The sequence below is a fragment of the Mustelus asterias genome, chromosome 22, assembly GCF_964213995.1.
Source record: "Mustelus asterias chromosome 22, sMusAst1.hap1.1, whole genome shotgun sequence".
Classification (NCBI taxonomy): domain Eukaryota; kingdom Metazoa; phylum Chordata; class Chondrichthyes; order Carcharhiniformes; family Triakidae; genus Mustelus; species Mustelus asterias.
This window is the reverse complement of record NC_135822.1, coordinates 23,443,410-23,576,175: the sequence shown is the minus strand read 5'-3', so window position 1 is coordinate 23,576,175 and position 132,766 is coordinate 23,443,410. Positions and strand designations below refer to the sequence as shown.

Sequence of the window (132,766 nt, the reverse complement as noted above, 5' to 3'; positions counted from 1 at the left end):
AGGCTGGCTCTTCACACACTTACAACCCTCTTACACCCACTTACACCCTCTTACACCCTCTTTCACCCTCCTTCACCCACTTACACCCTCCTCTTACCTCCTTCACCCACTTACACCCTCTTTCACCCTCTTGCACCCTCTTGCACCCTCTTTCACTCTCTTTCACCCTGCTTTAATTGACATCCTCCTTCACCCACTTACACCCTCTTACACCCTCTTGCACCCTCCTTCACCCACTTACACCCTCTTTCACCCTCTTACACCCTCTTTCACCCACTTAACCCTCTTTCACCCTCTTTCACCCTCTTGCACCCACTTACACTCTCTTACACCCTCTTTCACCCTCCTTCACCCACTTACACCCTCTTTCACCCTCTTGCACCCTCTTGCACCCTCTTCACTCTCTTTCACCCTCTTTCACTCTCTTTCCACCCTCTTACACCCTCTTTCACCCTCGTTCACCCTCTTACACCCACTTACACCCTCTTACACCCTCTTTCACCCTCCTTCACCCACCTTCACCCACTTACACCCTCTTTCACCCTCTTTCACCCTCTTGCACCCTCTTGCACCCTCTTTCACTCTCTTTCACCCTCTTACACCCTCTTTCACTCTCCTTCACTCTCTTTCACTCTCTTCACCCTCTTTCACCCACTTACACCCTCTTTCACCCTCTTGCACCCTCTTGCACCCTCTTTCACTCTCTTTCACTCTCCTTCACTCTCTTTCACCCTCTTACACCCTCTTTCACTCTCTTTCACCCTCTTTCACCCTCTTACACCCTCTTACACTCTCTTTCACCCTCTTACACCCTCTTTCACCCTCTTTCACCCTCTTTCACTCTCTTTCACCCTCTTACACCCTCTTTCACTCTCTTTCACCCTCTTACACCCTCTTACACCCTCTTTCACCCTCTTCCACTCTCTTTCACCCTCTTTCACTCTCTTACACCCTCTTTCACCCTCCTTCACCCACTTTCACCCTCCTTCACCCACTTACACCCTCTTTCACCCTCTTTCACCCTTTTACACCCTCTTTCACTCTGTTTCACTCTCTTACACCCTCCTTCACCCTCCTTCACCCTCTTTCACCCACTTTCACCCTCCTTCACCCTCCTTCACCCTCTTTCACCCTCTTTCACCCTCCTTCACTCTCTTACACCCTCCTTCACCCTCCTTCACCCACTTTCACCCTCCTTCACCCACTTTCACCCTCTTTCACCCTCTTTCACCCTCTTACACCCTCTTTCACTCTGTTTCACTCTCTTACACCCTCCTTCACCCTCCTTCACCCTCTTTCACCCACTTTCACCCTCCTTCACCCTCCTTCACCCTCTTTCACCCTCTTTCACCCTCCTTCACTCTCTTACACCCTCCTTCACCCTCCTTCACCCTCCTTCACCCACTTTCACCCTCCTTCACCCTCCTTCACCCTCCTTCACCCTCTTTCACCCTCCTTCACTCTCTTACACCCTCTTTCACCCTCCGTCACCCTCCTTCACCCACTTACACCCTCTTTAACCCTCTTTCACCCTCCTTCACTCTCTTCCACCCTCTTTCACCCTCCTTCACCCACTTACACCCTCAAAGCATTTTTTACACATCCTCTAAATAGTGTGGTGTTCATTGGTTCTAGAAAGTGGTTAATGGGCCAGAACTTGATATAGGAGGCATGAGGGGACATAAAGGCTGGGTTGAGGGGCAGAGCTTGGCACAGGCGTCAGGAGGGAACGTTAGGTGATAGTTGGAAGATAGAGCTTGGCATTGGGGCTTGAGGAGATATAGGAGTGGGAATAAGAGCAGTTTGGTGTAGGGGGGCATTTGGGGACATAGGGCGTGGATGGGAAGGGGTGTAACTTGGCATGGGGGTGTGAGAGAGACCTTTTGAGTTTATCTTTCAAAGGGTTTCCCTCATACACATTGGGGTTCATGACTCCTCGGAGGGTTCGTGTGCCACAACTCTTTAAAGATCTGGGTTCAATTTGGTGAAACACAGGTCGGGAGAGCCAGCTTCTGACAGGAACCAGCCCGCACCCTTTATAGCTCCTCCCAAAACTTAGCCTGGGAATGGGGCCGGGAGTCCCAGACCTGCCCACCATTTCTAAAGTGGCCCTGAGTCCACCAAACTCAGTGAAAATCCAGATCATAAATTTCCACGTATTCACATTGCGACCTATCCCAAAACCTCATAAAACATTCCTCATTCTGTTTGAGTGACAGTTTTACAAATTTCTGCATCGACATGACTATCCCAAAAGTGTGAATATTAAAGAACATGATATTAACATGATATTAAAGAACATGATTCGACTCGGTCGCTCCATCATGACGATTATTGATTGCGTAAATTCTGCATTAAATCATCTAGTAACTGTTACAGGAACACATAGTGTCGCATCACGTGAGCTATGTGACGCATTACACCCCGGACATACTCTCTTCCCCCTCCTTCCGCCGGGAAAAAGATACAAAAGTCTGAGGTCACATACCAACCGACTCAAGGACAGCTTCTTCCCTGCTGCCGTCAGACTTTTGAATGGACCTACCTCGCACTGATCTTTCTCTACACCCTAGCCAAGACTGTAACACTGGAACGGTATGTTTTGTCTGTATAGTGCGCAAGAAACAATACTTTTCACTGTATGTTAATATATGTGACAATAATAAATCAAAATATAATGTGCATTTCTCAAAGTACATATCCTGCAAAAAGTGTAAAAGAATGAGAATGTACAAGTAGGATTAGAGTATTCACCCTTTTTGTGTAAAATAAATGTCATTATGAAGGCAGAATTTTTAATCATTTTGGAAGTTAATTCAGGGGTTGGTTGGGGTGGAGGGGGGAGTGGTGGTGGGTGGGGAGGGGGGGCGTGGGTTGGTGAGCAAAGCTGAAGGTTCAGCCTGGGCACCTAATACTCTGACACCAGCCCTGAGAACTCTTGCCTCCGAGTCAGAGAGTTGTGCGTTTAAACCCCACTCCAGAGATTTAAGTGCGTAACTGAGGTTTACACTTCAGCACAGTGCTGAGGAAAAGCAGTGCTGTTGGAGGTGCAGGGTGAGATTCTCTGGCTTCCCAGCCGCGTGTTTCCCGCTGGTGGGAGGTGCTGCGTTGTTTTACTAGCGACAGGATTCTCTGGTCCCGCCGCTCTCAATGGGAATTCCCATTGACGTCACCCCACGCCGGTGGGAAGCCCACAGGCGGGGGTAGGCTGCAGGTGGGACTGGAGAATCCCGCTGGCGTGAATGGCTGGAGAAGAGAATGGATGTTGAAGGTAGTGAACGGGATGCCAATCAATTGAGCTGCTTTCTTCTGGATGGTGTGGAGCTTCTTGAGTGTTGTTGGAGCTGCACCCATCCAGGCAAGTGGAGAGTATTCCATCACACTCCTGACTTGTACCTTGTAGATGGTGGACAAGCTTTGGGGAGCCAGGAGGTGAGTTACTCACTGCAGAATTCCCAGTCTCTGACCTGCTCTGGCAGCCACATTGTCCCAAGGGGAGATGATTGAATTATTTTTTGTTGGAGATGGCCATTGCCTGGCAGTTGGCCAACTGGAGAATATCCCTCAGCCTCATGCCTAAAAAAAAAATTATTTCCAGATGCATCAGTGCAACCTTTACCACTGCTTTGTGAAATTTAATTAATTCATAGAATCATGGAATCCCTACAGTGCAGAAGCAGGCCATTCAGCCCATCGGATCTGCACCAACTCTCCAACGGAGCATCTCACTGTAGCGGGATCCCTCTTTTTAACTCCACTGGGCTTATTTTAGGTTGGGTTCTCCGTCACCCAAACCCCACCAATGCCCGAGTGATTCTCTCTCTTGCCGATGAAACAGTGGCCACCTTGCGTCTACTTCACTAGAGTAGCGCTCCCAAGAGAGAGAAAAGGAAACTGCTGCCTATCCACTACCTGGCAGCCTTTCCTGAGTGGGCGGTTTCGAAGCGCCCAGGGTACCCTCAGTTCTAGACTCCGGAATTATGGTAAGGAATATTTATATTGTGACTTAGTCAGAGATCATTGGTGAGAAATTGAAAAGGTCAAAACGGACTCCAACGGAAGTCAAAGATATATATATATATATTTATTAAAACATCAAGGTCAAAGGTCACCAAACACCAGGAAAACAACACACACTGCCTTATGCTCTATAAGACTATAAGCTATGGAAGGAATACTAAAACGGACACCTCGGAATTCTTACTTTATACAAGTTTACCAGTGTCTTAAACTATGAAAGGTGCATGCAAAGGCCCCCCCACTTTCCCCAAAGCCTCATCCACTATGATGATCTCGGGAACTTCGCGAATTACCAGGGGATACTCACAATCCTAGTTTAAATTGCTCAGTGGCTTCAGGCTGCGTACTGGAGACGACCGAGTGGAGAGTGCTGTCATGCTGGTCCGAAGAGAAAAGAGAGCGATGGCCGACGTGACCATCCTTTTATATTGTAAACTTGAATTCTTTTTCCAGCCAACTCCGCCCCCCTTCCAACCGGCAGTTTCCACAGACAAAGGCTTGCTAGGGTTATCTGCAGCTGCGATCTTACAATCCATAGAGACCAGATGGTCCCATCCCAGGTGATAGGTCCCTTGCTGTCCTGTATTGTTCCATCGGAGATCGTTTAATTGTTTTCCCATTAGGGAAATGGGCTTCTCCTCACTCTGGGACAAGGCCATTATCACCTGTATTGTGTCCAGACCAGGTGCATTGTCTTGCTGCCGGCCTAGTCTGGTGATGTCGTGAGGTTCTTTTTGTGCTGCTGATAACCTAATCAGCAGTCTGTCTGGTTTCTGGCTGCTTGCAATTTTTGGACTGGGCCCCTTCACACACACACACACACAGACTGGCTGGGCTCACTGACCAGGTCAAGTCCTGCAGTCAAGTGTAGCCACTTTCACAGTTCTTTAGGGTTCAAGTCCTTTTCCCAGCTCATAAAAAAAAAGGCCTGAGTTGCCTGAAAAACTTACACCACCTAGATCCGATCTCCATTACCCCACATATTTTACCTTGCTAATCCCCCTAACCTACATGTCTCGGGACACTAAGGGGCAATTTAGCACGGCCAATCCACCCTAACCTGCACAACTTTTGTAGTGCAGTAGGAACCCAGAGCACCCGGAGGAAACCCACGCAGACACAGAGAATGCAAACCCCACACAGACAGTGACCCATGGCTGGAATTGAACCCGGGTCCCTGGCGCTGTGAGGCAGCAGTGCTAACCACTGTGTCACCGTGCTGCAAAGATTAATAACTGGTTGCACGTGCATGACTGTGTAAATAGACACAAAATTCACCAAACCTATTTAAAGCACTTGAACAGTTGAAAAGATATTTTAAATTTATATATCGTAATTAAATGAATATTAACATTTTCTTTTCGTGTAATATAACACATCTCTGGTTCCCAGGCTATTGGAAAATCGACATCTAGTAGATCCTGTTGTACAGGATCACACTTAGAGTGTGGGGCTACTCCCAACAACTCTCACAGATTGAATATCCCAGAGCTGTGAGAATGGGGCTGCTGGTTCCTGACAGATTTGCTAGAGAGACAATCCGTTCTATGTGGCCCATTGGCTATATGCAACCTGTCTGTGTACTGCCATGCAATATTAAACCATTAATGTGAATTCTCATTCAATCACATCACAGATCAACTAATGCAACTTAATGGCCTGATGGATCTGTCCACGGAGTTTCTCCAGTGTTCTCTCTGGAGAATATTTATCATCACTGGGGACAAAGGGACTTGTTTTTATTAGAAATGTAGAAAACAGGAGCAGAAGGAGGCCATTCAGCCCCTCAAGCCCACTCTGCCATTCAGCTCCTCAAGCCCACTCTGCCATTCATTATGATCATGATTTGACTTGATTTATTATTGTCATGTATTGGGATACAGTGAGTACAGTGATACAGTACAGGGAAGGCACGGTGGTACAGTGGTTAGCACTGCTGTCTCACAGCGCCAGGGGTCCGGGTTTGATTCCCGGGTTGGGTCACTGTCTGTGTGGAGTCTGCACGTTCTTCCCGTGTCTGCGTGTTTGCTCCGGGCGCTCCGGTTTCCTCCCACAGTCCAAAGATGTGCTGGTTAGGTGCATTGACCGTGCTAAATTCTCCCACAGTGTACCCCAGTGGTTCCCAAAAGGTGCGGCGCGCCACACTGGTGCGGCGAGAGAGGATGACAAGTGTGGCGGGAAGGTTCAAGGACAATCAAAGAAACATTTAAACATGGTTTAAACAAGCATTGTTTTATACTTTCTGGATGTCCCATGATCATATTATAAAGTAGTTGTGTTCTATGTTATGAATCAAGCACTGCTAGGAGTTGTTTTTTTTTTGATTTTGAATGTATTTCTTATCAATAAAAAATTCGGTGTGTCGCGAGCAAATTTTTATTCCAAAAGTGCGGCCCAGCAAAAAAAGTTTGGGAACCACTGGTGTACCCGAACAGGCACTGGAGTGTTGCGACTGGGGGATTTTCACAGTAACTACATCGCAGTGTGAATGTAAGTATACTTGTGACTAATAAATAAACTTTACTTTAGAAAAGTATTGTTTCTTGTATGCTATACAGACAAAACACACCATTCATAGAGTACATAGGAGAGAAGGAGAGGAGAGAGTGCAGAATATAGTGTTACAGTCACAGAAAGGGTGCAGAGAAAGATCAGCTGATGATAGCAGGAGAGAAGTTCGTGAGTCGGTTGGTACGTGATCTCAGCCTTTTGTATCTTTTTACCAACGAAAGAAGGTGGAAGAGAGTATGTCCTGGGTGTGTGAGGTCCTTGATTATGCTGGCTGCTTTTCTATCTGAACTTCCCAAGTGGGAAGTGCAGACACAGCCAGTGGATGGAGGTTGGTTTGTGTGATGGACTGGGCTTCATTCATGACCCTTTGTAGTTTCTTGCGGACTTGGACAGAGCAGGAGCCAAACCAAGCTGTGATACATCCGGAAAGGATGCTTTCTAAAGTGTGCATCAAAGATGTGCAAACATCATAGAATCATGGAATCCCTACAGTGCAGCAGGAGGCCATTCAGCCCATCGAGCCTGCACCGACAACAATCCCACCCAGGCCCTATCCCTGTAACCCCAAGTACTTACCCTGTTAAATCCCCCTGACACTATGGGGCAATTTTTCATGGCCAATCCACCTAATCCGCACACATCTTTGGACTGTGGGAGGAAACCCACGCAGGCACAGGGAGAATGTTCAAACTCCACAGACAGTTATCTGAGGCCAGAATTAAACCCGGGTCCCTGGTGCTGTGAGGCAGCAGTGCTAACCACTGTGCCACCGTGCTGTGCGGGCTAGGTTGAATGGCCATGGAAAATTGCCCTTTAGTGTCAGGCAGACTAGCAGGATAGATTAGTGGGGTTTTGGAGAGAGGGCCTGGGTGGGATTGTGGTCGGTGCAGGCTCAATGGGCCAAATGGTCTCCTTCTGCACTGTAGGGATTCTATGATTCTATGTTGCATCTGTAAAAATTGATGATCGTCAAAAAAATGGCTGATCATAGAAATCATAGAAACCCTACAGTGCAGAAGGAGGCCATTCGGCCCATCGAGTCTGCACCGACCACAATCCCACCCAGGCCCTATCCCCACATATTTACCCACTAATCCCTCTAACCTACGCATCCCAGGATTCTAAGGGGCAATTTTTAACCTGGCCAATCAACCTAACCCGCACATCTTTGGACTGTGGGAGGAAACCGGAGCACCCGGAGGAAACCCACGCAGACACGAGGAGAATGTGCAAACTCCACACAGACAGTGACCCGAGCCGGGAATCGAACCCGGGACCCTGGAGCTGTGAAGCAGCAGTGCTAACCACTGTGCTACCGTGCCGCCCTGAATAGCCCTGAATAGCCTGATTCTGCCTCCTCCACCCCCTCCGCCCCCCCCCCACTTATTGACTCAGTGATGTCTATGGTTATCTGGGGGATGGCCAGTGAGAGGATTCTCTCTCAGCCACAAAATCCTCCTCTACTTCAGCTGCCTGCTGCAAACATTGGACTTCAAGATCAAAGGAAGAAAATGCAGAAGAATATTGGTGGAGACAGGAGGATATTTGCCCATTAGACTGCAGGTTCTGTAACAAATTTCACCCAGAAAGCAGCAAATCCTTTATTAACCTCACCTTCAACCAAGGATTCGAGACCATGGATACAGAAATGAAATAAAATGAATTGGAAATGCAAAGTTCATTTATTAAACGCCAATTAACACTGCACAGCATTGCACCAAAAAGGAATATTATCTTCAGATGACTTGGGGATTAGGGGGTCGGGTAATAATTTGATCAAGACTTTAAGACGTAATTCAGTCATCATTTTGAAGGGCTATCTTAAATTCTGATAATGCTTCAATTTTAAATCATCTGTAATTCAGCAGGAAAATTTAAGGCAATTTAAGAAGCAGAGATGCAGAGCTGGTTTCAGCTTAGATATTTCCATGACTTACAAAGTGATGAGCTGGGAGATGTCAAATTGAGGAGCTCCAATCCTGACACATTTGCACAGACAGATTCCATTATAATTGCTGGCATCTGAACTTGTAAGAAATCTGTGTGGATTTTTAATGCATTATAGATTTTTTGGCAAATGTATTATAAAGGATTTTTAATGAACTTAACTTTGAAATGCTTACTTGTTTCTGAATGAATAACAAATAAATGAATGATGACTCTATAATATTTACCCAACTGAACGTCTCTAACATATTCAGAAAAACTCGCTGGGAGATTAAACCATTTGTCAATCATTTCTCCCCTACACAACAGAATGGATTTTCTTGGTGCCAATGGCATTGAGCCATGTTTTAAATTGTAAACACATTTTGTGCCGTTTTAACTGCATTTCTGACACTCCTGATAGCTCCTCACTGCTTCAAAAAATAAACTTGCTTCATTCCCAAATCATCACATGAGGCGGAGGAATATTCTCCTGTTGACCAGTGCATATCTAAGTGAGTGGGCGAGGGTCTGGCAGATGGAGTACAATGTTGGTAAATGTGAGGTCATCCATTTTGGTAGGAATAACAGCAAAATGGACTATTACTTAAATGGTAAAAAATTGCAGCATGTTGCTGTGCAGAGGGACCTGGGTGTCCTTGTGCAGGAATCTCAAGGAGTTAGTTTGCAGGTGCAGCAGGTAATTAAGAAGGCAAATGGAATTTTGTTCTTCGTTGCTAGAGGGATGGAGTTTAAAAACAGCGAGGTTATGTTGCAGCTGTATAAGGTGCTGGTGAGGCCAACCCTGGAGTACTGTGTACAGTTTTGGTCTCCTTACTTGAGAAAGGATATACTGGCACTGGAGGGGGTGCAGAGGAGATTCACTAGGTTGATTCCGGAGTTGAGAGGGTTGGCTTATGAGGAAAGACTGAGTAGACTGGGGCTATACTCATTGGAATTCAGAAGAATGAGGGGCGATCTTATAGAAACATATAAGATTATGAAGGGAATAGATAAGATAGAAACAGGGAAGTTGTTTCCACTGGCGGGTGAAACTAGAACTAGGGGGCATGGCATCAAAATAAGGGGGAGCAGATTTAGGACTGAGTTGAGGAAGAACTTCTTCACACAAAGGGTTATGAATCTGTGGAATTCCCTGCCCAGTGAAGCAGCTGAGGCTACCTCATTGAATGTTTTTAAGGCAAGGACAGATACATTTTTGAACAGTAAAGGAATTAAGGGTTATGGTGAGCGGGCAGGTAAGTGGAGCTGAGTACATAAAAAGATCAGCCATGATCTTATTGAATGGCGGAGGAGGCTCGAGGGGCCAGATGGCCTACTCCTGCTCTGAGTTCTTATGTTCTTTTTCTCATGTATCAATTGGATAGAAAATTTTTTTAAAGTTTATTTATTAGTGTCACAAGTCGGCTTACATTAACAATGCAATGAAGTTACTGTGAAAATCCCCTAGTCACCACACTCTGGCGCCTGTTCGGGTACACTGAGGGAGAATTTAACATGGCCAATGCACCTAACCAGCACGTCTTTGGACTGCGGGAGGATATCGGAGCACCTGGAGAAAACCCACCCAGACATGGATAGAACGTGCAAACTCCACACAGACAGTGACCTAAGGCGGGAATCAAACCCGGATCCCTGGCGATGTGAGGCAGCAGTGCTAACCACTGTGTTACCATGCCGCACCAGGAAATCCCACGTGAACGGCCAGAAGATTCCGCCCAAAGGCTACGGACCAAGTGCTGGAAAATGGAATGAGAATAGATAAGTGCTTGATGGCCGGCGCGGACACGATGGGCCAAACGGCCTCTTTTTGTGCTGTAAAACTCTATGAAGCGATAAGAGGAGCAGCAAAGAGCTTTGGTGTCTTCAGATCTACAGACTGCCCCCACCGGTTCATTATTGGTCACTTTGGACATGTTATGTTGCTCAGTGCTTGTCATTGGCTTTGATCTAGAAATTACCCACCAAAAGCTGAAAGAAAATTGTGTTGTTTTGCAAAGCACAAAATTGCTCAACGGAAGGTGGCAATGACTGAAACCTTTTCTATTTTGCTTTCTAGACTCCCAATTTCTTTATTGTTTGCGAGCTCAGTAATTTTATCATGGATCATTTATTCCTAATGGAAATGTCAAGAAATAAATGACAACCTGAACTTATATACACAGGATGAACACCAGATCATTGGACTAGTCCAAGAGGAGAAATGGATCTCATTCAATTTCAGGCACATAATATCAGCAAAAGGCTCTCCCAGGTACAGCTGATTCAGTTACAGACATGAGTTTGCTACACTGTACTCCCAACTATCATAGAATAGAATAGAATCATAGAATCCCTGCAGTGCAGAAGGAGGCCGGTCGGCCCATCAAGTCTGCACTGTCAACAATCCCACCCAGGCCCTCTAATTCCTCTGACTCTAAGGGTCAATTTAGCATGAAAAATCCACCTAACCCGCACATTTTTGGATTGTGGGAGGAAACCCATGCAGACATGGGGGAGAACGTGCAAACTCCATACAGACAGTCACCCAAGGCGGGAATTGAACCCGGGTCCCTGGCACTGTAGGGCAGCAGTGCTAACCACTGTGCCACCGTGCCGTCCTGAACACTGTGCCTTAGCAACTCCCCAATGCACCACAATGACATGCCTCTTTCCTTATCAGCTATGCCAATGCCTTTCTGATTGGCAATTTAGGGACTGTCACATCTGAAGTACTACCTATCTTTTTTGCAAGATCAATATTGATGAGAGAGGCCATTCAGCCCATCTCAGCTGGCCCCTCCAGAAATATTCGACACTTTCCCTACCCAATCCCAAGCCAATGGATTTCATTGATTCTTGTGTTTTGACTCTGCTACTGTACCCAGAAACCCATTCCACAGGTAGGTCACCATTTGTGTAAAGACTTCCTGCTATTAATTTGCTTTGCATCAGTTCACCTGCCCATGGCTTGTTCTAGTGTGAAAGAGAAATCAAATCGGATACTAAATATGGTTCACAACTTAATCCTTTTATTGTGTTCGACCAGGTCATTGTTAACTGCAATATCTCTAAGCAGTGGACATTTGGGCCAAATTTTCCACTTTCTTTTCTAAGGGTGGCACAGTGGTTAGCACTGCTGCCTCACAGCACCAGGGACCCGGGTTCAATTCCCGGCTTGTGTCACTGTCTGTGCGGAGTTTGCACGTTCTCCCCGTGTCTGTGTGGGTTTCCTCCGGGTGCTCTGGTTTCCTCCCACAGTCTGAAAGACGTGGTGGTTAGGGTGCATTGACCATGCTAAATCCTCCCTCAGTGTACCCGGACAGGCGCCGGAGTGCGGCGACTAGGGGATTTTCGCAGTAACTTCATTGCAGCGTTAATGTAAGCCTACTTGTGAAACTAATAAAAAGACTGAGCATTTCGCTTCAACCTCCAGCTGGGACTTGCTGTCTGACTTTCCAAGTCATAGAATCCCCACAGTACAGGAGGCCATTCAGCCCATCGAGTCTGCACCGGCCACAATCCCAGCCAGGCCCTATTTCTATAACCCCACACATTTACCCTACTAATCCCCCTGACACTAGGGTCAATTTGTCATGGCCAATCCACCTAACCGGCACATCTTTGGACTGTGGGAGGAAACTGGAGCACCCAGAGGAAACCCACGCTGACACGGGGAGAATGTGCAAACTCCACACAGACAGTGCTCCAAGGCCGGAACTTCATTGGGCAGGTACTGAGTGGCTGAAGGCTTTTCTACCTATTGGTTACCTGCTCGCTGTTACTAAGTATCGGGGATGTACACACAGACCGAAATCCTACTTGTGAGACTAACAAATAAGCATTTTAAACTTTTAAGTGCTGGACCAGGTGAGGAAACTGGTGTGCAGCTTGCCGGCTGGCCTTCCTCTCCATATTATCCAGAACAGTTTAAAAATATATGGAGGAGGGTTTCACGCCAGCACGCTGGTGGAATGGGACCTGATGGAGCTGACAATGCAGCTCTCCAGAGATCGGGGCACCATTTATAGAGGACACCTCAATGTTTAATAAAATATCCCTCCCAAAAAAAAAGATAATCCCCCACAACTGGGACTCCTGGGACACAGGGACCCCCCCCTCCACAACAAGGGGAACCCCCTCCCCCTGCGTGGACCTTCCCAACTGAAGCCCCCACTCGCTGGCCCAGTGCCAGTTCCACGGCACTGCCCGGCCATGTCTCTCCGCCCCCCCCCCCCCCCCCCAGGAGGTTATACTTACCTGTGTGCCCCCGGTGGACCCTCTTCACCTGGTTCAAAGAACAAAGAACAATACAGCACAGGAACAGGCCCTTCGGCCCTCCAAGCCCGTGCCGCTCCCTGGTCCAAACTAGACCATTCTTTTGTATCCCTCCATTCCCACTTCCCATTTTTAAAACCAGTTGTAAACCTTGCTGAAGTGACGTCACATCAACGACGGGGGAATTCTTAATGGGGAGGGGGGGGGGGGAAACGATAGAGCAGGGAAGCCCTCTGATATGTTAATCCACTGAAATGATCGGGATCTCATTACGCCATTGGTGGGCTGCAGGGAAAATCTGAAAGTGAGATCTCGCCAACAAGGTTCTAATTTTTTGACTTTTGTGGGATTTTGCGCCAAAGGTGTGTGGGTTAGGTGGATTGGCCATGCTAAATTGAGCCTAGTGTCAGGGGGATTAGCAGAGTAAATGTGTGGGGTTACGGGAATAGGGCCTGGGTGGGATTGTGGTCAGTGCAGAGTCGATGGGGCCGAATGGCCTCCTTCTGCACTGTAGGGATTCTATGAAACATTGGTATTTGCACCTGTCTTTCCAGAGAAATAAACAATATTATCACATTTTCCCTCTGGGTAGAGATGTGACCCGATTCAACTCTTTCCATCCTGATTCCCTCTACAATTTGTGAGGTTCTTATAGGTCTCTAGTCACACGGTGTGCGAGATGATTCATTATGTCCCGATAACAGTTATTTTGAGCAAGACCACCCCCTCAGAACTTAGGTAGTTCCTACAAAACCTCCAGCCGGCCAATCTGTAACTAATCATTGTCACTCCCTCATCTCATTCTTCATTCACAATGCGGCTGCGAAAAACCAACAGACATGAGAATCACACATCCTGCAACTCTGCAGAAAATAAAGTGATTGTTCCAGCAACAGTACAAATCCATAAGCTGCCTATAAGTCAAAAAACTTGAATCACAGGAGATCAAACCAAATCCTAATTCTACTTGTATAGTATAGCAGGTGTCTCTCAACGGTTACTTTTCTTTTGCATACTTGTTTTTTTCTACTCTGTATATCCCACCGTCTATCCCCACACCAACCCTCGCCCCACCTCACTCTCCCCCCATCTCATCCCCCCCCCAACCCTCCCCCCCACCTCATTCCCCCCAACCCTCCCCCCACCTCATTCCCCCCAACCCTCCCCCCACCTCATTCCCCCCAACCTTCCCCCACCTCATTCCCCCTGCCAACCCTCCCCCCACCTCATCCCCACCACCAACCCTTCTCCCATGAACCCTCTCCCCACCTGACCCTCCGCTCCCCCATAAGTAAAAGCTGTCTCTTGTCCCTGAGTCTCAAGTGTAGAGATTCAAGCCCTTCTTCTGGGCTTGAGCACAATAATCAAGATTAATACCCCAGTACAGTTCTCTGGGGCCAATGTTCTGTTGGGAGTGCTACCTAAAGGGTTAACCTGATGAACTATGTTCCTAACTGAGACCCGCTAGCTGCTTGGATGGGTATAAAAGATGATTTGGAGTTGTCGACCAAGTGTAGTGTGTCAAAATCCGCAGATGATACTAAGATGGGTGGCAGAGCAAAGTGTGCAGAGGACGCTGAAAGTCTGCAGAGGGATATAGATAGTCCAAGTGAGTGGGCGAGGGTCTGGCAGATGGAGTACAATGTTGGTAAATGTGAGGTCATCCATTTTGGTAGGAATAATAGCAAAATGGACTATTAATTAAATGGTAAAAAAATTGTAGCATGTTGCTGTGCAGAGGGACCTGGGTGTCCTTGTGCAGGAATCTCAAGGAGTTGGTTTGCAGGTGCAGCAGGTAATTAAGAAGGCAAATGGAATTTTGTCCTTTATTGCTAGAGGGATGGAGTTTAAAAACAGCGAGGTTATGTTGCAACTGTATAAGGTGCTGGTGAGGCCACACCTGGAGTACTGTGTACAGTTTTGGTCTCCTTACTTGAGAAAGGATATACTGGCACTGGAGGGGGTGCAGATGAGATTCACTAGGTTGATTCCAGAGTTGAGGGTTGGCTTATGAGGAGACACTGAGTAGACTGGGGCTCTACACATTGGAATTCAGAAGAATGAGGGGAGATCTAATAGAAACATATAAGATTATGAAGGGAATAGATAAGATAGAAGCAGGGAAGTTGTTTCCACTGGCAGGTGAAACTAGAACGAGGGGGCATAGCCTCAAAATAAGGGGAAGCAGATTTAGGATTGAGTTGAGGAGGAACTTCTTCACCCAGAGGGTTGTGAATCTGTGGAATTCCCTGCCCAGTGAAGCAGTTGAGGCTACCTCATTGAATGTTTTTAAGGCAAGGATAGATAAATTTTTGAACAGTAAAGGAATTAAGGGTTATGGTGAGCGGGCGGGTAAGTGGAGCTGAGTTCATGAAAAGATCAGCCATGATCTTATTGAATGGCGGAGCAGGCTCGAGGGACCAGATGGCCTACTCCTGCTCCTAGTTCTTATGTTAAAAGATCCTATGGCACTATCTGAAGATGGGCAGCTGAGTTATTCCAATTGTCCTGGCAAATATTCGTCAGCAATCAACAACACACAAACAGATTATCTGGCCGTGATCATGTTGCTTTTTTATTTCGTTCCTTGCTGTGTGCAAATTGGCTGTCACTTTTCATACATTACAACAGTGGCTATACTTCAAAAAGTACTTCATTGGGCGTAAAGCGCTTTGAGGCATTCGGTGGTCATGAAAGGCGCCGTGTAAATTCATGTTTTTCTTCTTGGGGATTCCTCTCAGACTTGTGTTTTGAAGAATGTAAAACCAACAATTCCATTATCCATCACAGGAACTTGGCCCATCGTGTCTGCGTTGGCCATCAAGCGCTTATTTATTCTAATTCCATTTTCCATCACAGGAGCTTGACGTATGAGGACTCTGGGCCTGTACTCGATGGAGTTTCGAAGGATGAGGGGGGATCTTATTGAAACTTACAGAATATTGAAAGGCCTGGATAGAGTGGACATAGGGAAGATATTTCCATTAGTAGCAGAGACTAGGATCCAAGGGCACAGCCTCAGAGTAAAGGGCCTTTAGAACCGAGATGAGGAGGAATTTCTTCAGCCAGAGGGTGGTGAATCTGTGGAATTCCTTGCCACAGAAGGTTGTGGAGGCCAGGTCACTGAGTGTATTTAAGACAGAGATAGATAGATTCTTGATTGGTAAAGGGGTCAAAGATTATGGGGAAAAGGCACGACAATAGGGAGACGATGGTCTAATGGTATTATCGCTAGACTATCAATCCAGAAACTTAGCTAATGTTCTGGGGCCCTGGGTTCGAATCCCGGCACAGCAGATGATGAAATTTGAATTCAGAAAATCTGGAATTAAAAAGTCTAATGATGATCATGAAACTATTGTCGCTTGTTGGAAAAACCCATCTGGTTCACCAATGTGCTTTAGGGAAGGAAATCTGCCACCCTTACCTGGTCTGGTCTACATGTGACTCGAGAGCCAAAGCAATGTGGTTGATTCTTAAATGCTGGCCCACCCAGCGACACCCACACCCATGAACGAATAAAAAAAATGGGGTTGAGAAACATATTAGCCATGATCGAATGGCACAGCAATTTCGATGGGCCAAATGGCCTAATTCTGCTCCTGTATAACTCAGCCCTCTGACCCACTCACCGATATTTCCTGTGTCTGTAATCGCAATGATGTGGAGATGCCGGCGTTGGACTTGGGTAAACACAGTAAGAAGTCTTACAACACCAGGTTAAAGTCCAACAGGTTTATTTGGTAGCAAATGCCACTAGCTGTAAGCGCAATCCATCGATGCATTCCCACACAAATGATGTTATGCCATGGAATGGCTTGGGAAGCAGGTATAAACGGGAGGAGGGGGCGGAGGGATCTTTACAAAGGTCAAGACCGTTCAGGAATGCATGTGCGGTCTTCCAGTGTCGGAGGGCGCTGACTAGAGTGGAATCCAAAGTTTCAATGTGAACTGGATAGGCTGGGGGAATGGACATTGTGTGTTGATATTAAACACAGTGTAAAATCCTGCTTTACCTGCACTGAACACCCAGGGAATGAGAGGAGGGGAGGGAATAGGCCTGGTGTAATCTACCTCCAGACCCCAGAGCTGATTGACTGAGGGCTGCGCACGACATGAAAAGCGGCATGCCCCATTGGTCGGTTTCCGTGTCAATTTCGCTACTTCCGAAATGTAGCGAGTGAATGTATCCCCGGGGCCGCTTTTTGCTACATTCACTGTGTGGACCACGCTTGTTCATCCTCAATCCAGCTGGAGGGAAGTGTGGGGAGGGAAGTGTGGGGACTCCCAATTACTGATGCCCACCACAACAATGGTGGCTGCATAGAGCGATAGGGGAGGGTGGGAGGGGGACGCTGAGTTTCTTCCACCATGGGAAATGGGATGTGTTCCAGGAGGCAGAAGGGACTTCTCCAGACGGCATTCTGTGTCCTAGTTGTACTTTGTTTCGGGTTCGGGTTTTACACCTACACCCACCTGAAGGAGAGCCTGAGGAACGCCGAGGTGCTGGCCCAGAAATACAAGCAGCAGCAGGAATCCGTCTCGGCGCAGTTACAAGGTGGGTCTGCCCCATGAAACTGTTTTCCAAGAGGAGTTTGTTGCAGCCACAGCTAGAATAAACCGGAGGGCGGGGTTAAGAGTCATCCGGTGATTGTAACATTTTGGAGTATGCTAAATGTTTAAAATCCCACAGAGCCAAAAGATTTGATTCGGCCTTTTAAGTTAAAAATGTCTCTTTTTTTGCACAGTCATAACTTCCTTTACTTTTTTTGGGAGGGTGGGTATTGTATACACTGCTAATTTTGTATGTTTACATTCCTGGGATAATTGTCCTCTCTTGCCAGAAGTTATGAAAAAAAGCTTTCCACTATCAACTCGCACCCTGCTTCCGCCCCACCCCCCCCCCCAAAAAAAAACAAGTGTTAAGCAAATCTAAATCTAAACATGTGTGATCAAACAGCTAGCTGTAACAGTTCAATCTAAGCCCCCTTTCCCTTGCCCCGTCCCCTGCTGGTGTCACCATGAGGAGCTAGCTGGCTGTCTGCTTAGTTGTATTCGAACCCTTAGGCGGAAGGGCCTGAATCATGGCAGCAGTTGAAAGACACTTTTCCCTGGGGAATTGTTGAACGCGTTGTGGAGTTATTCAGAACTTATGGAAGCTGCCACTCTAGCCAGTTCAACGATCCTTGTTAGCTGAAACTCCGACGAGAGGACAGATTCGTTTTTTTGGATAAGGGAACTTGTTTGGCATTGTAGTTGGTTCAGATTATTTTGATGGTGACAGTGCCGGTCCTTTGTTAGACTGATTTGGGGGGGGGGGGGCGGGGGTTCTCTCGGTTTGTGTAAAGATCTGAACTTTGAAGAGATCTCGTTGGTTCTGTTGTCACTGCAATTTCTGTGGTACTGGAAGTGTAAAATGTACGTGTGGGGCCAATGTGAGGGAGAGGGGCTGCATGAGAGTCCCAGAGGGAACAAGCTTATCCTTCTGCAGTTGAATCCAGCATGGAATAAAGTGCACTGGACTTAGAGGGAGTTCAGGTTTAAAATATTTAAATGCAAGGTGTTGCATTTTGGTAAGACAAACCAGGGCAGGGCTTGCACGGTTAATGGTAGAGTCCCGGGGAGTGTTGTCGAAGAGAGACTGAGGGGTGCAGGTACATAGTTCCTTGAAAGTGGCGTCACAGGTAGACAGGGTGGCAAAGAAGGCACACTTGCCTTCATTGGTCACAGCATTGAGTGCAGGAGTTGGGACATTGTTACAACCGTACAATGGTCACATTTGGAGCACTGTGTACAATTCTGGTCGCCCTGCTATAGGAAGGATGTAATTAAACTGGAAAGGGTGCAAAAAAGATTTACACGGATGTTACTGGAACTGGAAGGTTTGAATTATAACGAGAGGCTGGATAGGCTGGGACTTTTTTTCCCCTGGAGCGTAGGAGGATGAGAGGTGACCTTATACAGGTTTATAAAATCATGAGGGGCAGAGATAAGGTGAATAGCCAAGGTATTTTCCCCAGGGTAGGGGAGTCCAAAACTAGAGGGCATAGGTTTAAGGTGGGAGGGGAAAGATTTAAAAAGGAACTGAGGGGAACTCTTTTTCACAGAGGGTGGATTAAGCTGCCTGAAGAGGTGGTAGAGGCAGGTACAATTACAGCATGTAAAAGATATTTGGACAGGTACATGTATGGGAAAGGTTAAGAGGGATATGGCTCAAAGGCAGCAAATGTTTATGTTTATGAAACCTAGTTGGCATGGACGGGTTGGGCCAAAGGGCCTGTTTCTGTGCTGAATATCTCTCTGTCTAAGCACTATAAAAGTAACTGGTGGAGATGCTGGGCAGCTGAGCTGAGGTGTGTGCATCCCTCCCCCACCCCCTCTCTCTCCAGAGAAAGTAACTCAAAAAATTCAAACCCATGTAAACAGGTGCTGCGATACTGAGGAGATGTCAGCATTGCCACGTTGTTGGTAAATCATATTCTTGGTTCTAACCAGATTAAAGAGATTGAGTCTTGAGGGAAAAGTTTAGCTTTGATTAAATTTCCATTGACTTGTTTCTTTGCTACCACCTGCCTGGAACTGGCTGCAAACATTTATCGTTTGTCTCACGACATCCAAATGTTAGCACCTTCAGTTAATGAGCCAACCTTTCCTTCACACACAAACGCATGTCACCATGTGTGGAATAAACCCAGTGAGACAGGTAAACAAAAAGGGACTTCTGTTTTTTTTTCCAATTCAACGTACATGGATAAAGCACAAATTCCTCCACCCTCCCGTTATAAATCCAGAGTTCCGGTGTGATTCGATTTCATAGCATTGCTGTCAGAGAATATATTTTAAAAACACAAAATACTGCAGATGCTGGAAATCTGAAATCAAGGCAGGAAATGCTGGAAACACTTGGCAGGCCTGACAATATCTGTGGAGAAAGAAAGGGAGTTAATCTTTTCAGGTTGATGACTTTTTGTCAGGACTGCAAAAAGTTGGAGATGAAATGGATTTTAAACCAACAAGGAAGGCAAAAAAGGCAGGTCGGTCACGGGGTAGAAGGTTAGTTGCAATTGGCACCAATGTGGGGGATGCGTCCTGAGGGACACCTGTCAATCATAAGGAGGTTGCAGTCGGATATAGATAGGTTGAGTGAGTGGGCAAAAATCTGGCATGTGATGTGGGAAAGTGTGAAGTTGTCCACTTTGGCAAGAAGAATAAAAGAAGTATTAAATGGAGAATGGCTGCAGAGGGCGGCACAGTGGCTAACACTGCTGCCTCACAGCGCCAGCGACTCGGGTTCAGTTCCTGGCTTGGGTCACTGTCTGTGCAGAGTTTTGCACGTTCTCTCTGTGTCTGCGTGGGTTTCCTCCGAGTGCTCTGGTTTCCTCCCACGGTCCAAAGACGTGCTGGTTAGGTGAATTGGCCGTGCTAAATTCTCCCTCAGTGCACCCGACCAGGCACCGGAATGTGGCCACTAGGGACTTTCACAGTAACTTCATTGCAGTGTGAATGTAAGCCTGCTTGTGATTAATAAATAAAGTTTATCTAGGTGTTATAGTGCATGAGTCACAAAAAGTTAGTATGCAGGTACAGCAAGTAATTCAGAAAGCTAGTGAACTGCTATCCATTATTGCGAGAGGAATTGAACGTAAATGTTAGGGTGTTATGCTTCAGTTACACAAGACAGTGGTGAGACCACATCTTGAATATTGGGTGCAGTTTTGGTCTCTTTATTTAAGGAAGGATGTAAAGGCATTGGAGGCGGTTCAGAGGAGGTTTACTGGATTGATACCTGGAATGAGTGGGTTGTCTTATGAGGAAAGGTTAGACAGGCTTGGCTTGTTTAGAAGTGAGAGATGACTTGATTGGAGTATGTTGGAAGTCGAAAGGATGTTCCCTCTTGTGGGTGAGTCCGGAACTAGCGGGGGGGAGGCACAGTTTTAAAAATTAGATGTCGCCCTTATAGGGCAGAGATGATGAGAAGTTTCAGGGGATGGAAGGTTTGATGTATGAGGAGAGATTAAACAGTTTGGGCTTATACTCGCTGGAGTTTAGAAGGATGAGAGGGGATCTGATCGAGGTAAATAAAATACTAAAAGGGATTGACAAAGTAAACATAGACCAAATGTTTCCCCTTGTGGAGCAATCTAGAACAAGAGGTCACGGGAATAGGTTGAGAGGCGGTAGATTTAAAACTGAGATGAGGAGGAACTACTTCTCGCAGAGGGTGGTGAATTTGTGGAACTCGCTGCCCCACAGCGCGGTGGAGTCTGAATCATTGAAAGGTTTCAAGAAGGAGATAGATATATTTCTGATTTTTTAAAAATGGGTTTAAAAACAGGTTAAAGGGATATGGTGAACAGGTGGGGAGGTGGATTTGAGACCAGGGAGAGATCAGCCATGATCTGATTGAATGGCGGAGCAGGCTCGAAGGGGTGAATTTGCCTACTTGTGCTCCTAATTCCTGTGTTCATATGTTTTTTTCCTCTGAGGAGGTGTGACTTTGGAACTCTCTGCCTCAGTAAGTGGTGGAGGTGGGGTCATTTAAGGCAGAGGTCGATAGGGAATTAAAGGTTCTCGGAGGGGGGTGGGGGGGGGGGATGTAGAACCTGAAACACAAACAGATCAGCCATGATCTTATCAAATGGCAGAGAAGGCTCAAGGGGCCGAATGGCCTACTACTAATTTCTTATGTTCGTATCTAAGGTGTCCATGATTCCATTGGCGCAGCAGGAGAGGGTGACATAGCCACCCAGACATTTAGGAGTCTGCTAAATTCATGTAAAGTGTGTGACTCTGACAACTTTTCTTGGGTTTCTTGGCTGGAGTCCACTGTCATTTGTGGGAAGATGCATCATCTCACAGAGTTAAAGTGGGGGGAGTGAATTTCTCTGTGTCACACAGTCATGTGGATTTTACAACCAGCAGTGAAGACCCGCTGCTATTGTAAAGCCGGAGCAGTTTAGCTTCAAAAAGGTTAAGCGAATGTCTTCTATCTTAAATTGATGTTAAACTACATGAGGTCAAATAGTCGTTTGCTAGTAAATCAGTAAAGTCGCCATTGTCCCAGATGACCATAGGGTGCTCTGAGGGGGAGAGCTGACTGGTGGTGATTTAACCTGAGGATCACTGCACTTCAGGCAAAGGGCAAGGTTGAGAAGGTAGGACCTTCATGAATAACTTCAGCCAGTACGGGAATTGAACCCGTGCTCTTGGCATCACAAACCAACCATCCAGCCAACTGAGCTAACCGACTCCCCAGGTACCAATGTCAGGGGAAACAGCAACTTTAGACTGTATGCTTTATAATTCTCGTGCAGCAACATGGAAACATAGAAACTAGAAGCAGAAGTAGGCCATTTGCCCCTTCAAGTCTCCTCCAACATTCATTTTGATCCTGGCTGATCATCAAATTTAATATCCTGATCTCCCCCCCCCCCCCCGCCTTTTTCCCATATTCTTTGATCGATTTAGCCTAAAGAGCTATCTCTAAGTTGTTGTTTCCCTGACATTGGTATATTTGAAAAGCGTCCTGATGAGTGCCAAATGAAAAGCTTTGACAAAATGCCTTTTTCAGATATACGAAGGTTATTTCACACATTTTTCATGCATAGGGCGGCATGATGACACAGTGGTTAGCACTGCTGCCTCGCAGCTCCAGGGACCCGGTTTCAATTCCAGCCTCGGGTCAGTGTCTGTGTGGAGTTTGCACATTCTCCCCGTGTCTGCTTGGATTTCTTCCAGGTGCTCCAGTTTCCTCCCACAGTCCAAAGATGTGTGCCTCAGGGATCAGTGCTGGGTCCACTGTTATTTGTCATTTATATTAATGATTTGGATGAGAATATAGGAGGCATGGTTAGTAAATTTGCAGATGACACCAAGATTGGTGGCAGAGTGGACAGTGAAGAAGGTTATCTTGGATTGCAACGCGGTGATCAATTGGGCCAGTGGGCTGACAAATGGCAGATGGAGTTTAACTTAGATAAATGCGAGGTGATGCATTTTGGTAGATTGAACCAGGGCAGGACTTACTCAGTTAATGGTAGGACGTTGGGGAGAGTTACAGAACAAAGAGATCTAGGGATACATGTTCATAGCTCCTTGAAAGTGGAGTCACAGGTGGACAGAGTGGTGAAGAAGGCATTCAGCATGCTTGGTTTCATTGGTCAGAACATTGAATACAGGAGTTGGGACGTCTTGTTGAAGTTGTACAAGAAATTGGTATGGCCATACTTGGAATACTGTGTACAGTTCTGGTCACCCTATTATAGAAAGGATTTTATTAAACTAGAAAGAGTGCAGAAAAGATTTACTAGGATGCTACCCGGACTTGATGGTTTGAGTTATAAGGAGAGGCTGGATAGAACTGGGACTCTCTTCTCTGGAGAAGGCTGAGGAGTGATCTTATAGAGGTCTATAAAATAATGAGGGGCACAGATCAGCTAGATAGTCAATATCTTTTCCCAAAGGTAGGGAAGTCTAAAACTAGAGGGCATAGGTTTAAGGGGAGAGATACAAAAGTGTCCAGAGGGGCAATTTGTTCACACACACGGTGTCTGGAACAAGCTGCCAGAGGTAGTAGTAGAGGCAGGTACAATTTTGTCTTTTAAAAAGCATTTAGACAGTTATATGGGTAAGATGGTCAGAGAGGGATATGGGCCAAATGCGGGCAATTGGGACTAGCTTAGCAGTTTAAGAAAAAAAAAGGGCAGCATGGACAAGTTGGGCCGAAGGGCCTGTTTCCATGCTGTAAACCTAAGAAAAAGAATATGCAGGTTAGGTGGATTGGCCATGTTAAATTTCCCCTTAGTGTCCTAAAATGTATAGGTTAGATGGGATTAGCCCTTGGAAATGTGTGGGATCGCAGGGATAGAGTAGGGGAGAGGGTCTGTAAATCATATGCTGTCAGAGAGTTAGTGCAGACTTAATGGGCCGAATGACCTCTCCTGTGCTGTAGGGATTCTGTGATTTTTGTAGGAGTGAATCAGTTACTGGTTTGTGACCTATGTTTAGTATCTTCCAATGCTTATTCAAGCCCTTCTCTACTAAAAGAAAGGAGCATGCGATCTATTCCAGTAGCTGCTGTGTGGATTGTGGATGCTTGGATTATTTAACTTGATATTGGCCAGGAAAGGTGCCCGCTGAATTAAAAGGGGCTTGAGGTGATCGAGAGAGATCGGTGATGCCAAACCCCAGGCAAACAGCGAGAATAAAAATTTTTAAAAGTGGTCGGTCTGTCAGTACCTGCAAGGGAAAAAGGCAAGTTTGACAGGCCTATGATGGAAGGCCTAGGGAGGCAGCAAGTGTGAGTGAGTGAGGCAAAACAAAATGGTCGTAAAGGAGTCGGGTGGGCAAGGGCTTTTACCTTCTCCCCGGTAGAAAAGTTTATTTATTAGTGTCACAAGTAGGCTTACATTAATACTGCAATGAAGTTACTGTGAAAATCCCCTAGTCACAGAGGTTTACACCATGGAAACAGGCCCTTTGACCCAACTTGTCCATGCCACCCTTTTTCTTAACCACTAAGCTAGTCCCAATTGCCCGCATTTGGCCCGTATCCCTCTATACCCATCCTACCCATGTAACTGTCTAAATGCTTTCTAAAAGACAAAATTGTACCCACCTCTACTACTGCCTCTGGCAGCTCGTTCCAAACACTCACCACCCTCTGTGTGGGAAAAAAAAAATTGTCCTTCTAGACCCTTTTGCATTTCTCTCTCCCCCCCACCCCCCCCCCCCACCCTTTGTATTTCTCTCCCCCCCCCCCCCCCCCCCCCCCCCCCCCCCCCCAAAAGGATCACCCCAAAGTCTCCTACGCTCCAGAGAAGAGAGTCCCAGTCTATCCAGCCTCCCCTTATAACTCAAACCATCAAGTCCCGGTAGCATCCTAGTAAATCTTTTCTGCATTCTTTTAGTTTAATAACATCCTTTCTATAATAGGGTGACCAGAACTGTACACAGTCGCCACACTCCGAGGCTGGAATGCTGTACATATTTTTACTTTGGCACAAAAATAATCGGTTTTCTACCGACAAAAGCAAGTGAGGAGCAGATTGCATGCCTGACTCTCATCGTAGATTTGGTCTTTTGCCGTGGGGTCCAGTTGGGGGTGTGGGAATTCTGGCCACTGTTCAGTTTGTGTGAGATTGAGGAGTGGCCTTTTTCTCTTCAGAGGCAAAGTGATAAACGCCCCAACATGGTGATTACACATTGGGCTGTGGTTTGCAGGACATTTGGCCGCTTGGTAGATGTCCTTGTGGTGAGAATATTGAGGTGGCGGTGCCTCAGAGTGAGTGGGTAACATTGGGTGCATCCTGGATTGAGGGATGGCATGTGGAGGAGTTCTGTGATTGAATGTTATGAGTTCTGTCTTCTGTTCCTCCCCGTCTGCATCATTTGTTGGGAGAGAGGGAGAATCTTGTTGAAAGCCCTGTTTTGGTGGAGTCTTACTTTAGAGTGAGTTGCCCCAACTGAAGGGGAGGAAATGCCCTGGGATCTGGCCTCTTTGTACCGGGGAGGGCATGCTACAAGAAATAGAGGATTTTTATGTAGCATTTTTCACAGTCTCCAAATACCTTTAATGTTTTTTGCGGCTGTACTTATAATTACTATTATAAGTCAGAGAAACACACAACAGCCTGTGCTGCTTTTGGGTAACCAAGTAAACAAAATCAACAAACTGAGATGCATTCAAAAGCAGCCCCTTTAAAGGGACACTGCATCAAAGTAAACAGAATCCCTGAGGAAACTTAAAACTTCAGAAACTAAATGTGATGAAAGGGGTTGATGAAACACCCCAGTGCCCGCGGTGCCCAGAGGGCACCAAGGGCCTCGATTGTGTTGGTGGACACCATGTGCTCCCTTTCCCAGATACATGGCAGTGACCATACAGTAGAGCGGGAATAGTCGGGACGGACGACCCCCTTGTCCACCCACTGTCTAGACAGATTAATGGCCAGCTTGGCCGAGCCGAGGAGGTCCTCCTCCCCCTCGCACGGGTGCTCGAAGATCAGGAGCCTCGCAACAGCGGCCAGTGTGTGCACAGCGACATCTCGTGAATAGCACTGAGGTAACGATCAGTACTAATGATGCTGGCTGAGGAATACCTATGACCAGGTGTTGGGTCCAATCATTCCTTTGAACAGACGAGGGGACAGCACTTGTATACGGGGTTATAAAATGAATTTCTTTTCTTGAACAGAAGTTAAGAAAATTAACATGACAGAAGCAGAGATAAAGAAAAGCTTACTTGGAGACTGGCTTCTAAGCAAGCCAGTCCCTGTACTGATGACACTGAATTGATCTCGAAAACAAACTGCAAACAGATACCAAAATCCAAACTATATCTCAACCCTTACCTTGTTATTGTAAGTGTCCTTCACATGCTGTCTCTGTCTATAAAAAAACAAATCTTGCAGCTGCAGGACTTGTTTTGTCTGATGTGTACCCTTCAGGAATGCAGTCAATTTTTAGCTAACCCAGCATGCCTTCTGAGTTTTAAAATGTAGTCAAGTTAGCAGTGTTGGTTAACCCCGACAGTCTAACATTTAAATGTTATTGCATAGGCAGAAATATCTTAAAATGAAGTCTTTGCATAGACTGAAGCAAACAGAGCTAACAGATCTCTCACCAGGGCACCAGAACAATTCCCCTGTTCTTTTGAAATAGCGATCTTTTTACTGCACTCGAGCAGGAAGATGGAGCCTCGTCTCATTTGAAAGACAGTATCTCCCACAATGGTGGCACTGCCTTTGTACTGGACTGGAGTATCAGCGTAAACTTAGTAAGTAGTCTCACAACACCAGGTTAAAGTCCAACAGGTTTATTTGGTAGCACGAGCTTTCGGAGCGCTGCTCCTTCATCAGGTGAAGGAACCTGATGAAGGACAGCGCTCCGAAAGCTCGTGCTACCAAATAAATCTGTTGGACTTTAACCTGGTGTTGTGAGATTACTTACTGTGCCTACCCCAGTCCAACGCCGGCAACTCCACATCATAGTATAAACTTAGTGCACCAGTCTCTCAAATTATCTTGAACTCAAGACCTTCTAAGTAAAGAGATGCTACCCACCGAGCCACAGCTGAGACCCAATGATTCAACCTGAGCTGTACGGATGGATAATTCAGAATGATTTTTAACCTCTCAATTGATTTCTCTCCATCGATTGCTCAAGCCTGGCTTTAGGCCCAGCTCGCCCTTGGCACGCACTCCTCCACAGAAAGCAGGGCCTTCATTTTGGATTTTTCTCTGGAAACTACGAGTTGGTTAGTTTGCTCAATGTTTTAAAAAAGTGCCATGTGAACGGTGGCTAGGAATCATTCTGATGCGATGGGAGCTCCAGGAGAAAGAATTCTAAAGAGAAATTATCCCGAAGGATTGTTCCAAGCCCCTTGAGCATGCGGTGTTCCACATTTACGTACCTGAATGAAGCACCTCTTAGAATCACAGAATTCCGACAGGCCGAATGGCCTCCTTCTGCACTGTCCAGCCTGCACCGACTCTCCCACAGAGCATCTTATCCAGGCTCGATTCCCACATATTTACCAGGTGATCAAGAAGGCAAATGGGATGTTGGCCTATATCGCAAGGAGGATAGAATATAAAAACAGAGATGTCTTGCTGCATCTGTACAGGGCATTGGTGAGGCCGCAGCTGGAATACTATGTGCAGTATTGGTCCCTTTATTTGCGGAAGGATATATTGGCCTTGGAGGGAGTGCAGAGAAGGTTCACCAGGTTGATACCAGAGATGAGGGGTGTTGATTATGAGGAGAGACTGAGCAGATTGGGTTTGTACTCGTTGGAATTTAGAAGGCTGAGGGGGGATCTTATAGAGACCCTTAAGATAATGAAGGGGCTGGATAGGGTAGAGGTGGAGAGATTCTTTCCACTTAGAAAGGAAGCTAGAACTAGAAGGCACAGCCTCAAAATAAAGGGGGGTCAGTTTAGGACAGAGTTGAGGAGGAACTTCTTCTTTCAGAGGGTGGTGAATCTCTGGAATTCTCTGCCCACTGAAGTGTGGAGGCTACCTCATTGAATATGTTTAAATCACGGATAGATGGATTCCTGATCGGTAAGGGAATTAGGGGTTATGGGGATCAGGCGGGTAAGTGGAACTGATCCACTTCAGATCAGCCATGATCTTATTGAATGGCGGGGCAGGCTCGAGGGGCTAGATGGCCTACTCCTGCTCCTATTTCTTATGTTCTTATATGTTCTTACCCCACTAACCTACACATGTAGGGACACTAAGGGGCAATTTAGCATGACCAATCCACCTAACACGCACATCTTTGGACTGTGGGAGGAAGCCGGAGCACCCGGAGGAAACCCACACAGACATATGGAGAATGTGCAAATTCCACACAGATAGTGACCCGAGGCCGGAATTGAACCCAGGTCCCTGGCACTGTGAGGTAGCAGTGCTAACCACTGTGCCACCAAGGAGGCATCTTTTCTCCAGGCTTCACGGAAAGCGCAAGGAAGTGAATGAGACGGGGGTCAAGGTCTCGGAGGGGGTAAGACTGGTAATTACTGTAATGAGCAGGTGTGTTTTACAGTATCAGTCGTTCATCTATAAACTGTAACTTTGCAATTACCTGTGGTGATAACTCCACAAATGTTTCACGCATTCACACGATAATCCTTTTGTCTAATATTGAAAGCGAGGTGTTAAAGTGAATGATTCCTAAATAGCAAACATTGGACTGAAGTTGTGAACTTTTATTGGTACGCTCAGAAAGGTGTTGCATGTTAACTTTACGGCACGGTGGCACAGTGGTTAGCACTGCTGCCTCACAGCGCCAAGGACCCGGGTTCAATTCCGGCCTCGGGTCACTGTCTGTATGGAGTTTGCACATTCTACCCGTGTCTGCGTGGGTTTCCTCCGGTTGCTCCGGTTTCCTCCCACACTCCAAAGATGTGCGAATTAGGTGGATTGACCATGCTAATTTGACCCTAGTGTCAGGGGGATTAGCAGTGTAAATATGTGGAATAGGGCCTGGGTGGGATTGTGGTCGGTGAAGATTTGATTTGATTTATTATTGTCACATGTATTAGCATACAGTAAAAAGTATGATTTCTTGCGCGCTATACAGACAAAGCGTACCATTCATAGAGAAGGAAACGAGAGAGTGCAGAATGTAGTGTTACTGTCATAGCTAGGGTGTAGAGAAAGATCAACTTAATGCAAGGTAGGTCCATTCAAAAATCTGACAGCAGCAGGGAAGAAACTGTTCTTGAGTTGGTTGGTACGTGACCTCAGACTTTTGTATCTTTTTCCAGAAGGAAGAAGGTGGAAGAGAGAATATCCGGTGTGCGTGAGGTCCTTAATTATGCTGGCTGCTTTGCCGAGGCACCGGGAAGTGTATACAGAGTCAATGAATGGGAGGCTGGTTTGCGTGATGGATTAGGCTACCTTCACAACCTTTTATAGTTTCTTGCGGTCTTGGGCAGAGCAGGAGCCATACCAAGCTGTGATACAACCAGAAAAAATGCTTTCTCTGGTGCATCTGTAAAAGTTGGTGAGAGTCGTAGCTGACATGCCAAATTTCCTTAGCCTTCCGAGAAAGTAGAGGCGTTGGTGGGCTTTCTTAACTATAGTGTCGACATGGGGGGACCAGGACAGATTGTTGGTGATCTGGACACCCTTTCTACTTCGTCCCCATTGATGTAGACAGGGGCATGTTCTCCTTTACGCTTCCTGAAGTCAAATCTCCTTTGTTTTGTTGACATTGAGGAAGTGATTATTGTTGCCACACCAGTTCACCAGATTTTCTATCTCATTCCTGTACTCTGTCTCGACATTGTTTGAGATCCGACCCACTACGATGGTGTCGTCAGAAAACTTGAAAATCGAATTGGAGGGGAATTTGGCCGCACAGTCATAGGTGTATAAGGAGTATAGTCGAGGGCTGAGAACACAGTCTTGTGGGGCACTGGTGTTGAGGATGATCGTGGAGGAGGTGTTGTTGCCTATCCTTACTGATTGTGGTCTGTGAGTTAGGAAGTTCAGGATCCAGTCGCAGAGGGAGGTTCCGAGGCCCAGACCATGGAGTTGGGAGATGGGTTTCATGGAAATAATAGTGTTGAAGGCTGAGCTGTAATCAATAAATAGGAGTCTGACATAGGTGTCCTTGTTATCCAGGTGTCCCAGGGTTGAGTGCAGGGCCAGGGAAATGGCGTCTGCTGTGGACCTGTTGCGGCGGTAGGCAAACTGTAGTGGATCCAGGTAATCTGGGAGGCTGGAATTGATTCGTGCCAGGACTGACCTTTCGAAGCACTTCATGATGATGGATGTCAGAGCCACCGACTGATAGTCATTAAGGCACGCTGCTTGGTTTTTCTTAGGTACCGGGATGATGGTCGTCTTCTTGAAGCAGATAGGGACCTCAGATTGTTGTAAAGAGAGGTTGAAGATGTCTGTGAATACCTCCGCCAGCTGATCTGCGCAGGATCTGAGTGCACGTCCGGGTACCCCATCCGGGCCAGTTGCTTTCCTTGGGTTGACCTTCAAGAAAGCTGCTCTGACATCTGCAATGGTGACCCCAGATACAGGTTCATCCAGGGTTTCCAAGATGGAGGGCATGGTCTCGCTGACCTCTGGGATGTAGAATGCATTGAGCTCATCAGGGAGGGGTGCGTTGGGGCCGGTGATTTTACATGCCTTCATCTTGTACCCTGTTATGTCTTGCAGACCTTGCCATAGTCGGCGGGGTTGGTGTGGCTAGCCTGGGACTCTAGCTTGGTCTGGTAGTCTTTTGGCATCTTTGATGGATCTCCTTAGATCACATCTGGCTTTTTTGTACAGGTCAGTGTCGCCTGACTTGAACGCCTCAGACCTGGACTTCAGCAAGCAGTGGATATCCCTGTTCATCCATGGTTTCCGGTTGGGGAACACACGGATTTACTTCTTTGGCACACAGTCTTCTACACACTTACTAATGAAGTCAGTTACTGTAGTGGCTCACTCGTTCAGGCTGGCCGCAGAGTTATTAAATACTGACCAGTCCACTGACTCCAAGCAGCCCCACAGGAGATCATCCGATTTCTCAGACCAACATTGCACGACTCTCTTTGATGGATTCTCCCGCTTCAGTTTTTGCTTGTAAGCTTGCATCCTAGTGGTCTAGGATGTTTGGGCCTCCGGTGGAGCAGGAGACGTGTTGGTGGTAACTTGGTAATACGCTCTTGGCCTGATTGAAGTCCCCGGCCACGATGAACAAGGCCTCGGGATGTTTCGTCTCCAGGCTATTTGTAGTGGTTGGGCCGAATGGCCTCCTTCCGCACTGTAGGGATTCTATGTAACGTGCTTGAGTCACTATTCTAGCTCAACCCGACTCAGTGGGGTCTTTTCTCTCGATGGGATGGTTATATTGTATGAAGCAGCTGTTTGCATTGACCACGCTGGAGACTAACTTGCCCCACTTAACAAAACAAGTCAAACAGAATAAATATTGCATGTCTGATTCACAAAGCTGATGGCACAGTCTTAAAGACAATCCTTACTGATTGCTTTGGTCAATTATGGCTTGGTTTTAAAAGCAACCTCTCTCCACCACCCCCCCCCCCCCCCCCCCCCCCCCACCCTGCCCCCATACCATAATTGTTATTTCTATCCAGAGTTTTTATTTCCTTAGTTTTCCAATTGGATGGTTAGCTTGTTTGCAAAGTCTGGAAAAACCTCCTCCGCCGCTGGTTGCCTTCCCAGGAGTTGGAGGGAATGAACTGGGCTTGAAGTGGGTTCCAGGCTGGCGGAAGAATTGGAAAGAGTGCTGTGTTTTGTGCAATGATCCAGACGCTCTGTAGCAATTTCCAAACGGACTGGTGCTGCGGCCTGAGAAGGATGGGGCAACACAATAGAATTCCTCTGGGACTGGCTGGGGAACCAGTGTTTCACTCCGGAGAGCCAACCGGGGCAGGGTTGAGCTACAGCCAAACTTGTACTCAAGTTCAACGTTTCTTTACAGAGTGAAACATTGTAAGCGTGTACCTCCAACGCGACTACTCCTATGTTTGAGTGAGTGTCCCTTATATCTGCGCAAGTGCAACCCCAATTAATGTCCACCATCTGCATCTAATTAAATACAATTTATATATAACTGAACAGATTTTTAAATATAATTCAAGCAGCGTGGATTAAATGTTCCCCTCAGTAACTTTATACAAAATCTCAGGGTGTTTTGCAGCTGACTTAAGGTGGTTTTGGATTGGGATAAAGGGCATGAAAGCAATGGTCATGTGTTCTTGTTAATATGGTCCAAGGCTTTAAACGCTGCGGGGTGGGTGCAGAATGCAGCAAAAGGTGGCTCAGTGGTTAGCACTGCTGCCTCACAGCACTAGGGACCCGGGTTCGATTCTCGGCTTGGGTCACTGTCTGTGTGGAGTCTGCACGTTCTCCCCGTGTCTGCGTGGGTTTCCTCCAGGTGCTCCGGTGCTCCACTGTGCCACCATGCCACCAAACTATTGTCTGACAATCGACAATAGTTTCATGGTCATCGGCAGATTCCTAATTCCAGATTTTTTTTTTTATTGAACTCAAATTCCACCATCTGCAGTGGTGGGATTCGACCCTGGGTCCCGAGAACATTAGCTGAGTTTCTGGATTAATAGTCTAGCGATAATACCACTGGGCCATCGCCAGCTATCAAATGTGTGCTGGTTATGAACCTGGGTATTCCTGAAACCTTCAATGCAGAAAGTGAGTTCTTGTGTGTCGCACTCATTTTAGATGGAGGCTCTGCTTGTCTCTGCCTTTCTTTCTGTCTTGGCTTTGCGGGTTGTAGTTAGTCTTTCCTCCATGCACACACTTTCCCGCTCCCTCACTTCCTATCTTTCTTCTCTCCGAGCTCTGAGTCTGCGATGTTTTGCTGTGACATGAATGTCAAGTAGAAGATACTTTTCTTTCACGAGGAAGTTGCTCGTCCCATTCTATTTTTGTCCCTCTTTCTTCTCTTTGTCACAATCCCGTTATTCATGTCTTTGGACACCCAGAAACCCCAAACACCCGCCCAAACTCTGCTAATAACTGTCAATAGATTGCCATTCTCTTCAGATTAAAGAATTGCTGATTTGTGAAGTTTTAACTACAGGCCCAGTAAAATTATTGACATCCTGTATTATTGCTGTTGCGTTAGATATGGGGAGGTGGTGACACAGTGGTAATGTCACTGGGCTAGTAACCCAGAAGCCTAGGCTGATGTTGTGGGGACACGGGTTCAAATCCCACCGTGACAGCTGGCGAAATTTGAATTCAGTAGATAAAAGCTGGAATTGAAAAGCTAGTCTCAGTAATAGTGAGCATGAAACTGTTGTCAATTGTCGTAAAAATCCATCTGATTCACTGATGTCCTTTGGGGAAGGAAATTGGCCATCCTCACCTGGGGTGGCACAGTGGTTGGCACTGATGCTTCACAGCACCAGGGACCTGGGTTCAATTCCAGCCCTGGGTGTCAGTGTGGAGTTTGCACATTCTCCCTGTGTCTGCTTGGGTTTCCTCCGGGTGCTCTGGTTTCCTCCCATAGTTCAAAGATGTGCGGGTTAGGTTGATTGGCCATGCTAAATTGCCCCTTTAGTGTTAGGGGGATTAGCAGGGTAAATGCGTGGGTTTATGGGGATAGGGCCTAGGTGGGAGTGTAGTTGGTGCAGGCTTGATGGGCTGAATGGTCTCCTTCTGCACTGTGGGGATGCTATGATTCTATTCTATGGTCTGTGACTCCAGACCCATAGCAATATCCTTGACTCTTAACTACCCTCTGAAATGGCCTAGCAGGCCACTCTGATCTCGGGCAATTAGGGGTGGGCAACAAATGCTGGCCTAGGCCAGCGATGTCCACGTCCCATGAAAGAATAAAGAAGGTGATCCCTGTCGGAGGGGATATTCCCAGAAGCTGAGCAGGGACCCCCACTCCTGTTGTATCTGTGCCCAGTCAAATATCCAGTCATCCAACACGTGTGTACAGTTAGGAACTGCATTCCCCTGCTCTCGTATCCAAAAAGAGGCAAGATTGAGAAACTCAGTCGGGCTGAGACTGGTTCTGTGCAGGGGGAAGAGAATCACGTTTCACAGCAATCATCTTTGCTTTCTGTCCCGAGACCATGGATGAGAGATCTTGACCCGATTTATGGAAGCAGCCACTGAACCGCAGATTAAATGCATCAGTAAGACCCTTGGAGCACAAACTGTAACCACAAGCACAACTTGCCACCTGAGAGAATCACTGTGCTTCTGGAATAATGTTTGTGAAGAGTACAGTTAGTGCTGGACCTTCCTCGTGCCTTTTTACTCTTTTACTTTCCATCTCTGTGCCAGCTCAGCCTGTGAAGCTTAATGTGACATCTCTTTACTCTGATGCCAGGCGCATGTTTCAAATTCAAACTCTTGTATGGAAATCGCTCAAACTCTGAAGCAGGAAAGTCCAGCTCTTTGGAACATTGGGTCACATCCTTGTGATTTAACCAGTGAATGAGCCTTGTCTCAATGAGTTCAGTGTGAGTGGGAAGCCATGCTGAGGTTATTTTCTATGTACAGTCCATACAGCCTACCTTTCTCAACTTTCTCTCCACCCACTCATTTCACACTCCTTTTTCCTCTTCCATTACTGACTCATTCCCTCCCTCGCTCACATTCTCCCTCCCTCACTTCTCACATCCCCCTCTTTTTCCTCCCTCTCTCTCCCACTCTCTCTCTCCCCTCACATTCCCCTTCTCTGTTTCTTTGTTCCGCTCCCTCCCTCTTGCTGTCTGCCCGCTCATTCCCTCTCGATCCTCCCTTCCCTCTATCTGTGTTCTCCCTCCTTTTTAAAAAAAAATTAATTCATGGGACATGGGCGTCGCTGGCTGGCCGGCATTTATTGCCCATCCCTAGTTACCCTTGTTCAGAGGGCAGTTGAGAGTCAACCACATTGCTGAGGCTCTGGAGTCACGTGTTGGCCAGACCAGGTAAGGATGGCAGATTTCCTTCCCTAAAGGACATTAGTGAACCAGATGTGTTTTTCCAACAATTGGCAATGGTTTCATGGTCATCAGCAGATTTATAATTCCAGATTTTTAAATATTGAACTCAAATTCCATCATCTGCTGTGGCGGGTTTCGAACCCGGGAACATCAGCTGAGTTTCTGGATTAATAGTCTAGCAATAATACCACTAGGTCATCACCTACCTCTGCTCCTTTTCCTTCTGGCTCTCTGCCCTCCCTCCAACCCATCCTCACTTTCCCTCCTTCGCTGTCCTTCTATGCTTCCTTGAAGCACTGTTCTAGAGTAGAGTTCATAGAAATCATAGAAACCCTACAGTGCAGAAGGAGGCCATTCGGCCCATCGAGTCTGCACCGGCCACAATCCCACCCAGGCCCTACCCCCACATATTTACCTGCTAATCCCTCTAACCTACACATCCCAGGACTCTAAGGGGCAATTTTTAACCTGGCCAATCAACCTAACCCGCACATCTTTGGACTGTGGGAGGAAACCGGAGGAAACCCACGCAGACACGAGGAGAATGTGCAAACTCCACACAGACAGTGACCCGAACCGGGAATCGAACCCGGGACCCTGGAGCTGTGAAGCAGCAGTGCTAACCACTGTGCTACCGTGCCGCCGTTGAAAGGAGTGGCGATGGTGGGATGAAGTTCTCGGATCCTGATCAGCTGGAGAGTTGGAGGTGGCTGTGATCACAGAGCGGTTGGGAAATTGAGGGTTGTATGGAATGATCTGAAACAGCTGTTTCTTTTTCTAGTGGTGTACGAGCATCGATCGAGGCTGGAGCGCTCCTTGCAGAAGGAACGAGGGGAACACAAAAAGACAAAAGAAGGTTAGATTGTCCATCAGGTTTCAGTTTGTTTCTGCCGAGTCAGTATCTCTTCCCCGTACGGTTCAGGTTAGCTCTTTAATCATTCTGCGGCATGTTTAACATGTGCTTATCATCACAAACTCAAAGCCTCATCTCCTTCGTTTCTTGAGAAAATAGTTAGCCTGGGTAAGATGCTCTGTCAGATAGTCAGTGCAGACTCAATTGGCTGAACGGCCTCCGTTTGCACTATAGGGATATTGGGACGGCACAGTGGTTAGCACTGCTGCCTCAGCGCCAAGGACCCGGGTTCAATTCTGGTCTTGGGTCACTGTCTGTGTGGAACTTGCACGTTCTCCCCGTGTCTGCGTGGGTTTCCTCCGGGTGCTCCGATTTCCTCCCACAGTCCAAAGATGCGCGGGTTAGGTGGATTGGCTGTGCTAAATTGTGCCTTAGTGTCAGGGGGTCAGCAGGGTAAATAAGTGGGGTTATGGGGATAGGGTCTGGGAGGGATTGTTGTCGGTGCAGGGCCAATGGGCCAATGGCCTCTTTCTGCACTGTACAGAATCTTCTATGATAAGGGATCCTATGGGGGAATAGTCCCTAATGATACTGAGTCATAAAGAAGGTGCCAGCTCCATTCCTGCTCCTCGCTCACGTCACTCCTGCTACACCAGCTTGGTGCCAATGACAAGGCTGGGTTCAGTCTTCCTGAGCTCAGCGTTCCCGCTCCTGATTATTATCCTGTGATTCCGGCTGGGAGTTCCTGCGGTAGGGCCGGAGCTGCCACGTACGGTGGAGTGTCTCGCTGACGCTCCTGATGTGAGTCAGTGAGGAAACACAGCCGTGCCCCATGTGACCCAGTCCCTGGGGCGACAGCTCAGCATAAAGCAACACCTCTTGTTCTGTACCCCATGGTGAGGCAGGGTGCAAGAACCCCTAGCCCCCACTCGGGGGTGGAGCCTGGGGACCCGTAACCTCACCCAGATGCAGGGTGCAAGAATCCCTATCCCCGCCACCCAGGGATGGAGCCTAGAGACCCGTAACCTCACCCAGATGAGGATGCGAGGACCCCTACCCCACCACCCAGGGGCGGAGCCTCGAGACCCGTAGCCTCACCCAGATGCAGGGTGCGAGGACCCCTAACCACACCCCCTCCCTGCCGCCCCCACACACCCAGAGTTGGAATCTGGGGACCCGTAACCTCACCCAGATGAGGATGCGAGGACCTCTTACCCCCCCCCACCCAAGGGTGCAGCCTGGGGACCCATAAACTTAGTAAGAAGTCTCACAACACCAGGTTAAAGTCCAACAGGTTTATTTGGTAGCAAACGCCACTAGCTTTTGGAGCTATCCATCAAACACTCCCAGGACAGTACAGCACGGGGTTAGATACAGAGTAAAGGTCCCTCTGCACTGCCCCCATCAAACCCAGTAATGACCACATCCACATCATGACCCATGAACTTACCCAGAGACGGGATCCGGGAACCTATATCCCGTGACAAGGCAGGGCCCACCCGCCCGGAGGCAGGACCCAGTGACCCTTAACCTTAGCCAGCGGCAGGACCCCAGGGTCCCTGTGCCCCAGGGCGAGAGAGCCCTCCGGGGACCCTGTGCCCCAGGGCGAGAGAGCACCCCAGGGACCCTGCGCCCCAGTGGTGGGTCCCCGTGCCCAGTAAACTGTCCCATTGTGAATTAGTTCCTTCACACCTGTGGGTGGTACAAGAGGAAATGGTGGTGTGAGAGCCAGGCTGCCATTGGGAGGAAGGTTTTTGTTGGATGTGTTTCACTGCAAACGGGTTTTATGAATGTAATGAGGTCGAGGTTCAGCTATTTATGGCAAGAATAGCTGTCAAATTATAGGATTGTAACATGGAACCGGAGGTATTTGTTATGTCTGCATTTGGGTGGGGTTGGATTTGAGTGTGGGGAAACAAAGGCGAGACTGATCTTGTGTTCCTCAGAAACATTTGAGCATTTTTGGTGGGTTAACCGGAGATCCGGCGGGGAAGAGGGGTGGGTTTGCCATTGAATTATGTGCCACTGCTGTGTGGTGCCACCCAGTGGCTACATACATTACCACAGCAAGAGGTGGCGTGGAATTTTAATAAATATGGTTCATTTAAACCATGTTGATTCACACAGGAAAATGTGCTCATATTTCACCTTGTGTGACATTCCAGAGAGTGGGTTTGAGGTATTTTTTATCTGGCTCTTGCACTAAAGGGAGCAAGGGCTCTGGGGGAAGGTGGAATCAGGATATTGAATTTGATGATCCGCTATGATCAAAAGGAAAGGTGGGGCAGGCTTGAAGGGCCGAATGGTCTACTCCTGCTTCTAGTTTCTATGTTTCTGTGTTTGTTTCACTGGGGCGGCACGGTGGCCCAGTGGTTAGCACCTCTGCCTCACAGTGCCAGGGACCCGGGTTCAATTCCGCCTTGGATCACTGTCTGTGTGGAGTCTGCACGTTCTCCCCGTGTCTGCATGGGTTTCCTCCGGGTGCTCCGGTTTCCTCCCTAACGCCAAAGATGTGCAGGTTAGGTGGATTGGCCATGCTAAATTGCCCATTAGTGTCGGGGGATCAGCAGGGTAAATATGTGGGGTTATGGGGCTAGGGCTTAGGTGGGAATGTTGTCGGTGCAGGCTTGATGGGCCGAATGGCCGCCTTCTGCATGGGTCTGTGTGGGTTTCCTCCCGGTGCTCCAGTTTCTTCCCACAGTCCGAAAGACGTGCTGGTTAGGTGCATTGGCCGTGCTGAATTCTCCCTCAGTGTACCCGAACAGGTGCCGGAGTGAGGCGACTAGGGGATTTTCACAGTGACTTCATTGCAGTGTTAATGGAAGCCTACTTGTGACACTGATAAATAAACTTTTTTAAACTTTTAAACAGCAATTAGATCAATTCGGAGTTTGACACAAATCTTTCAAGGAGATTTTTAAAAAGATTGTCTTTTAACTTTATTTTAATGAATGGTGTCTTACAATAGGAGACAAGTTTTTCTTAATCTGTGTCAGCCGCCCCTCGACACAACTTACTGTAACTTCCTCATTTTAGTGTCATTTGGGGCTAAAACTCTCTCTGCTCCTTCATCCAACTCTTTGATAAATATAGTGGATAGATAGGACTCTTGTACAGACCTCTGGAGAACGCTGCTTGTCGATCTGATCCAAGTCTCCCAATTTCCCCTTCCTGAATAATTCTCCCTTTGACTGGCTGACTGTGTCCTACAGAATCTGGGAAGTTTATTAATGTTTGGAGGGAATCCTCAGGGCTGTGTGTATCCACAGATGTGCAGGATAGGTGGATTGGCCATGCCAAAATGCCCCTTCGTGCCCCAAGATGTGTAGGTTGGGATAAGTGCGTGGGGTTGCGGAGATAGGGTGGAGGAGAGGGCCTGGTCAATCATAGAAACCGTACAGTGCAGAAAGAGGCCATTTGGCCCATCAAGTCTGCACTGTCCACAATCCCACCCAGGCCCTACCCCCTTATTCCTACATATTTACCTGCTAATCCCTCTAACCTACGCTTCTCAGGACACTAAGGGGCAATTTTAGCATGGCCAATCAACCTAACCCGCACATCTTTGGACTGTGGGAGGAAACCGGAGCACCCGGAGGAAACCCACGCAGACACGAGGAGAATGTGCAAACTCCACACAGACAGTGACCCAAGCCGGGAATCGAACCCAGGTCCCTGGAGCTGTGAAGCAGCAGTGCTAACCACTGTGCTACCGTGCCGCCCCAAGATGCCCTGCCAGAAAGTTGGGCAGACTCGATGGGTTGAATGGCCTCTTCTGTACTGTAGGGATTCTATGAATTGCAATCTCTGACGATGTGTCAATTTTGGTCCAGTGGCACTGCTCTTGCCCTTGAGTCAGAAGGTTGTGGGTTCAAGCCCCACTGCAGCACAAATCCCAAGTTGGTATTTCACTGAGGGAGTGCTGCAGTATTGGAGGTGCCGTCCTCTGAGCGATAAATCGAAGCTCCATCCGCCCCCCGTGCACGTGAGAGATCCAGTGGCCTTATTTGAGGGAAGAGTAATTGAGTTCTCATAGAAAATAAAAGCAGGAGGAGGCCATTCGGCCCTTTGAGCCTGCTCCACCATTCATTTGGACCATGGCTGATCGTCAAATTTAATTCCCAATCGCGCTCCTCCCCACCCCGTCCCAATATCCCTTGATCTCTCTAGCCCCAATAGCTCTCGTGATGTTCTGACTAAAGTTTCTTCTTGGACCAACATCACTGCAAAACAAAGTGTCTGATAATGAATCTCACTGCTCTGTGCGGGACCCCGCTGTACTTAAATAGACTGCAGCATTTCCTGACTGTGGCCACAATTCAAAAGTATTCCATTGGCTGTCAAGCACTTTGCGATGTCCAGAGGTTGTGAGCAATGCTATGTCGGTGCAAACCCTTCAGTTTCCCAGACCAGCAGCTCCTGGGCTGTGTCAGTATTTGAAAGGAAGGTCCAGCAAAGCGAACGTTTAAAATCCATTGTGTTGCTGGGTGCAGAGGGGGGCGAGGGGACTCATGAGTGAGTGGGAACCTCTTGTATTTCCTCCTGGTTATTTTGAGTGTCTCAGTTTCTGTGCAAAATGACCATCCATCCTTCCTGGTTGTGCCATTTTCTATGCAATGCAGGAATGAAACATATGCTTAGCTATTTCAAAAGGAAATCCTGTTGTTGGTGCTGCTGAGCCCAGGTTAAGTTCACTTTTATTTCTGGCTGGAGATCTGATTGTTTTTGTAACAGTAAATTCTGGGAATACTCAGCGAGCCTGTCAGCGCCTGAAAGTAAAGTACAAAGCATTGCTTGTGGGATCTCATGATGTGGAGATGCCGGCGTTGGACTGGGGTGGGGCACACTAAGAAGTCTCTCAACACCGGATTAAAGTCCAACAGGTTTATCGCACTCGCCTGATGAAGGAGCAGCACTCCAAAAGCTCATGATTCCACATAAACCTGTTGGATTTTAACCTGGTGTTGTGAGACTTCTTACTGTGAGATCTCAGATACACAGTGCAGTAAAATGTGAACAATCTAATTATTGGCAATAAATAGATAATCTCTCTCTCTCTCTCTCTCTCTCAACCGTTCCACATTCTGACACCGTGTAGGTCAGACTTTTATCTGCTTCTGTCGCAAAATTCTTCATAGAATCTTTACAGGGCAGAAGGAGGCCATTCACCCCTTCCAGTCTGTACCGACTATCCAACAGAGCATCTTCCCCAGGTTCACTCCCTGCCCTATCCCCGTAACCCCACATATTTACCCTGTTAATCCCCTTAATTTACACATTTTGGGATGCTAAGGGGCAATTTACTATGGCCAATCCACCTAACCTTCACATCTTTGGACTGTGGGAGGAAACCCACGCAAACACGGCGGGGGGATGTTGAAACTCCACACAGACAGTCAGCCGAGGCTGGAATCGAACCCGGGTCCCTGACACTGTGAGGCAGCAGTGCTAACCACTGTGCCACCGTGCCATCACCATAGTTTGCTATGTTAAACGCCATGATGTGGAGATGCCGGCGTTGGACTGAGGTGGGCACAGTAAGAAGTCTCACAACACCAAGGTTAAAGTCCAAGAGATTTATTTGGAATCACGAGCTTTCGGAGCGCTGCTCCTTCATCAGATGAGTCACCTGAAGAAGGAGCAGCGCTCCGAAAGCTCGTGAGGTCTGCCGGTGAGTGACGCTGTGGTGGTTGTCAGAACATTGGTGACTCCATAATATTTGGGACATGAGAATGATCTTCCTGTCACGCGCTGAATGTAAATTCATTCTCATTTTCTCTTCCCCCTCTGCAGATTTTCTAGTCTACAAATTGGAAGCTCAGGAATCACTGAACAAGGAGAAGGTCAGTGGTGATTCTAGTCTGAAATTCCTGAACTGCGGGGCTCCTCATCCCAAATCTGCAATCTTCACTGTCCTCTGTCATTTATAAGCTTTTCAAATGCAATGCCATGTCCTGATCGACCTAATCTTCTCTCTCACCCTGTCTGAAAGACCATATGTTCAAGAGGGAGCTGGACGTGGCCCTTGTGGCTGAAGGGATCAAGGGGTATGGAGAGAAAGTGGGAGTGGGATTCTGAAAGTGCATTATCAACCATGCTCCTATTGAATGATGATGCAGACTCGAAGGGCCGAATGGCCTACTTCTGCACCTATTTTCTATGTTACTATAAGACATAGCAGCAGAAGTAGGCCATTCGGCCCATTGAGTCTGCGCCACCATTCAATGAGATCACTGCTCTGATCTGATGACCCTCAACTCCACTTTCCTACCTTATCCCCATAACTCTTGATTCCCTGACTGATTAAAGATTGTCTCAGCTTTGGACATACTTAATGACCCAGCCTCTACAGCCCCCGTAGTAAAGAATTCCACAGATTCACTACCCTCTGAGAGAAGAAATTCCTCCTCATCTCTGTCTTAAATGGGCGACCCCTCACTCTGAGATTATGTCCTCTGGTACTAGACTCTCCCACATGGGGAAACAACCTCTCAGCATCTACCCTGTCAAACCCCCTTGAGAATCCTATTTGTCTCAATAAAGTCACCGCTCATTCTTCTAAACTCCAGTGAGTATAGGCCCAACCTACTCGCCCTCTCCTCATAGGAAAATTCCTCCATACCCGGGATCAACCTAGTGAACCTTCTCTGGACTGCCTCCAATGCCAGTATATCTTTCCTTAGATAAGGGGACCAAAACTGTTGACAGCTGTGATGTCCTGTGTTGTGTCCTTACTGGAAACCTGACGCTGAGGGGACATTGATGCACTGTGACACCAGACTGACAGTAAAAAAGCCCACTGGGAGATTTAATGAGTTCTGTTTATAAAATGAAAGATGTTAAAGTTTGATGGGCATTTCTCCTGCACTGCCCTGACATTCAGACAGTGAGAATGCTGATTTCTTTTTAGGCTAACTTGTGAGCATGATGGGTGCTGGCGTTTGCACATTGAGTTTTCTTTCTTGGCTATCGAGGGTTGGGTTTATGCGGCATTTTGCCCTCTGCCAAATGTTTGCTTGGTTTATGGAATTAGTTCAACATCTTGCCTTCCGTGGGCCAAAAGGACAGTTGCTTAGACGAGGCTTTTGTATTCTCTTGAGGATAGAATCCCGACAGTGCAGAAGGAGGCCATTCAGCCCATCGAGCCTGCACCGACAACAATCCCATCCAGGCCCCATCCCCGCAACCCCACATATTTACCCCGCTAACCTACGCATCCCAGGACACTAAGGGGCAATTTAGCTTGGCCAATGCACATCTTTGGACTATGGGACGAAACCGGAGCACCCGGAGGAAACCCGTGCAGACTCCACACAGAGTGACCCAAGCTGGGAATCGAACCCAGGTCCCTGGAGCTGTGAGACAGCAGTGCTAACCACTGTGCTACCGTGCCGCCCATTAATAGATCTAGTTAAGGTATTTAAGATAACTAAAAGTTTTGATGCGATGGATAAACTAGTTCATCTGATAGCAGAATCCAGAATAAGAGGGCAAAGCCTTAACGTGTGCAGAGCAGGCCTATTTAATACATCAGCAGCAAGTGGCTAACTTCTTGTTTCAATTGCCTTGCAGCAAGATGCCATGAACCGATACGGTGCCCTAAGTTCCCAGCATAAGATACTGAAGGTGAGTGGGACCTCAGTCACTGAAAGCGTCCACAAATCCGCATATCTCCCTGAGGAACAAACCCTGCTGGTTTTCAGTCTGATTGGAGTCTCCTCATTGGGACTGAGACGGTGCAGTGCTTCTTTGGGTGGTTTATTATAGGAAATGAGGATGGGGTGAGGATTGTAACAGTCTAATTGCCGATGTGTGGTGTGGTGCTGAGGGGGAGGATTGCGTGTGGCCTACAGGTGATAATGCTGCAATGGACCCTGATTCTTCACAAAGTATTTGCTGCTTTACTATTCAGACTGTAGCTTCTTCATTCCACATGACCCACTTTCAGCGGCAGCTGGAGCAGCGGCGATTCCGAGGAATAAATCGCTGATAACTTGGTGATAAATCGACATAGATTCCTGCTTCTGTCAGACACGCCCTGATTGGGGAATTGGAATGGGAAAATCTCACTCCTTTTCTTGCTCTTGGTTTTTCGCTCATCGTTTTTCCTGTTGCTTCGCTGCTCTCTTCACCTCATCAAACACTTCTCCCATTGTCTTGTTCCTGCTTCTTGCTCACGACAGTAAGAAGTTTAACAACACCAGGTTAAAGTCCAACAGGTTTATTTGGTAGCACAAGCCACAAGCTTTTGGAGCCTTAAGCTCCTTCAGGTGAGTGGGAATTCTGTTCACAAACAGGACATATAAAGACACAGACTCAATTTACAGAATAATGGTTGGAATGCGAATACTTACAGCTAATCAAGTCTTAAAGGTACAAACAATGTGAGTGGAGAGAGCATTAAGACAGTTTAAAGAGATGTGTATTGTCTCCAGACAGGACAGCCAGTGAAATTCTGCAAGTCCAGGCAAGTTGTGGGGATTACAGATAGTGTGACATGAACCCAATATCCCGGTTGAGGCCGTCCTCATGTGTGCGGAACTTGGCTATCAGTTTCTGCTCAGCGACTCTTCGCCGTCGTGTGTCGTGAAGGCGGCTTTGGAGAACGCTTACCCGAATATCAGAGGCCGAATGCCCTTGACCGCTGAAGTGCTCCCCAACAGGAAGAGAACAGTCTTGCCTGGTGATTGTTGAGCGGTGTTCATTCATCCATTGTCGTAGCGTCTGCATGGTCTCTCCAGTGTACCATGCCTCACGACATCCTTTCCTGCAGCGTATCAGGTAGACAACGTTGGCCGAGTTGCAAGAATATGTACCGTGTACCCGGTGGATGGTGTTCTCACGTGAGATGATGGCATCCGTGTCAATGATCCGGCATGTCTTGCAGAGGTTGCTGTGGCAGGGTTGTGTGGTGTCGTGGTCACTGTTCTCCTGAAGGCTGGGTAGTTTGCTGCGGACAACGGTCTGTTTGAGGTTGTGCGGTGGTTTGAAGGCAAGAAGTGGAGGTGTGGGGATGGCCTTGGCGAGATGTTCGTCGTCTTCTTCGTCTTCATGAAGACAAACCTTTCACCAAGGCCATCCCCACACCCCCACTTCTTGCCTTCAAACAATCGCACAACCCCAAAAAGACCATTGTCCGCAGCAAACTACCCAGCCTTCAGGAGAACAGTGACCACGACACCACACAACCCTGCCACAGCAACCTCTGCAAGACGTGCTGGATCATTGACACAGATGCCATCATCTTGCATGAAAACACCATCCACCAGGTACACGGTACATACTCTTGCAACTCGGCCAACATTGTCTACCTGATATGCTGCAGGAAAGGATATCCCGAGGCATGGTACATTGGGGAAACCATGCAGACGCTGCGACAACGGATGAATGAACACCGCTCGACAATCACCAGGCAAGACTGTTCTCTTCCTGTTGGGGAGCACTTCAGCGGTCACGGGCATTCGGCCTCTGATATTCGGGTAAGCGTTCTCCAAGGCGGCCTTCACGACACAGGACAGCGCAGAGTCGCTGAGCAGAAACTGATAGCCAAGTTCCGCACACATGAGGACGGCCTCAACCGGGATATTGGGTTCATGTCACACTATCTGTAATCCCCACAACTTGCCTGGACTTGCAGAATTTCACTGGCTGTCCTGTCTGGAGACAATACACATCTCTTTAAACTGTCTTAATGCTCTCTCCACTCACATTGTTTGTACCTTTAAGACTTGATTAGCTGTAAGTATTCGCATTCCAACCATTACTCTGTAAATTGAGTTTGTGTCTTTATATGCCCTGTTTGTGAACAGAATTCCCACTCACCAGAAGAAGGAGCTTAAGGCTCCGAAAGCTTGTGGCTTTTGCTACCAAATAAACCTGTTGGACTTTAACCTGGTGTTAAACTTCTTACTGTGTTTACCCCAGTCCAACGCCGGCATCTCCACATCTTGCTCACTACCCCAGCCCTCTATCTATCTCTCTCTCTCATTCCCTCTCGCCCTCCCTTCCCCTCTCTCCATTGCTCATCTTCTCCCCTACTTTCCCTCCCTCCCGCCCCCCTCGCCCCACTCCTGACCTCATCCAAATGGCCTTGCGTGTTGTGTGAGTCTAGTCAGTGAGTGCTGGATTGCTCGGGCTGTGTAGCCCAGCCTGACTCCACTCCTCCTCTCAAACCTTCACAAGCACCCAGTGCCCAGCAAGGGGTTTTTTATTATTCATTCGTGGGTCATGGGCATTATTGGCTGGCTAGCATTCATTGTCCATCCCCAGTTGTGCCGATGTCCTGGGTCCCCGAGACATTGCTCAGGATTTGGGCCCTTAGCCGATTATTATTACCCCCTGCCCTCCCTAACTGAGGCCAGTCGTGATGGGTGAATCCAGCTAACTCGGCGCTTTGTTGGGTTTGTGTGTCTGCTTTCTCTGCTCCCCAGGTTACGCTGTGGTAAAGTTGCTGGTCTGACCAGAGTGGGGGACAGTGGTTGGTGGGGGAGGGGCAGGGGGGCAGTGGTTGGTGGTGGGGGGGGGGGGGGGGGGGGGGGGGGGGGGGGGGGGGGGGGGGGGGGGGGGGGGGGGGGGGCGGCGGGCAGTGGTTGGTTGGGGAGGGGCAGGGAGCAGTGGTTGGTTGGTGGGAGGGGGCGTGGGGCAGTGGTTGGTGGGGTTCTGTGGGTGATGGGGGAGGGGCAGTGGTTCGTGGAGGAGGGGCGGGGGGGCAGTAGGTGGTGGGGAGAGACGGGGGCAGTGGTTGGTAGGGGGGCAGTGGTTGGTAGGGGGACAGTGGTTGGTAGGGGCTGGGGGGGCAGTGGTTGGTAGGGGCTGGGGGGGCAGTGGTTGGTGGGGGAGGGGCCGGGGGGGCAGTGGTTGGTGGGGGGGGCAGTGGTTGGTGGGGGAGGGGCCGGGGGGGCAGTGGTTGGTGGGGGGGGCAGTGGTTGGTGGGGGAGGGGCCGGGGGGAGGCAGTGGTTGGTGGGGGACGGGCCGGGGGGGGGGGGGCAGTGGTTGGTGGGGGAGGGGCCGGGGGGGGGGTGGGGGAGGGGCCGGGGGGGGGCAGTGGTTGGTGGGGGAGGGGCCGGGGGGCAGTGGTGGTGGGGGGGCAGTGGTTGGTGGGGGAGGGGCCGGGGGGGGCAGTGGTTGGTGGGGGAGGGGCCGGGGGGGCGGCAGTGGTTGGTGGGGGAGGGGCCGGGGGGGCGGCAGTGGTTGGTGGGGGAGGGGCCGGGGGGGGGGCAGCAGTGGTTGGTGGGGGAGGGGCCGGGGGGGCGGCAGTGGTTGGTGGGGGACGGGCCGGGGGGGGGGGCAGCAGTGGTTGGTGGGGGAGGGGCCGGGGGGGCGGCAGTGGTTGGTGGGGGAGGGGCCGGGGGGGGGGGCAGCAGTGGTTGGTGGGGGAGGGGCCGGGGGGGCGGCAGTGGTTGGTGGGGGACGGGCCGGGGGGGGGGGCAGCAGTGGTTGGTGGGGGAGGGGCCGGGGGGGGGCAGTGGTTGGTGGGGGAGGGGCCGGGGGGGCGGCAGTGGTTGGTGGGGGAGGGGCCGGGGGGGCGGCAGTGGTTGGTGGGGGAGGGGCCGGGGGGGCAGTGGTTGGTGGGGGAGGGGCCGGGGGGGCAGTGGTTGGATGGGGGAGGGGGGCGCAGTAGTTGGTGGGGGAGGGGCCGAGGGGTGGGGGGCAGTGGATGGTGGGGGGAGGGGTGGGGGGGGCAGTGGTTGGTTGTGGGGGAGGGGCCAGGGGGGCAGTGGTTGGTGGGGGAGGGGCCGGGGGGGGGGCAGTGGTTGGTGGGGGAGTGGTTGGATGGGGGGGGGCGGGTGGGGAGTGGTTGGATGGGGGGGGCGGGGGGGGCAGTGGTTGGTGGGGGGGGGCGCGGGGGGGGCAGTGGTTGGTGGGGGGGGGCGGGGGGGGCAGTGGTTGGTGGGGGGGGCAGTGGTTGGTGGGGGGGCAGTGGTTGGTGGGGGGGGGGGCGGGGGGGGCAGTGGTTGGTGGGGGGGGGCGGGGGGGGCAGTGGTTGGTGGGGGGGGGGCAGTGGTTGGTTGGTCGGGGGGGGCAGTGGTTGGTGGGGGGGGGGGGCAGTGGTTGGTGGTGGGGGGGGGGCAGTGGTTGGTGGGGGGGGGGCAGTGGTTGGTGGGGGGGGGGGCAGTGGTTGGTGGGGGGGGGGGCAGTGGTTGGTGGGGGGGGGGCAGTGGTTGGTGGGGGGGGGGGCAGTGGTTGGTGGGGGGGGGGTCAGTGGTTGGTGGGGGGGGGTCAGTGGTTGGTGGGGGAGGGGCCGGGGGGGGCAGTGGTTGGATGGGGGAGGGGCCGGGGGAGGCAGTGGTTGGATGGGGGAGGGGCCGGGGGAGGCAGTGGTTGGATGGGGGAGGGGCCGGGGGAGGCAGTGGTTGGATGGGGGAGGGGCCGGGGAGGCAGTGGTTGGATGGGGGAGGGGCCGGGGGGGGCAGTGTTTGGATGGGGGAGGGCCGGGGGGGCAGTGGTTGGATGGGGGAGGGGCCGGGGGGGCAGTGGTTGGATGGGGGAGGGGCCGGGGGAGGGCAGTGTTTGGATGGGGGAGGGGCCGGGGGGGGCAGTGTTTGGATGGGGGAGGGGCCGGGGGGCAGTGTTTGGATGGGGGAGGGGGGGCAGTGTTTGGATGGGGGAGGGGGGGCAGTGGTTGGATGGGGGGGGGGGGGGCAGTGGTTGGATGGGGGGGGGGGGGCAGTGGTTGGATGGGGGGGGGGGGGCAGTGGTTGGATGGGGGGGGGGGGCAGTGGTTGGATGGGGGGGGGGGGCAGTGGTTGGATGGGGGGGGGGGCAGTGGTTGGATGGGGGGGGGGGCAGTGGTTGGATGGGGGGGGGGGCAGTGGTTGGATGGGGGAGGGGGGGCAGTGGTTGGATGGGGGGGGGTGGGCAGTGGTTGGATGGGGGGGGGTGGGCAGTGGTTGGATGGGGGGGGGGGGGCAGTGGTTGGATGGGGGGGGGGGGGCAGTGGTTGGTTGTGGGGGAGGGTGCTGGGATTTTGCCCCCTGGGCTGTTGGAGTAAAAGGTTTGTTGCGACCCTGACTGCTGCTTTTACAGAATCAGCACGATGAAATAAAGAAGCAGCTTCTGGAGCTGCAGCTTCAGCACAACAACCTGCGGCTGGACAACAGGAAAGCAGCAGAGAGCCACAATCAGCGCTACCTCCAACTTCATCAGCAGAAAGAGCTGGAAATCGGCACCTTGCAAGGTAAACGCAAAGCCCCTGATTCACCTCCATTCTCCCTCGCCTTAGGGCTGTGCACTCGCCATTGAAGACCTTACTGCAGTACATGGGGCAGTAGTGGGGGGTGGGGGGGGGGGGGGGGGGGGGGGGGGGCGCGGTGGCACAGTGGGTTAGCACTGCTGCCTCACAGCGCCAGGGACCTGAGTTTGATTCCCGGCCTTGGGTCACTGTCTGTGTGGAGTCTGCACATTCTCCCTGTGTCTGCATGGGTTTCCTCCGGGTGCTCCACTTTCCTCTCTCAGTCCAAAAGACGTGCTAGTTAGGGTGCATTGGCCATGCTAAATTCTCCCTCAGTGCATCCCGAACAGGCGCCGGAGTGTGGCGACTAGGGAATTCTCACAGTAACTTTGTTGCAGTGTTATTGTAATCTTACTCGCGATACTAATAAATAAACTTTAAAACATCACCGCGTGTGCGATATGTCTTGCGCGCACTCTTTCTCTGTCTCTCTTTTTCTTTCACATACTCTCAGTATGTTACCATCGTCAAAGAGGATCTTTAATGTGCATTGTGAATGGGGTATACAGCTTGTACAGAAATTCAGGGAGGACATTAATCAGCATGTGGGCATTTCCTACTGAGCACGTTTGTGTGATCTGGTGGGAATTTGGCCCGGGTCATGACCCCTTTGTATGGGCTTGGCACAACACCATGACTATGCTATTTCTGGTAGACTAATGGAAAGAATCTGTTTGGAGAGAGAAAAGCTCCGACAGAAGGAGAAATTGTCCATGAAGACTTTGTGTGGCTTTTAAAATTTGATTTTGGAATAAGATTAAAAGGCAGCAAGAGGCACTGAGGAGTGGGTTGGATGGAGTTTGATGGAGCGGATTTTGCTTCCTGTGTACAAACACCAGTGCCAGAAGTGAGCATGTCTATTGAGCCCGGGCTTCTGAGGATGGTGTTTGTCAGTTGTCTGATTTTTGTTAAGACTGTGTGAATGGAAAAAAATCTCACCTTTTCTCATTTTTATCTCTCTCTCTGCTTTCTTGTTGCCTTTTCTCCTTTTTCTTCCACTCTCCGTTCTTTTTCTCTCTCGCGCTCCCTCTCTTTCTTGCGCCCCTGCTGCCCCTTTCGCTCTCGCACCCCTGGTCACCTGGGCTGTTTTATCCCCCTCTCTCGCGGTGTTTAGTTTCTCTCTCTCTCTCGCGGTATTTAGTTTCTCTTTCTCTCTGGTGTTTAGTTTCTCTCTCTCACTCTCGCGGCGTTTAGTTTCTCTCTCGCTCTCTCGCGGTATTTAGTTTCTCTTTCTCTCCGGTGTTCAGTTTCTCTCTCTCTCTCGCGGTATTTAGTTTCTCTTTCTCTCCGGTGTTTAGTTTCTCTCTCTCACTCTCGCGGCGTTTAGTTTCTCTCTCGCGGTATTTAGTTTCTCTTTCTCTCCGGTGTTTAGTTTCTCTCTCTCACTCTCGCGGCGTTTAGTTTCTCTCTCGCACTCGCGGCGTTTAGTTTCTCTCTCGCTCTCTCGCGGTGTTTAGTTTTTCTCTCTCGGTGTTTAGTTTTTCTCTCTCTCTCACGGTGTTTAGTTTTTCTCTCTCTCTCCTCCTCTCTCTCGCGGTGTATAGTTTTTCTCTCTCCCTCCCTCTCTCTCTCTCGCGGTGTTTAGTTTTTCTCTCTCCTCCTCTCTCTCGTGGTGTTTAGTTTTTCTCTCTCTCTCTCTCTCTCTCGCGGTGTTTAGTTCTCTCTCTGTCTCTCTCGCAGTGTTTAGTTTCTCTCTCTCTTGCTCTCTCTCTCTTGCGGTGTTTAGTTTCTCTCTCTCACTCTCGCGGCGTTTAGTTTCTCTCTCGCTCTCTCGCGGTATTTAGTTTCTCTTTCTCTCCGGTGTTTAGTTTCTCTCTCTCTCTCGCGGTATTTAGTTTCTCTTTCTCTCCGGTGTTTAGTTTCTCTCTCTCACTCTCGCGGCGTTTAGTTTCTCTCTCGCACTCGCGGCGTTTAGTTTCTCTCTCGCTCTCTCGCGGTGTTTAGTTTTTCTCTCTCTCTCACGGTGTTTAGTTTTTCTCTCTCTCTCCTCCTCTCTCTCGCGGTGTATAGTTTTTCTCTCTCTCTCTCCCTCTCTCTCTCTCTCTCGCGGTGTTTAGTTTTTCTCTCTCTCTCGCGGTGTTTAGTTTTTCTCTCTCCTCCTCTCTCTCGTGGTGTTTAGTTTTTCTCTCTCTCTCTCTCTCTCTCGCGGTGTTTAGTTTTTCTCTCTCTCTCACGGTGTTTAGTTTTTCTCTCTCTCGTGGTGTTTAGTTTTTCTCTCTCCTCCTCTCTCTCGTGGTGTTTAGTTTTTCTCTCTCTCTCTCTCGCGGTGTTTAGTTTTTCTCTCTCTCTCTCGCGGTGTTTAGTTTTTCTCTCTCCTCCTCTCTCTCGTGGTGTTTAGTTTTTCTCTCTCTCTCTCTCGCTGTGTTTAGTTTTTCTCTCTCTGTCTCTCTCTCTCGCAGTGTTTAGTTTCTCTCTCTCTTGCTCTCTCTCTCTTGCGGTGTTTAGTTTCTCTCTCTCTCTCTCGCGGTGTTTAGTTTCTCTCCCTCTCTCTCTCGCGGTGTTTAGTTTCTCTCCCTCTCTCTCTCGCGGTGTTTAGTTTTTCTCTCTCTCTCCTCCTCTCTCTCGCGGTGTTTAGTTTTTCTCTCTCTCTCCCTCTCTCTCTCTCGCGGTGTTTAGTTTTTCTCTCTCTCTCACGGTGTTTATTTTTTCTCTCTCTCTCACGGTGTTTAGTTTTTCTCTCTCTCGTGGTGTTTAGTTTTTCTCTCTCCTCCTCTCTCTCGTGGTGTTTAGTTTTTCTCTCTCTCGCGGTGTTTAGTTTTTCTCTCTCTGTCTCTCTCTCTTGCGGTGTTTAGTTTCTCTCTCTCTCTCTCTCGCGGTGTTTAGTTTCTCTCTCTCTCTCGCGGTGTTTAGTTTCTCTCTCTCTCTCTCTCGCGGTGTTTAGTTTCTCTCTCTCTCGCGCGGTGTTTAGCTTTTCTCTCTCTCTCTCGCGGTGTTTAGTTTTTCTCTCTCTCGGTGTTTAGCTTTTCTCTACCTCTCCTCCTCTCTCTCGCGGTGTTTAGTTTTTCTCTACCTCTCCTCTCTCTCGCGGTGTTTAGTTTTTCTCTCTCTCTCGCGGTGTTTAGTTTTTCTCCCTCTGTCTCTCTCTCTCTCGCAGTGTTTAGTTTCTCTCTCTCTCTCTCCTCTCTCCCTCTCACGGTGTTTAGTTTTTCTCTCTCTCTCACGGTGTTTAGTTTTTCTCTCTCTCTCGCGGTGTTTAGTTTTTCTCCCTCTGTCTCTCTCTCTCTCGCAGTGTTTAGTTTCTCTCTCTCTCTCTCTCTCTCACGGTGTTTAGTTTCTCTCTCTCTCTCGCGGTGTTTAGTTTCTCTCTCTCTCTCACGGTGTTAAGTTTCTCTCTCTCTCTGGCGGTGTTTAGTTTTTCTCTCTCTCTCTCACGGTGTTTAGTTTTTCTCTCTCTCTCGTGGTGTTTAGTTTTTCTCTCTCTGTCTCTCTCTCTCTCGGTGTTTAGTTTCTCTCTCTCGGTGTTTAGTTTCTCTCTCTCGGTGTTTAGTTTCTCTCTCTCTCGCGGTGTTTAGTTTATCTCTCTCTCTCTCGCGGTGTTTAGTTTCTCTCTGTCTAGCGGTGTTTAGTTTCTCTCGCTCTCATGGTGTTTAGTTTCTCTCTCTTTCTCGCGCGGTGTTTAGTTTTTCTCTCCCTCTTTCTGTTTCTCTCTCTCTCTCACGGTGTTTAGTTTCGCTCTCTCTCTCTCGCGGTGTTTAGTTTCTCTCTCTCTCTCTCGCGCGGTGTTTAGTTTTTCTCTCCCTCTCTCTGTTTCTCTCTCTCTCACGGTGTTTAGTTTCGCTCTCTCTCGCGGTGTTTAGTTTCACTCCCTCTCTCTCTCTCTCTCTCTCTCTCTCTCGCGCGGTGTTTAGTTTCTCTCTCACGGTGTTTAGTTTCTCTATCTCTCTCGCGGTGTTTAGTTCCTCTCGCTCACACGGTGTTTAGTTTCTCTCTCTCTCTCTCTCTCTCTCTCTCTCTCGCGCGGTGTTTAGTTTTTCTCTCCCTCTCTCTGTTTCTCTCTCTATCTCGCGGTGTTTAGTTTCTCTCTCTCTCTCTCTCTCGCGCAGTGTTAAGTTTTTCTCTCCCTCTCTCTGTTTCTCTCTCTCTCTCTCACGGTGTTTAGTTTCGCTCTCTCTCTCGCGGTGTTTCGTTTCTCTCTCTCTCTCTCTCACAGTGTTTAGTTTTTCTCTCTCTCTCTCGCGGTGTTTAGTTTCTCTCGCTCACACGGTGTTTAGTTTCTCTCTCTCTCTCTCTCTCGCGCGGTGTTTAGTTTCGCTCTCTCTCTCTCACGGTGTTTAGTTTTTCTCTCTCTCTCCTCCTCTCTCTCGCGGTGTTTAGTTTTTCTCTCTCTCTCCCTCTCTCTCTCTCGCGGTGTTTACTTTTTCTCTCTCTCTCGCGGTGTTTAGTTTTTCTCTCTCTCTCTCGCGGTGTTTAGTTTTTCTCTCTCCTCTCTCGTGGTGTTTAGTTTCTCTCTCTCTCTCTCTCTCTCTCTCGCGGTGTTTAGTTTTTCTCTCCCTCTCTCTGTTTCTCTCTCTCGCGGTGTTTAGTTTCTCTCTCTCTCGCGCGGTGTTTAGTTTTTCTCTCCCTCTCTCTGTTTCTCTCTCTCTCTCTCACGGTGTTTAGTTTCGCTCTCTCTCTCGCGGTGTTTCGTTTCTCTCTCTCTCACAGTGTTTAGTTTCGCTCTCTCTCTCTCGCGGTGTTTAGTTTTTCTCTCTCTCTCTCGCGGTGTTTAGTTTCTCTCTCTCTTGCTCGCTCTCTCTTGCGGTGTTTAGTTTCTCTCTCTCTCTCTCTCTCTCGCGGTGTTTAGTTTTTCTCTCCCTCTCTCTGTTTCTCTCTCTCGCGGTGTTTAGTTTCTCTCTCTCTCGCGCGGTGTTTAGTTTTTCTCTCCCTCTCTCTGTTTCTCTCTCTCTCTCTCACGGTGTTTAGTTTCGCTCTCTCTCTCGCGGTGTTTCGTTTCTCTCTCTCTCTCTCTCACAGTGTTTAGTTTCGCTCTCTCTCTCTCGCGGTGTTTAGTTTTTCTCTCTCTCTCCTCCTCTTGCGGTGTTTAGTTTTTCTCTCTCTCTCTCGCGGTGTTTAGTTTCTCTCTCTCTTGCTCGCTCTCTCTTGCGGTGTTTAGTTTCTCTCTCTCTCTCTCTCGCGGTGTTTAGTTTCTCTCTCTCTCTCTCTCTCTCTCGCGGTGTTTAGTTTCTCTCTCTGTCGCGGTGTTTAGTTTTTCTCTCTCTCTCGCGGTGTTTAGTTTCTCTCTCTCTCTCGCGGTGTTTAGTTTCTCTATCTCTCTCTCTTGCGGTGTTTAGTTTCGCTCTCACGGTGTTTAGTTTCTCTCTCTCTCGCGCGGTGTTTAGTTTTTCTCTCCCTCTCTCTGTTTCTCTCTCTCACGGTGTTTAGTTTCGCTCTCTCTCTTGCGGTGTTTAGTTTCTCTCTCTCTCTCTCTCTCTCGCGGTGTTTAGTTTCTCTCTCTGTCGCGGTGTTTAGTTTTTCTCTCTCTCTCTCGCGGTGTTTAGTTTCTCTCTCTCTCGCGGTGTTTAGTTTCTCTATCTCTCTCTCTCGCGGTGTTTAGTTTCGCTCTCACGGTGTTTAGTTTCTCTCTCTCTCTCGCGCGGTGTTTAGTTTTTCTCTCCCTCTCTCTGTTTCTCTCTCTCTCTCTCTCTCACGGTGTTTAGTTTCGCTCTCTCTCGCGGTGTTTAGTTTCACTCCCTCTCTCTCTCTCGCGCGCGGTGTTTAGTTTCTCTCTCTCTCGCGGTGTTTAGTTTCTCTCTCTCTCGCGGTGTTTAGTTTCTCTCTCTCTCGCGGTGTTTAGTTTCTCTCTCTCTCGCGGTGTTTAGTTTCTCTATCTCTCTCTCTCGCGGTGTTTAGTTTCTCTTGCTCTCACGGTGTTTAGTTTCTCTCTCTCTCTCGCGCAGTGTTTAGTTTTTCTCTCCCTCTCTCTGTTTCTCTCTCTTTCTCTCGCGGTGTTTAGTTTCTCTCTCTCTCTCTCTCGCGCGGTATTTAGGTTTTATCTCCCTCTCTCTGTTTCTCTCTCTCTCTCTCTCACGGTGTTTAGTTTCGCTCTCTCTCTCGCGGTGTTTAGTTTCACTCCCTCTCTCTCTCTCTCTCGCGCGGTGTTTTGTTTCTCTATCTCTCTCTCTCGCGGTGTTTAGTTTCTCTAGCTCTCGCGGTGTTTAGTTTCTCTAGATCTCACGGTGTTTAGTTTCTCTCTCTCTCTCTCTCTCACGGTGTTTAGTTTCGCTCTCTCTCTCGCGCGGTGTTTAGTTTTTCTCTCCCTCTCTGTTTCTCTCTCTCTCACGGTGTTTAGTTTCGCTCTCTCTCTCGCGGTGTTTAGTTTCGCTCTCTCTCTCGCGGTGTTTAGTTTCTCTCTCTCTCTCGCGCGGTGTTTAGTTTTTATCTCCCTCTCTCTGTTTCTCTCTCTCTCTCTCACGGTGTTTAGTTTCGCTCTCTCTCGCGGTGTTTAGTTTCACTCTCTCTCTCTCTCGCGCGCGGTGTTTAGTTTCTCTCGCGCGGTGTTTAGTTTCTCTCTCTCGCGCGGTGTTTAGTTTCTCTCTCTCGCGCGGTGTTTAGTTTCTCTCTCTCTCGCGGTGTTTAGTTTCTCTCTCTCTCTCTCTCTCTCGCGATGTTTAGTTTCTCTCTCTCTCTCTCTTGCAGTGTTTAGTTTCTCTCTCTCTCTCTCTCTCTCTCGCGGTGTTTAGTTTCTCACTGCCGCTAGTTAATTAATTTGATGATACTTGGGTTTCCTCTTTTTCCAGACAGCATCAATAAGCTGAAACATGAGAGCAAACAACTGCGGAGGTCCCATCAGGACATGCACCAACAGCTCGCTGAGGCACAGGTAACGGGGCGATGAATCGCGCAGTGATAGGTCCCCCTGTAGGAGGCTGTTTCCCCATCACCGAGGTGCCCACACTGAGCTTCGGTGAGCTCGAGATCCACATGCGCAATCGCACAGGTTTGTGTCTCTGTTGTTGGGTTAGGGTTGGGTGAAAGGCAGCCCAGAACACTCCAGCTGTCTTCTCACCTCTTCACTGAAGATTCTCAGATCTGCTCCCTCCACGCCGACATTCCGTCACCGGGGTCTGGCAAAGCAGGCGCAAATCTAAAGAATTTCCCGGCCAAACTCTGAGACTTTGGATCGCTTTTCCTCAAAAGGTGGTTGAGGCAGACCAGGGCAGGGGGAGATCGATTCTGGATGAGAACGGGGTGGGGGAGGGAACCATAGAACCATAGAAAATTACAGCTCAGAAACAGGCCTTTTGGCCCTTCTTGTCTGTGCCGAACCATTTTTTGCCCAGTCCCACTGACCTGCACTTGGACCATATCCCTCCACACCCCTCTCATCCATGAACCCGTCCAAGTTTTTCTTAAATGTTAAAAGTGACCCCGCATTTACCACTTTATCCGGCAGCTCATTCCACACTCCCACCACTCTCTGCGTGAAGAAGCCCCCCCTAATATTCCCTTTAAACTTTTCTCCTTTCACCCTTAACCCATGCCCTCTGTTCACAACATCCTTGTGAACCTTCTCTGCACTCTTTCAACCTTATTTACATCCTTTCTGTAACTAGGTGACCAAAACTGTACACAATACTCCAAATTCGGCCTCACCAATGCCTTATATAACCTTACCATAACACTCCAACTTTTATACTCGATACTCCGATTTATAAAGGCCAATGTACCAAAGGCACTCTTTACGACCCTATCCACCTGTGACGTCACTTTTAGGGAATTCTGTACCTGTATTCCCAGATCCCTCTGTTCAACTGCACTCTTCAGAGTCCTACCATTTACCCTGTACGTTCTACTTTGGTTTGTCCTTCCAATGTGCAATATCTCACACTTGTCTGCGTTAAATTCCATTTGCCGTTTTTCAGCCCATTTTTCTAGTTGGTCCAAATCCCTCTGCAAGCTTTGAAAACCTTCCTCACTGTCCTCACTACACCTCCAATCTTTGTATCATCAGCAAACTTGCTGATCCAATTTACCACATTATCATCCAGATCATTGATATAGATGACAAACAACAATGGACCCAACACCGATCCCTGCGGCACACCACTAGTCACAGGCCTCCACTCAGAGAAGCAATCAAGAAGCTGAGGTTAAAATCAGATCAGCCATGGTCTTGTTGAATGGTGGAGCAGGCTCCAGGGGCCGAGTAGCCTTCATTTGTACGTTCAGCATCAACCCTCTCAAACTGCATCCCGCATGGGGAAAGCTCTTGGCCAATTAATCTGCTCCCTGTTGATCTGAATTACCAATCTTGGTGTAAATGTTTGTCTCCTTGGCAAATTCCTTTTATGTCCCTATTGGAATTGTCTGTGAGGATGAAGACCAGCAGCAGAATCAACTTTGAACCGTGTGACGTTCCTGTTAATGCAGAATAATATTGGTCCCATAATCAGTCCCCATCTCTCCAATGGTGTCCTACTTGGCAACTTGCTCAGTGCTGTTTCGAACTCCCAGTCTTGAACATTAACCACCGTCCCATCACTAACCCACTGGACCATTTTCTCCAAGAATTCAACCACCTCGGCAGCACCGCCTCTTCCTCAAGCTGACCCTAAAGGGTTGGTATGAAATCCCGCATGATCCACAGGTGTCCTCTTTAAAGTTAAGTTTGTTTATTCGTGTCACAAGTAGGCTTACATTAACCCTGCAATGAAGTTACTGTCAAAATCCCCGAGTCGCCACACTCCAGCACCTGTTCGGGTACACTGAGGGAGAATTTAGAATGGCCAGTGCACCTAACCAGCACGCCTTTTGGACTGTGGGAGGAAACCGGAGCACCCGGAGGATACCCACGCAGACATGGGGAGAACGCGCTAACTCCGCAGTGAACCAGCCAGGAATTGAACCTGGGTCCCTGGCGCTGTGAGGCAGCAGTGCTAACCACTGTGCCACCCCAGTACGGTGTGTTCTGGTGTCAGGTTGCAATATAGGCTTGCTGTTATGTGTAGTGTTGCCATGCTTGGTTGGGATATGGTGCGAGGTTGGGATGCGGTTATGGTAGTGTTGTGGTGTGGGTCTGTGGTTGCGACGCAAGGTTGCAGCACAGGGTTAAAGTACAATACTGTTTGGTAGTTATGAAAGCATTACCAGCGTCCCTTTTGAGATACTCATTTTGTTTACACTGTGTTGATCTGGTCTCCAGGCCTGGGTTGAGGGATAAGATACCACTCTGAATATCCCTGTGATGTCCCTGTGCTTAATTCACTCAGCCTATTTCCATGATCTGTATTTATTCCGGTAGTTAAAACTGGCCCTGACCTTGCTGTGCACCTTCAGTAGCCTGATCCCTCTTGTTGCACAACTCTCGTCACTTGCTGACAGTTCTGTATTTGTTTTTGTCGCCTCCGGCAGGCCCAGGTGGAAGAGTTCAGGCAGCTGAAGGAAGCTCTTCACGCGATGCCAAGTTTCAAACACCCTAAACTCAATCCGGCTGTCCTGCAAGGTCAGAATCAGGCACAGCATGAACATCCCTGGGGCCCTGACAACAACAGGTCACAGGCCTCTGAACAGAAGGTACGGCTAATTTAAAACCAAACTTCTCTGAATATTTCACTTCAGATTTGTTGCAGAACGGTGTAAACATTAAAGCTTGCTCGAAGGGGCCCTGCGATTGTCAACCTGGAGATCGATTCTGTTTTAAATCCTTAGTATAGAAAAATGGAAGCTGCACTGTATGAAATATTTTGGGTAGCGTCAGGAAAATTGGGAATGGGAACGGAAAATGCTGCTTTGTTTTGTACTAAATTCCCATTTTCCCGGAGGTTTATCCAGCTCGGGGTAATGGATGGCCATGCCTGGGTTTGCAGTGTCCCTGTGGAGAGGCACCTGAGGCAGTTGAAAGCTGTGGTAGGATCCCAGGCCTGTGTCCAGTCGGTGAACCCAAGGCCGGGTACCTTCCCTCGTCCTGCTCCTTCACAGGCACAGAGAGGATGAGGACAGTCCTCCAGACCATTGTTGAGACTTCTGCAGCAAGGAGTCATCAAAGCCTTGAGGCAAAGGTCACACGCATGACATGGTTTCCTGTCTCATAGAATCATATAATCCCTGCAGTGCAAAAGAAGGCCATTTGGCCCCTCGAGTCTGCACTGACTCTCCGATAGAGCTTCCCACCCAGACCCGATCCCTGTAACCCCATGTATTTACCCTGCTAATCCCCCTAACCTGCGCATCTTGAGGCACTAAGGGGCAATTTAGCATGGCCAATCCATCTAACTTGCATATCTTTGGAGTGTGGGAGAAAGCCAAAGCCCCTGGAGGAAACCCGTGGCAACATGGGGAGAACGTGCAAACTCCGTACAGTCAGCCAAGGCCAGAATTGAACCTGGGCCCCTGGCGCTGTGAGGCAGCAGCGCTAACCGCTGTGCCACCGTGCCTTTGTCTTTGTTCCCTCATAGATCATAGAAACCCTACAGTGCAGAAAGAGGCCATTTGGCCCATCGAGTCTGCACCGACCACAATCCCACCCAGGCCCTACCCCCATATCCCTACATATTTACCCACTAATCCCCCTAACTTGTGCATCTCAGGACACCATGGGGCAATTTTAGCATGTCCAATCAACCTAACCCGCACATCTTTGGACTGTGGGAGGAAACCGGAGCACCCGGAGGAAACCCACGCAGACACGAGGAGGATGTGCAAACTCCGCACAGACAGTGACCCAAGCCGGGAATCGAACCCAGGTCCCTGGAGCTGTGAAGCAGCAGTGCTAACCACTGTGCTACCGTGCCGCCCACAATGTTCTGAAATGTGCTCGTCAGGTGAGAGTTACTGGGTGACATTGCCCTGATACCTGATGCCAGTCAGATTTCCCGATGAGGTTCGGTTTCCTGATATTTAGTCTCTGGGTTGCACAAGTTGGATTTGGATCGAGACAGGCCTTGGGCCTCTGGCAGTCCTCTCCTTCCAACGTAACAACCTGTCCTCATGACAGCTTTGACACCCATCAGAACAGACCCGCCAGACCTTATCGTGACATCATCTGAAAGCTGGCACCTCTGGCAATGCAGCACGCCCCAGAGACTGCACTGAAGTGTCAGCCTAGCTTAGCTGCTCAAATCGTGGGATGGGCTTGAACCCATTGGCTGGAGTGTTACCAACTGAATCAGGCTGACGTTTGAAGGAAAGGCCAGACCCGTGATTGGCTTTATTTGATCTTGGGAAGATTTTCACTCAAAGGTGATTGGTTGGGGAAAATAAAAAGTGGGAAGCAGCGTTATTTCCACCTGTGGATAATTAGATTCCAATCCAGATTCCGCTGATTTTGAGACCAAATTAACTGACTGGTTCACTTTTTAAATTCTGCTCCCTCAGCTCCCACTTTTTGACTGGGAGCGATTTCGGATAATGGATTTTTTTGTGTCGCCAGGACCGAGACACACTCTGCCTGGGAGGGGAGACGGGGAGGGCGCCGGGGCTGTTTTATCAAGGGACAATGTTACCCGCCTGCCTTTAACCCGGTGGGAGATGTTGACTTGTGGATCTCAACTTTTGGTGCCTGTTCCTAAATCCACAACTGCAACCTCTTCCCCACCCCCATAATGGGCACACTACCACCCTCCTCTCCCTCTTCCCACTCCCACCTCTGTCTGGGAAAACGCTCAAATCCTTTAGCAAGACTTAAACCTACAGCCGTCCAATCAGAAACAAGGATGAGGCAAAATGACCCTGAGTCAAACCAAATTTCGCAGTCCAGAATTTGGAGCCACATCTTGCATTCCATAAAACCCGCTTCCCATTTGACTGCAAAACCTCTTGGATTTCTGTGGAGCTGCGGTGGTTGTTGTGTCCGGAGTGAGCGCAGTCATTGGCTTCCTTTTCCATTAAAGGAACAACCACCACAAGTTGGGTTGATGAGCGTGGAGGAGGGCGCTCAGTCTCAGAATACCGGGGAGGCGGGAATGAAGGGAGCTCCGGCGAAGGGCCAGCCCAGGGAACCTCTGCAGGGACGTCCCGCACTCAGGAATGCGCCAGTCTGGGATTCGAACAACCAACTACGCCCGCAGGACGAGGGAGCCAACCGCATCCTGCGATTCACTCGGACCGTGAACAGCCTCCAGCCTGATAGACAGGTGAGACCTCAAACATCACGCTCGCTTGGTGGGGTTTAGGAGCTGAGATGGTAGACACTTTGTACTTAAGAGTGTGGAATGATACTGTTCTTTCAGGGATTTTAGGGCCACCATTTTGTGACAGTACTTCGCACAGAGGGATCTCTGCGGCGGGGAGCCTTCTTTCGTAACATAAGAACATAAGGACTAGGAGCAGGAGTAGGCCATCTAGCCCTTCGAGCCTGCCCCGCCATTCAATAAGATCATGGCTGATCTGAAGTGGATCAGTTCCACTTACCCGCCTGATCCCTATAACCCCTAATTCCCTTACCGATCAGGAATCCATCTATCCATGGTTTAAACATATTCAACGAGGTAGCCTCCACCACTTCAGTGGGCAGAGAATTCCAGAGATTCGCCACTCTCTGAAAGAAGAAGTTCCTCCTCAACTCTGTCCTAAACTGACCCCCCTTTATTTTGAGGTTGTGCCCTCCAGTTCTAGCTTCCTTTCTAAGTGGAAAGAATCTCTCCACCTCTACCCTATCCAGCCCCTTCATTATCTTATAGGTCTCTATATGATCCCCCCCTCAGCCTTCTAAATTCCAACGAGTACAAACCCAATCTGCTCAGTCTCTCCTCATAATCAACACCCCTCATCTCTGGTATCAACCTGGTGAACCTTCTCTGCACTCCCTCCAAGGCCAATATATCCTTCCGCAAATAAGGGGACCAATACTGCACACAGTATTCCAGCTGTGGCCTCACCAATGCCCTGTACAGATGCAGCAAGACATCTCTGCTTTTATATTCTATCCCCCTTGCGATATAGGCCAACATCCCATTTGCCTTCTTGATCACCTGTTGCACCTGCAGACTGGGTTTTTGCATCTCACGCACAAGGACCCCCAGGTCCCTTTGCACAGTAGCATGTTGCAATTTTTTTCCATTTAGATAATAATCCAATTTGCTATTATTTCCTCCAAAGTGAATAACCTCGCATTTGTCAACGTTATACTCCATCTGCCAGATCCTCGCCCACTCACTCAGCCTATCCAAATCTCTTTGCAGACCTTCTACGCCCTCCACACGATTCACTTTTCCACTTATCTTTGTGTCGTCTGCAAACTTTGTTACCCTACACTCAGTCCCCTCCTCCAGATCATCTATATAAATGGTAAATAGTTGAGGCCCCAGTACCGATCCCTGCGGCACGCCACTAGTTACCGTCCGCCAACCAGAAAAGCACTCACTTATTCCGACTCTCTGCTTCCTGTCGGATAGCCAATCCCCAATCCACGCTAACACCCTACCCCCAACTCCGTGTGACCCAATCTTCTTCAGCAACCTTTTGTGAGGCACCTTATCAAACGCCTTTTGGAAATCCAAAAACACCGCATCCACCGGTTCCCCTCCGTCAACCGCACTAGTCACATCTTCATAAAAATCCAACAGATCATAGTGGGGGGGGAGGGGTTTCTTTGTGACGAGGTATCCCCAGGGGTCTGTTCCTTTGTATTTAAGAGCCAAATACAATGGATGCCAAAGACAAAAGTGAGATGGGAATGGGACAAGTAATGAAGCAAAGGATGGGACCCCCGGGGCGGGGGGGGGGGCAGGTGTAAATGACAACAGCTAAACCGTGACCGGTACCTGCAATCCAATATTACAGGATAAAGTTCTGGCTGACACTTGTTTATCTCCATGTTGAGTCCCAGAAGGTTGTAAATTGTCCGGTTAAAAGACAAGCTTCCATCGGAATCCACTGGCTGAGGAGGAATTCTCGGCCTAGCTGCTCCTCGGGAGTTTTCAGCCTTCAACCTCTTTATCCATCTCTTCTTCTGGTACAACATCATGCTTACATTTGACACTGTCACAGACCTTCCTGTTTGTTCCTTCCTCCCTCCCCAAATTTCTGTGCCTCTGCAATTCCCAAAACCTGTTTTATCGCCGACCTCATCCCGTTCTGACCACAGGTTATTGGCCTGAAATGTTGGACCGGTTTTCCCGGTCCGGTCCAATACAGACCAGTCCAGCGCGGGTCCGGATATTCCACCCTCCCCACCCAAGTCAACAGACCTTTCTGTTGGTCCGTCAAATTATCTGTCCCACCTGCCACGATTCCCCCCAGTGGGCAGGAGGGTGGGAAAATCAGGCCGTTTATTCTGTTTCTCTTCCGCAGATATTGTTTTGCCCTGCCGAGCATTTCCAAAATTTTCTGTTTTGATTTCCTGCTCTGAAATAAAAATAATTGTATGAATCGTAGAATACTGCAGAAGAAGGCTATTTTAGCTCATCGAGTCCGCACCAACTCTCTCTGACCTTACCCAGGCCCTTTCCCCACCCTATCCCATAACCCCACACATTTACCATGGCTAATCCACCTAACTTACACATCTTGGGACACTAAGAGGCAATTTAGCATGGCCAATTCACCTAACCCGCACATCTTTGGACTGTGGGAGGAAACTGGAGCACCCGGAGGAAACCCACGCAGACACGGGGAGAACGTGCAAACTCTACACAGTGACCAGAGGCCGGAATTGAATCCGGGTACTTGGAGCTGTGAGGCAGCAGTGCTAACCACTTTGCCACATTGAATGAAAACAAAATTTGGAGCTGATGCTTTATTGGTGTCCTCTCCGATCGTACTCTCGGGACTAGCACTGCCCCTGTGGTCTGGTTCTGTTAACTAAACTCCGGGTGGAGCTTGCTGGCTGCACTCAGCATGTGGCACTGTCCAATCCAGGCAGTGAGTTCAGCAAAAAAAAAACCTCATTGTCCCTGTTCTTGTTGTATTAGCTTCTTTAAGACTTATTGAATCAATGGTGAGGCAAAGGAAGGGGCAAAGAAGGAGTGTCCTGGGGGATTGCGCCTGGACAGAATGAACTTCCAGCTGGGAATACTGGTGTATACTAGATCCTGTCCCCATTGCTAACACAAAAAATAGGAGTAGGCCATTCAGCCCCTCGAGCCAGTTCCGCCATTCAGCCCCTCGAGCCAGTTCCGCCATTCAGCGAGATCGCAGTGAGATCTGATACTGCCATTAAATTCCACTTTTCCACCTCGCGTCTCCCTTGTAATTCAAGAATCCGTCTGTCTCAGCCCTGGAATATCATCAGTGATCCTGCTGTTTTTTCAGCGGGAGTTTCAAAATGAATCTCCCACACTCGGTGCCCTGGAGTGAACCCTGTTAAAAATCAGTGGGTGGGGCCTATTCACCCTGGAGAGGCCGGCAGCAGAGCGCTGAATGGGCCACTGCGCATGCACTGATCTGTCAGAGTGGAGATTGGCACATGCACAGTGGCCCCACACTGCCGGCCTCCCAATTGCTGGCCAGTTGCATCGCTGGCCGTGCAACGTTCCGCCCCCCCCCACCCACACCCTGGACATGTCCGGATGCCTCTTTCCCCCCCCCCCCGATGGCCAGCCCCAATTGCTGGCCTCCTTCTCTCTGCCTATGATCCCAAATGCAGAGTGTTAGCGGGACCCCCCCCCATCCTCACTGATTTTACCCCCCCACCCTCCTCTGGCCTCACCCCCTTGTCATTGCCTGATGCCTGGTAAGCAGAGCCAAGGCGCCCCCTGGGCATTGCCACTTTGTCCCCTTGGCAGTGCCAGGGGGCCAGGCTGGCAATGCCCAGGGGGGCCCCCTTACCCCTGACCTCCTGGGGGGCCTTCACGGTCCCCTTTCACTCCTCCAGCAGGGTCGGGCCGCCAGCTGCCCACTAGTGGGGAGACGCTAGCGGGCCTGGACACTTTAGTCCCAGGCCCGCTACTTGCATGCGAATCCCCATTTAAATAATCGATACAGTTGCACGCCGATTTCTGGCACGGAGCTGACAATGCCGGAAATCTGGCGGGCGGAGATGCACAGAGGCCGTGGCGCCCAGCGAGAAGCCTGCTAAACGGCCTCCAGTTCAGTCTCCCGGCCCGCTGTGCTGCGAGAGTTGTGGTGGTGTGACGGTACTGTGCCTTTAAGAAATGTATTTTAATCATGTTTCTCTGCAAGATGTTTCAAACAGACTCCAGCATTCTATTGGTGCCGTGTTGTCTGTAACATAGAACATAGAACATTACAGCGCAGTACAGGCCCTTCGGCCCTCGATGTTGCACCGACCAGTGAAACCAATCTAAAGCCCCCCTAATCTACACTATTCCAATATCATCCATATGTTTATCCAATAACCATTTGAATGCTCTTTTTGTTGACGAGTCCACTACTGCTGCAGGCAGGGCATTCCACGCCCTTACTACTCTCTGAGTAAAGAACCCACCTCTAACATCTGTCCTATAGCTCTCACCCCTCAATTTAAAGCTATGTCCCCTCGTGCTAGCCAACACCATCCGAGGAAAAAGGAAGTGAAACACGGTGCTAGAGTAGTAATAGTGGCCGGGGGTAGTGAGGCAGTATAAACATGGTGAACCACCACAACTATGAAACAAACCAGAGGGTGCAGATTTTACTTAAACAACATTGTGCAATGTTGTTAATTTGGCAGGAAAATATGCCATTAGTTATTTGAGACTGTGCAAACTGTAACACTGATTTTAGTGACTGCCCCAGCCCTCGCTAACATGTTCTGCACATTCTTTATTTAATAAAGCACTGGTGTGTGATGGTTCTCGCATTGAACTGCTTTTCAATGATGGAGAAAGCTCTAAATGCCCAGCAGGTCAGACAGCACCTATGGAGAGAGTCAAAAACTCAAGAGTTTAAGGTGTAGATCCTTAAACCTCAAACGCTTTCTGTCCAGCTATGCTGACTGACTGTCCAAAAGTGTTCCGACATTTCTGTTCTTGTCTCGGATTTTCAGCATCTGTTTTTTTTAAAAATTGTAAGTGCCTAAAGATCTTGAGGGAAGAAGCAACTGGTGGGAGACTTTGTAAAGTCAACCTTTGAGTGAGGTGCAGTAATCTACGGTAGCAGGTGCAGTAATCTACGGGCGGCACGGTAGCACAGTGGTTAGCACTGCTGCTTCACAGCTCCAGGGTCCCGGGTTCGATTCCCGGCTCGGGTCACTGTCTGTGTGGAGTTTGCACATTCTCCTCGTGTCTGCGTGGGTTTCCTCCGGGTGCTCCGGTTTCCTCCCACAGTCCAAAGATGTGCAGGTTAGGTTGATTGGCCAGGTTAAAAAATTGCCCCTTAGTGTCCTGGGATGTGTAGGTTAGAGGGATTAGCGGGTAAAATATGTGGGGGTAGGGCCTGGGTGGGATTGTGGTCGGTGCAGACTCGATGGGCCGAATGGCCTCCTTCTGCACTGTAGGGTTTCTATGAATCTTCTATGAATCTGGAGGAATCCACCTGGTTCTACCCTGACACTTGGCAGCAGGAGATCCCCAGAGATCCGCTTACAAGAGTTTGGTGTTTCTCTGTGCTGACACAGGATGCGAAGGTGACTGCGGACGGGACAGTTGAGGGGCCGGATCAAACGCAGGGTGTCACTGTCGAGCAAAACCACGCCATGCAGCAGGGAGACCCGGCTGATGGAAAACAAGAGCCTCCTCCAGTCAGTGAGCAGAAGTCAGAGAGTCGTCCAATCAGCCATCAGATGCAGGTGAAGAGGTATGTCACCCCAGAATTAACCAACCCCCCCGTCCCGCCAAGAGAGGATACAAAATACTACAATTTGATTGGTGATCTGGCTGGGGTGAACGGGCAGTAACTAATTGATAAAATAATCCAGATTTCTGCCAATCTCTTCTGAAGAAGCTGACTCCAGGATCAGCTCCATGTTCAATTGGTGCTGACTCTCACTGGATTACAGGTCCTACACACACTGACTCTCACTGGATTACAGGTCCCACACACACTGACTCTCACTGGATTACAGGTCCTACACACACTGACTCTCACTGGATTACAGGTCCTACACACACTGACTCTCACTGGATTACAGGTCCTACACACACTGACTCTCACTGGATTACAGGTCCTACACACACTGACTCTCACTGGATTACAGGTCCTACACACACTGACTCTCACTGGATTACAGGTCCTACACACACTGACTCTCACTGGATTACAGGTCCCACACACACTGACTCTCACTGGGGTACGGTTCCCACACACACTGACTCTCACTGGGATCCCAGTCCTATAGACACTGACTCTCACTGGATTACGGGTCTCACACACACACTGACTCTCACTGGATTACGGGTCCCACACACACACTGACTCTCACTGGGATCCCAGTCTCATAGACGCTGGCTCTCACTGGGGTACGGGTCCCACACACACTGACTCTCACTGGGGTTCCAGTCCCTACGACACTGACTCTCACTGGGGTTCCAGTCCCTTCGACACTGACTCTCACTGGGGTCCGGGTCCCATAGACACTGGCTCTCACTGGGGTCCGGGTCCCTTCGACACTGGCTCTCACTGGGGTACGGGTCCCACACACACTGACTCTCACTGGGGTTCCAGTCCCTTCGACACTGACTCTCACTGGGGTTCCAGTCCCTTAGACACTGGCTCTCACTGGGGTCCGGGTCCCATAGACACTGGCTCTCACTGGGGTATGGGTCCCACACACACTGACTCTCTCTGGGGTCCCAGTCCCATAGACACTGACTCTGGGGTCTCAGTCCCGTAGACGCTGACTCCTCTCACTGGGGTCCCAGTCCTGTAGGCACTGACTCTCACTGGGGTACAGGTTCCACACACACTGACTCTCACTGGGCTACGAGTCCCATAGGCACTGACTGTCAGTGGGGTCCCAGTCCCGTAGACGCTGACTCTCACTGGGGTCCCAGTCCCGTAGACTTTGGATCGCTAGTCCGGTGGCAATGCCACTGTTCCTCTGCCCCCGGTACCCGAGTGCCTCGAGAGGGAGAGGGGAAAATGAATTTCGGAAGGGTAAATTGCTAAATTCCTCCTTTTATAATGTGCTGATGTTAAACCGATTGCTGGAAATGAGTGAGTGTTGATGTGTAAATCACCTCCCTCACTCTGAGACTTTCTATATTGAGTCACTGCCATTTTATTCTGTTGACAGGTGGGATGAGATTATTAATGATGTGAACGCGGGAACGGACTTTAAGTTGCGCAGTCGCCTGGAGCAAGTCCAAATCCCCTTTGTACAAAACCACCAGGAGCCTCAGACGGCTGCTCCTCACGTGACCAGGAGACAGTGGAGTCCGGGACATCTAAACAGCAACTGGCATATCGACCGTGAGAGTGAAGTGAGAGAGGATCCTGAGGAGGAGGAGGAAGAGGAGGAGGAGGAGGAGAGAACAGGTAGGCGACCACTGCTGCTGACTATTTATTACGACGCGATATTCACCACGTGATGACAGTTTATAATAAACCGGTGGGTGACACTTGCAATTGTACCGAAAATGCCATTGTCTATGTGACTAAACCAGGCAGTCTATAGCATAGAGTCACAGAGCTTTATAGCACAGTAAGAGGCCCTTCAGCCCATCATGTCTGTGCCAGTCATCAAGCGCCTATCCATTCTAATGCCCCTTTCCTGCACTTGGTCCATCGCTTTGTACGCTTTGGTATTTCAAGTGCTCATCTAAATGCTTCTTAAATGTTAAGGGTTCCCGTCTCTCCCACCCTCTCAAGCAGTGAGTTCCAGATTCCCAGCACCCTCTGGGTGAAAAGTTTTTCCTCAAATCCCCTCTAAATCTCCTGCCGCTTACCGTAAATCTATGCCCCCTGGCTACTGGCCCCCTGGCTACTGACCCCCCCCTACTAAGGGGAAATGTTCCTTCCTTTCCACCCTATCCCTGTCCCTCATAATTTTGTACACCTCAATCAGGTTTCCCCTCGGCCTTCTCTGCTCAACCCCAGCCTAACCAATCATAGCAAAGAGGCAGCTGAGGAATGGCCTCATTGGGTCTTTATTAAAATTAAGGGATTTGATAAGATTGACGTGGAGATGTTTCAACATCTGGGGGAGGCCAAAACTGGAGACCATAACATGAACAAATTGGCCATTCAGTCCTTCGAGCGTATTCTGCCATTCAGTAAGATCACAACTGATCTATCTCTCCATATTGCTGCCTACCTCCTGATTACCTTGCACCCCCTCACTTATCTATCCGCCTCTGCCTTACAATATTCAAATATGATGTGGAGTTGCCGGAGTTGGACTGGGGGTGGGGCACAGTAAGAAGTCTCACAACACCAGGTTAAAGTCCAACAGGTTTATTTGGTAGCACGAACTTTCGGAACGCCATCAGGTGAGAAAATATTCAAATATTCATCCCTTTCGAGGGGCGATAAGGTCGTCACTAATAAATCCAACAGGAAATTCAGGAGAAGCATCTTTACCCAGAGAAGCTATCAGATTAAGTCTTTGAGGGGAATAGTGTCGGTATATTTCAGAAGCTAGTTCCTTTACATTTTGAAGTAAGGATTATTGAATCTGCTGACGATGGGGGAGGATATTATTCCCACAAAGCAGCCTGGGTCTAATGTTGTAAGCTCTGTGTAAAGTATGACTTTACACAATCACGGGTTTCTGGAAAGATTTCAGACATAATGAAATAACCGTCGCTGTTACAATGAGAAGAATGTGGCAATCGCTTTGCACACGCGAGGTCCCACAAACAGCAATGAGATCAATTTGTTTTGGTGTTAACCAGGACACTGGGGAGAACTTCACTGCTCTTCCTTTACCAGCGCATTGGGATCTTTACACTCGGCTGAATGCAGGCCCGAGAGTCACTTTAATGTTTCTTTTCTATTCTTTAAATTCCCTATCTCACCCAACTGCAGGCAGTCGCCCCCAGTCTGACCTCTCGCCCCACGCACCAGCCCCACCTAGACTCTTCCCCCCCCCCCCCCCAGCAGAAACATTCGCTGTCTTTGGCGTTTTATATTCCACTCTCTCACCCACCGCTGGTGACAGAGTCTTCAGCCAACTCGGGTGGCACAGTGGTTAGCACTGCTGCCTCACAGCCGCCAGGGACCCGGGTTCAATTCCCAGCCTCGCGTCACTGTCTGTGCGGAGTCTGCACGTTCTCCCCGTGTCTGCATGGGTTTCCCCCGGGTGCTCCAGTTTCCTCCCACAGTCCAAAGGTGTGCGGGTTAGATGGATTGGCCGTGCTAAATTGGCCTTTAGTATCAGGGGGATTAGCAGGGTAAATATGTGGGGTTATGGGGATAGGGCCTGAGTGGGGTTGTTTTCGATGCAGGCTCGATGGGCCGAATCGCCTCCTTCAACACTGTAGGATTCTATGATTTTGATTCCTCCTTTAAACCATGCTACCTCATTGATTCGCTCTCCACCTTTAAAGGAAATGCAGAATTAAACTGCGATTATAAAATCATCTACAAACTTCCATTCCTCCCCCATCCCCCACCACCACCCTGTGCTCAGGGTCACCCTGTATCTTCCCCTCCCACACCCTCCTCCATGCTCAGTGTCACCCTGTCCGCTTCTCCCTGTGCTCAGTGTCAATATGTTTCTCCCAGCGCTGCTGCCCCTCTCCCAGCAGGATTTTGTTCCTGTTTATTTTAGGACCGAGCGCGTGAGTGTCGGGATGTGAGGGATGCAGATGAGTTGAGGCAGCTTTGAGTTCTGGCTCAGAGCTTGGATCAGATGCCGTTTATCCCAAGCTTTGCCGTTGATGTTTCCTGAGTTCCTGTTGATAGTCACTGATGTAACAATGCCAGTTCCATACTTCCTTTGATCCAGAGAACTGAAATAAAATATATTTCCGAGAGCTGGGGTAACGAGTTTAATTAAACTGCTCAGGATTTCCGCCACTTCCTGCAGAGGTTACAGCTGTATCCTGATTGATTTAAGGTGAGGTCACACAGCAGCAGCTTATAGTCCAACAGGTTTATCTGAAATCACGAGCTTTCGGAGCGCTGCTTCTTCGCCTGGTGAAGTGACAGGGAGCAGTGGGAAGGGATGGACTTCACCGGACGAAGGAGCAGCGCTCCGAAAGCTCGTGATTTCAGATAACCTGCTGTTGTGTAACACCTCATTAAATCCACCCCAGTCCAAAACTGGCAACTCCACATCCTGATTGGTGAGGAGAAAGTTTAAAATTAATAATTTGACACGTTGGGAAAGTGTCTCCAAACTGAGTTCATTTTACGTCAATCCCTTAAACTCTCTCTCACTGCCCTCTCTGATTCTTTCTGACACACTCTCTCCTCTCTCCACCCGCTTCGCACTCCCCTGCTCTCCCCACCCCCCCCCCCCCCCCCCCACCCCCCGCCTCGCTCTCCCTCTCTTTCCCCCTCCCACCCCCTCGCTCTCCTCTTCTCTGTCTCCCTGTTCTATTCCCTCCATTACGGTGACTTGTTGTGCCACCTGCTGGTGTTTGGTTGTGTTGCAGTCTGAGACTCTGGCGGAGGCCATTCAGCAGACTCCCCGGTGGGCGCCACAGCCTCTGCGTGTCTCCGGCAGCCAAATCTCCGGCTTAAATTAGAATTTAAATGCAATTTCAATGTCAGTAGCAGGCCCGGGACTGAAGTCTCGGGGCCTGCCCCCCCCTCCCACTGCCCCCGGCCAGAGTGGTTCACTCCAGTGGGGTCTACAATAGCTCCCCACGGGGAGCTTGTGGCTGTACCTTGCTGGAGTGAGGTTGGAGCAATTGAGGCCCCCAAGTGGGTTGGGCATCGGGGGGGGGGTGCCCCCTGGACATTGCCACCTTGGCACTGCCCACAGGGCATCGGGCAGTACCAAGGAGGTGGAGCCTAATTTGGGGTGGGGCCTAATGGGTGGGCGGGGCCTCTGGTGGGGGTCAGTTGGAGTGGGGGGGGGTGGTGTCCCACTGCAACTATGCACTTGGGCTGAGTGACCGAGGTAGGGAGGCCAGCGATTTGGGGCTGGGCATCAGAATGGGGGAGGGGGCAACCTGCTGGGGGAGGGTCAGGGCTGCGGGAAGAGGGTGGGCAGATCGGGGGTGCGGGGGGGGGGGGGGGGGGTGGAAATCGAGGTTTTGCCTGGGCATGTTGGGTGGGCCAGTGATTGGGCCGTGGGAGGGATCGCATGGCCAGAGATGCGGGGGTTGCGGAGCTGGTAGTGCCGATCTCTGCACTGACAGACTGGCACATCCGCAGTGGCCCGCTCAGCACTGTGCCGCCGGCCTCTCCAGCGGGAATAGGCCCTGTTCCCAGCCTTTTGGCCTGAATCACACTAGTGCAACTCTGCAGTGCACAGAGTGTGGGAGATTCATTTTGAAAGTCCTGCTGAAAACACCAGCAGGATTTACTCCAATTTTTACGCGAATTTGACACTCGGAATCTTTTTGTGAGAATCAGCCCCTCAATCTTTGCTCCTGATTTCAGACAATGAGTTGGATGAAGTGGGTAAGGATGATGCTGAGAAGCTGTTACTCCACGCCATCTCATCCCGGGGCAAGCTGATTGCACAGGAGCTGCTGGTACGTATCCTGACTGTGTGGACAATGTATTGTGTTAAAAATCTACTCCAACCCCACCTCGGCCAACAGGGTGAAGTGGGCTAAATATTACAGGATTTATTGTGAGTGCCTTAAGCCAGGACGCGCTGTGTATTTTCAAACAATTGAGTTCCAGGGCCCTGATACCAAAACCGGACAGAAATTAAAATATTTCTGCAAATGTTTGCAACACAAACATTTTTTTAAAAGTGGTAGTCGGATAAAAGGCTCCCCATGGGGGAGGCGATGGCCTAATGGTATTATCACTGGACTATTAACCCAGAAACTCAGCTAATGTTCTGGGGACCCGGGTTCAAATCCCGCCATGGCAGATAGTCAAATTTGAATTCAATAAAAATAATCTGGAATTAAGAATCTACTGATGACCGTGAAACCAATTGTCGATTGTCAGAAAAACCCATCTGGTTCACTCATGTCCTTTTAGGGAAGGAAATCTGTCATCCTTACCGGGCCTGGCCTACATGTGACTCCAGAGCCACAGCAATGTGGTCGACACTCAGCTGCCCTCCAAGGGCAACTAGGGATGGGCAATAAATGCTGGCCCAGCCAGTGACGCCCACGTCCCACAAATGAATTTTTAAAAATGGAAAGTCCTTGGGGCATCTCACAAGGGATTCTAATGTTGCTCTCTGTTAATGGTGCTATGTAACTGCAAGTTGTTGTTGGTATTAGTTGTATGTTCAATGGCAGTAATCTTCTGAGGAGCTCCAGTTCTCAAAGCCGTGAGGGGCTCACAGCCAAAGACTTCCTGTGGCAAAAGAGAAATATTTTCCAACTTGCTTCAGACTCTGTGCAAGTTCCCGTTTCTCCGGCCGGGTGGTGTGGCAAAATCCCTGGAAAGCCGGAATCCGCGCACAACGGCAGCAAGGCTGGAGGGGCGGAGGGCGAAGCTGAAATGAGCTTAAACGATCAAAGCCAAGGCAACTATATAAAGGGGTCACTGTCTAGGTCAGCGTTTATTGCCCATCCCTAATTGCCCTCAAGAAGGTGCCGTGAACTGCTGCAGTCCGCATGGTGTAGGCACACCCACAGTGCTGTTAGGGAGGGAATTCCAAGATTTTGACCCAGCGACAGTGAAGGAACGGCGATATATTTCAAAGTCAGAATGGTGAGTGACTTGGAGAGGAACTTCCAGGTGGTGGTGTTCCCAAGTATCTGTTGCCCATGTCCTTCTAGATGGTAGTGGAAGGTGCTGCCTAAGGAGCCTTGCTGAGTTCCTGCAGTGCATTTTGTAGACAGTACACCCTGCTGCTACTGTTTGTTAGTGGTGGAGGAAGTGAATGTTTGTGGAAGGGGTGCCAATCAAGTGGACTGTTTTGTCCTGGATGGTGTCGAGCTTCTTGAGTATTATTGGAGCTGCTCCCATCCAGGCAAGTGGAGAGAATTCCATCACACTCCTGACTTGTGCCTTGTAGATGGTGGACAGGTTTTTGGGGGGGTCAGGAGGTGAGCTCCTTGTCGCAGGACACGTCGTCTCTGACCAGTTCTGGTTGTTGCAATATTTATTAGGCGGCAGTGGTTTGCACTGCTGCCTCACAGCACCAGGGACCCGGGTTCAATTCCAGGCTTGGGTCACTATCTGTGTGGTGTTTGCATGTTCTCCCCGTGTCTGTGTGGGTTTCCTCCGGATGCTCCGGTTTCCTCCCACAGTCCAAAAGACCTGCGGGTTAGGTGGATTGGCCATGGGAAATGCACAGGGGTTACCGTGATAGGGCGGGGTCTGGGTAAGATGCTCCTTTGGAGAGTTGGTACAGACTCAATGGGCCAAATGGCCTCTTTGTGCAATGTAGGAACTCTATGGCTGGTCCAGTTCAGCTCTGGTCAATGGTAACCTCCATTGATGGACTGACTAGCTTTGTGTCAAGCCAATTGGATCGAGGAACAAGCTTGTTTGGGATCAGCTTCCACAGTTAGACACTTCGGTAATAAATGCATAACAATAAGGATCCCCTTATCCATGGCCACACCCCCAGATTTTCTGTGCACCGAGTGCTGGAGAATCTGGAGAGAACTCGGCTATGTAGCTGGAGAGCTACACACCGTCTTTCACTGTGCTGCCCTCCTCCCGCCAGACACCACTCTGTGCACACAACCCAAAATTCTGCCCCCCTCCATAGAGGGGAAATTTCTCCCCACCTCCATCGTAAGTGGGAGAGACCCCGTACTTTAAACTGTGCCCCTCATTTAGGGGAAATGTCCTTCCGGCATCTACCCCGACAAGCCCCCTCTGATTCCGATATGTTTCAATACGGTCGCACCTCGTTGTTCTTTGCGACGCTCTTTGGAGTTTGGGAGGCGAGGGACTTCCAGGAGTTTGGGAATAGCTGAAGGCGCAGCCTCCAAACGTGCAGCAAGTAAAATCGGGAACGTGCAAGGGATGGGAATTGGAGGGGTGCCGGGATCTCTGAGAGTGGCAGGACTGGAGGAGGTGACAGCGATAGGGAGTATTTACTGCAGAGATGAGGAAAACTACAGTTTAATCGGATATAGATTGGGACCATTTGTTGTTTGAAGGAGCTGCTTACTGCAGCCACTGTGAGGATGTATCTGCTGTATTCCAGTTATATATTCCTCCCACAGTCTGAAAGACGTGCTGGTTAGGTGCATTGACCCGAACAGGTGCCGGAGTGTGACGACTGGGGGATTTTCACAGTAACTACATTGCAGTGTTAATGTAAGCCTTGCTTGTGACTAATAAATTAACTTTAAGTTTATATTCACTTGTTCATGTATTATTCACTCAATTCTCGTGTAGGGTAAAAGCTCGATCAAAGTCTGCTCTTTCGATCTTTTTGAAGGTGTGAGATAAATCCAGTGGTGAAACCAGTTTTTCCAACAGTGTCCTAATCGTTCTCTGCCACTTCCTATCAGAAGCTCACTTGCACTAAAGGGCCAGCAAGGACACTCTGAAACGCACAGTGAGCTCAGCTTGTCCACTCGCTGAGTCTGAAAGATTGACAGCAGCTAGAATGAACAGCGCAGGAAGAACCCAAAAATGCAACTCTCTGACAAATGCAGCTTAAAGTTTATTAAGTGTCACAAGTCGGCTTACATTAACACCGCAATGAAGTTACTGTGAAAATCCCCTAGTCGCCACACTCCGGCGCCTGTTTGGGTACACTGAGGGAGAATTTAGCATGGCCAATGCACCTAACCAGCATGTCTTTTGGACTGTGGGAGGAAACCGGAGCACCCGGAGGAAACCCACACAGACACTGGGAGAACGTTCAGACTCCGCACTGACAGTGACCCAAGTCGGGAATTGAACCCAGGTCCCTGGTGCTGTGAGGCAGCAGTGCTAACCCACTGTGTCACCGTGCCACCCTGAGAATCGGAATGCCATTCTCACGATCATGTCAGCCGTGGCTGTCTCTTGTTTCTGTTTGGGCTCTGATCTGATTTCACCCCATATTTAATGGATCCACAGTTCTGTGCCTTCAACTCGCTCCCTAAAACTCTCTGCCTCTAGAACTCTCTCTCCATTTTGAGAGATATTGGTCATCTCACCTAACATCCCCTCATGTGTGGTTCGGTAGCAAATTTGATGTGGTTCCTGGAGCTGTCTTGCTGCCTGAAAGGCGCTATGTCAACGCAGTTGCTGTTGGTGACGTGCCACATGGGGTGATGTTGCCGTCTCCATTTCTGGACATTCAGGGAATCGGCTGAACCAATCTCACCCTGAAGTGCGGGCCTGTGCCCAGCAGCGGGTGAGAGGGTTTAACTTTTGCCAAGGAGAGACCAGATCATTGTTTCCATCGTACAGTCCACGAGTGCAGCCATCCTTCACTTCTTAATGGTTCCCTCTTCTTCCCTGAGAATCTTCCTGTGCCCCGGTGCTCCGATCCTCTCCCTCGCTCCCAGCTGCAAGTAACCACAGCCGGCCCTTCCCAAAACACAGCGCCTCAAGATTGTCAAACGACATCAACAACACTTTACACCTGCACACCTCACTCCACAAAGACCTAAGCAAAAAAATAACAAGACCTATTTTAGATTTCCATCTCAAGGAACAGTCAGCCAAGCGTGCCATCGTTGGCAGCCACGATCCTGAACGCGGTGGAAATGCTTCAGGGAGCACCGACTCCCTGCCACCTAGTGTCCATCACTCCTCCCGCTCTCGGCAGCCAGGCCCAGGTTCTGATCTGTTGTCTCTTCAGATCCCAGATATCGATCAGGATCCGGCCCAGGACCCCAATAACCAGGGAGAGGATGAGTTTGAAGAAGCTGAACTCGAGAGGCCGGGTTTCACAGGGAAGATGGCGGGGCTGAAGGAGCAGCAACTGCTGATTAAATCGCCTCCTGAGGTAAGCGCAAGGCTGAACACGGTAAACATGGGGTGGCACAGTGGTTAGCACTGCCGCCTCACAGCGCCAGGGACCCGGGTTCAATTCCAGCCTTGGGTCACTGCCTGTGTGGAGTTTGCGCGTTCTCCCCGTGTCTGCGTGGGTTTCCTCCGGGTGCTCCAGTTTCCTCCCACAGTCCAAAGATGTGTGGGTTGGGTGGATTGGCCGTGATAAATTGCTCCTTAGTGTCAGGGGATTAGCAGGGTAAATACGGGGTTTACGGGGATAGGGCCTGGGTGGGATTGTTGCGGGTGCAGGCTCGATGGGCTGAATGGCCTCCTTCTGCACTGTCGGGATTCTATGATGTGGAGATGCCGGCGTTGGACTGGGGTGAACACAGTAAGAGTTTTAACAACACCAGGTTAAAGTCCAACAGGTTTATTTGGTAGCAAATACCATTAGCTTTCGGAGCGCTGCTCCTTCATCAGATGGAGTGGAAACATTTCCACTCCATCTGACGAAGGAGCAGCGCTCCGAAAGCTAATGGTATTTGCTCCCAAATAAACCTGTTGGACTTTAACCTGGTGTTGTTAAAACTCTTACGGGATTCTATGAAGCAGAAATGTTCATTTTTTAAAAAACCCCATGGATCAATGATATGTAATCTCTAATGAAACATCGTGTACAGGTCAAATCTCCTTTATCCGTACATTTACAAACTTTCAAAAACCAAATGATTTAATTTGAACAGCTATGCAGCTAATTTGTATATTGATAAAGCCGCGTAATATTACAGGGTAACAAGTGTTAGCTAGTAAGAAATAAGGTGAGAGAACTGGCAAATGGAGAGACAAGCTAGTATTTATAGACTTTAGATCATCTAGGGTTAGGCTTTTGTAACATGAGTAGGCCAAGGTTAACTGTATTTTAGGGAAGGCGGTGTGCGCAGTGGTATTGTCACTGGGCAAGCCATCCAGAGACCCAGCATACTGCTCTGGAGACCCAGGTTCGAATCCCACCACGTCAGATAATTTGAATTCAGTAAAGATCTGGAATGAAAAGTCGAATGATGATTGTGGTAAAAACCCATCTGGTTTAATAACCCCCCCTCGAGGGAAGGAGATCTTCTGTCCCTTACCTGGTCATGTGACTCCCGACCACACTGTTCAAGGACAATTGGGGATGGACCAACAAATGCCGGCTGGTCTTGCCAGTGACGTTCACATCCCGCAAAATAGTTTTTGAAAACCTGCTTGAGACCCTGAAAATACCTGAAAACCAAAAATGCAGGTCGGCCCCGAGGATTTGGGGTAATGAATGCTGGCTTCACACTGCATATCGCTTTGCTGAGTGGCTCTAGAGGTTATTTCTTGTGGATTTGGATAACGCGTTTGGATTTGTACAAAGCTGTGAGATTCTCCCCAGAGGGAGCTGCAGTCTCCGCTGCGCTAATCTAATATGGTGAGGATGGAGCAGGTAAAAGACAGCAGCACTGAGCTGCGTGCGGTGCCTCACGTAGCAGGTCTGTGCAGACACGCTGGACACGGCCGAGTCAATTGCTGATTCATTTATATTGAGATCTGAGATAAGGCAGCAATGCACTTGTTGTTTTTCACTCCTGATTCCTGGTCTGTCATTGAATAAAATTAGCATTCTGTGTGTGTTCATCCCTTTCTCTTTCCTTGTGCACGTGCCTTCCTGCCTACCCGCCCGACTCTCTCTGCACCCTACCCTCTTCCCACCCCCTGCAACCTCTTCACCGCCCCCCCCCCCCCAACCTCGCACACTCTCGCCCCCTCTCTTGCCCCTCCTGCCCCCCCCACAACCGAGTTAACTCAGCCCCCTCTCTGCAACTGCAATCAGTGGTTGATTTGGTGAGTGGGATAGTGTTACGTGCTTGAATAACGGTTAACGCTCCTGCTGCTGTATTCATCGCCACAGATCCTTCCCAGTTTAGTGACTGTGGCGATGAGCGAGATAAAAGCTGTGTCATTTGAATCTACGATTGTGAAATGTCTTCTCTCCCTTGTCTAACTCCAGGGTGTCGATGTTGCGAGTAAGGAAGGGGACGAGGCTGCGGACGAATATCAGGAAGATCAGGAACCAGAAAATGTACGTGCCGCCAGAGACATTATTGTTTTTCAGACAAAGGCTAGCACCTGGGTGTAGGTTCTGCTCTGCTGGGTTTTCAGAATGGGGTTGAAGTACCCTTCACTTGGGGGTTGTAGCACTAACCATTAGCCACCCTGGCTACAGACCCCATGATCGCGCCATCAGAATTTGGACAAATATGTACCCAAAAAAAGGTTGCATTTTGTAATTATTCAGAATTGGTAGAAAATTCCTCGTGTTTATTCCATGTTTCTTCATTCCAGCACTTCAAAACACTGTCAATGAGAATAACCTCAGGAGAGGAAGGGTATACTTTTTAGAAGATCTGTCAGAAAACTTTAATTGAAATATCCATCCACATTAAGCCTGTGGGGTCCACCTCGAGCCCAGCCAGCATGCTTTGTGAGCAAGTCTGTTAGATGTTGATGTTTTGGCACTCTCTGAGGCGTCCCTGCCTCTGAGCCAGAAGCATTGGTTTCAAGTCTCACCCCAGGACTTGATGGCCAAGGAAGATGTGTTCGTAATGCGTAATTCTTTCTGAATCAGAGTTGAGAAGATCCCTGGTTGTTTTTATTTACTGGAGGCTGACTCTATATCGATTGAGTTCAGAAATATTTAAAATTCAATTCATTGATTCCGGCTCTCGAACAGGAGAAAACAAGTTGCAGGCTGTCCCAACGCTATTGGAGTGGAATTTTAAAAGGATATTGAGTTCTGATGACCGAGGGTCCAGTAAAGTGAGGCCATGAGTAGGGAGACAGCCAAACAAAAGTGCAAAAATGGATGATTGATGAGATGATGTTTGTTGTTCAAGAGTATAATCATCCGAACACTCACTAATCGGGGATAATAAACTTTGCTGATGGGCCCCTGGCCTGTGGTAACCAGGGAGGAATAATGTAGGGATTACAGGAGGACGTGGACAGGAAGAAGTGGGCCCATAGATGGCAAATGCAGTTCAAGATGGATAAGTGCGTGCGTGGGATCAGAATCTCGGTAGGAGTGCAGGAATAAAGATCCCAGCGTATGGTTGAGACAGATCTTTAACCGTACAATTGAGAAACAAGAGAAAACTGAACATTCAAAGGATAAAAGAGCATTGAACACGAGTGAGAAAATGTGGGGAAGATGTTTCCATTAGTGAGAGAGACTAGGATCTGAGAGCACAGACTCAGAGTAAAGGGAGGACCCTTTAGAACCGAGGTGTGGAGGAATTTCTTCAGCCAGAGGGTGGCGAATCTGTGGAATTCATTGCCACAGAAGGCTGTGGAAGCCAGGTCATTGAATGTATTTAAGACAGAGATAGGTTCTTGATTAGTAAGGGGATCAAAGGTTACAGGGAAAAGGTGGGAGAATGGGGTTGAGAAACGTATTAGCCATGATTGAATAGCGGAGCAGACTCGATGGGCAGAATGGCCTAATTCTGCTCCGATACCTTATGGTCTTATGATGCTCAAGTCACTAGGAGAATACTGTGAATGGTTTTGAGCTCTCCAAAAGGGAGAAGGGGTGTTGGAGCCACAGAAAAGACTGTTGTAGATTCGTTAACATGTTACCAAAGTTGACAGGATGAAGTTATTATGACAGACTTGCTTGCTGCAGCAGAGACCATACAAATTTTGAAAGAGTCTGAGAGAGTAAATAGTTAACGATTATTTCCACTGGTAGGAGACCTCGTGGCGCAGTGTCCCTGGCTCTGAGCCAGAAGCTCTGGGTTCGAGTCTCACCCCAGGACTTGATGGCCTAGGAAGGTGCATTCATAACGCGGCCAAACAGGTAGAGTGTCAACCTGCAAATCCTTCCAACATGCCAATGGCTGATGGTAAGAGTGGGGATGACTCCTGGTCAGCCATACTTGGTGTGAAGTGGTGCCCTTCAATCTATAAGCCCCTGGCAGCAGACCATAACAACCTGTTCCAGGAATTACTAGATTATGGGAATGAACGAGAGTCTGCCTTGGGAATGGGAAGAGTTGGATTTTCCACTGGTCACTGAGTCTGGTACAAAGGGGCATAAACCCCAGAATAAATCCTAAAACCATCAAGGTTGGGGTGGGTAGTGGATTAAGGCTTTTTTTTTACAGTTAATTTTAAAGTAGAGTCATAGAAGTTTACAGCATGAAACAGGCCCTTCAGCCCAACTTGTCCATGCCACCAAGTTTTTACCCCTAAGCCAGTCCCATTTGCCTGCATTTGGCCCGTATCCCTCTATACCCATCTTGCCCATGTAACCGTCTAAATGTTTTTTTAAAAGACAAAATTGTACCCGCCTTTACTACCTCTGGCAGCTCGTTCCAGACACTCACCACCCTCTGTGTGGAACAATTGCCCTTCTGGACCCTTTTGTATTTCTCCCCTGTCACCTTAAACCTATGCCCTCTAGTTTTAAACTCCCCTATCTTTGGGAAAAGATGTTGACTATCTACCTTATCTATGCCCCTCATTATTTTATAGACCTCTAGAAGATCACCCCTAAGCCTCCTACACTCCAGGGAAAGAAGTCCCATTTATCCGCCTCTGCTTATAACTTAAACCATCAAGTCCCGGTAGCATCCTAGTAAATCTTTTCTGCACTCTTTCTAGTTTAATAATATCCTTTCTATAATAAGGTGACCAGAATTGTGCACAGTATTCCAAGTGTGGCCTTACCAATGTCTTGTACAACTTCAAGACGTCCCAATTCCTGTTCTGACCAATGAAACCAAGCATGCTGAATGTCTTCTTCACCACCCTTTCCACCTGTTTCAAGACTTTCAAGGAGTTATGAACCTGTGCTCCTGGAGTTCTTTGTTCTGTAACTCTCCCCAAAGCCCGACTGTTAACTGAGTAGGTTCTGCCCCGATTCGACCTGCCAAAGTGCATCACCTCTCATTTATTTAAATTAAACTCCAGCTGCCATTCATTAGCCCACTGGCCCAATTAATCAAGATCCCATTGCAATCCTAGATAACCTTCTTCACTGTCCACTATGCTACCGATCTTAGTTTCACCTGCAAACTTGCTAACCATGCCTCCTAAATTCTCATCCAAATCATTGATATAAATAACAAATAACAATGGACCCAGCACTGATCCCTGAGGCGTATCGCTGGTCACAGGCTTCCAGTTTGAAAAACAATCCTCGACAACCACCCTCTGGCTTCTGTCATCAAGCCAATTTTGTATCCAATTGGCTACCTCACCCTGGATCCCGTGAGATTTAACCTTGTGCAACAACCTACCATGTGGTACCTTGTCAAAGGCCTTGCTAAAGTCCATGTAGATGACGTCAACTGCACTGCCCTCATCTACCTTCTTGGTTACCCCTTCAAAAAACTCAATCAAATTCGTGAGACATTTTTCACTCACAAAGCCATGCTGATTGTCCCTAATCAGTCCTTGCCTCTCTGAATGTCTGTAGATCCTAGTCTCTCAAAATACCTTCTAACGACTTACCCACTACAGATGTTAGCCTCACTGGTTTGTCATTCCCAGGCTTTTCCCTGCAGCCCTCCTTAAACAAAGGCACAACATTTGCCACCCTCCAATTTTCAGGCACCTCACCTGTGGCTGTCGTTGATTCAAATATTTCTGCTCGGGGACCCGCAATTTCTTCCCCAGCCTCCCACAACGTCCTGGATACACTTCATCAGGTCCCGAGGATTTATCTACCTTGATGAGTTTTAAGACTTCTAGCACCACCTTCTCTATAATATGTACACTCCTCAAGACATCGCTATTTATTTCCCCAAGTTCCCTCAAATCCATGCCTTTCTCAACAGTAAATACCGATGAGAAATATTCATTTAGGATCTTGCCCATCTCTTGTAGATCTGCACATAGATTACCTTGTTGATCCTTAAGAGGCCCTACTCTCTCCCTAGTTACTCTTTTGCCCTTTATGTATTTATAGAAGCTCTTTGGATTCTCCTTTGCCTTATCTGCCAAAGCAATCTCATATCCCTTTTTTGCCCTCCTGATTTCTCTCTTTACTCTACTCCTACACCTTCTATACTCTTGAAGGGATCCGCTTAATCCCAGCTGCCTATGCATGTCATATGCCTCCTCCTTTTTGACCAAGGCCTCAATATCTCGAGTCATCCAGGGTTCCCTACTTCTACCAGCCTTGCCCTTCACTCTAAAAGGAAAGTGCTTACCCTGAACCCTGGTCAACACACTTTTGAAAGCCTCCCACTTACCAGATGCCCCTTTGCTTGCCAACAGACTCCCCCAGTCAACTTCAGAAAGTTCATGTCTAATACCATCAAAATTGGCCTTGCCCCAATTTAGAATTTTAACTTTTGGGCCAGACCTATCATTCTACATAGCTATCTTAAAACTAATAGAATCATGGTCACTGGTCCCAAAGTGATCCCTCACTAACGCTTCTGCCTTCCCTTATTTCCCAAGAGGTCAAATTTTGCCCCTTTCTAGTCGGGCCATCCACATACTGAATGAGAAATTCTTCCTGAATATACTCAACAAATTTCTCTCCATCCAAACCCCTAATGCTATGGCTGTCCCAATCAATGTTGAGAAAGTTAAAATCCCCTACTATTACCACCCTATTTTTCTTGGAGCTATCTGTAGTCTCCGTGCATATTTGCTCCTCAATTTCCTGCCCACTATTTGGGGGCCTGTAGAACAATCCTATCAAAGTGATCTCTCCCTTCTTATTTCTCAGTTCTACCCATATAGACTCAGTGGGCGAACCCTCGGATATATCCCCTCTTAGTACTGCCGTGATGTTCTCCCTAATCAAAAACGCAACTCCCCCTCCTCTCGCCTCCTGTTCTATCTTTCCAATAGCATCCGTACCCTGGAACATTGAGCCGAGAGTCCTGCCCCTCCCTCAGCCATGTTTCAGTAATAGCTATAATATCCCAGTCCCACGTACCCTGAGTTCACCTGTCTTGCCCGTCAGGCCTCTTGCATTGAAATAAATGCAGTTTAATCTAGACTTCCCTTGCTCCCTTCCCTGCTTTTTCAGACCATCTGTCCTGTCATGTTTTGTGTACACTCCCTGTTTTCTATTTCTTTTAGCCTTACTGGACCCATTCACTGAGTTCTCCACAATCTCTGTACTATGGCTCTTTTTGATTTTTGCCTTTGGTCTCTCTGTCTTCTACTATCCCCCTTACTGCCTTTTGTCTCTGTTCCCACTTTACTTCCCTCTGACTTCCTGCATCGGTTCCTCATCCCCCGCCACATTAGTTTAAACCTTCCCCAACAGCACTTGCAAACACTCCCCCCAAGAACATTGATTCCAGTCCTGCCCAGGTGCAGACCATTCAATTTGTACTGGTCCCACCTCCATCAGGTCCGGTTCCAATGTCTCAGGAATTTGAATCCCTCCCTCTTGCACCATCCCTCAAGCCACATATTCATTTTAGTTATCCTGACATTCCTACTCTGACTAGCACTGGTAGCAATCCTGAGATTACTACCTTTTGAGGTTCTACTTTTTAGTTTAACACCTAACTCTCTAAATTCAGCTTGTAGGACCTAATCCTGTTTTTTTTTAACCTATATCGCTGGTGCCTGTATGGACCATGACAGCTGGCTGTTCACCCTCCCCCTCCAGAATGTCCTGCAGCTGCTCCGAGACAACCTTGACCCTTGCACCAGGGAGGCAACATACCATCCTGGAGTCTCGTTTGTGCCCACAGAAAAGTCGGTCTATTCCCGTTACAATTGAATCCCCTATCACTCTCGCTCTGCCACTATTTTTCCTACCCTCCTGCACAGCAGAGCCAGCCACCTTCCCCTTGTGAGCCATCTCCCCCAACAATATCCAAAATGATGTATCTGATTTGGAGGGAGATGACTGTAGGGGACCCCTGCACTGCCTTCCTACTCTTCCTCTGTCTGGTGGTCACCCATTCCCTACCTCCCTCAGTAATTTTTATCTGCGGTGTGACCAACTCACTGAACGGGCTATCCACGACTTCCTCAGCATTGTGGATGCTCCAAAGTGAATCCATCCACAGCTCCAGAGCCATCAAGCGGTCCAACAGGAGCTGCAGTTGGACACACTTGCACGTAAAGGAGCCAGGGACACCGGAAGATTGAGTTCCCACATCGCACAAGAGGAGCATGACGCGGGTCTGGGATCTCCTGCCACGACTTAACCCTCAAGTTAACTTAGAACAACAACTACAATGCCAAGAGGAAAAAGAAAGGAAAAACTACTTACCAGTCACCAGCCAATAACTTACCTGCTGGCTGTGACGACACGGTTCGATTTCTTTTTACCCCTCACTTGCCCTCGAGTCTCCCTCGCAGGTCCGCCTCTCCGCCCCTCCTGAAGATGACCACCTCTTTCCCCCTCAGCACCGAATTCCCACTCGGCTCCAAATTGTCGATACCCTCACTCTGGCTGAAATCCCATTCCGGCCGACTGGTCCTGCGCAAGCTCACTGTTTGTGCACTTGCTCAAACAGCTGCCTTGTGTACTGCTGAGATGACTCTCACACCAGTTTAAATTGCCTAAGTGTTCACACCTATTGAGGCCCTGATCAGGTCCAGTGCTAAAACAGTAAAGGATGGTTCAGGAATAGCATCACTTCCCAGTTCCTCTCTAAATTGCATGACATTCTGACTTGGGCAGCTATTGCCATTCCCTCATTGGGTCAGTATTCCGAAATTCCCAACCTAACACTATCCTGGAAGTACTGTCACCACACGGACTGAAACAATACAGGACAGACGTTCACCGTGACTGTCAGAATGAATAAAGAATAAAAGCGACCTTCACCCAAAACCCGAGGGGGGGAGGGGGGGGAACCATTTTCAAATCTGAAAGAGGGGCACTGCACTTTGGCGCAGTGGGTGTGAGATTCAACCCAAATTAATTCGGCAGAAATGTTAGAGATTAAGACCGAGGGATCCTTAAATATATCACAAACAAAAAACAGAAAATGCTGGAAAATCTCAGCAGGTCCGACAGCATCTGTGGAGGGAGAATAGAGCCAACGTTTTGAGTTTGGATGACCCTTCATCAGTGCTGATATCCTTAAATGTTTGATGGGTGGGATTCCAAAAAGAATGAGTTCTGAGAAGGCGCGGGGGGTGGTGGTGGGGGGGGGGGGGAGGGGGGGGTTACAGCCAAGGACAGAGTTCAGCAGCCAAATATAGAAATTAATGCTGAACTGAAACTTGAACTAAATAAAGCTCCAACTGAGCACACAAAAGGGAATGGCGAGAGGTGTAGAAAGTGTGGCAGAGAAATGGAAAAAAGATCAGGCAAGGGTATTTTTAAAAAGTTAGTGAGTGGAGCCTTCTATAAACCAGTAGAATGTGGAAAAATTATTTATTTTGTTATAAAGTTTATTTTATTAGTGTCACAAGTAGACTTACATTAACACTGAAACGAGAGCACAGGGCCATTCTAGTTGTGGAATATTACGGTCTGGTGAAAATGTTAAATATTTTGCAAATGATTTTTCTATACTCATTCGTGGGAAATAGAACATAGAAGATTACAGCGCAGTACAGGCCCTTCGGCCCTCGATGTTGCGCCGACCAGTGAAACCAATCTAAAGCCCCTCTAATCTACACTATTTCAATATCATCCATATGTTTATCCAATAATCATTTGAATGCTCTTAATGTTGACAAATGGGCATCAACAGCAAGGCCAACATTTATTGTCCATCCCTAATTGGACTTGAGAAGTGGCAATGAGAAGCCTTCTTAAACCGCTGCAGTCCATGTGACGTTTAGAGGACATTTAGAAATGCATGGGAATAATCAAGCGCAGCACGGTGGTTAGCACTGCTGCGCCTCAGCGCCAGGGACCCAGGTTCGATTCTCGTCTTGGGTGACTGTCTGTGTGGAGCTTGCACATTCTCTCCGTGTCTGCGTGGGTTTCCTCCGGGTGCTCCGGTTTGCTCCCACACTCCAAAGATGTGCGGGTTAGGTGGATTGACCATGATAAAATGTCCATTAATGTCAGGGGGACTAGCGGGGTAAATATATGGAGTTACAGGGATAGAGCCAAGGTGGGATCGTTGTCGGTGCAGGTTTGATGGGCCGAATGGCCACCTTCTGCACTGTGGGGATTCTATGGTTTGGGAAAGGTGAATATATATGAAAAATGTATTAGTTTGTTTGAAGACATTACTGGTTAGTAGATAAAGGGGTGCAGTAGATATGAAATATGTTGATTGGCAGGATCTGATGCAGCATCTCGAATGAGGCTTATGAGGAAAAGATTGTGTGTTTGATATGAGAAAATTGCAGAAGTGTGGATGGTATAGCTGACTGACTGACGGGAAACAGAGATTTTGTTAAGGAGTTGCTCAGAATGAAAAAGGATTGATGGTGATGTTTGCCAGCAGGCACTGCTAGCCTGGGCCCTCTTTTGTTGTGCGTGCGTGCGTGTAAAGAATCTGGATTTAAACACAGGGGCGGCATTTTCCAGCCCTACCCTCTAGCAGGAGTTTGCAGTCCTGCTGACAGTGCCAACCACCCCCCCCACACCAAGCGCCAGGGACCCGAGTTCACTGTTCTCCTTGTGTCTGCGTGGGTTTCCTCCCACAGTCCAAAGATATGCGGGTTAGGTGGATTGGCCACGCTAAATTGCCCCTTTGTGTCTCACGATATGTCGGTTAGGGGGATTAGTGGGGCAAGTATGTGGGGTTACAGGGACCGGGTTTGGGTGGGATGCTCTGTTGGTGAGACTGTGCATATGTGCTGTGAATGGCCTCCTTGCGCTGTAGGGATTCTATGATTCTGAGGCGTTGGCAAATTGACAAGATGGATAATTTAATCTAGCAAAACGAAATTATACATTTTGCAAAGAGAAATAAAAAATTGGAGTGTATACTCGGTAGAAAGACACTGAAGAATGTGGGTAAAAAGTGAAACCTCGGGGTTCATGTAGATAATTCCCTGGGAGTGTGGGTAGTGTGTAAGCCACGGAGAGCGTACAAAGTGGATTCAACAAGGATGTTACATTATAATAGCAACAAGTGACTTGAGATAGTTGGGACTGTTCTCACTGGAGAACAGGACGCTCGGAAGAAATTCAATCAAGCTTGTAAAACGAAGAAGAATTTCAGTCACCTGATTGAAGAAAGACTTCCTGTCGTTGGCAAGTCAGTGATGAGGGGCCATCATTTTAATTGTCACAAAGAAACAGGCCAGAGGAAATATCCCTTAGCAGCGAGCAATTTGGAGCGAGGAATATTTTGCTGTGTAATCGAGATAAAGACCCTCTTAAGGCAAAATTGGATATTTGAGACAGAGCAAGATTCCAAAGAACAGGGGTAGGCCATTCAGCCCATCGAGCCTGCTCCGCCATTTCATTAGATGATGGCTGATGACTCTGACAGTTGAGGACTCTGGGTCCGTACTCGTTGGAGTTTAGAAGGATGAGGGGGGATCTTATTGAAACTTGCAGGATACTGCGAGGCCTGGATAGAGTGGACGTGGAGAGGATGTTTCCATTAGTAGGAAAACTAGAACCCGAGGGCACAACCTCAGGCTAAAGGGATGATCCTTTGAAACAGAGATGAGGAGGAATTTCTTCAGCCAGAGAGTGGTGAATCTGTGGAACCCTTTGCCGCAGAAGGCTGTGGAGGCCAGGTCATTGAGTCTCTTTAAGACAGAGATAGATAGGTTCTTGATTAATAAGGGGATCAGGGGTTATGGGGAAAAGGCAGGAGGATGGGGATGAGAAAAATATCAGCCATGTATGAATGGTGGAGCAGACTCAATGGGCTGAGTGGCCTACTGCTGCTCCTATGTCTTATGGTGCATTAAAGTGGCATTAAACTACACAATCTCGATGTCCCACGGAATGGAAAGGGTAATGGAATTTGTTTTTGATTGTTTTGGCTAAGAGTAACATAGTTACGATGGGATGAATGGCCTCTCTCTCCATTGCAACCTTGTCGTCCCATGGTGAATCTGATTTTGGTTTCAAAGTCTACTGTGACATGGTGATGTGACACTTGTGGATGGAAGCATCTGAAGAGCAGAGGCACTTGTGTTTAAAGTGCACAGTCCCCGAGAGGAGCACCAGCTAAAGAGAGTTCCTTATTTCAGTCCGGTTTTGACATTTATCATGTTGTGGTTAGATGAACTTGGGGTCGACGCTCGTCCACTTGCATATGGGCGGCAAAGTGGTTAGCACTGCTGCCTCACAACGCCAGGGAGCCGGGTTCGATTCCAACTTTGGTAACTGTCTGTGTGGAGTTTGCATGTGCTCCCCATGTCTGCGTGGGTTTCCTCCGGGTGCTCTGGTTTCCTCCCATAGTCCAAAGATGTGCGGGTTAGGTTGATTGGCCGTGCTAAATTGTCCTTTAGTGTAGGGAGGACTAGGGTAAATATGTGGGGTTACGGGTATAGAGTGGGATTGTTGTTGGCACAGGCTCGATGGGCTGAACGGCCTCCTTTCTGCACTGTAGGGATTCTATGGTTTGTTCTAATTTATCTTGTGTGTTCTTGGGACAGGAGGACAATGGAGGGGAGATGGCGGATGACCAAGAAGACCCTGAACTCATCCACCAAGATGTAAACATAGCTGATGCTGGACTCACAGACGATGAAGGCAATAAAGAGGAAGATTACTGAACCCAGAGCGGGACCCAATTCAGTGGTGTGAACTCGGGGCGGTTACTTGTTCCAGAAGTGAGGAGTTGGCGCGATGAATTGAAGACCGAAGCTATTGATGGGACCGAGATCCTGTCTCCACAGATTTTATTTTTGCGTTTAGTCATGAAATGTAAAACTGAGGGCGGACCTCCGATATCTAAACTTTAATTTTTCCCAAACTGCATTTAATTTCTTTCTGGCCACCCCGACCACAGTGACTTTGCCGAGTGGGTGACCTGTGACGGCAGCGTTGATGAAGGAAGATGCTTTGGGTTGCCTGGTGATGGACTGTGGCGAACATTCAGTTCCAGAGACTCAAAGGGCATCTGGAGACTGTCTCATTCATGGCAGCGGCTCGAGGGGTGAGAAATAAACAGATAATTCAGCAAAGTGATGGGAGCATTAAAGTGATGAATGTATGTTGACTATATTTCTCTGTGGCCCCAGACATATACATATTGGGTTCCTTTTGATTCAGTTCCAGAAAGCTTTATGTGACTGCCCCACTGCAGTTGATCCTATGGAATCTGAAGAAGATTCAATCCCTCGGAGTCTATGTACAGCATTACATAATGAGCACCAGAAATTGTACTTTTCCATTTACAATATTGGTGACCGTGAATGTCATTGTGCATGCATGGACCTAAACCTGTTGTTTACCACAAACTCAACACGCCGGAACTCCTTTCTTCCCTCAGTCTTCCTTTCCTTCCCAGAACCCTACCAGCTTGTAAACTGTGTGGAGTTTGCACATTCTCCCCGTGTCTGCGTGGGTTTCCTCCGGGTACTCCGGTTTCCCCTCTTAGTGCGAAAGATGTGCTGGTTAGGTGTATTGGCCATGCTAAATTCTCCCTTAGTGTACCCGAACAGGCGTCGGAGTGTGGCAACTCGGGGCTTTTCACAGTAACTTCATTGCAGCGTTAATGTAAGCCTACTTGTGACACTGATAAATTAGCTTTTAACTTTTAAATTGAAACTTGGTGTCACCTAGTTACTGCTTCTTCATTGACATCCCCAACTCCTTCTGAGAGTTACCTGACGTGTTTCTTCATTGAAACCTTAGCCGTAGATCCCCTGTGCAGCTGTTGAGTGGTTTTTGTCTCTATCCTAAGCCAGTCGACAGCACAAGCACGCCACTATTTTTCTTTATTCCTGTTCCCGTGCAACAGGCTAATGTCACATAATCAGCTGGTGAGGCTGGACTGGGAGCTGCAGGATGTGGACACAAGCAAGAGATTCTGTTCAAGCTTTTAGGTGCAGTTTGGTTGCATTAACCCATCTCTCGGGCAGTATGGTAAGTGAGGCAGTGACTGACCACATCTTTTTTCGATGGAGATTGAACCAAAATGTTTTAATAGTTCTTTCTTCCTAATAGTGGTGGAGAAGGACATTTTTTTTTAATGCATCAAGTTCCCCGGCCGGCGGCCGTGACACCAGGGTAAGTGTAAGACCGTAAATAAAAAACATATTGCACTCAATATCACATACCTGTGTGTGTCAGACACACACAATACATCATTATGCATAAAGTTCAAATTTTGAGACCAAAACTTAGGTGCCTTCTGCAGCCCTTGTGGAGTAGATACTCTCTCGGTAACAAGTATTGCAGATCCTCCAACATCAGTGTTTATAATCTCAGACAGTTTATGCTTTGTAATATCTGTGCGCAAAGTCCAAATATTGAGATTTTTTTACACTTAAAATAAAACGTCATCGACACCAGTATACAGTCTGTTAGTAATTATTGTGTGTGTGTCATTATAACTGAGTGGCGACATTGTAACTATCTCTCCAATAAGAAGTCTCGCAACATCAGGTTAAGGTCCAACAGGTTTATTTGGAATCACAAGCTTTCGGAGCGCTGCTCCTTCACGAAGGACCTGGTTTTGAGAGACTTCTTACTGTGCCCACCCCAGTCCAACGCCGACATCTCCATCTCTCATCTCTCCAATGCCCCACTGCTTAATAAAGTTCCTCTATGGTTCCCCTCTTCCCAGGAGAAAAATATCAAAGCCAGAGCAACGTTGAAGAATAATAAAAGGAAAAATTAGAAAGGTTAAGAGGGATATTGGAGAAAAAAATAGCAAAAATAGATTGGCCAATTTGAAAAGCATTTCTATAAGACTGAGTTTAGTGAATAGTTAAGATGGACTTTATTTTTTTCTTTATTCAGTTGTGGGATGTGGGCGTCGCTGGCTGGCCAGCATTTATTGCCCATCCCTGGTTGCTCTTGAATAGTGTGCCTCACTCAGTCATTTCAGAGGGCAGTTGAGATTCAACCACATTGCTGTGGCTCTGGAGTCACATGTAGGCCAGACTGGGTAAGGATGGCAGATTTCCTTCCCTAAAGGACATTAGTGAACCAGATGGGTTTTTGTAGATCCTTAATTCCAATTAATTTTTATTGAATTTAAATTACACCATTTGCCATGGCGGGATTCATGGGGAGGGGAACAAGCTTCAGATGGAGATTAAAGGGTGGCACAGTGGTTAGCACTGCTGCCTCACAGTTCCAGGGACCCGGGTTCAATTCCAACCTTGAGTGACTATCTGTGTGGAGTTTGCACTTTCTCCCCGTGCCTGTGTGGGTTACCTCCTGGGTGCTCCGGTTTCCTCCCACACTCCAAAGGTGTGAAGGTTGTGTGGATTGGCCATGCTAAATTGCCCCTTAGGGTCCCAAGATGTGTAGGTTAGATGGTTTAGCCATGGTAAATGTGTGAGGTTACGGGGTCTGGGTAAGTTACGCAGACAGTCGGTGCAGACTCTATGGGCCAAATGGGTCTTGGGTCTGTAGGGATTCTGAGATTTATGGCCAAAATGCTAAATAGAGATATTGCCTCAGTTTTCAAGGAGAAATAGAAATTGGGATTGTAGAACCAATCGAAGATGCTAAAGAAGTTACTGAAATTGAGGTAAATAAATAACTGGGATCTGATGGTTAGACCTGAAGATCCTGAGAAGAATGAAGATTCGTGCTTGAAGACTGGGAAGTAACTGCATGGGGCATCCATCTTCAACACAGCAGAAAATTATAGTCCCGGTTTTCTTATGTCAATTGTTAGTTTATAATCAGAATAACGTGGGTTCGGGCCAGGCAGCAACGATTTCTCTGAGTCAAGTCTTAACCAATTGCAAGTAATTCTGTACAGAAGATAAATGAAGGGAATGCAGTGGATGAGGTTGACATGGATTTACAGAAAGCATCTGATAAGGTTCCACATCAGAGACTTGTCGCAGAGGTAACAGCAAATTAAAGCTGTGTGGGGCCACATCACCATCGTAGAATCCCTACAGTGCAGAAGGAGGCCATTCGGCCCATCGAGTCTGCACCGACCTCAATCCATACCCCTGGGACCACAATCCCACCCAGGTCCTATCCCTATAACCCCCTACTACCGTAGCTAGTCAGAAAGCAAACAGTTTCTTGGACGGGCACAGTATTTTTTTTACTTTGTTCAGAAGTAGGCATCACTGACTTGGAGAGCATTTATTGCCCTTGAACTGAGTGGCTCACTAGGCTATTTCAGTGTCAACCGCATTGCTGTGGGTCTGGAGTCACGTATAGACCAGATCAGCTAAGGATGGCCGATTTCCTTCCCTAAAGGGCAATTGATAATGGTTTCATGATCATTGTTAGATTTTTTTTATTGAATTCAAATTTCACCATCTGCCACGGTTGGATTCAAACTCGGGTCCCCAGAGCATTCCCCAGGGTCTTTGGATTACAAGGCCAGTGACAATACCACTAGGCCACCACCTCACTGGGGTGTTTCTCCCTGTTTTCCTTGGGAGAAGGCTGAGGGTGGACATGATTGAGGTAAAGATTATGAGGAACATAGATAGGAAGGGACTTTTCCCCTTAGCAGAGCGGTCAATAACCAAGGGTCGTAGATTTGAGGTAAGGGACTGGAGATTTCAAGGGGATTTGAAGAAAAGCTTTTTCACCCAGAGGGTGGTGGGAATCTGAAACTCACTGCCTGAAAGGATGGTAGAGGTGGGAACCCTCACAACATTTAAGAAGCATTTAGAGGAGCACTTGAAATGCCGTAGCGTACAAGGCTACGGACCAAGTGCTGGAAAAGAGAAGGTCACATTCAGGCTGTGATGAGCATTCTTGTTACCAAGATGAAATACGGGGCTGTTGTTTTGTGGGAGTTTGGTTTGAGCCTCTATTTCTGGAAGTGCTCAGACACGATGTTGAGATCCCTGTGCCAGGGTACGATCAGCCGGATTTGCGGGGCTTTGCTGGCTGCATATCGCTCACGTAGATGTTGAAAAGGGGTCAGTGCCAGTACTGTGGCAGTGACAGTCCGTCATTGAAGGATCGAGGTGAGCTGACCTTGTCACCATGGTGGACACATAGCTGTTTATTGCTCAGCGTTGGCCAAAGCGGACAGAGCGTTCTGGGCCAGGGAATTATCCTTGCAAATTTCAGCGTGATGCATTTTAATCCACCAATGACCAGTCTATGAGGGCTGCACTGGTCTTGAGTTTCCTCCAGAAATTGACCTTGGCATGAGTTGTCATAGAGGTTTACAGCATGGAAACAGGCCCTTTGGCCCAATTGTCCATGCCACCTTTTTTTTAAACCACTAAGCTAGTCCCAATTGCCCGCATTTGGCCCATATCCCTCTATGCCCATCTTACCCATGTAACTGTCTAAATGCTTTTTAAAAGACAAAATTGTACCCGCCTCTGCTACTACCTCTGGCAGCTTGTTCCAGACACACTCCACCTTCTGTGAAAGGGCCCTTCTGGACCCTTTTGTATCTCTCCCCTCTCATCTTAAACCTATGCCCTCTAGTTATAGGCTACCCTACCTTTGGGAGTTGTGAGAGCAAGAGCTTAGTCGCAGCCACTACATTTAGGCTCCTTGTCCTTTTAGCAATCCCAACCTGGACCAGGGTGCTGATTCTCTGTAGAATAACACATCCTAGGAATTGGTAAGCTGTGTACAGAGTGATATCGGCCGAAAACTTGCTGGGTCGTTGATCAGTTTGCCATGTTTGAGTGTGGCACAGACCATCATCTCCTATCATGCTTTAGGGATGCATCCTGATTCCATGGCTTTGCTGGGCAGTTTGGCAAGCCACTGGAGGAGTGACTTGGGCTTGTTGGAGAAATTCTGGGGTGGGGGGAGGATGCTTTCTCTGCCAGCTGCTTTCCATTTCTTTATTGCCTAACCTATGCTGTTGGGGGTGGGGGCTTGTGGGGGAGGGATCAAGATCATTGTCTAGTGTAGTTGACCAGCCGAGTTTTTGTGCTCTCCACTAATTTGGAGGCTATAAAGTTTATTTATTAGTCACAAGTAAGCTTACATTAACACTGCGATGAAGTTACTGTGAAATTCCTCTAGTCACCACACTCCAGCGCCTGTTTGGGTTAATGCACCTAACCAGCACGTCTTTCAGACTGTGGGAGAAAACCCACGCAGACACTGGGAGAACATGTAAACTCCACACAGACAGTGGCCCAAGCCGGGAATCGAACCCGGGTCCCTGGAACTGTGAGGTAGCAGTGCTAACCACTGTGCCACCGTGCCCCCCCCCATAGTTGAGCTGGATTTTAGGGACCTGATCTTCCATAGGATTAGCAGATCTGAGATAACATAAGAGGGTCCAGGCACAGAGTGCGTGAAGTCTAGATCTTTAAACCACTCCATCCATCACTGGAATTGGCTGAATCTAGAGATGTGAACATGACATTTACAATTTGTGGGTTGCCATAGTGATTGTGTTGCCAGTGCAGGGCTCGAGTCTCCTTTGTCCAGCAGGGAATGGATTCTTCCCTGAAGCCTCCGGGATCCTCATTTGTGGCAGCAGCAGTCAGGAGACCAACAAACCGATGGATAACATTCCGGAATCGCAGAGATTCGGGTCACCACTGTTTCGACTGCTTTCCTTCAGCAGTCCCAGCCTGTTTTGGCCATGATGCACCAAGAGATTGGTTTTAATCAGGGGTATGGACAGGATGAATAGGGAGTAGCTGTTCCCCTTGGTTGAGGGGTCAATCATGAGGGGGCAGAGTTTTACGGTAAGGGGCAGGAAATTGAGGGGATTTGAGAAAAAATAATTTCACTGAGGGTGGTGAGAATCTGGAATGCACGGCCTGGAAAGGAAGTGGAGGCTGGAAACCTTACAACCTTTAAAAAGTATTTGGATGAGCACTTGAAATATCATAACATTCAAGGAATTGGGATTAGCACACCTTTAGTGGTAGTTATTGTCGGTGCAAACTCGATGGGCTGAAGGGCCTTTCCTGCGCTTTATGATTCTATGACAGAGGGATTTCAACATCATCACGGGTGGTGATGGGCCCATGTTGATTCTTGGGAAAGTCAGAGGACGGAACTTTTCCATCCTATCCGGCACAGGAATTGGAGTGGGAAGGGCGGACCATGCAAAGGCCCGCTGACATCAGGCAGGAGGTTCCAGCCTTGGGGCAAGCGCACTCGGATAATCCCGATTGGAGAGTATTTTGCAGGATGCGTGTAACATGTCGCGCTGTGGTCTTTTGACATGGTAGTGAGGTCCAGTTTGTAACCTCGTTGTCAGCGAGCGGAATGGAATGTGGCTTCTTGTTTGGGATTGCCGGTCCTCTACAGAAATTCTGTCTGTTAGGCCTTCTCCATCAGCTTCATTTATCTCGTAACCCTACATTGTGTAGTGATTGTTAAAATATATAGAGCTGGGGTTGGTGACCTTGGGAATGTTGGCTTTGACTATTTCAAGTTAGGAGCTGCATACACACTAATGATGTGTAGCTCCCCTCTTGTGATAGAGGTGGCGTAGGTGGCTTCTTCTTCAGCTGAAGGGGAGGGCGTTGAACTCTCTGATGGTCTTCCTTACACATGTGGCCCAACCAGATTTCAAGTGGCAGTGCCTAATTAAAGTGTAAAGGGAAAAATACAAGGGAGCACACTTTAAAATGAAAATACGAGAAAGCATACTTTAAAATGGCTGCCTGGCACATAAAGGGTTAACTGGGAAAGAAGCCAAAAAGCAGACACAGGCTCCCGCTGTTCACAAATCACTTTAAATCAAAACCTAACAGACAAGCCATTTCCAAATCACAGACAGTGACTCATAGCAAACAAACACCTCAGGAAGCCAAGCCAAGGGTCAAGACATCTTTTAAGATAAGGAAAACCCGAAACAAAGAGCTTAGGAAAGACGGGAAAATATGAATGCGAGGAAACCAATTAACACCTGAATGAGCCGAAACTAACCATTGATAGATACAGACATGAGGAAATGTACCCATTCATAAAATGTTAAATGTCTATACCTGCTTGTACTTGCTTAAACGATGTGATAATGTTCGAATCACCGGTTTACCCATTGTGTAAAGGGTATAAAAATGAACCGCTCCCGACATTCTAGTGAGAGAAGGTTTGCTACAGACATGTGCCTTGTCTCCACGGAGCTCCGTTTAATAAATTGTATTTTCTGAATCTCGAAGTCTGACTACTAGTGGATTTTTCCCACAACAAAAGTTTATCTATTAGTGTCACAAGTAAGCTTACATTAACATTGCAATGAAGTTATTGTGAAAATCCCCTCGTCGCCACACTCTGGCGCCTGTTCGGGCGCATTGAGGAAGAATTTAACATGGTCAATGCACCTAACCAGCACGTCTTTCTGACAGCGGGAGGAAACCAAAGCACCCGGAGGAAACCCACGCAGACACGGGGAGAACGTGCAGACTCTGCACAGACAGTGACCCAAGGCTAGAATCGATCCCTGGTGCTGTGAGGCACTGTGCCACCATGCCGCCCTTGTGAGGTATCTACCAATGTGATAATGATTTGCCTTTTGGCCATTGGAGACGTGGGGTTCTTGCAGTGCCAAGGATGTCGATGTCGTGCGTCTTCAGGATGTGCCCGAGATATTTGCAATTTGCCCAGGAAAGCCCTTCAATGTTGAGTTGTCCTTGTTCTTGACCCAATGCTTGCATGACTCTGGATAAGACCACCTTGGCTGAACTTGAGTTATCGATCTGAAGACTGGGTAATTGTCGATCAATGTTCAGTGACAGTATTAATGGCATTTGTTGAGATTTCTCACTGAATGGAGTGAGCAGTATGAGGGCTGCCAATTCCACTCCTTCATTGCCAGTGAAAGAACACCTTTCAGAAAGAAGCAGTTCTGCTAAAAAATCTTCAACTCTGGTTTCTCTCTCCATTGGTTCTGCCTGACCTGTTGAGTACTTTCCAGTCTACTTTATGGCTTCATTTTGGACTTCCAGCATTCGCGGTTCTTTTTCTTTTGTTTGATTTTTAAAAATCTGTCCCAGATACTGAGTTCTCAGCTCTGCGCTTGGTCTGTCACAACAGTTGGGAGTTTGCACCGGTTCTGTTGTGTCAGCTGGAATATTGCTGACAGCTTTGTTATGATAAATGTGAATTTCATTATTCAGACAATCATTAAATGTCAGGGTTTTTGCAACAAAATGAAATGGCAAACTGTCAGGATTGGGCGAGTTCCTGCTTCAAGGTTTATACAAGAAGACTTGGCCAACCTGGGGCTGACATTATGAGAAAAATATTATTGTCGTTAAATTGTCCCATCGCATTCTAGCTGAACAAACTTGTTCAGCAGTTTTTTAAAAGTTTATGTTTAATTCATATCTAATTATGTTGCAGTTATAGATTTCTGCCTCACCACAATATTAGGACTCCAGAGTCGTATCCTAACTTTCCTGGGGGAGTGGGTAGTGGTGTGGGGGGTGAATGGGAGAATGGAAGGACCCCCATCCTCCCACAGGGTGCATTTAAACTTGAGTTTTCAGTGCAGTGCTGAGGTGATAGCCTAGTGGTATTATCGCTAGAATATTAATCCAGAAACTCAGCTAATGTTCTTGGGGCCTGGGTTCGAATCCCGCCACGGCAGATGGTGGAATTTGAATTCAATTTTAAAAAATGGAATTTAAGAATCTACCATGAAATGATTGTTGGGTAAACCCATTCACTATTGCCTTTTAGGGAAGGAAATCTGCCATCCTGACCTGGTCTGGCCTACATGTGACTCCAGAGCCACAGCAATGTGGTTGACTGTCAACTGCCCTCGGGCATTGCTAGCTGGCCAGATTTATTGCCCATCTCTAGTTGCCTATGTCCCACGAATGAATAAAAAAGTTATAATGAGTGGAGCTGGATCTTTGGCCATTTTCTAAGCTGGCTGTTTTTAAATGTCCTTGGTACATGACCCATGAAGCCCTCTCGAAACTGTGCTCATTACCTAGCAGGTATTTGGCGCAGTGTACAAATTCCCATCTTTAACTCTTTCTTTTGCCCCTGAGACTTTACTGAGATAAACAAGGCAGGCACACACACACAAGATCATCCAGAATCAGGAGGGGTTTGGAAATGTTTCTGTTGGGATTTGAAGTTTGTAATATCAGGGATCTGAATATTGAAATATGATCAGTTATAACACTGAGGTTTCTAGCACTTGCAATATTGATGTCTGTAATGTGTTATATCAACACAAAAAACAGAAAATGCTGGAAAGTCTCAGCAGGTCTGACAGCATCTGTGGAGAGAGAATAGATCCAACATTTCGAGTCTGGATGACCCTTCTCTCTCCACAGGTGCTGTCAGACCTGCTGAGATTTTCCAGCATTTTCTGTTTTTGTTTCAGATTCCAGCATCTGTATTATTTTGCTTTTATATTGTATGTTATATCAAGGTTCTTAATACTGAGGTTTCCAGTATGATGGTCTCTAATGTTACCATGTTTGGCTGCTTTATGTCCTGAAGTCAAAAACGGATTTATTTTTAAATCAAACATTTTTTTAACAAGAAATCAAGTCCATTTTGCGAGGTTGATTTGGGTTAACAAGTCTCTTTAACCCATTTCATTCTATTTCTCCGGAATCACTTTACCCATTTTCTCATTGCAACATCCAGTGGTTTAAGTGTCCTGACCTAAAGCAACTTTCCTGCTAATCTTTCCAATTGTGTGGTTACCGCTGCATAAATACTACCTGATACCTACTCTAATGCCCTCCCTGAACCCTGACCCTGTGCCCTCCTAATCTCTTCTGACCTATCTGAAAGTATTTTATTGCATTTACTTTATTTATCCTGTTAAGTAGCATCTATACCTGTGGAAAGTTCCACCTGCAATGTCATCTTTTGCTTGAAGATCTCTGGCTTAAGTAGCCATTCCTCGTTGCTGATCCACAAATTAACCTCATTGTTCTCCAATACTGCACTCACATAGAATCCAGGTGGCCTCCTTGTGACAGCAACCAGAGCTCTACTAGTATTCAAAGTACCAGCTTTCTAGGACTCGAATCAGTGTTCAATGTGCCAGCTTCCCAAAGACCTACCCAGTACTCAATGTACCAGTTTCCTAGAACTCTAACCAATATTCAATGTACCAGCTTCTCAGAGCTCTACCCAGTATTCCTTGTGCCAGCTTCTCAGAACCGTACACCATATTCCAGGAGTAGGCTTCCTAGTGTTATGCTCAGTACTCCATCAGCAATCTGACTGCGGGAATGGGAAATGCCTGATTTGATGATATAACCCATGATCCGATCTGCCTTGCGTGTTGCTGTGTCACACTGATTATACATTATTGTCAGCGAGGAGCAAACACTCCCAGGCAACTTTCAGTTCTTGGCTGGCGAGTTTTATCTAGCCCACAACTACACCTGACCCTGTTATGCTAAATTCTCCTAGCATGTCAGCAGATAAATGAAACATCAGATGCAGCATTAATCCAGACAGACCAAGAAGATTCCCAGGTTTGATCTCCAGTCTGTTGAGTTAATTAATCTCACATGAGAAAACAGTTGAGAAGTACGATTAGCTTCAGGGCTTCTTTGCTAGGCCCCTGAAAAATCATTTAGCATTGACGCTCCTGATCATAATCTCACAAATTCTACTGTTGAATGACGTGTCCAGTGAGGACAGGGCTGGGGTAATCCATGATGGTCTTTGGTAGTTGACATAGGAGTCAGCACCTTGAGGGGCAGATGAAAGACAGTTGTTCCACTGAGTGTAATTCAGCCCTTTGGGCAAAAGGTTCAACTGCAGCAAGATCTGGACAATATCCAGGCTTGGGCTGACAAGGGGCAAGTAACACTCTCGCCACACAAATACCAGATAATGACCATCACCAATGAATAAAAAAACTATAATGCTTGTTATCATGTGGATCAATATTCCAACCTCAAAATTCCAGATGGATATCATAATTCCACAGGCTACGAGCCTCACTACAGTAAACTCAGATATTAGAAATGTCTTCAAAAAATAGACATGTCTTATCAGTTTTCCCCACTTGTGCAGCCTATTTCATCGACCTCTATCATGTCATCTCTAAGTCTACACTTGTCTAAAGTAAGTAGTTCTTAAAGTTCTTTAAGCCTGCAATCATTCCCACAGCTCTCCTCTGGAATTTTTCCAAGGATCACCCACAATGACAGCACAATGGTTAGCACAGCACCAGGGACCCGGGTTCGATTCCAGCCTTGGGTGACTGCCTGTATGGAGTTTGCACATTCTCCCCATGTCTGAGTGGATTTCCTCCCATAGTCCAAAGATGTGCAGGTTAGGTGGATTGACCATGCTAAATTGTCCCTTGGTGTAGTTTAGGGAGGTAATTATGTAGGGTTATTATCAAAGAGTTGATGCAGACTTGATGGGCTGAATGGCCTCCTGCACTGTAGAGATTCCATAAAATTGAGCACCATACTCCAAATGTGGCCTAGTCAATAACTTGGATGCATCAGTATGTAGAATAGTGTATATATGTGTTTGTGTATCTGTGTGTTCTCTCTGTATTTGCACATATGTATAAATTTGCTGTGCGTGTATGTGTATTTCTGCATGGACTTGTGGAAGTTTATTTATTTGCTTTGACAAAGGGTCATCTGGACTCGAAACGCCAGCTCTTTTCTCTCCTTACAGAGGCTGCCAGACCTGCTGAGATTTTCCAGCATTTTCCCTTTTGGTGACCACTCCCTACAAGTTCGGGTTTAAGTCACTCACCATCCCATCTGGGAAATATACTGCTGTTCCTTCATTGTTGCTGGGCCAAACTCCTAGAGCCCCCTGCTTAATAGCGCGATGGGATTACTCTCATCACGTGGGCTTGTAGCTGTTCAGGAAGTGGCTCACCACCGCGTTCTCAGGGATTGTTAAGCCTGAACAATAAATGTTGGCCCTGGCAACTTTCCCACATTCTTCAATGAATGAAAAACCCAAATGTGATAAGGTAAATGTGCATATGCATTATCTTACTCGGACAGTGTCTGTCTTTTTCTCTATGTACTTGTCTCTGTGTGACTTTAGTTCAGTGTTGAAGGAAAAGGCTGATTATTGCTAAGACCAGTATCCAGGGCTGTGAGTGAGGGCTTTTTCTTTGTAAAACAGCTGGTGCTTGACATTCTCTTTCTATAGTACATGGCTTGAGATCTACATAAGAATTATTTTGCTCTGATCTCAGTCAGGGCATTAATTGGGCCTGTAATTGGCTTTCTGAGACAGAGGAGAAAAATCATCAAAACTGCCAATCGTTCCAGATTGTAATGTTTATCTGGGTCTCTCTGTGGACATCTGGTGATGTTAAGGCTCAGCTGTGACGTACCCCATGAGAAAGTAAACTATTAACCCTCGCTTTCTAGACTCAAGCATGGCCCATAGCCATTTGGTTACCACAGGATGCCAACTATATGACAGCAAGAAGCCAACACAGAGAGAAAAGGGATAAAAACAAAACCAACTCAGATGCTGTGGGTCAAAGAGAGAGCAGGTGGTGCAAGGGCACTGACTGATGCTCTGGGGTTGGATGCTACACTGTGATGGCAAAGGTGCAGTGGGAATAGGAGCAGCAATGTGGTGCAGTGGGACTGGGTGTTGTTGAGGGAGCGGATGGACAGTGGGATTGGGGGGATAGTGCAATTGGATGGACAGTGGGATTGGGAGGACAGTGGGTTTGGAGGGACACCGGGATTGGGGGGGAACAGTGGTATTGAGGGGACAGTGGGATTGAGTGGACAGTGGGATCAGTGGGATTGGATGGACTGTGGGGTTAGGAGGGACAGTGGGATTGGGGGGGACAATAGGATTGGATGGACAGTGGGATTGGGAGGGATACCGGGATTGGGGGGGGACAGTGGTATTGGGAGGACAGTGGGATTGAGTGGACAGTGGGATTGGATGGACTGTGGGGTTAGGAGGGACAGTGGGATTGGGGGGGACAATGGGATTGAATGGACAGTGGGATTGGATGGATAGTGGGATATCCCCATATTGGCCCTGGGGTTTTCACTCTGGGTTTTCGCCTCTCCCTGGAGATCACATGGTCTGGAATGGGGGGGTGGGGGTGAGTTAATAGGTTGTGATGAACAAAGCATCGTAGCTGTGAGGATGTAGATAGGCTGGAAAATTGGGCGGGGATCCTGGATTCAGGATTCAATCCTGGACCGGGGAGCGGCGCGGGCTTGGAGGGCCGAAGGGCCTGTTCCTGTGCTGTATTGTTCTTTGTTCTTTGTTCTTTGACAGTGGGATTGGGAGGGACAGTGGGATTGGGAGGGACAGTGGGATTGAGGGGGGCGGTGGGATTAGGTGTTGTAGAGGGAGCAGATGAGCGGTGACCTATCTGAGGCAGGGAGATCAGTGGTGAGACTATGCAATATGAGACTCAACTGCCCAGTGGATCAGAAAGGGGGTTCATTAAAATTACACATGATATGCAGCACCTAAACGGACAATTCAACCCAAGCAGCTGGTGTTTGTGCTGCACTCACTCCTCCTCATACCCTTCCTCAACCCTCATGTGGGTTAATAAGGTCAGAGCTATTGGCTGCTGCACAGGATCAGCCAGGGAAACAGGAGTAGATTTTCACTGGGAACGGTGCGGTGAGGGGGGAGGGTGTAGTGGGGAGAATGCGGGAGGGTGTAAGGGGGAGGGGGTGCAGCGGGGAGGGGGGAGGATGGGGGGAGGCTGCGGGGAGGGGAGGATGCGGGGAGGGGGGGTGCGGGGAGCGGGAGGGGGGAGGGTGCAGGGGAGGGGGGAGGCTGCGGGGAGGGGAGGATGCGGGGAGGGGGGTGCGGGGAGCGGGAGGGGGGAGGGTGCGGGGAGCGGGAGGGGGGAGGGTGCAGGGGCAGGGGGGGAGGGTGCAGGGGGAGGGGGTTGGGAAGGGGTGAGATCCCGGTTCCTGGGGGTGGAGTTTGAGTCCAGCGTGTTCCTGTCTCTCTCTCTCAGCTCAAGGACACCCAGATGGACTGAAAGTCAAGGCAGTGGCTTCAGCGGCAGAAGCTGCTGATTGAGGCCGGAGCATCGAGCACAGGAGAGGCAGAGGGAGAGGGGCGTGGGGGAGATTGTAAAGGGGTGGGTTGTAGAGGGCGATTGGGGGGGGGGGCGGTTTGGGGGAGTTGTATAGGGGGTTGTAGAGGGGAAATTGTAGAGGGAATTGTAGAGGGGGGTTGTAGGGGGAGATTGGGGATTGTAAAGGGGGATTGGGGGAGTTGTAGAGGGGAGATTGGGGTTGTAGAGGGTTTTTTAAAGTTTGGAGTTGTAGAGGGGGAAATTGGGGGATATTGTAGAGGGGGATTGAGGGGTTTTGGGAGAGTTGTGTAGGGGGTTGTAGAGGGGGTTTGGGGGGTTGTAGAGGGGGGGTTGCAGAGGGGGAGTTGGGGGGTTCGTGCAGGGGTATTGGAGGTTGTAGAGGGGGTTTGGGCGGTTGTAGAGAGGGGGGGTTGCAGAGGGGGGGCTGGGGACAGGGAGAGAGGGAGGGGGCCAGTGCCGGAGCCTGGCTCTGAAGATGAGGATGTGAGAGGGAGACCGCAGTCAGGATGCTGCTGCCTCTGCTGCTGTTCCTCTCTTGCTGCTGCTCTGAGTCTCGGCTCCAGGAGGGGGACGCGCTGATCGGCGGCGGCGGCTCCTGGAACTCCAGCCGCCCGGGGCTGCCGGGGACCGGGACAGGCAGCCCGGAGAAGCCCGAGGAGGAGCCGGGGAGCGGCCTGGAGGAGCAGGAGGAGGGCAGGTGCGCCTACAAGGTGGCGCTGAGCGGCGCCCGGGCGGCCGGCGGCCGGATCTGTTTCAGGACCACGGACAGCGGCTTTAGCTGCGGGCCGGCCCGCTGCACCGTGTACCGCTCGGGCCGCTCGCTGGTGGCCAATGTGCTGAGTAACAGCAGCGTGTTGCTGCAGTGGAGGCCCCGCAGCCTGGAGCAGCTCCGGGGCTTCCAGCTCAACTGCAGCTGGAGCGGCCTCTACACCCAGTTCCAGTGCGACAGCGTCCAGCTGGGGGTGGCCTGCAGGGACTACCTGCTCAGCAGCGTCCACGACAGTGTGGACTACCGCGTCTGCCTGCACACCCTGTACGGGAACCGCAGCCACCCAGAGGAAGAGTGCCTCCAGTTCCGAGCCCAGCCGGCCGGCATGCAGGACATTGTGATCGCCATGACCGCAGTGGGGGGCTCCATCTGCGTGATGCTGGTCATCATCTGCCTGCTGGTGGCCTATATCACCGAGAACATTATGCACCCAGCCTTCCCCAGGGCTGCCCCCTCCAAGAGGGGCCACGAAGACCACCGAGTAACCACTTAGAGAGCCGGAAAAAAGAAACCTCAGCTCGAGGAATAAGGGGAAGAAATCTCAATCTGGATTCAGCCTGAAAGGGGGAAAAATTTCATCTGGATTCAATAGAGTTGTGGGGGTAAAGGGAGGACAAAATACCCCCCCCCCTTCTCCTACACCCACCTCTTCTTATTCCCAGGAGGGATTGACTGCAGTCTGTGCCCCTATTGCCTGGGGTGAGGACAAAGTGGGACATCCACGCACAGAGTCCCTCAGCACTGGGATGGGAGTTGGACTCAGACACTGAACATTTTGGTAGCCGGGATCAGCTGGAGTTGTTTCCTCTCCTGTGTTACCCCCACCCCGGGCTGTCCCATTCCAATGTGACGACCCCCCCCCCCCCCTCTCCCCCATTCCTCCTTTCGGTGTTAAGACGGTATTTCGGACGGAAGGGAGTGGGACCCCTATCCCAGGGGATCCTGAACACACAAGAAGCACAACAACAGAGTTAGAGCGAAATCTCTTCTCAGTTTCAATGGCCTCTCTCTTTTTTTCTTTTGTCGGGGAGTTTTATTGGGGAGATCCGAGAGCGGGAATTGTATGTGCCGGTTGCAGGGGGAATAAAAAGACTGACTGTTTGCGCTTTGTGCCCGGAATCCAGCTCTGTCTGTTTGCTGCTTGCAACCTCTTCTCGGTACAGATTCGGTCAGAACCCCCGATCCTCTCGCTTTGGCTTTTCTGGGCAGTCACTCGGAGGCTTTGGAGGGACAAGGTTAAAGAGGACAGGCAGTTTGTGAGCGGTTACAGCGGGGCTGATACCCTGTAACCCCGCAATCTGCAGGCACCGGGGAGGGGGGAGAGAGACAGAGGGAGGGAGAGAAACAGGGGGAGAGAGACAGGGGGCGAGAGACAGGGGAGAAACAAGGGGAGAGAAGCAGGAGGGAGGGGGAGAAACAGAGGGAGAGACAGGAAGAGGGGTAGAAACGGGGAGACAGGGGAGAAAGACTGGGGGAGAGACACGGGGAGAGACAGGAGGAGAAACAGGGGGAGACAGGGGTGGGGGAGAGACGGGGTAAAAGACTGGAGGAGAGACAGGAAGATAAACGACAGGGGGAGGGGGAGAGACAGGGATAGAGAGATGGGAAGAGAGACGGTGGGGGGTGGGGGGGAGACGGGGAGAAAGACTGGGAGAGAGACGGGAGGAAGAGACAGGGAGAGATAAGGGGAGAGAAACAGGGGGATAAATAGGGGGCGAGACAAGGGAGGGGAGAGACAGGGGGAGAAAGACAGGAGGGGAGACAGAGGGAGAAACATGGGGAGTCGGGGGAGGGGGAGAGACAAGGGGAGAGCAGAGTGTGCAGGGAGACAATCCGGGTACAGCGAGGCGGAGAATGGACAGTGGAGAGGTTCAGACACAGACTGAATGGACATAAAGGCTAGCCCCAGAGAGTTGGTTAGAGAAAGTCAGCAAAACGTGTGTGTGAGAGACACACAGAGAGAGAGAATGGGGAAACACATTGACAGAGTGAGGATACGAGCGAGAGAAACACAACATTTCAGCTGGAGGTGTTAACGCTGCGTTTACAAATCCCGGTTGACAGTGTAGATGCTGCTATTCCTGTTTAGAATGGAATATGAGACAGAGGAAAAGGCTCCCAGACAGACAGGAGAGCCTGGGATATGGGGCTGTCTCCGGGAAAGAGGGAGCCTCCTCGTGTGGGCTGGAAAGATTAGAGGGGGGAGATTCACCCAGAGGGTTATGTGGGGGTCTGGAAGTCATTTCCTGAAAGGGTAGGGGAGGCAAAACCCCTCAACTCATTGAGACGAGGTACACCTTCACTCTGAGACAGTGTCTGAGGTTCAGCTTAACTCTGAGACAGTGTCTGAGGTTCACCTTCACTCTGAGACAGTGTCTGAAGTTCAGCTGAACTCTGAGACAGTGTCTGAGGTACACCTTAACTCTGAGACAGTGTCTGAGGTTCACCTTCACTCTGAGACAGTGTCTGAGGTTCACCTTCACTCACTGAGACTGTGTGGGAGTTTACCCCCAGCGCTGTAACCCGCAGGGCTGCGGAGCCAATGCTGGAGAGTGGCATTAGGCTTTGGTGGGGGGGGGGGGGGGGCGGTGTGTGGTTTGGGCCGGCGCAAACACACTGAACTCTTTCTGTCTTCGGTCAAACCCTAAAACAAATCTTTTAAAATTTAACATTCAAAAAATAATGTTAAAGCAACCCGGGGAAAGTCGCTGCACCTCTGGGTGCAACTTACAATATCACTATTTTCAGTATCAGAGGGGGATGGTGGGGAGGGAGTGGGGGACAGTTTAGGGGTGGGGTGGGGGAGCTGGGGGTATGGGAGTTTGGGGAGGGGTGGGGAAGGTTGGGGAGGGGATTTCGGAAGGGGACGGGGTTGGGGAGAGGTGAGGGAGAGGAGGGGAGGTTGTGAGTAGGAAGGGGTGAGGAAGGGGGAGGTTTGAGAGGGGTGAGAGACGGGAGGGGGTGAGGGAGGGGAGGGGAGGTTAGAGAGGGAATAAATGTGTGGCCTTTGTAGCTCACAAGCAGCGCTGAGCGACACGGGAATCAGAGCAGAAAGCGTGTCAAATTCCGAAAGATATCTCTCTGGTTTCAGGAAACATGTAGAAGCCATTCACCAACGCTAAGATCAGTGGGAACTGCCTCAGTCCCAGTTGCAGACACAGCCTCTGTCTCCACATTTGCTGTCAAATTGAAGTGTTTAACCTCAGGAACATTCTTGTTGGTATTAACTCCAGAATCAACTCTCAGCTGCGGTATTATCTCTGAGAAGCCATTCTATCTGGACTGGGGTTAACTCTGATAAAGAGACGAATGCGGAGAGCCATCCCTAAAATTATAGACTAAAAAAAGACAAATTCATTTTTATAAATGATTTGTAATAATCACAGAATCTTTACAATGCAGAATGGGGCCATTCGGCCCTTCGAGTGTGTTACTGGCTCCCTGAAAGAGCATTCTACCTAGTCCCACTTATTCCCAAGGCCTGTCAGATAGCAATCCAATTCTCTTTTGAGTGGAGCTCCAGGCTCCCTCAGTGCTTCACTCACACTGACTGCTGCCCTGCTCATAATCACAACACCCTCCAACGACTCCGGAAACACTGGGGCTTTAAATCGCTCATTAATGTAGAGATATTTGTCAGCGGAATCATTAAAAAAAAACAAGTGTCTGGTGCACGTTACATTTGGTGGTGTTTCCCTGGTAACTAATGGTGTAATTCACAGCAAACACTTGTATTCAGAAGCACAGTGGCCGGATGGGCAGGAGATGGCTGGGGTGGGGGGGAGGGGGTGGGGTGATAGTCTTCAAAGAGACAGCTGAGAATTGACAAACCATAGAATCCTACGGGAGCCCATTCAGCCCATCAAATCTGCACTGACCACAATCCCAACCCAGGCCCTATCCCCACAACCCCATGCCTTTACCCTGCTAGTCCCCCTGATACAAGGCGCAATTTAGCATGGTCAATCCACCTAACCCACCCATCTTTGGACTGTGGGAGGAAACCGGAGCACCCGGAGGAAACCCACGCAGATAATGACCCAAGCTGGGAATTGAACCCGGGTCCCTGGCGCTGTGAGGCAGCAGTGCTAACAACTGTGCCACCGTGCCACCCCAAATGATCATAGAGAGATGACCAGTGTTAAATGAATATGGGTATGAATAAGGGGGGAATGTGATGTGTGTGAATACATGATGGTGTGGTGAACTTATGGTGAAATTGAAAGGGGTCTCATAGCATTTCATAAAATCCCTCCAGTGCAGAATGAAGCCATTCAGTCCATCGAGCCTGCATCGACAAGAATCCCACCCAGGCCCTATCCCCATAACCCCACGTATTTACCTTGCTATTTCCCCTGACATAGAATTTCATAGGCCTTTCATAGGGTTAATGGATTTGCTATTGAGTGGGGCCAGGTTCTGGGGGAGCTGCAGTCATTAAAGGAGAATGCTAAGCTATAGACTTCAATAGCAGGGTACAAGTGTGAGGTATACACAACCAAATGTGGGTGGCACGGTGGCACAGTGGTTAGCACTGCAGCCTCACAGTACCAGGGACCCGGGTTCAATTCCCAGCTTGGGTCACTGTCAGTGTGGAGTTTGCATGTTCTCCCCATGTCTGCGTGGGTGTGCTCCGGTTTCCTCCCACAGTCTGAAAAACGTGTTGGCTAGGTGCATTGACCCGAACTGGTGCCAAAGTGTGGCGACTAGGGGAATTTCACAGTAACTTCATTGCAGCACTACTGTAAGCCTTACTTGTGACTAATAAATAAACTTTATTTTTAAAAAATTGTACCCTACCCTAGTCAGCTTGCACCTTGAGTACTGTGTCCATTACTGGTCACCAGGGCTGCCAACTGCCATTCAATCTATTCCTGGCATTTTCACCTTATCACTTACCCGCACTCTCCAGCCATTACTTTCTCTAAGTCTTCACCCAAATTCACTTTCACTCAGATCCTCTCCCCTTGTCTCAAATAGGACAGCATGGTGATACAGTGGTTAGCACTGCTGCCTCACAGCGCCAGGTACCTGGGTTCGATTCTTGGCTTGGGTCACTCTCTGTGCAGAGTTTGCTCGTTCTCCCCGTGTCTGCGTGAGTTTCCTCCGGGTGCTCCGGTTTCCTCCCACAGTCCAAAGATGTGCGGGTTAGGTTGATTGGCCATGCTAAAATTGCCCTTAGTGCCCTGAGATGCGTAGGTTAGAGGGATTAGTGGGTGGATATGGGGGTAGGGCCTGGGTGGGATTGTGGTCGGTGCAGACTCGATGGGCCGAATGGCCTCTTTCTGTGCTGTACAGTTTCTATGAAATAACAGATGGAAGCGTCATCCTGACTCGAGACGTTGGCTCTAATCTCTCTCCACAGATGCTATCAAACCTGCTGAGGTTGTCCAGCATTTTCTGTTTTTGATTCATCTTTATGACCTACTGCCTTCCTGCTTAGAAAGCAAAAAAAAATCTCATTACCCAATTGCATGATGCTTGACAGTTAGCCAACAGCCATCTCTTCACCCAACTTTCAATATTTTTATATCTGGTAAAAAGAAATGTTTAAAGAGAATGACAAAAATAGATCTTTTTTAATTACTCGATTTTTCTCCCGTATGCTGGGAGACTGATCTTCAATGCCAGAGACTGCAGACCCAGCCAGTCACCCATTCAGGGGTGCAGGTACTAGTTCAGAGAAGGTGGACCCTTACTGTCAGAGGCCTCAGCTAAATGAGAAGACTGGACTACCAGGGGCAATCTGACCTCTGTAACTGGATGCTCAGGCAACTACTCTGATAATGTTTCTTTAGTCATTCACGGGATGTGGGTGTCACTTGGCTACACCCGCCCATCCCTAATTGTCCTTGAGAACATGGTTGTGAGCTGTCTTCTTGAGCCGCTGCAATCCATTTGGTGTCGGTACACCCACAGGCTGGTAGAGATGGAGTCACAGGATTTTGACCCAGTGACAGTAAAGGAACAGCTTTCCAAGTCAGGATGGTGTGTTGCTTGGAGTTGAACCTACAGACGATGGTGTTTCCATGTATCTGCTTGTCCTTCTAGATGGTAGCAGTATTGGGTTTGGAAGGTACTGTCTAAAGAGGTTTGGTGAGTTCCTGTAGTGCATCTTGTTGATTGTACACACTGCTGCTACTGTGTGTTGGTGAAGGAGGGAGTGATTGTTGTGGAAGGGGGGCCAATCCAGCGAGCTGCTTTGTTCTGGGGGTCCAACACAGCAAGTAGCAATCCCAGAAGTAACTTTCAGTGCTTGCTGCCTTGGGCGGCACGGTGTCACAGTGGTTAGCACTGCTGCCTCACAGCGCCAGGGACCCGGGTTTGATTCCCGGCTTGGGTCACTGTCTGTGCGGAGTCTGCACATTCTCCCCGTGTCTGCGTGGGTTTCCAGTTTCCTCCCACAGCCCAAAGATGTGCGGGTTAGGTGAATTGGCCATAATTCTTGATTCAATGAAAAATCTGGATATAGTATAACCCAGATAGAATTAGAGAATGTTACCGTGGAGAATCATTGAATCCTACCGTGCAGAAGGAGTCCATTTGGCCCATCGAGCCTGCACCGACAACAGCCCCACCCAGACCCAATTCCCATAATCCCACATATTTACGCTGCTGGACCCCCTGACACTAGGGTCAATTTAGCATGGCCAATACACCTAATCCGCACATCTTTAGACTGTGGGAGGAATCTGGAGCATCCGGAGGAAACCCACACAGACACGGGGAGAATGTGCAAACTCCACACAGGCAGTGACCTGAGGCCGGAATTGAACATGGGTCCTTGGCGCTGTGAGGCAGCAGTGCTAACCACTGTGCCACCGTGCCGCCCCAATTTTATATTTCACGATACTCAGGGAATTAAAGGTTTTGTGGGTTCACCGGAAGGTGGAATGAAGGATCGATCAGCCATGATCTTTATTTATTTATTTATTAATTACTCACAAGTAGGCTTACATTAACACTACAATGAAGTTACTGTGAAAATCCCCTCGTCACCACACTCCGGCACCTGTTCGGATACACTGAGGGAGTATTTAGCCTGGTCAATGCACCTAAGCAGCACGTCTTTCGGACTGTGGGAGGAAACTGGAGCACCCGGAGGAAACCCACACAGACATGGGGAGAACATGCAGACTCCACACAGACAGTGACCCAAGCCGGGAATCGAACCTGAGTCCCTGGTGCTGTGAGGCAGCAGTGAATAATGGGGCAGATTTCAAGGACCAAGTGACCTACTCCTGCTCCTGTTTCTTACATTCTTAATTTTTACTTTACAAAAATTGTCCCACTTTTTAAAAGGCTGTGATGGATTTCACTTCCATTCATGTTTTTAGGGCATTTACATCATAACAACCCAGTGCTAAAAAAAACTCCTAACCTTCAGGCTTTTTGTCACTTACGTCCTTGCCACACAAAATAGGTTTATTTTCCCTATGGACCGTTATCAAATCCTTCACAAGTCTGACCATCTCCATCAGATCTGCTCTCTCTCCCTTTCCTGATTTTTTTTCACTTTTCTCTTTGGATAACTAAGGCTTTGACAGCCTAGCAGGGGGGGTTTCATTAGAGATATTTATAACAGGGAAAGTGTTAAGAAAGACAAATCTGAAACAGTGTTTCAAGGGAAATCATGTTAGCCGCACGAGGACCCAGGTTCTAAGTAAAAGGAGGGAAATTACAAACTCATATTAGAGAATTCTTCCAGTCCAGAGCCCAGTATACTGATGAACATCTGGGTAAGGCAGTGCAAACAAAAAAACTATAAGAAATCTTTTATTTGGATGTTATGGTGCGTGAGGGAGAGGAGGGTCTTTCCTGGATGGATGGATGGATAGATGGATGGATAGATGGATGGATGGATGGATGGATGGATGGATGGATGGATGGATGGATGTATAGACGGATGGATGAGCTGGACTGGGCCTCCTTATGATTTTAAGTGTTTGTGTGTGAGATGGAACATAAGAGTGTAGAGAGATGAAAAGAGGATCTCTCTCTCCCTTTAGGCACAATGCCCTAAAACAGCATTGGCAATCAGGCCCTCCATGTTACTCTTGCTCTGTAGGCATGGTCATCTTCATTGGTGAAGGATCTTTAGAAAGTTCATTCCTTGTTAGCCTCCATCTTGCCCATCAGCGTCAGATTTTCCAAATCCTGATTCCAACTGTCTCTTGGTCAGTAGAACCCTTTTGCTCTCAGATTTTACTGGCACCTCTTCATCGGTCATGTGACTTTTCCAAGATATCTTCATTATTCACCTCAAAAACCCACATCTCCACAGCCTCAGTTCTTCTCTGCATTCCTTCACTTATCACCAACACTTGCTTCCCTATGTCAAACTTGTAGAATTCCAGGATTCTCACTTTTGTTTTCACAGCCAGGGACCCGGGTTTGATTCCCGGCTTGGGTCACTGTCTGTGCAGAGTCTGCACGTTCTCCCCGAGTCTGCGTGGGTTTCCCCTGTGTGCAAACTCCACACCCAAGCTGGGACCCAAGCTGGGAATCGAACCCGGGCAGCAGTGTTAACCACTGTACCACTGTATCGCAGTACTGTGCTATGGGGTTTCCATTAGAAAAATGCTAGGGTAGTGTTCAAACTCCCCAGTCAGTTTGGATGTAGCCACTACAGTAAGCATCAATATCCTGAGCACAAGAGGCAGAATGGTGGCACAGTGGTTAGCGTTGCTACCTCCCAGCTCCCGGGTTCGATTCCCGGCTTGGGTCACTGTCTGTGTGGAGTCTGCACGTTCTCCCCATGTCTGTGTGGGTTTCCTCCGGGTGCTCCGGTTTCCTCCCGCAGTCCGAAAGATGTGCTGGTTCGGTGCATTGGCCGTGCTGAACTTTCCCTCAGTGTACCCGAATGGGCGCCGGAGTGTGGCGACTAGGGGATTTTCACAGTAACTTCATTGCAGTGTTAATGTAAGCCTACTTGTGACATAAATAAGCTCTTTTTTCCTCTTTTGAAATGCATCTTTGGCCATCCCAATCCTATGTCTTATTTCTTGGTTGCACTTTCCGTCTGATGTTAAGATACTTCCGAGGTAACAATGGCTGGAATTCCCTGGCCGTTCACGCCAGCGGGATTCTCCAGTCCCGCCAGCAGAACATCCTTGCTTGCGGATTTCGCGAGAACGTGGGGTGACATCAGTGGGAAACTGACAGTGGCGAGTCCAGAGAATCCCACTGGGAGCGACCAGCACATCACCTTCCATCACTGGGAAATACGTGGATGGGAAGCCGGAAAATCTCGCCCAATATTTGTCAACCTGTTTAACCTTTCCATTCCTCACTGTGATTTTAGATCCTGGTGTGACTTCCCTCTTGGACACCGTGAGACATTTTATTTCCCTGTTTGCTCAGCCTTCACTTCTCTCTTTCACTCTCTCCAAAATATTTTGCAGTTTCACTTCAGAGATGGTGGTAAGAATGGTATCGTCAGCATATCTTATGTTATTAACGTTGCAACCTTCTTCTAATAATCCAGGATGTCAAATAAACATCCTGCGATTTTGAGAATGTGCGTGTGAGAGAGAGAGAGAGCAAGCCTTAGAGTGTAGACAGATGGAAACAGGATAAAGGTGTGACATAATATGACATAGAGTGTTAATAATTTGTAACATTATCTTTGGACAAAAAACAAAAAGGTAAGACGCTGAACTGCATCTGTAGAATTGTAATATTGTCCACTCATTGTTACACACCTCTGTGTGAAGTTTGTCTATATCCTTTCAATCACTATCCAGCATGGTGGCACAGTGGTTAGCACTGCTGCCTCACAACATCAGGGACCCGGGTTCGATTCCCGGCTTGTATCACTATCTGTGCGGAGTTTGCACGTTCTCCCTGTGTCTGCGTGGGTTCGCTCCGGTTTCCTCCCACATTCCGAAAGACGTGCTGGTTAGGTGCATTGGCCATGCTAAATTCTCCCTCACTGCACCCGAACAGGTGCTGGAGTGTGGCGACTGGGGGATTTTCACAGTAACTTCATTGAAGTGTTAATGTAAGCCTGCTTGTGACTAAAAAAGAAATTTTTAAAACTATCCACATTCCAATTGAAAATTATGAATATATGGGGCAATAATCCTTTCTGAGGTAACTTGATGGTTTATATGTGTTTAAAAATGGCTCTTTGTTCTAATATGTAAAAAAATGAATGTTTCTTTCCCACTATTATATTGCTTCATTTGATGTAGTTGTTGCACTCTTGGTGAACTGAATCTCATGTTGTCCTATTACCATGTACAATATTGGCCTCCTTATTTAAGGAAGGATGTAAGTGCATTGGGAGCATTTCAGAGAAGGTTTACTGGACTAATACCTGGAATGGACGGGTTGTCTTATGAGGAAAGGCTGGAGAGGCTAGGTTTGTATTCGCTGGAGTTCAAAAGAATAAGAGACGACTTGATTGAAACATGTAAGATCCTGAAGGGGGTCTTAACGGGGTGGACGCAGAAGGGATCCCTGCCGCCGGGATCTTCTGGACCCGCCAAAGTCACCCTTGCTGTGGGTTCCCCGATTGCGGCATGTGCAGGGAACAAGCATCAACTTTAGTGGGACCGAAAGATCCCACCAATATGAACCGCCTCCATCATAGGAAACCTGCTACGGGTGGGCTGGGAATTCCGCTCCACAACTAAGGGGTTGCCCATTTAGGACAGAGATGAGGGGATAGTTTTGTTTTCCTCTTCGAGGGTAGCATGACTTTGGAACTGTTTTCCTCCAAAGACAGTGGAAGCAGAGTCTTTGAATGTTTTAAAGGTTAAAGTTTATTTATCAGTGTCACAAGTAGGCTTATATTAACACTGCAATGAAGTTACTGTGAAAATCCCCAATTCGCCACACTCCGGGTACACTGAGGGACAATTTAGCATGGCCAATGCATCTAACCAGCATGTCTTTCAGACTGCGGGAGGAAACCGGAGCACCCGGAGAAAACCCACGCAGACATGGGGAGAATGTGCAGACTCCGCACAGACAGTGACCCAAGCCGGGAATCGAACCCGCTGTGAGGCAGCAGTGCTAACCACTGTGCCACTGTATGGCAGAGCGAGGCAGATTCCTGATAAGCAAGGGGGCGAAGGGTTATCAGGGGTAGGTGGTAATGTGGAGCTTATGTTTAAGTTTATTTATTAATGTCACAAGTAGGTTTACATTAACACTGCAATGAAGTTGCTGTGAAAATCCCCTGGCGCCTGTTCGGGTACACTGAGGGAGAATTTAGCATGGCCAATGCACCTAACCATTGATGTTACAATCAGATCAGCCATGGTCCTGTTGAATGGCAGGGCAAACTGGAGAGGCTGAGTGGCCAACTCCTGCTTCTAATTCGCACATTCTTATCACTGTATGCAGTTACATCAGTTATGGACCATCTTGTGTTGAGACAAAGGCAAACTGGGGGACTGAGGGCAGATAGAATTGAGGGGTCTGTAAATGGAGCAGGCCCAGTCTCCCTAAGCAGTCTTATTTTGTAACAGAGCTGATAGTGTATCATCATGTTTTTATTTTGCTGACTGGAACCACTGGAGGCAATGGAATGTTTTCCCAATGAAGCAGAACATATTAGCCATAGAGTCATAGAGGTTTACAGCATGGAAACAGGCCCTTCAGCCCAACTTGTCTATGCCGCCCTTTTTTTTTGTAAAACCCCTAAGCTAATCCCAGTTGCCTGCATTTGGCCCATATCCCTCTATACCCATCGTACCCATGTAACTATCTAAATGCCTTTTAAAAGATAAAATTGTACCCGCCTCTACTACTACCTCTGGCAGCTTGTTCCAGACACTCACCGCCCTCTGTGTGAGGAAATTGCCCCTCTGGACACTTTTGTATCTCTCCCCTCTCACCTTAAACCTATGCCCTCTAGTTTTAGGCTCCCCTACCTTTGGGAAAAGATATTGACTATCCACCTTGTCTATGTCCCTCATTATTTTATAGACCTCTATACGGTCACCCCTCAGCCTCCCTCGCTCCAGAGAGAAAAGTCCCAGTCTATTCAGCCTCTCCTTATAACTCAATCCATCAAGTCCCGGTAGCATCCTAGTAAATCTTTTCTGCACTCTTTCTAGTTTAATAATATCCTTTCTATAATAGGGTGACCAGAATTGCAGTATTCCAAGCGTGGCCATACCAATGTCTTGTACAACTTCAACAAGACGTCCCAACTCCTGTATTCAATGTTCTGACCAATGAAACCAAGCATGCCGAATGCCTTCTTCACCACTCTGTCCACCTGTGACTCCACTTTCAAGGAGCTATGAACATGTATCCTGAGATCTCTTTGTTCTGTAACTCTCCCCAACGCCCTACCATTAACTGAATAAGTCCTGCCCTGGTTCAATCTACCAAAATGCATCACCTCGCATTTGTCTAAATTAAACTCCATCTGCCATTCGTCAGCCCACTGGCCCAATTGATCAAGATCCCATTGCAATTGGAGATAACTGTCTTCACTGTCCACTATGCCACCAATCTTGGTGTCAGCTGCAAACTTACTAAACATGCTTCCTATATTCTCATCCAAATCATTAATATAAATGACAAATAACAGTGGGCCCAGCACCGATCCCTGAGGCACACCGCTGGTCACAGGCCTCCAGTTTGAAAAACAACTCTCCACAACCACCCTCTGGCTTCTGTCAAGAAGCCAATTTTGTATCCATTTAGATACCTCACCCTGGATCCCGTGAGATTTAACTTTATGCAACAACCTACCATGCGGTACCTTGTCAAAGGCCTTGCTAAAGTCCATGTTGACAACATCAACTGCACTGCCCTCATCTACCTTCTTGGTTACCTCTTCAAAAAACTCAATTAAATTTGTGAGACATGATTTTCCACTCACAAAGCCATGCTGACTGTCCCTAATCAGTCCTTGCATCTCTAAATGCCTGTAGATCCTGTCTCTCAAAATACCTTCCAACAATTTACTCACCACAGGTGTGAGGCTCACTGGCCTGTAGTTCCCAGGCTTCTCCCTGCAGCCCTTTATTATAAAGCAACATGGGCAAAACAGCTTCCTTTCTGCAGACGGGATGAGTTGTACTTATTTATTGGAATGAACTTGGAGGCAAACAGAATTCTAGCACTGAATTACTTTCCAGACGACACATTAATAATTCATTCTTCTGTCAAACCTACCAACACAAGCAAGAGAGCAGCCGACATAATCTGGGCAAATACAGAAGCTCGGAGAGAAAACGATCTTCCATCACATCGAAGGCTCAATTGGAAATAAGTTGTGTTTTTTTAATGAATCAGGGAAGTCACAGCATCAAACTGCTCGATGCAGCACAGACATTACAATTAGCCAACAATATGCTATCATTGGCCCAGAGTGTGCAGCACCTCATCATTTAGAATTGCACAGGAACCTCTACGGTCTCAGTTCAGCAATGCATTGTCTGTGCAAACAGTGCACTGGCGCTGGCAAATGTGGCAAGACCAATTTAAACTTGCTGTCAGTCCATTTCTTCCTACATCCTACTCTAGCTTTCCGACAAACTGTGTCTGGGGAAGTGGGGGGGGATGGAGAAGTGTTGTGGGGAGGGGTGTCAGGGGGGGAGTGTCGGGGGGGGGGAGTTTTGGGGGAGGAGTGTTGGGGGGAGTGTCGGGAGGGTGTCTGTGGAAGGGGGAGAGCGTCTGGGGAATGGTGGGTGAGTGTCTGGGGAAGGGAGAGTGTCTGGGGGAGGAGTGTTGGGGAGCAGTGTCGGGGGGGGAGGAGTGTCGAGGGGAGTGTCGGGGGAGGAGTGTCGAGGGGTGTCTGGGGAAGAGGCAGTGTCTGGGGAAGGGGAGAGTGCCTGGGGAGGAGGGCCGTGGGGTGTCTGGGGAAGAGGGAGAGTGTATGGGGACGGTGGAAGAGTCTGGGGAAGGGGGGAGTGTCTGAGGAAGGGGGGAATGTCTGTGGGGGAGTATTGGGGGGTGTCTGGGGAAGGGGGAGTGTCTGAGGGAGGAGTGTCGGGGGTTGTCTGGGGAAGAGAGAGAGTATTGGGGACACGGGGGAGAGTCTGGGGAGGAGTGTTGGGGGGAGGAGTGTCAGGGGAGGGGGGAGTATCTGGGGAAGGGAAATGTCTGGAGAAGGGGGGAGTGTCTGGGGAAGGGGGAAGTGTCTGGGGAAGGGGAGAGTGTCTGGGGAAGGGAGAGAGTGTCTGGGGAAGGGGGAGCGTGTCTGGGGAAGGGGGAGAGTGTCTGGGGAAGGGGGGGAGCATCTGGGGAAGGGGGTGAGTGTCTGGGAAATGGGGGGAACATCCGGAGAAGGGGTGGAAGGGTCTGACGAAGTGGGATGAGGAATGTCTTAGAGGCTTAGGGGTCGGTGGTGTCGACAGTGGGGTCCTGGGGGTGAACCCAGGGTTGTGTTGATAGGAAGGAACAGTGACAGGCAGAGGGGGAGGGCGATGCAGTAGGGTGGCAGATCCAGGGTTTGGTAGATAAATTTCCCATGCGGGGAGGACTAGATTGGTGTCTCAGATATTGAGAGGGGACAGGGTGAGTGTGGGCATTGGGACAGTAACGACTGCTGTCCCTGAGGGAGGGAAGGCATGTGGAGGTGGATAGTAATAGGCTAAAATGGGGGGAGAGGTTCAAAGATTACAGAGGGCAGGGGAATGGTGATACTGAGTGGGTGAAGGGTGACAGGGTCAGTTGCTGGGTCACGGGGAGGGTGGAGGGCAGTTGAGTCAGTCTGGAATGTGACGCACACCATTTTTCAAATCTGACCCTGATCACAAAGTCAGTCAGTGAGTGAGATCCTCGAGGTGAGAGATGGATCTGGTCGGGTGGGTAGAGTTTGGGGGCAGCATATTTGGCCAACTGAAGAGACACTCTAATAATTAAGTGGCAACAAGGTGTCAGCCATGCCGTTATCTTGTGTTCTCCTCTCTACGATGGAGCCCACATTGCTGCAGGTTTGTTCCCGACTCCTGAGCCTCGTAACATTGAGATCCTGACAAGGTGTGGAGCTGCTGTATATCCTGTGGCATTTTCCATTAGCTGCAGTCAGAGAGCAGGGAGGGAGGCAGGGGTGAGGGAGGGAGGGGAAGGGGAGGGAGGGGAGAGAGGTGGAATACATCCAGTGGGCACGGCTGGTGAACTGCAGCCAACTTGTGATTCCAAACCTTCATCTTCCCGGGTGAATGGTTCTGGCTGACAAGGGCTTGTGTCTTTCAACGCTGCCAAGGCTGCCAAGGGTGCAGCTCCAACAACACTCAAGAAAGTTTGACACCATCCAGGACAAAGCAGCCCACTTGATTGGCACCACATCCACAAACATCCACTCCCTCCACCACCGACGCTCAGTAGCAGCAGTGTGTACTATCTACAAGATGCACTGCAGCAATTCACCAAAGATCCTTAGACAGCACCTTCCAGACCCACGACCACTTCCATCTGGAAGGACAAGGGCAGCAGATACATGGGAACACCACCACCTGCAAGTTCCACTCCAAGCCGCTCACCATCCTGACTTGGAAATATATCGCCGTTCATTCGCAGTCGCTGGGTCAAAATCCTGGAATTCCTTCCCTAACGGCATTGTGGGTCAATCCACAGCATGTGGACTGCAGCGATTCAAGAAGACAGCTCACCACCACCTTCTCAAGGGCAACTAGGAATGGGCAATAAATGCTGGCCCAGCCAGCGACACCCATGTCCCACAAATGAATTTTAAAAAAGGCAATGGTCTCTCTATAGAGATCTGAGGGGAGTGGAGGCAAGCAGAATAGTCTTAGAGGGAGGCTTCTTGCACATGGCTCTCATCACCCTAGTCAAAGGGTAATGTCCCCATACGCAGTCATGTATGAATGGGAAGACATCCATCTCTGGTCCTGCAGGATGTCCTTCGCCTGGAAGGGGTGGAGTGGGGATGCCATGTCAAGATGGAGGCCAGGTGAAGGGCACAGCACAGTGGTGCGAAACCGACAGCCCATCAGACTGCAGCCCTTGAGTCATTTTGTTGAGAGAATGAGAGCGGTTTGTGAGAGTGAGAGAGAAGCTGGGAGATAAAGGAGCAGGAGATTGACTCTGTCTACACTTCCCGCTGCCTCAGAAAAGCAGCCAGCATAATTAAAGACCACACACACCCAGGACTTACTCTCTTCCACCTTCTTCCATTGGGAAAAAGATACAAAAGTCTGAGGTCACGCACCAACTGACTCAAGAACAGCTTCTTCCCTGCTGCTGTCAGACTTTTGAATGGACCTACCTCGCATTAAGTTGATCTTTCTCTACACCCTAGCCATGACTGTAACACTACATTCTGCACTCTCTTCTTTCCTTCTCTATGAACGGTATGCTTTGTCTGTATAGCACGCAAGAAACAACACTTTTCACTGTATACTAATACATGTGACAATAATAAATCAAATCAAATCAAAATCAAGAAAGAGCGAGACTGGGAGCAAAGCAATTGATTGGTTTTCTTTATTTATCTTTAAATACTTTAACAATTTGTTGGTAACAGTAAAGTTTTATTCATAATAAAGTTTTAATAACAACAGTAGTAAAGCTTATCGGGAGCAGAAGATTTTATTAATTAAAATAAATAAAGCTTCGGGTGGCATGGTGACACAGTGGTTAGCACTGCTGCCTAACAGGGCCAGTGACCCGGTTCAATTCGAGCCTCGGGTCACTGTCTGTGTGGAGTCTGCACGTTCTCCCCGTGTCTGTGCGGGTTTCCTCTGGGTGCTCTGGTTTCCTCCCACAGTCCCAAAGATGTGCAGGTTAGGTTGATTGGCCATGCTAAATTGCTCTCTCATGTCAGGGGGATTAGCAGGGTAAATATGACGGGTTACGGGAATAGGGCCTGGGTGGGATTGTGGTCGGTGCAGACTCAATGGGCCAAATGGCCTCCTTCTGCACTGTAGGGATTCTATGATTCTTTGAAAAATATATAAAAGTATCTAAAAAATAGTATCTGAAACAGATATCTGTGTATTTAAGAAATGCATAACTTTTAGTTGTAGCTGGTATTAGCTTTGATAAGCAGAGTAAATTGTAATATACGTAAGGTAAGCGTAAATATTTCTTATGCTTTTCCCATTTGGAGTTGATGACAGTTCAGTTAAGATTTGGATTATTTAGCATCTTCTATAACTCTGAAATATTCGACGTGTATTAAATGTATTTAATCTTATTCATGGGGTCATGCTTAGTGCGCAAGCTGGATTTGATCCTTGTGACCCACTGAGATGAAGGAGAGTTGCTCATGCGGCCCACTCACTAGCCTAGGTTGCTTTTCACTGCCTCAGCACTTTCCTGCTGGCTTTGAGATGGATGGAAACCTGTAAAGGACATGCTCCCTAAATTTATCATTTCAGTTCATTCACAGGTCCACTGCTGCAAACTGCAGCCTTTATACTGGCTCTCATCCAGACAAGGATGGTTGGCCCAGAATCAGGGGTGAAACAAGGACCTCAGTAACAAGAGGCAGCGGGGGCCTCAGGAAGGTCAAGATGATGGTGAATAGGGTCCACTGCAATAGGGGGCATTGGCCCGACAATGGGTGTATCACAGGTTGTGTTCTTATCTAGAAATTAGTGAAAGGCAATGCCAGAGGCACCTTTGTATGTCCCAGGATGTGGTTGCTGCACTACAGGGCAGCACGGTGGCACAGTGGTTAGCACTGTAGCCTCACAGCACCAGGGACCCGGGTTCGATTCCCGGCTTGGGTCACTGTCCGTGTGGAGTCTGTACATTCTCCCCGTGTCTGTCTGGGTTTCCTCCGGGTGCTCTGGTTTCTCCCCACAGTCCGAAAGACATGCTGATTAGGTGCATTAGCCATGCTAAAGCTCCCTCAGTGTACCTGAACAGGCACCGGAGTGTGGCGACTCGGGGATTTTCACACTAACTTCATTGCGGTGTTAATGTAAGCCTACTTGTGACACTAATAAATAAACCTGTCAGTTTCGCCAGTACAAGCTGCGTCTGCAAGAACTCTTGAGGAACAATGTAGAGTTCCTGGCCGGCATTGAGTCATTGGCTATGCGGGTGCCCTTTAACATGGCACCAGGACCTTTGACTCCATGAGGTAACGGTAGGGTGGGTGACCTTTGGCCTGCCCCATCACAAGATTTGCTATGCTCCTCATGGATACATATTAATGAGCAGAACAGGAGCGGATGGTGCATTTTCAGCCGTCCCACTGCCCCCTCACCTTGAAATCCACCCGTTCGAAAATCACCCACTATTGGATTCAGACTCCAGAATGGAAGATCTTGCCCATCGTATTTGAGGAATTTATCAGAGTTTTTTGAGGACGCCACTAACTGCGAAGATAAATTTGAAGCAGAACAAGGTGTCTGAGGATTGGGTGGAAAAGTGGAATTGAAGTTGAGGAATAGCTGTGATCTTATTAAACGATGGAACAGACTTGAGGGACTGTAAGGGATCCTTGCTTCTATTTATTCTGTTTCTTCTCCGAGGGAACAGGAAAGTTCCAAGTCCCTGTTTACCATATGCCGTCCTCTCCAACAGCCGCTTTCCACCAATTCCTCCCATTTTTACCTCAGGCAGCATTTAAGAGGGCCTTCGTGTTCAGAATCTGATGATCTGCACCTTCCTTTCCCTACACCCTCCCTTTTTCAGCTCCCTTCCAGATGTTTGCTGTTTGAGGCTGTATATTCCCACTTATCCAATAGGTTCTTCTCTATCTAGCAACCTAGATGCCACTAAATGTCTTGTGGATGAAATCCATCATCCTCAGCATCCTCCTATCCCAGCGCCTGGCTGACCAATCAATGCTGTTCCCCAGTCCAATGCTTGCCAACATTATCACTAACCTCCAAATTGGTCCCCATATCAAAACAGCAGCCTTTACGCTGCCTTCTCTACTTTCTCTCCAGAGGGCCACAGGGCGCAGAATACTTACCCACTGAACCTCTGAGTGTCCTAACAGTGACAGGCCTTACCTGGAGTGATATTAGAGCTCGCATTTCCCTCCAAGAGATTTTTTTTCACTCCATGCTTAAAGTTACAAAGTAAGAAGTTTAACAACACCAGGTTAAAGTCCAACAGGTTTATTTGGTAGCAAAAGCCACACAAGCTTTCGAGCTTGTGTGGCTTTTGCTACCAAATAAACCTGTTGGACTTTAACCTGGTGTTGTTAAACTTCTTACTGTGTTTACCCCAGTCCAACGCCGGCATCTCCACATCATAAAGTTACAAAGCCAATGCTCAGAGTGGAACGGGCAAATCCAAATCCATTCCATGCTTGCTTCAAAAACCAACTTCAAAATCCAATTGAATCCAATTTATGGTCCCCACAAGAGATAAACAAGATCCAAGCTGACAAGATAAGGCAGTACATCCCACCTTGAGCTTGATCTGACACTTGGGGGCGGGACTTTCCATCAGTTATCACCCCAAAACCGGAAAATCCCACCCAAGGTCAATGGACCTTTGCATGGTCCCCACGCCCCCCCCCCCCCCGCCCCCCCCACCATTTACGATTCCCATGGCAGGCGGGACTGGAAAATTCCCCCCCCCCCTTGACCTGTTTTCTGCTGCTCGTGCTTCTGACGTGTTTCAATTCTGGCTCCACATTTAAATCAGCCCAATTAATCAGAAGAAGGGTGGCACGATGGCACAGTGGTTAGCACCACCGCCTCACAGTGCCAGGGACCTGGGTTCGATTCCCGGCTTGGCTCACTGTCTGTGCGGAGTCTGCACGTTCTCCCCGTGTCTGCGTGCGTTTCCTCCGGGTGCTCCGGTTTCCTCCCACAGTCCAAAGGTGGGTGTTGATTAGGTGCATTGGCCGTGCTAAATTGCCCCGTAGTATCAGGGAGACTAGCTAGGGTAAATGCATGGGGTTATGGGGATAGGGCCTGGGTGGGATGGTGGTTGGTGCAGACTCAATGGGCTGAATGGCCTCCTTCTGCACTGTAGGGATTCTATGATTGGTAAATGTTTAGCTGCGTGGGTACAGTGCGAGCAGGTCCTCTGGCTGATTGGTATGGATTATTGTAAGGAAAATGTGATTCCGGAGGAGGAGGAAGTACAGAGATGGTGCAGCTGGGAGGGGAGCTGACTTGTTTCCTGTCTCCCACTGGCTATCGGATCTCTGGCCATCATTCTGGCTCAGATCACACCTCACCAGAGCCTATAATTCCAATCTGATTCAGCCTCACTCCTCCTGCTAATGATGGTAACCCAGCAATGAGCTCGTCAAGGATCTCCTTGTTATACTGCTTCAATAAGAGACGGTGGGTCCTCCTCGCTGATCCCATTCAACTCTTTCCATTTTGATTATTTTCTTCTGTATATTTAGACAAGAATTAAATAAAAGTGAAGAAAATGGCTGGCACAGTGGTTAGCACTGCCGCCTCACAGCGCCAGGGACCCGGGTTCAATTCCGGCCTTGGGTCACTGTCTGTGTGGAGTTTGCACATTCTCCCCGTGTCTGCGTGGGTTTCCTCCGGGTGCTCCGGTTTCCTCCCACACTCCAAAGATGTGGGGTTAGGTTGATTGGCCATGCTAAAATTGACGCTTAGGCCGAAACGCTCCCAGCTCGCCTGCCCCCCAGAATCGGAAATCTCCATTGGCCTCGGGCAGGATTTTACGCCCGAACGAGTCCGTAAAATCCCGCCCTTAGTGCCAGGGGGATTAGCAGGGTTAATACATGGGGGTTACAGGGTATAGGGCCCGGGTGGGATTGTTGTCAGTGCAGGCTCAATGGGCTGAATGGCCTCCTTCTGCACTGTGGGGGAATCTATGATTCGATGAAAATTGAGTTAACTGAAATTGTTTTCAAAAAGCTTTATCAGCGAAAATGAAAGGCTTGCATTTGTCTGGGGCCTCAAGTGGGCCCCAAAGTACTTTTGCAGCCAATTAAGTGCTCTCCAAGTGTAGTAACTGTTGTAATGTAGGCAACGGGGGCCGGCGGCGGGGGGGGGGGGGGGGGGGGGCAGTCAATTTGTGCACAGCAAGTTCAATAACAATGTGAGGAAATCATCTGGCTTTTAGTGGTGTTGAGTCTTTGATTTGATTTGATTTATTGTCACATGTATTGGGATGCAGTGAAAATATTGTTTCTTGCGCGCTATACAGACAAAGCATACCGTTCATAGAGAAGGAAAGGACAGAATGCAGAATGTCGTGTTACAGTCACAGCTCGGGTGTAGAGAACGATCAACTTAATGCAAGGTAGGTAAAAGCAAATTACTGCGGATGCTGGAATCTTAATGCACGTCGGTCCATTCAAAAGTCTGCAGGGAAGAAGCTGTCCTTGAGTCGGTTGGTACGTGACCTCAGACGAGTCAGATAAATAAAGCCAGGGCACTGGGGATAACTCCCAGGCTCGTGTTGAAAATATTGCCACGGGATCTTTGACATTTACTTGGGAGAGCAGTTGGGGCCTCAGTTTAACTGTGAATCCGAATAAGATTGCTTTTGGCCCGATTTTTAAAATTAACCCCGTCAGTCAGAAGATGGATTTACAAGTGCATCAGCAATCATAATGTAGTCAAAATTCCTCCGTATAATAATTATATTTCTCTTCAAGGAGATTATCTGTAAGAATGTTGGACGCCCCCTGGATTCAATTAAAATCTGGCTATCTGAGGCACTGTGAGGGATATCTTATTCTCCCAGCTATCGTGGGGCTGCAGAATGGGAATGCTAATCACCAGTAGATTAGATGACATGCACATCCTAATACACATGTTCGTAAGAGATGTGTGCTGAATGCTGAGATGAATGCGAACCTGTCAGCTGGGGCCATCTCGATCATCTGGGAGCATGCGGCACTTGTGCTGTGAATAATCTGCTTCTGCTCATCAAAACCTATGTGTAGATAACAGCTCATTGAATGATGGAGTACCCTTAATTACACGTATTGAGATCACTCAAGGAGCCACTTAAATACTGAATTCCCAGGTAATTATCCTCTTGTATTTCCATTACCTGCCATTGAGATTCCATTCACACACTAGCTGACCTGTATGCAGCTGGGAACCTGACCAATAATCCTGCACACGTCTCAGAGATAGTACAGCACTGCCGCCACTTGTGTGTCAGCGATGGAGGGACTGAATGTTTCAGGTGCTGGATGGGATGTCGATCAAACAGGGCTGCTTTGTCCTGAAGGCGGTTGAGCTTCCTGAGTGTCTTGGAGTTGCGCTCGTCCAGGCAAGTGGGTAGTCCCGTCACACTCTTGGCTTGTTGCGGATGGGGTTTGGAGGGTCAGGAGGAGAGTCACTCACCGCAGGATTCTCGGATTCTCACCTGCTTTGTTTACATGTTTATATATTTTTTTACATAGCTGAGAAACTCCTGCAGGGATACCCTGGGGCCCTTCAACAACCGCAACCATCTTCCTTTGTGCTAGCAAAAGAGAAAATGCTGGAAAATCTCAGCAGGTCTGGCAGCATCTGTAAGGAGAGAAAAGAGCTGACGTTTCAAGTCCAGATGACCCTTTGTCAAAGCTCAGGAGATGTGCTAGGTCTTTGAGCTGGGTCTGACTTCAGTCAGTGAAGTGTTTGCTTTTTGCATTATTTACAGAAGCTATTAAGCTACCTCAATGTTCCTAAGCAGAATCACCGGCCCTAATACCTACAACCCTTGATTGCTAACCTCCTGGACCTCCCCGGACCAGCCCCTACGATGCCCCTCCCCCTGACCAGCCCCATCTCCCTGACTGATTGCCCGCCCTCCCAGATAGTCACACCCCTCTCCCCCAAACTGATGGCCAGACCCGGCCACCCGCCCCCCCACCGCCCCCCCCCCCCCACCCCCCCACCCACGCACCCCCCCCCCCCCACCCCCCCACCCACGCACCCCCCCCCCGCCACCCCGATGGCCAGCCCCAATCATCCTTGTCCCTGCCCCTCCCATCGATCGCACTTGCAGAGTGACAGTGGCCCCCCCAACCCCTCCTCACTGTTGCATCAATAGACTCTGTTCGCCACCTCCCCCCTCCCCTTGGCACTGCCCGGTGCCTGGAAGGCAGTGCCAAAGTGCCCAGTGGGCAGTGCCAGTTTGCCCCCAAGGGCCATTCCCCCTGTCCCTGACCTCCCAGGAGGATCGCAATGGGCTCTGTTCCCTCCAGTGGGGTCAGGGCGCCTGTTTCCTGTTCTTCAGGAACAGTTGCAAATGCCACTGTAGGGAACCAGATGCTAGTGGGCCGAGAGAATACCGTCCCTGCCTGCTAATCATATGGAAATGCACATTTCAATATGATAATTAGCTCCGCGCCGATTTCCGGGGATCTCGCAGGTGTCTCCGGCCCACATCTTATAAAATATTATTGAAATTACAGAATCACAGGATTGTGATGGCACAGAAAGAGGCCATTCGGCCCATCGTATCTGTACTGGCTCTCCAAATGAGCATCATGGCTTGGTGTCGTTTCCCTGCCTTTTCCCCATACCCCTGCACAGTGTTTTTATTCAAATAATCATCTAATGTCCTTTTGAATGCGTCGATTGAACCTGCCTCCACCACACTTCCAGGCAGCGCATTCCAGACCCAAACCACTCGCTGAGTGAAAAAGATTTTTCTCACATCACATCTGCTTCTTCTGCAAATCACTTTAAATCTGGGCCCTCTCGTTCTCGACCTTTTACAAGTGGGAACAGTTTCTCCCCGTCTACTCTGTCCAGCCCCCTCACGATTTTGAACACCTCTATCAAATCTCCTCTTAGCCTTCTTCTCTCCAAGGAGAACAGTCCCAATCTCTCCAATCTATCCTCGTAACTGAAGTTTCTCATCCCTGGAACCATTCTTGTAAATCTCTTCTGCGCTCTCTCCAATGCGTTCACATCCTTCCTGTAGTGTGGCACCCAAAACTGTACACAAGATTCCAGCTGAGGTCTAAATAGTGCCTTGTATTAGTTCAATATAATGTCCTTGCTCTTGTATTCTCTGCCCTATTAATAATGTCCAGAATACTATATACTTTATTAACTGCTCCCTCCATCTGGACTGCCACCTTCAATGATTTATGCACATTTATACTCAGTTCTCTCTGCTCCTGCACCCCCTTAAGAATTTTACCCCTAATTTTACATTGTCTCCCCATGTTCTTCCACACTTCTCCGTATTGAACTTAATCTCCCACCTATCTGTCCACTCTGCCAACTTGACTATGTCCTTTTGAGGTTCTGCACTGTCCTCACAGTTTACAATATTTCCAATTTTTGTGTTGATCACAAACTTTGAAATTGTCCCCTGCACACTGATATATCTATATATCAGGAAAAGGAAAGGTCCGTACCGAGGGGAACACCACAACAAACCTCCCTCTTTCCTGCAAGATATCCGTTGGCTTTTACTCTCTGCCTCCTATTATTCAGCCAATTGTTATCCACATTGCTATTGTCCCTTTTATTCCATGAGTGAGCACCTTTCTCACAAGTCTCACAAATACCAAGTAATATAATCATAAAGGAAAGAACTTGCATTTATAAGGTGCCTTCCAACAACCTCTGGATGTCCAAAAATGCTTTCCAGCCAATTAAGTATTTTCTGAAGTGTACTTACTTGTTATGGAAGGTTTTTTGGCGCAATGATAGTGTCGCTAGCTCTGGGCCAGAAGCTGCAGGTTCAAGACCCGCTTCAGGACTTGATAACCATGGAAGGTCCATGTATAACGTGGTCAAACAGGTTGAGTATCAGCCTGTAAATCCTTCCTGTAAATACGACTGATGGCAAGTTTAAAGAGCAGGAGAGTTTTTTGGACAGATGTACTGTGGAAGGCAATGGCAGACATTGCAGTACTTTGCCAAGCATAATCATGGACCAATCTAATGGCAGTCCATGGTTGCTAACACCCTCTTGGGGTTTGGTACCTGTCATAATGAAGGAAATTGCTGCCTTCTTCCATTAATGTAACTGTGGCCAACGTGGTCTCCTGAACTTGGTTCAATCAGCAAAATGAATCAAAGGGAAATGTTCCAGACTTTTCCTTTGGGTTGTTTGGGCTCTCCTATGAGAATACATGGTTGCAGTGGAATTTAACACTTAAAGTTTATTTATTAGTGTCACAAGTAGGCTTACATTAACACTGCAATGAAGTTACTGTGAAAATCCCCCAGTCGCCAAACTGCGGTGCCTGTTCGGGGACACTGAGGGAGAATTTAGCATGGCCAGTGCACCTAACCAGCACATCTTTCAGACTGTGGGAGGAAACCGGAGCACCCGGAGGAAACCCACGCAGACATGGGGCAGACGTGCTGACTCCGCACAGACAGTGACCCAAGCCAGGAATTGAATCTGGGTCCCTGGCGCTGTGAGGCAGCAGTGGCAACCACTATGCCACTGTACCGCCCAGGAGTAAGGGGTGCTTAATCACAATGTTTCAAGCATTAAGGCAGAGTGGGAAATGCAGGATGGATCAGATAGCATAATATAAGCTTACGTTAGGCAGGAATAGACTATGTTAGGGGAGGTGATAGCCTAGTGGTATTATTGCTAGACTATTAATCAAGGAATTCAGCTAATGTTCTGGGGACCGGGGTTCAAATCCCACAGCGGCAGATGGTGGAATTTGAATTCATTAAAACAAGTGTGAGATATTGCACTTTGGAAGGACAAACCAAAGTAGAACGTACAGGGTAAATGGTAGGACTCTGAAGAGTGCAGTTGAACAGAGGGATCTGGGAATCCAGGTACAGAATTCCCTAAAAGTGACGTCACAGGTGGATAGGGTCGTAAAGAGTGCCTTTGGTATATTGGCCTTTATAAATCGGAGTATCGAGTATAAAAGTTGGAGTGTTATGGTAAGGTTATATAAGGCATTGGTGAGGCCGAATTTGGAGTATTGTGTACAGTTTTGGTCACCTAGTTACAGGAAGGATGTAAATAAGGTTGAAAGAGTGCAGAGAAGGTTCACAAGGATGTTGCCGGGACTTGAGAAGCTGAGCTATAGAGAGAGATTGAATAGGTTGGGACTTTATTCCCTGGAGCGTAGTAGATTGAGGGGAGATTTGATAGAGGTGTATAAGATTTTGATGGGTATAGATAGAGTGAATGCAAGCAGGCTTTTTCCACTGAGGCGAGGGGAGAAAAAAACCAGAGGGCATGGGTTAAGGGTGAAAGGAGAAAAGTTTAAAGGGAATATTAGGGGAGGCTTCTTCACGCAGAGAGTGGTGGGAGTGTGGAATAAGCTGCCGGATAAAGTGGTAAATGCATTTTAACATTTAAGAAAAACTTGGACGGGTTCATGGATGAGAGGGGTTTGGAGGGATATGGTCCAAGTGCAGGTCAGTGGGACTAGGCAAAAAATGGTTCGGCACAGACAAGAAGGGCCAAAAGGCCTGTTTCTGAGCTGTAATTTTCTATGGTTCTATGGTTCCATTTCTGGAATTAAGAATCTACTGATGACCATGAAACCATTGTCGATTGTCGGAAAAACCCATCTGGTTCACTAATCTGCCATCCTTACCCAGTCTGGCCTACGTATGACTCAAGAGCCACAGCAATGTGGTTGACTCTCAACTGCCCTCAGAAAACTAGGGACGGGCAATAAATAAACGCTGTCCAGCTGTCGATGCGCACGTCCCATGAATGAATAAAACAAAATTCATATGCCACCCCTCCAATGCAGAGTGAGCACAAGAAACTTCATCTGCCCTAATCATAGAATCCCTACAGTACAGAAGGAGACCACTCGGCCCATCGAGTCTGCACTGACAACAATCCCACCCAGGACCCACTCCCGCAACCCTCATTTACCCTGCTAATCCCCCTGACACTAGGGTCAATTTAACCCACACATCTTTAGAGCGTGGGAGGAAACTGGAGCTACCCGGAGGAAACCCACGCAGACGTGGGAGAAAATGCAAACTCCACACAGATAGTGACCCGAGGCCAGAATTGAACCTGGATCCCTGACGCTGCGAGGCAGCAGTGCTAACCACTATACCACCGTAATCCAATACCTCTTCCCTCTATGTGCCACCTGAAAGCTTGGCACTTGCTGGCTGTTGAAACACATTATTACACTCCTGATAAGAAGATAATCCTTCAAACGGAGGGGTCCCTTTTTGGATGTGTAGGGTGAGCAGGTTGTCTATTTGTTTTGGGCTCCTTGGCAAACTATTCCTGAACAGGTGAGCATTGCTTGGGTACAATGGAATTTCATAATGGAGTGAAGTTCACACTTGCGTTTTATACAGTCGGATTAATGGGAATTATTTGGAACGTTGGAATATAGGAGCGGGAGTTGGCCATTAACACCTCTTGAGACTGATCAGCCATTTTGGCTAGCCTGTATCTTAACTCCATCTTCCTGCCTTGGTTTCCATGGCGTCCTCCTGAAACAATATGAATCTCAGTACTTTCATTTTCAATTGAGTGGGCCTTGACGGCTTTTTTGTTTCGGCGCGAGAGAGTCCCAATTTTCCATTCTTGGTGCAGATAAGGATTTTGCCTGGAATTGTCTGTCAGAAAGTTAGAAATGGATAATGTCCTTCATATTTGAATTCTTCTGACAAAGGCTGCAAAAATACTGCTGACGGGTTTAGGTCAAGTCCGCTTTTGTGTCGCAGTAAAATATACATGTCACAATTTGATAATTTTGCAAAATATTCTGCCTTCAGTGAAGAACGTCAATTGGGGCAGCCTTTGGGAATTGATTCATATCTTCATGGATAATAACAAACAGCTGGCCTGAGACAGTGATATCTTCAAAGTCATGTACTCAGGAGGACAGTATTGGAGTTTAATTCAAAGTTTATTTATTAGTCACAAGTAGGTTTACATTAACACTGCAATGAAGCTACTGTGAAAATCCCCTCGTCGCCACACTCCGGCGCCTGTTTGGGTACACTGAGGGAGAATTTAGCACGGCCAATGCACCCTAACCAGCACGTCTTTTAGACTGTGGGAGGAAACCAGAGCACCTGGAGGAAACCCACACAGACACAGGGAGAATGTGCAGACTCTGTACAGGCAGTGACCCAAGCCAGGAATCGAACCTAGGTCCCTGGCGCTGTGAGGCAGCAGTGCTAACCACTGTGCCACCGCACCATTCTTCAAAGAGGAAGATTTCAATTGTGAGCTTTTGGCAAATAAAGTCAGAATCCTCAGCATTGGAGCACATATGTTAAGAGTTCAGTGCTGCAAATGACAAGGATCAGCTTCACTTCCTGACACCTTAGTGTTAACCAAGGCCCAGATATGTTCCAGAGTTTAGATGAACCATCATGAGGCTGCTCTTGTCAACTTCGTAGTGACTGGTTCATGACACATTGGTGGAGACTGGAAGGAGGGCATCTACCTGCAGTCTCATCTCACAGGAGCCTATCCTGCTCCCGTGTCAGTCAACTCTCTCTTAGTGTTCACTGGCCACCAATAACACATCAAACAAATATTGGGGTGGCACAGTGGGTTAGCACTGCTGCCTCATAGTGCCAGGGACATGGGTTTGATTCCTGACTTGGGTCACTGTTTGTGTGGAGTTTGCACGTTCTCTCCGTGTCTGCGTGGGTTTCCTCCGAGTGCTCCGATTTCCCCCACAGTCCAAAGATGTGCAGGTTAGGTGCATTGGCCATGCTAAATTCTCCCTCAGTGTACCCGGACTGTGATGAC

The 132,766-nt window shown here is 48.6% G+C and overlaps 2 protein-coding genes across 2 annotated transcripts; both read left to right on the top strand.

Moving 5' to 3' along the window:
• The first annotated feature begins 16,923 nt into the window (after positions 1-16,923).
• LOC144509924 (uncharacterized) lies at positions 16,924-90,889 on the top strand. Its single transcript, XM_078238923.1, has 14 exons — positions 16,924-17,293; positions 35,463-35,537; positions 41,328-41,377; positions 43,107-43,160; positions 48,562-48,712; positions 55,483-55,565; positions 58,097-58,258; positions 60,574-60,816; positions 66,180-66,358; positions 67,797-68,038; positions 72,059-72,153; positions 76,350-76,496; positions 78,516-78,587; positions 89,027-90,889. Exons 1-14 carry the CDS (start codon positions 17,107-17,109, stop codon positions 89,144-89,146), a joined length of 1,860 nt encoding a protein of 619 aa, XP_078095049.1. The 5' UTR covers positions 16,924-17,106; the 3' UTR covers positions 89,147-90,889.
• A 13,090-nt stretch (positions 90,890-103,979) lies between these two features.
• fndc10 (fibronectin type III domain containing 10) lies at positions 103,980-105,316 on the top strand. Its single transcript, XM_078239750.1, has one exon. It carries the CDS (start codon positions 103,980-103,982, stop codon positions 104,733-104,735), a length of 756 nt encoding a protein of 251 aa, XP_078095876.1. The 3' UTR covers positions 104,736-105,316.
• Positions 105,317-132,766: the final 27,450 nt, after the last annotated feature.

Excerpts from the sequence above, each read along its gene's own strand:
- fndc10 (XM_078239750.1), top strand. The coding sequence starts at position 103,980 with ATGCTGCTGCCTCTGCTGCTGTTCCTCTCTTGCTGCTGCTCTGAGTCT.
- LOC144509924 (XM_078238923.1), top strand. The coding sequence starts at position 17,107 with ATGGGAAATGGGATGTGTTCCAGGAGGCAGAAGGGACTTCTCCAGACG. Across the intron at positions 48,713-55,482 it reads GGAAATCGGCACCTTGCAAG|ACAGCATCAATAAGCTGAAA; the intron begins GTAAACGCAAAG and ends CTCTTTTTCCAG. Across the intron at positions 55,566-58,096 it reads AACAGCTCGCTGAGGCACAG|GCCCAGGTGGAAGAGTTCAG; the intron begins GTAACGGGGCGA and ends CGCCTCCGGCAG.